At 43.0% G+C, this 121896-nt stretch overlaps 4 protein-coding genes across 9 annotated transcripts in view; 2 read left to right on the top strand and 2 right to left on the bottom strand.

Annotated features, from left to right (window-relative positions):
• The first annotated feature begins 250 nt into the window (after positions 1-250).
• Positions 251-38088, top strand: raf1a (Raf-1 proto-oncogene, serine/threonine kinase a). 5 transcript variants are annotated; one of them, XM_064923416.1, is made up of 19 exons: positions 251-516; positions 747-780; positions 10306-10532; positions 10924-11036; positions 11380-11482; positions 11578-11735; positions 13836-13928; positions 15140-15293; positions 15712-15831; positions 15976-16018; positions 16116-16225; positions 16380-16497; positions 16706-16790; positions 16945-17121; positions 17323-17369; positions 18085-18203; positions 18406-18537; positions 36072-36206; positions 36372-38088. In XM_064923416.1, the coding sequence occupies exons 3-19, from the start codon at positions 10332-10334 to the stop codon at positions 36510-36512; spliced, it is 2049 nt and encodes a 682-aa protein (XP_064779488.1). In that variant the 5' UTR covers positions 251-516; positions 747-780; positions 10306-10331; the 3' UTR covers positions 36513-38088. The 5 variants fall into 5 exon arrangements, with proteins under 5 accessions (XP_064779488.1, XP_064779490.1, XP_064779487.1 ...); XM_064923418.1 differs by lacking the exon at positions 747-780; XM_064923415.1 differs by lacking the exon at positions 251-516 and having other exon boundaries at positions 523-780.
• A 1094-nt stretch (positions 38089-39182) lies between these two features.
• LOC135504660 (peroxisome proliferator-activated receptor gamma-like) lies at positions 39183-49189 on the bottom strand. Its single transcript, XM_064923420.1, has 6 exons — positions 48988-49189; positions 45438-46085; positions 45039-45177; positions 43702-43898; positions 42682-43159; positions 39183-42403 (listed from the first exon to the last, which is right to left on the bottom strand). The coding sequence occupies exons 2-6, from the start codon at positions 45999-46001 to the stop codon at positions 42156-42158; spliced, it is 1626 nt and encodes a 541-aa protein (XP_064779492.1). The 5' UTR covers positions 46002-46085; positions 48988-49189; the 3' UTR covers positions 39183-42155.
• A 2132-nt stretch (positions 49190-51321) lies between these two features.
• On the bottom strand, positions 51322-94193 carry syn2a (synapsin IIa). The gene is made up of 13 exons (XM_064923414.1): positions 93508-94193; positions 63099-63156; positions 62858-62949; positions 58658-58814; positions 58459-58548; positions 58275-58337; positions 58009-58151; positions 57740-57814; positions 57319-57421; positions 56575-56724; positions 55907-55967; positions 52120-52519; positions 51322-51934 (listed from the first exon to the last, which is right to left on the bottom strand). Exons 1-13 carry the CDS (start codon positions 93858-93860, stop codon positions 51802-51804), a joined length of 1878 nt encoding a protein of 625 aa, XP_064779486.1. The 5' UTR covers positions 93861-94193; the 3' UTR covers positions 51322-51801.
• Positions 94194-121055: 26862 nt separating this feature from the next.
• The window catches only part of LOC135504657 (transcription cofactor vestigial-like protein 4), a 5568-nt gene continuing 4727 nt past the window's right edge, over positions 121056-121896 (top strand). For both annotated transcript variants that reach the window (XM_064923413.1, XM_064923412.1), the window contains exons 1-2: positions 121056-121275; positions 121554-121708. In XM_064923413.1, coding sequence (XP_064779485.1) covers positions 121627-121708 — 82 coding nt within the window. In that variant the 5' untranslated portion in view covers positions 121056-121275; positions 121554-121626. The remainder of the gene's footprint in view (positions 121276-121553; positions 121709-121896) is intronic.

Genomic DNA, 121896 nt, shown 5'->3' with positions numbered 1-121896 from the left:
TCCTAAATGCCTCCCCTTTAGATAGCTAGGCTAAATGTTGTCTCGTTTGTGTGCTGTATGTCAGGCCCCAACCTGCATCACGTTCATAGTGCAGTAATACCATGTGGTTGTTTTCTATTAGGCTACACCTCCACTGTTTGGACTTTGTTTTCTTTTCACCAGTTATTGACATAAAAAGTAAATATCAATGAGTGTCAGAGTGGGTGGGCTTAAATTTGTGTCCACATTATGGCGCAGTGAGTGTGTATGGCTGAAATTATTTTTATGACTGCAGGGTCCTGTTTCAATCACTGGCGTCAGGCAGGCGCACGACACGAACTCAAAAGTATTTCACCTTCTTGCATATCGCCGTAAATATTGCGAACAACATAACTAGGCTACAACAACTTTTTGAGTTTTAATTTGCCATCAACCTAATAGAAGCCTGCAGTTCTAGTATCCTTCACTTGTGACTTTGAGAAGGTGTCTCTGTTGGACCTGTAGGACCTAGGCTACAGTCATTTTTTTCCACTCAGCGTAAGTAATGGAAGAAAGACTAAATATATTTTTAGGGATTGGTTAAGTAACCCATCGGGTTTTCCTAGTCGGTGGACATTATTGCATACATGTGAATGTTTTGATAGCTTACATTGATACATTGTTACTTTTTTTTCCGGGCTCCACATTTTGGATTAATCATAATAACACGCTACTTTTTTCTCCCTGAATGCGTTGCGATGATGTCATCGACTCTACATTTCCTCCAGTTATGGCGGAGCTGAAGTTTTCTAACTTGTCGTGGTAAGTTTGCTCTGACAGTGCCATTAATTCTGCACAAAATTGGATTGCAGCTGTCGTCTTTCTCCCGTTCCATTTCACTGCGAGTCTTGTTGGAGTTAGTAATTATTGTGATAGGAGAATGGTGATGTGTGAAGTTTCGGTTGCTGTTGGAGTTAGGATCGTACGGGAAATGGGCCTAGATGGGCTGTTGTCATATTTTATACAGCGTGGCATTGTTTATGCTACTTCAATCTAACAGTCTTTAGAGGAAATGTTGAGTTAACCTTGCAAATTATAGGACTGAGAATTCAGTTATTTCTACCACTATTCTCCTCCACAAATGTATTGACTTATCTTGTCAAATGTATATACTACATTCTTTGCATTATATTCTCATTCTATAACACACTGAGATTTGTGTAGTATAGCCAGGTTACTTTATAGAACATGTTTAGTTATTGCATTGCATTGCATACATTTTCACACTGTAATGTAGTAAGTAGGCCTGTGAACTGATTGTGATAAATCTAAGGGAATTGTTTTGCTGTCGGTGTTTGTTCAAGAACGTCAGCTCTGCGCAGTGTTGCGCAAAGGAGGGAACGGGACAAAAATAATCTGTTACCGGATGACTACGCGAGCGTTGCAAAATAATGTAGAAATCTATGTTATTCAATTATTGCACGTCAACGAGCGTCTGCGTTGCCAAGGGCAAAAATAGAACTCATTTCTATTTCTGACACAGATCGTGCTGCAAGTCCTGTCCCTTCCTTCTCCTCATTGGTTTATAGAAGCAGGTAACCATGTGCCATCTCCTCGTTGGTTATACCCATGTGGGTGATTGATAGACAAACTGTGTTGCTGGTCGGTGTAGTAATACTATGAAATTTTAGATGCCAATCACCATATAAAAAGTTCAAAGATGAAAAGCCTGGAAGGAGGAGAGATGACGACTAGAAACAATTCGGATCACCGTTTTGTGTGTGGATTAATTGTCGGAGTAGAGGACCTTGTGCATTTCAGGTAAAATAACAACTCAATGTTTATATCCCAGGTCAAATTAGCTAGCAAGTTCAAGCTAACTTGCTAAATTGCCATAAATGTTTAATGCTTTTCGACCTGTCCCCAAATTAATATATTTGGTTCAGAGTTTGTTTTGATACTTGATACTGCGTGTCGTGATCGCGTTTGGTGTGGAGGGACAAAATATATTTATGCACGATGGCACACGCGCGCAGCCGGTTTGGGTTACGTGTTAGGCTTGTGTCCTTTCACTAAACATTCCACCAATGTGTATGTGTTCACTAGATGACTGACAGGGGGGCGCTGTTCTGAAGTCACTGTCTGCCATTTTGATTCTCCTGATAAGGAAAAGCTTCCATAAGAATTCATGGGAATTTACAGTATCAATGTAATGTTGTGAATACAAAAATACATGCATTTAATTATTATTTTTTTTTTTGTAGTGGGGACTGCAACATAAGAACTCTATTAAAAATGTCAATGTTTTTACATTTTACATTTTTATTGGCTTCTGTTCAGTTCATACAATTCTATGTATTGTTTTAAAAAAGTATGCATTAGTGTCTGTAATAAAAAAAAAATTATATCTTCCAAAACCTGGAGCTGTTGAAATTGAAGCAACACAATGTCGATTACTATAATGTAAAGCTAGAGAAGCTAATGCATCCTATAATAATGTTTTCAATATTGTTGACCAATTTAAAGATCAATCTGTTGTACAGTTACTTCCACTTGAAGCCAGTAATAAGAAATTGCAATAGTCAAGATCAATACATTTCTCTTAGTACAATAAACCTAGAAACTCTCTTACGACAATAGATTGCAGTCAGAGTGCAGTATAACTGCAGTACACTGTAGGGTAACTGCAGTTAGAGTGCAGTATGCTGCATATACTGAGTCCCAAATAACACTGTTTTTTTATTGCAGTAATTTTGCAATATTTCTGCAGTAGTAACCTCAGTCTGCAGATAGACATTATTGAGCTAAAAGCTTAACGCGCTGCTTGTCCCGCTCCCATTTACTCATAGTTTTTTTGCGAGCATACTAACCTACGTGGGTGATTGAGAGATGAACGAGGTCCACAAACTAGTCCAGTAGGTGGCGGTAATGCTAATGCACCTTTAGAATTGGTTTCCAACCACCATTTAAAATCCACAGAAGAAGAACAAGAAGATAGATGAATCAAAGAAAACGAACTAAAACCTAAAGTAGGTTTCCCCTTTTTATCTGTGGATTAATTGTCGGGGTAGAGAACACACAATTTTGTATGACTCAGAATTTGTTTAAATTCGAAGAAGATCCAGCTAAAAAAGGAACATACCCACTGGGCACATGCTGGTTGAATCAATGTTGTTTCTATATAACCTGAATGAAATTACATTGAACCAATGTGGAATAGACGTTGAATTGACGTCTGTGCCCAGTGGATATGCATTTCAGGTAAAATAACAACCCAATGTTTATCTCCCAGGACAAGTTAGCTAGCAACACCAAGCTAGGTAAATGTCCATGACCGTTTTCATGTGTGTTTCAACCTGTCCCCAAATTAGTATAGTTGGTTCACAGTTGGTTTTGGTATTTTAACCTCCATCGCACGCATGTTGATTTTGTCCATCCACACCAGGATGTGATCATGACACACAGGTTAAAATGCACAGATTAAAAGGGAAACCTAGTTTGTTTTTAGTTATCTTTAATTAATATCTCATCCTTTATTTTTCAAGCATCCATGTGGGTTCGTATCTTCCTGATATCCAATAACTTGCAGCGTGTGGAGCGTCTCAAATAGAACCAAATTCTATTTTAGCGCTTGGCTATACAGACGCTTATTCACATGTGCGATCTGCGTCAGTGAAATGATTGAATAACATGTATGTGTACAGTTATTTTGCAACGCTCACACACACAACGTGGCTGGTGAGGCTTGCATGTTAGGTTTACGTTGCGGGAATAGAAATTGTGGTGGTGCATTGTATAACTTGTTGCTTCTGAATTGTGCATTTCGCCTAGCCATGCATATTGAAAACAACACATTTTTTTTCACCTTTATTTAACCAGTTAAGCTAGTTCAGACCAATTTTTAATTTACAACTGCGACCTGGCCAAGATAAAGCAAAGCAGTGCGACAGAAACAACAACACAGAGTTACACATGGAATAAACAAGCATACAGTCAATAACACAATGGAGAAAAAAAGAAAGTCTATATACAGTGTGTGCAAATGGCATGAGGAGGTAAGGCAATAAATAGGCCATAGTAGCAAAGTAATTACAATTTAGCAGATTAACACTGGGGAATAGATGAGCAGATGATGATGAGCAGTTGATGGTGTGTAAGTAGTGATACTGGTGTGCAAAAGAGCAGTAAAGTAAATAAAAACTATGAGGGATGGCAGCAGAGAACTGGAAGGTCACTGGCAGTAGAGAACTGGAAGGAAAGGCAGGCAAAGGAGGTGTTGGCTTTGGGGATGACCAGTGAGATATACCTGCTGGAGCGCGTGCTACGGGTGGGTGTTGTTATCGTGACCAGTGAGCTGAGATAAGGCGGAGCTTTACCGAGCATAGACTTATAGATGACCTGGAGCCAATGGGTCTGGCGACGAATATGTAGCGAGGGCCAGCCGACTAGCGCATACAGGTCGCAGTGGTGGGTAGTATAACAGGCTTTGGTAACAAAACGGATGGTACTTCTTAGTGAGTCCAATAAATAAACACAATCTTTGTCACAATTTGTCTTTGTAGTGCTGGATGACGCTAGACTTGCTAACACCTAACCCTTAAAGTCTGATGTTGTTGGCACAGTGTGTTGATAATGAAGGAGGCTGTGGTTGACTCTCTTTTGTGTCTTTCTCACTCAAACACCAACAAGCACAGCCAAACACAGTCCCCGAGCAATCCCAACAATGAGGTCTCAACCCCCGAGGATTTTTGTTGTTGTTGTTCAAAGAACCAATCAAACCTGTTGCACAATTTCTGAGTGAATATTGCATTAACTAGTGGCCTCCTTTCCAGACCAGTGTGGTCACAGCTCTCCCTGCACTGTGGGTCATGTCAGCTAGGCTAGGATGACACTGCATTGTCTGCGTGAAGGCAGCTGGAGGAGTATCAATGTCCATTTCTCTAACAAGTGCAATTGCTCCTGCCCCAGTGACAAAGCCTGCTTATGGCAGGGACTGGAAAAATTATATTTCATTGGCATTCGTTGCTGGTCCACCCACTTCCTACCCTGTACATTTTAAACACAACTCCAACTGAGGTATGGTGGTCTCACCGGCTATGGTCGTGTACCTGTTGAGTAGGTAGGCCCTTGGTTTTGTGTTGTGACCTGTGAACCTTGTGGGGTTAAAGTTTACAACAGTAGTCAATCATCTCTGTCATGTCAACTGTTCTCTGTTTAAGATGTTTGTCTTGTGTCCACACAACCAGAGACAGTATTTACATTTCTTGTGTTTATGTGTGCTGTTGCATTTGTATTGAAAACAAGATCGAAGCAGGTGCATATTTGTAGTAAAATGGGCCAAAGGGCTTGTTGTTACAATTTGATGAGATCTATCAACTAGAAAGTGCTCTTGTTTTCAGATAATTATTGATTGCAATGAGGATTATTTACCACCACAGACAGATGCCGGCACTAAGACCGCACTCAGCCAGCTGTATAAGGAAATAAGCAAACAGGAAACCACTCACCCAGGTGCGGCGCTCCTAGTGGCCGGAGACTTTAAAGCAGGGAAACATATCAGTTCTTCCAAATCTCTATCCACATGTTAAATGTGCAACCAGAGGGAAAACATTTTTCGATCACCTGTACTCCACACACAGAGATACGTACAGAGCACGCCCTCCATTTGGTAAATCCGACCACAACTCTATCCTCTTGATTCCTGCTTACAAGCAAACATGAAAGCAGGAAGCACCAGTGACTTGGGTCTATAAAAAATGGTCAGATGAAGCAGATGCTAAACTACAGGACTGTTTTGCTATCACAGACTGGAACATGTTCCGGGATTCTTCCGATGACATTGAGGAATACATCACATCAGTCACTGGTTTATAAATAAGTGCATTGAGGACGTCATCCCCACAGTGCCCCAACCAGAAGCCATGGATTACAGGCAACATTCACACTGAGCTCAAGGGTAGAGCTGCCGCTTTCAAGGTGCGGGACTCTAATCTGGAAGCTTACAAGAAATCCCGCTATGCCCTGCGATAAACCATCAAACAGGCAAAGCGTCAATACAGGGCTAAGATTGAATCATTGTACACCGGCTCCGACGCTCATCGGCTGTGGCAGGGCTTGCAAACTATTACAGACTACAAAGGGAAGCACAGCCGCGAGCTGCCCAGTGACACGAGCCTACCAGACGAGCTAAATCATTTCTATGCTCGCTTCGAGGCAAGCAACACTGAGGCATGCATGAGAGCATCGGCTGTTCTGGACGACTGTGTGATCACATTTTCAACATGTCCCTGATTGAGTCTGTAATACCAACATGCCTCAAGCAGACCACCATAGTCCCTGTGCCCAAGAACACAAAGGTAACCTGCCTAAATGACTACAGACCCGTGGCACTCACGTCCTTAGCCATGAAGTGCTCTGAAAGGCTCATAATGGCTAACCTCAACACCATTATCCCAGAAACCCTAGACCCAATCCAATTTGCATACCGCCCCAACAGATTCACAGATGATGCAATCTCTATTGCACTCCACACTGCCCTTTCCCACCTGGAAAAAAGGAACACCTATGTGAGAAAGCTATTCATTGACTATAGCTCAGTGTTCAACACCATAGTACCCTCAAAGCTCATCACGAAGCTAAGGATCCTGGGACTAAACACCTCCCTCTGCAACTGGATCCTGGACTTCCTGACGGGCCGCTCCCAGGTGGGGAGGGTAGGTAGCAACACATCTGCCATGCTGATCCTCAACAATGGAGCTCCCCAGGGGTGCGTGCTCAGTCCCCTCCTGTACTCCCTGTTCACCCACGACTGCATGGCCAGGCACGACTCCAACACCATCATTAAGTTTGCTGACGACACAACATCACCGACAATGACGAGACAGCCTATAGGGAGGAGGTCAGAGACCTGTCTGGGTGGTGCCAGAATAACAACCTATCCCTCAACGTAACCAAGACCAAGGAGATGATTGTGGACTACAGGAAAAGGAGCACCGAGCACGCCCCCATTCTCATCGAAGGGCCTGTAGTGGAGCAGGTTGAGAGATTCAAATTCCTTGGTGTCCACATCAACAACAAACTAGAATGGTCCGAACACACCAAGACAATCGTGAAGAGGGCACGACAAAGCCTATTCCCCCTCAGGAAACTAAAAAGATTTGGCATGGGTCCTGAGATCCTCAAAAGGTTCTACAGCTGCAACATCGAGAGCATCCTGACCGGTTGCATCACTGCCTGGTACGGCAATTGCTCGGCTTCCAACCGCAAGGCACTTCAGAGGGTAGTGCGTATGGCCCAGTACATCACTGGGGCAAAGCTGCCTGCCATCCAGGACCTCTTCACCAGGCGGTGTCAGAGGAAGGCCCTGAAAATTGTCAAGGACCACAGTAAGCTATTTGAAGCGTTTCTTTCCAAAATGCAATATATCCGTTTTCAGATAGGTTGGTAAATTAGTTTTTAATGTTGTTGTTTTTTACTATCTAATCATGGCAACGGAATTGTTCAGAAATATATATATTTGTTCGAAATGTATTTTTATGAATCAATACAGTAATATGAGATCTGTATGTAAAACATTTACATTGGACATTTTAGTCATTTAGCACATGCTGCTATCCAGACCGACTTACAGTTAGTGCATTCATCTTAAGATAGCTAGATGAGACATCCACATATCACAGTCAAATATACAGTATACAAACATTCCATTCCAGCTAAACAATGAATATACAGCGTTTTGCCCCCAAATATTTTTGATACACTCCTAAAATCTGGCAATCAAAAATCTGAGAACAGTAATACAGTTGAAGTCGAAAATTAACATACACTTAGGTTGGAGTCATTAAAACTCGTTTTTCAACCACTCCACAAATTTCGTGTTAACAAACTATAGTTTTTGCAAGTTGGTTATGACATAAACTTTGTGCATGACACAAGTAATTTTTCCAACAATTGTTTACAGACAGATTATTTCACTTATAATTCACTGTATCACAATTCCAGTGGGTCAGAAGTTTACATACACTAAGTTGACTGTGCCTTTAAACAGTTTGGAAAATTCCAGAAAATGACTTCCAAAGTTGTGGCAAAATGGCTTAAGGACAACAAAGTCAAGGTATTGGAGTTGCCAAAAGAAAGCTCTGACCTCAATCCCATAGAACATCTTTGGGCAGACCTGAAAAAGTGTGTGTGAGCAAGGCGGTCTACAAACCTGACTCAGTTACACCAGCTCTGTCAGGAGGAATGGGCCAAAATTCACCCAACTTATTGTGTGTGGGAAGCTTGTGGAAGGCTACCTGAAGCATTTGACTCAAGTTAAACAATTTAAAGGCAATGCTACCAAATATGAATTAAGTGTATTGTGGCGTACAGCAGGTCAGCCACCAGCAGGAGACTCGTCGAGGACTGGTAACAGATGGAGAACACATCACGAGGCGATGGCTCCATCTGCTGGACGTGCCAGGTCTCGACGGGCTCTCCAAACCCCAAGAAATGCAAGCTGGGGTTCGAGGAGGTGGAGTACCTGGGGTATTTGATTGGACGGGGGAACGTCAAGCCCCAGGAGAGGAAGGTTCAAGCTGTGCGTGAATGGTCCGTTCCACGCACCAAGACACAGGTCAAGTCCTTCCTGGGACTGGCAGGATACTATAGCCGGTTTATCCCCAACTTTGCGGCTATAGCTCACCGATATAACCAGGGCCCGCCTCCCGAAAACAGTGAAATGTACGGACGAGACAGAAGCGCTGTGCTCCCATCCGATTCTGATAACGCCTGATTTCCAGGTGCCGATGGTGGTCCAGACGGAAGCATGTGAAACGGGACTAGGGGCCGTTCTGTCCCAGGTACACGAGGGGGAGGAGCACCCCATCATGTGCATCAGCCGAAAGCTGATGCCTAGGGAAAAGAAATAGCAGGGAAGTGGGCACTAGACACGCTCAAGTATTACCTGATAGGTACCCACTTCACCTTGGTCACAGACCATGCTCCCCTGGTCTGGCTGGCCCGGGGAAAGGACACGAACGATCGGGTCACCAGGTGGTTCTTGTCCTTTCAACACTTCTCTTTTTCAGTTGTGCACATGTCAGGGGCGAAGCATGGAAACGTGGATGCCCTATCGAGAAGGGAGACTTATGACAGTCCACTCCCCGACAGAGCTAAGGGGGGGTTGTGTGGTGTACAGCAGGTCAGCCACCAGGGGGAGACTCGTCGAGGCCTGGTGACAGATGGAGTATACATCACGAGGTAATGGCTCCATCTGCTGGACGTGCCAGGTCTCGATGGGCTCTCCAGCCAGGACTAATTGGGTCTGATTGGGAGCTGGTGAGTAAACAATAACACATCACTTTCAGTCCTTGATAACGGTTGCAGAGGTAATAAGAGGGAGTTCAGTTTTGTGCCCAGAAGACGGTATCCCGGAGAGGATCTCATACGGGAGACATCCTTTTCTTTTTGATATTTTATTCAAATAAACACCCTTGAAACTGAGCTAATCCTTCTCTGTCCGTGTCTGATCTGGTTAAACGTCTTGACCAAAACCCCTGGTCTGCCACAGTATGTCAACTTCTGACCCACTGGAAATGTGATGAATGAAAGAAAAGCTGAAATAAATAATTCTCTCTAGTATTCTGACATTTCACATTCTTAAAATAAATGTGTGATCCTAACTGACCTAAGACGAGGACTTTTCACTCTGATTAAATGTGAAAAACTGAGTTTAAATGTATTTGGCTCAGGTGTATGTGAACTTCCGACTTCAACTGTATGTTACACACACATGAAGCGCTCATTTCTGGTGGAAAAAAACACATGATCAATTATAACATTTTGGAAATAAACTTATTTTGTGCTTTGATTTTGAATCTTTGCAGGTGCTTTGTTTTGTGTGTTTATTTTATTTTTTACCTTTATTTAACTAGGCAAGTCAGTTAAGAACAAATTCTTATTTTCAATGACGGCCTAGGACCTTGTCAGCTCGAGGATTTGAACTTACAACCTTCCGGTTGGTAGTCCAACGCTCTAACCACCAGGCTGCCCTGCCACCCCAATATGTAGCAGATGTGCTGGTGAACCACGCTTGCATGATGAGTAACCTTGCCTTAAGGTTTGCATTTGCTACCTGAGCTAATTATAGGGAGGAGACTCAATTTCGAAGTATTCAAACCCATTCGGTTATAAATATATCGATTTTTGTCACAAAACACATTTTCTCACCCAACATGTAACCTCACACAACTATTACTTGCTCTAAACAGAGTCATCCAGTGTCATGTGTAGAAACCTTGCCTATAGTTCACAGTCTACTGACATGGCTGACCTCTAGTGTAGCCTGATATTTCTCTGTGTCCCCAGAGCCCTAAGAGCACGAGTGTTTGCTGATGGAGCACCTCCAGGGAGCGTGGAAGACCCTGAGCAACGGCTTTGGAATGAAGGACTCTGTGTTCGAGGGCCCCTGCCTCTCCCCCACCATGGTTCAGGGCTTTCCCTACCAGCGCCGCTCCTCAGATGACAGCAAGATCCCCGACTCTAAGACCAGCAGCACCATCCGAGTCTACCTCCCCAACCAGCAGCGCACCGTGGTGAGTCTAATAGAATAATAATATTAATGTTGTAACTAACGGTACATTTCATTTGAAGAGCCTTTCAAAACACCCAAAGACACTGGACACATGGACACACAATGAAAACAGTAGTTCAGAGGACAGGGAGTGAGTGGGATTACTGAAACAACAACACACTGTTGTACTGCTGTTGTTTTGAGTGAGTGCCTAATTAACTGAGTCACCTAAGTGTGGCAGTTTATTGGTGGAAAATTGCTGCCTAAATTGATTGTCACCATCATACAGAGACACAGACCATTATCCCAAATCATCCCATTATCCCAAAATATAATGTATTATGCACATGTTTGTGTTTTAACTAGTCACATTAAGTGTTGTTGTTGTTAAGTGTGTTTTGTGGTTCCCCCAGGTGAACGTGAGGCCAGGTATGACCCTGCACAGCTGCCTGATCAAAGCGCTGAAGGTGCGGGGTCTGCAGCCGGAGTGCTGTGCTGTCTTCAGACTGCACCCAGGACAGAGGAGGTATGCACTAGGCACTGGAGAGGGAGATCAGAGTGGTGTCACTGGCTCTCTCTACAGTGTCAGTGACAGTTATCCCTAACCACTGACACAGGGTCAGATATTATTTCACCTGCCTAATATTTAAAGCTAGGATTGAGAGTGGGACAATCTGATCCTAGATCTGTGGTTAGGGGAAACTTATACCATTTTTTTTTCAGCCACGTGGTTAAACTTTTCTGCAAAAAGCCTTCTACAGCTATTCCACCTTTCAGGTTAAGACGTATTGAATGACCTTTTCTTGTCTTGGTCTGTAGTCTCCAGTAGGTGTTACCTTACTAAATGTGTCATGTCCCTTTTCTAACAGTAAAAAGTCACGTATGGATTGGAATACCGACTCTACCTCACTAATTGGGGAAGAACTGCTGGTGGAAGTGTTAGATCATGTCCCCTTGACGACGCACAACTTTGTAAGTAGCCCATACATAATTTTACACCATCCACCCAAGCCGTTACTATTGACTGGAAAATAAATAAGTACTTAATTCTCCTCTTTAACTTTCAGGTTCGGAAAACATTTCTTAAGTTGGCCTTCTGCGATATATGCCAGAAGTTCCTTTTGAACGGTTTCCGTTGCCAAACATGCGGCTACAAATTCCATGAGCATTGCAGCACCAAAGTGCCCACGATGTGTGTGGATTGGAGCAACATCAGACAGCTCCTGTAAGTCTCCTCTCCTCTACTGTGCAGAGCAAAACAAAAAGTCTGCCAACACCCAACTGTTTGTATTGAATAGCCAGAACACTTACAAAACAATATGAATGTTAAGTACAACTATATATCAATCGGTGAATAAAGGATGCTATGAACATTCTAGCATAGGGGATAAATGAATGTACTGCTCTCACAGTCAGCATTGTTGATAGCTATTCAGAACAAATAGATACAAATGACATGTTCTACAAAGGAAACCTCCAATTGATGAGAACAGTGTTGTCAGGATAAAGTGTAACCTCTGTTGATATAGTTTATGTAGTAGAGTAGTTCATAGGGACCCAGTTTTGCATACAGGCACTGGAAATAGAGAATTGATTTGCATGCTGGTTTTAGAACTCTATATTTCAACAGTAAGCATGTATAGATGGCTATCACTGGCAATGAAGGGATACATGGCTCATTTTATCTGGCAACCTTCCATGGTGCTTTCTTTATCCTGAAGTATTTTCAACAGATCTACAGTTGAAGTCGGAAGTGTACATACACTTAGGTTGGAGTCATTAAAACTAGTTTTTCAACCACTCCACAAAATTTCTTGTAAACAAACTATAGTTTTGGCAAATCTACTTTGTGCATGACACAAGTAAATTTTCCAACAATTGTTTACAGACAGATTATTTCACTTATACTTCACTGTATCGCAATTCCAGTGGGTCAGAAGTTTACATACACTAAGTTGACTGTGCCTTTAAACAGCTTGGAAATTCCAGAAAATGATGTCATGGCTTTAGCAGCTTCTGATAGGCTAATTGACATCATTTGATGTACCTATGGATGTATTTCAAGGCCTACCTTCAAACTCAGTGTCTCTTTGCTTGACATCATGGGAAAATCAAAAGAAATCAGCCAAGACCACAGAAAATAAATTGTAGACCTCCACAAGTCTGGTTCATCCTTGGGAGCAATTTCCAAACGCCAGAAGGTACCACGTTTGTCTGTACAAACAATAGTATGCAAGTATAAACACCATGGGGCCACACAGCCGTCAAACCGCTCAGGAAGGAGACGCGTTCTGTCTCCTAGAGATGATCGTACTTTGGTGCGAAAAGTGCAAATCAATCACAGAACAACAGCAAAGGACCTTGTGAAGATGCTGGAGGAAACTGATTCAAAGGTATCAATATCCACAGTAAAACGAGTCCTGTATCGACATAACCTGAAAGGCCGCTCAGCAAGGAAGTGCACATGGGGACAAAGATTGTACTTTTTGGAGAAATGTCCTCTGGTCTGATGAAACAAATATAGAACTGTTTGGCCATAATGACCATTGTTATGTTTGGAGGAAAAAGGGGAAGGCTTGCAAGCCGAAGAACACCATTCCAACCGTGAAACACGGGGGAGACAGCATCATGTTGTGAGGGTGCTTTGCTGCAGGAGGACTGGTGCACTTCACAAAATAGATGGCATCATGAGGAGGAAAATTGTGTGGATATATTGAAGCAACATCTCAAGACATCAGTCAGAAACTTAAAGCTTGGTCTCAAATGGACAATGACCCCTAGCATACTTCCAAAGTTGTGGCAAAATGGCTTAAGGACAACAAAGTCAAGGTATTGGAGTGACCATCACAAAGCCCTGACCTTAATCCCATAGAAAATCTGTGGGCAGAACTGAAAAAGCGTGTGCGAGCAAGGAGGCCTACAATCCTGAGTCAGTTACAACAGCTCTGTCGGGAGGAATGGGCCAAAATTCAGCCAACTTATTGAGGGAAGCTTGTGGAAGGCTACCACCGACACGTTTGACCCAAGTTAAAAAATGTAAAGGCAATGCTACCAAATACTAATTTAGTGTATGTAAACTTCTGACCCACTGAGGATGTGATGAAAGAAATAAAAGCTGAAATAAATCATTCTCTCTACTATTATTCTGACATTAAACATTCTTAAGATAAGGTGGTGATCCTACCTGACCTAAGACAGGGAATTTTTACTCTGATTAAATGTCAGGAATTGTGAAAAACTGAGTTTAAATGTATTTGGCTCAGGTGTGTGTAAACTTCTGACTTCAACTGTTTCTCTCTCTCTGTCTCTTGTTCTCTCTCTCTAGGTTGTTCCCTACACCAGGTGAAAGTGGGGGTCCATCTCTTCCTCCTCTTACGTCTCGACGAATGAGAGAATCACTATCCCGATTCCCTAGCAGGTACGGCCACCCCTCCTGCTCCTGACCTATAACCTCTGATCCATGAGTGATATTGGCCCCATGGACCACTTTCACCATAACACTGTGAGCAAGGTTAACTCCGGGCAGCAATACAGCATCAGCAATTAGACAACTCCAGACGTTCAGTAAACGTCTTCCTATTGACTTACTATTTAACATCGACTAAGGGTTGCGTGTGGTAGTCATTTATTTAACTACAGTACAGTAAGTTGAGGTAAGTACTTTGGCTCTTGGAGTTAATGGTGGTCAAATGCTAAGGGTTCTTTGGTTGTCATGCTTGACTGACCCTCAGCTGATGCAGCTGTAAGTTGTAAAGCACCTTAACTTGTGCCTCAAACTGAATTAAAGCCTGTTTTTGATTACGTCTCCAGCTTTATGAAGCTTTCCCTGCCCAGGGGGCTGATGTAACCAGAGGCGTGAAAAGAGCCCGTGGTTTCAGAAGCATGTAAAACAGTTTAAAAGCACTCCGATCGCCAAAGTAGCTCATAAACAGTATCAAGTTGTTCTTTGCAGAACAGTCTAAATTGGTCTTTCGAAACAAATTTCTGTTTTGGCCAAAAAAGGGGATTATTTCTCAGAGTGCTTTACACGATAAGAAGTGTGGTGTAATACAGTAATAAGCGCTGTTGTGGTACATCACTCACATGGGGTGCCACTTTCACCAGCAACCGACAATACAGTACAAGAGACTCTCTGGCAGAAGTGTACCAGGGTGAGTCTGGCAAAAATGACGCAACATGGCAGAAATGAAACTGACAAGCTGCCATCCACCACAACCCTGTGAGACTAATTTGAAGAAGTTTCCGAATGTTCTTATGTTTGAAGTTTTCCCTAACAAGAACTGAGGGTGTATGTAGAATGTGTAAGCATCCGCAGAGCACCTCAATGGCATCTGTCTGAGAACTATCTAAGACTTACAAAAACAACAATAGTAATTATTCAATCATAATAATAATACTATTTTGATCTTTTGATAATCCCCAAAATTGTCATGGCAAGCGATAGACTTGTGTCCTGTCCAGGGGGCCCTGTGATATACTAGCTTCCCTGTCCAGGGGGTGTACTTAACTACATCAAGCTGCCTCACAATACTGAAACAGGAGATGCTCATAGGAGCCGTACCGGCTCGCACAAGCCATGGTGGTATCCCAACTCCTAAGCCTGATGTTCCCCCTGTGTTCACCCCCTAGCTCTCTGCACCGCTACTCAACCCCTCACGCCTTCAACTACACGGCCCCCTACCCACCCACAGGGATCACTCTGTCCCAGAGGCAGCGATCCACCTCCACGCCCAACGTCCACATGGTCAGCACCACCCTGCCTGTCGACAGCAGCATGATTGAGGTAACAACACACCACGGGGGCCCCCAGCGGACTCCTGGATGTCCAGGCAACAATTCTGAAAATAATCTCCCTGCCCGATCTGGCCCTTCTTTACACGCCAGGAATCCCTACCATCCTCCTCCCCCTTATGTTTTCTATTAAGTAATCCATCTTGCATGTTTACTTTCCATGATTTTCTTGATTGTGTTCGATATTACTTTCTATATTCTGCACTTACTGTATTCTTTTCTGATTTGTTTTTTATGTCTCCATACCCAGGTGTATTTGGAAAAATTATAACTTGAATGCTGTCTAATATGCCCACAAAATTGAACACCCAGGTAGCACTCTTTCTCTCCTCCCTTACCTTCTTTCACTCTGTCTCCCTTTCCTTCCCTGTCCTCACTGTCCCACTGTGTCGTGCCCTGATTGGGAGTAGCTAGATTGCCTGAATGCCTACCCTAGCTCCTGGTGCAGGCGCTTCTGGCTGAAGAGGAGAGTAGGTATTGTTCGCTTCTCCAACTCTTTTCTTGAGGCGACTTCAGAGAGCCCAGCCAAGGTTAGGAGGCAGTGTTGTGTGATGAACAACATGGTATGCTTTTACAGTGTCTGTGTCGAACTGAATTATCAAGCTGCTGAATGATTAGCGTTCATTTGATATTTGTAAAAATGTGACAGAATATTTTCTTGTTTGTTGTCGTAGGAGGCAATGCGTAATCACGAAGCAATGCGTAATCATGACTCCGGTAAGATTTTCGAAAGTTTCTGCTATGCTAAATGGAAACATGTCTAACATCCCATAACCTGGTGTGCTGAATACCGTTGGCCATTGTCCCTCTCTAGACGGGAGTTCCCCCAGCCAGAGTCCCACAAGCTGGTCACAGTCTAAAACCCCAGCGCCAGACAGACGAGAACGGGCTCCGTCGTTCAACACTCAAGAGAAACACAAAATTGTAAGCGAGACAGCGCTTGTAGTTTGTACAGTGCCTGTGAGTTAATAGCATCTTAACAGTACTTTGAATTCCTAGGAATAACTGCATCTGTGTATTGTATGTAATGTCTACTGAATATAGAGAATGTGGACTTATATTGGCTGTCCTCCTCCAGCGTCCGAGGGACAAGCGAGACTCTAGTTACTACTGGGAGATCGAGGCCAGTGAAGTGGTGCTGCACTCCCGTATCGGCTCAGGCTCCTTCGGAACGGTATACAAAGGGAAATGGCACGGTGAGCATGCTTCTGGGTAAACACACTTCTTGTAAAGACTTGGTCTGTTTGTAGGCTAACCACCCCCCACACGGAGTGTAACACTTGTGCTGAGTCTAGTCTACTTGGCGATTCGCTTCACCTCCTCTCTGTTGTGTAGTTGGTTGAGACAAGATGGCCACACAGCAGCTAAGGAAGTTCCTTTACCACATGGTTTGGTCTGTTGTAGGTGACGTAGCAGTGAAGATCCTAAAGGTGATTGACCCCACACCGGAACAGTTCCAGGCCTTTAGAAACGAGGTGGCTGTGCTGAGGTAAGAGAGGGTGAGAGTGGTGAAGAGGACTATAGTGATGCCCATATTGCATTCAGGTTATTCACTTTAGAGAGAGCAATAAGTTGACCCTATAATGTGTTTATTATTGGTAGATTATCTTCATGCAGCATTATCTCTCTCTCTTTCACCACAGGAAAACACGACACGTCAACATCCTATTGTTCATGGGCTACATGACGAAGGACAACCTGGCCATCGTGACCCAGTGGTGTGAAGGCAGCAGCCTCTATAAACACCTCCACGTCCAGGAGACCAACTTACAGATTTTCCAGCTCATAGACATCGCCAGGCAGACAGCTCAGGGCATGGAGTGAGTCCATACCTAAGCAGCTTAGGTGTAGAATGGTATTATTGCTAGCTGTATAGGGATGCTAGTTTTACAAGGATGCTAATTTAAGATTGACGCTATAGAAGGGTGATAGCTTTAGAAGGATATATTTTTTCCCCCTTTCATTTTTGTAACATGCAACTGAATGTCCTAAAATACAATTTCACTGTATTTCTCTTTCAGCTATTTGCACGCTAAAAACATCATCCACAGGGACATGAAATCAAACAGTATCCTTTCTCATACTTGAAAGTACTACTTAAGTAGTTTTTTGGGGTATCTGTACTTTGCCTTAATATTTATATTTTTGACTTCTTTTACTTATACTTCACTATAATTCCTAAAGAAAATTGAGTACTTTTTACTACATACATACATTTTCCCTGACAACCAAAAGTACTTGTTACATGTTGAATGCTTAGCAGGACAGAAAAATAATCAAATTTACACACTTATCAAGAGGACATCCCTGGTCATCCCTACTGCCTCTAATTTAGCAGGCTCACTAAACACATGCTTCGTTTGTAAATTATGTCTGTTGGACCAATTATGAGTGTTGGACCATGCCCCTGGCTATCCGTAAATAAATAAAAAATAACGCAGTCTGGTTTTCTTTATATAAGGAATTTGAAATTATTTATACTTTTGATACTTAAGTATATTTAAAACCAATTACTTCTAGACATTTACTCAAATAGTATTTTACTGGGTGACTTTCACTTTTACTAGAGTCATTTTCTATTAAGGTACTCTTCTATTAGATACTTTTTACACCACAGCCTCTTCTTCATACTCTTTCATGCTCAGTCACTCTTGTGACAAAATTGAATAAAAACAATTGTCGGCTTGACATTAGACAAATGATGTTTGAGCTCAGATATTTAGTTTCTTTTCCACAGACTCAGCTGTCTCTGCCACAGCTCTGCCTCCTTGACAGCAGTACAGATATCTTCCTACACGAGGGCCTGACGGTGAAGATTGGCGACTTTGGTCTGGCCACAGTCAAAGCCAGGTGGAGTGGTTCTCACCAGGTGGAGCAACCTTCAGGGTCCATACTGTGGATGGTCAGTATCAGGACATGGAAAAGTGAATTGTGTGTTTCTTGTGTGTTTGACTTGACTGTTGAAAATGAAACAGAAGTTACCACCCATCAGACCCCTATGAGAAGTTGATTCCTTATGGTTTTCAGATTGACTAATTATGGTTCCCGGAATTGTAAATTAAATCAATTTAGTCATGTTTGTTTGTTCCATCCTCTGTTCTCAGGCTCCAGAGGTTATACGGATGCAGGACAATATGCCCTATAGTTTCCAGTCTGACGTATACTCTTACGGTGTTGTCCTCTATGAGCTGATGACAGGAGAGCTGCCATACTCACAGATAGCCAACAGAGACCAGGTAAATGCAGCCTGCCACATAACCATCTCTAAAACCATGGTATTTTGACCTCCCCTGCTGTGTTTGAGTTTAACATATCAAATATAACTTGGATTGTAGGACACAGTTTAAGCCACGTGGTCTGTATTTCCCTGGCCTGGGTTCCAGTGTGTGGGTGTCAGAGGGGTAGATGGGCTCTGTGTCACTGGCGGGCTGACTGTCTGAGTGGGGGTTTGTTTGTTGTATGGAGAGAGAGATACAGCGAGAGAGTGCTCGCACGTGTACTGATTTGAACCTCTCTGGGGTAGGGGGCAGTATTTTAACATCTGGGAAGAAAAGCGTGCCCAAAGTAAACTGCCTGTTACTCAGGCCCAGAAGCTAGGATATGCATATAATTGGTAGATTTGGATTGAAAAACTCTAAAGTTTCTAAAACTGTTTTATTTAAATTATTTTCATGTGTTTGTATGTGGGGCGCTGTCCTCAGATAATCGCATGGTGTGCTTTCGCCGTAAAGCATTTTTCAAATCTGACACAGAGGCTGGATTAACAAGAAGCTAAGCTTTATTTTGATGTATAACACATATCTATTCAAGAAGGTAAAAAATTTGAATTTAGTATTTTAGAATTTCGCACTCTGCAATTTCACCGGATAATGACCAGGTGGGACGCTACCGTCCCACCTGCCCGTAGGAAGTCAAAGCAACGATATTCAAGTGATGGGCTGTTTTAGAACTCAGCAGCTGTGACGTGGTAAGGTTGGACCCAGGTGCAGAGAAGAGACCAGACAAGGAATCCGTGGTTAAGGATAACCTAATATTTTATTGAGAAACTGTAGCCGCAGGATCACAGTACACTTTAAAAAACAACAAACACTAAGTCTCTGAAATTTGCTCAGGAAACAAATGCACACAGTAAACAATTCAAGCTTCTGCAAAGGACCACAGAAAACAATTCCCTCTGGTGCCAGGGGGAACCATGACTGTATCCCCCCCCCCCCCCCCCCCTAGGAACGGCTCCAGCGGGGGAGCCATGAAGACCACCACATAGTTTTTTAAAGTCTCTAAAAAGACCCAGATCCAGGATGTCCCGGGCTAGCAGCCACGCTCACTCCTCGGGACTGTAGCCCTTCCAGTCCACCAGGTACTGCAGGGTCCCTCGGCCCTGACGAGCCTCCAGACGCCGGACCGTGTAGGCCCACGTGGCCATCCACAAGTCGAGGGGGCAGAGGAGCAGGTGTGGGGGGAGATAATGGACTGGTCCTTACCAGCTTGAAATGGGAGACATGAAAGGACGGACAGACCCTCATAGACCTGTGAGGCTGGAGATGATAGGTGACCGGGTTGATGCGACTCAGGATCTTGAATGGTCATATGGAGCGAGCTTCCGCGAGTCCACATTTTAAGGGAAGATCACGGGGGGATAGCCACACCCGTTGACCCGGTCCGAGGTGCCAGTTTGCCTGATGGTGGTGTCGGGCAGAGGAGCGGAACAAGGAGGATTGGCAGTGTGTTATGAGCATACTCCGTCCAGACGAGGAACTTGCTCCAGTTGCTGCCCTGAGTGGAGACGAAGCAGCGCAGGAACTTCTCCAGCTCCTGGGCCCGTTCAGTTTGCCCATTCGACTGAGGGTGGAACCACGAGGAGAGACTCACCGGTGCTCCCAACAGGGAGCAGAAGGCCTTCACTAGACAGTACACACTTCACACACTCACTAGACAGTACACACTTCTCCCAGTCCCAATCCCTAGACAGGCAGTACTACACACTCACTAGACAGTACACACTTCTCCCAGTCCCTAGACAGGCAGTACTACACACTCAACTGGAGCCCACAATCTGAGACAATGTCCTGGGGAAGTCTGTGTAGTCGATTGACATCAGCGAGATCAGCGGTCTCCTTCGCTGAAAGCAATTTGGGTAAGGCGATGAAAAGGGCTGCCTTGGAGAACCGATTGATGAACACCAGGATAGTGATAAGCCCTTGAGATGGAGGTAACCAAGTGAAAAGTCTACAGTCAGATGAGATGGGCAGAGGTTGGAGCAACCTGGCCGGTCGCTGACGCGAAGACTTGCTTTGGGCACAGATGAAACACATTCTCACGTCTTCCATCATGTTGGGCCACCAGAATTTCCACCTCAGGAACTCCAGTGTCCGATTAACACCTGGATTCCCAGTTAATTTAGGAGTGTCCCCATTGTAGTACTTGGGACCAGGCTTTTCAAGTCTGTTAGTGGGTCCCTCACCGGGGTCAGGTTCTCAAGTCTGGGCTTGTCAGACCGTGGTCTCAATACACCATATCAAAGGGACCACAATGCGTGAGCTGGGGATGGATGGCCTCAGGGTCCTTCTCCTCGTTAGAGACATCGTGTTGGCAGAACAAGGCGTCTGCCTTCTGATTCTTGGATCCCGGGCGATAGGCTAGTGTGAAATCGAACCTGTTAAAAAACAGCCCACCTCGCCTGGCGAGCGTTCAACCTTATTGAATGAAGACCAAGTTCTTATGGTCCGTCCAGATCACGAAAGGATGAGGTGCCCACTCCAACCAGTGTCTCCACCCCTCAAGAGCCCACTTAACTGCCAAGAGCTCCCGGTTGCCTACATGGGTGCAGTTCCATCTACTCCTCGTTCCTCAATGAAAGGACCGCCCACTGCTCCGGAGTCCGAGGCATCCACCTCCACCACAAAGGGACAAGTCAGAGTAGGATGAACGATGATGGGTCCTTTGAGCTCCATGAATACCCTGTCAGACTCAGGGGTCCAGCAAACACAGGTCTGCGACTTGCGGGTTAGGACTGTGAGAGGCGCTGCCACCCCACCAAATTTGCATATAAAACGCCTGTAAAAAATGGTCAAACCTGAGGAACCGCTGGACCTGCTTGAGTGAGGTGAGACGGGGCCAGTTGTTCAAAGAATGACTCTTGCTGGATAATATTTTTTTGCAATGGAGGAGGAAGTGCATCTCTGTCTCAACTTCCCTTTCATGCAGTGACCACATTCTCTCGCTCTCTCACTTTCTCTCGCTCTCATTCAATTCGCTTTATTGGCATGACGTAAGAATGTACATATTGCCAAAGCTTATTTTGGATATTTACAATATAAATAAAAATGAGAATCAAATTGTCAACGGGACAACAGTAACAATAAAAACCAAATGTCCAAATAACTATACATTTAACAATAAGTATACAGTAGAGGACATGTGCAGGTTGATTGGTCTGTCAGACACTGTCCCTCATTTTATGGCAGGCAGCAATGTAGTGCGCTGCCAACCCACAGCTCTCTGCATCCTCCCCCAACAGGACGGGTAGCCTATCCTCATCAGTGAGGTTTTTAAAACCTTGAATAAGGGTTTCAAATTTGGGAAAATGACACTCGCTAATTGTTTTATATTTTTGACATTTTGTCAGGAACTGCAGCTCAGGTTCTGCTGTTGTGCCATGGTTGCACAGCCTTTCCTCTACAGGGAGCCAGGTTTTCCTGTGTCTACCCTTCTCAATGACAAGGCTGTGCTCTCTGAGCCTGTACTCTGTCAAGGTTTTTCTAAGGTTTTGATCAGTAACCATGGTCAAATATTTAGCCACAGTGTACTGTCGATTTAGGGCCAGATAGCACTGCATTTTGCTTTGTGTTTGTGTTTCCCAATAAGCAATATAGTTTTGTTTTGACTGTGTTGTAATTTGGTTTATCCTGATTGATTGGATGTTCTGGTCCTGAGGCTTCAGTGCGTTAGCAGAACAGGTTTGTGAACTCTTTGCTCAGCTCTTGGCATTGCAGGGCTTGGTGATGATATGAGAGGGGGTCGCTGTATTTTAGATGTTTCCAAAACTTAATTGCTCTTTTTTGAGTTTTTATTATTAGTGGATATTGGCCTAATTCTGCCCTGCATGAATTGTTTGTTTGTAGTTTTCCTCTGGACATGTAGGAGAATCTTACAGAACTCTGCATGCAGGGTTTCAATGGGGTGTTTGTCCCATTTGATGAAATCTTGTTTTGCAAGTGGACCCCACACCTCGCTGCCATAAAGTGCAATTGGTTCAATGACATATTCAATTAGTTTTAATAGGTTTTTAAATTTGAATTTGCTTTTTAATGGCGTAGAATGCCCTGCGTGCTTTCTCTCTCAGCTCATTCACTGCCTCATTAAGGTGTCCAGTTGAGCTTATTTTTAAACCTAAGTAATTGTAGTGTGTGCAGTACTCTATATATTTTGTACCAATTGAGAACTTTGGTCTAATTCCCTGAGAACTGAATCTTCTCTGGAAAATCATTATTTTAGTCTTTTTGGGGTTTACTGCCAGGGCCCATGTCTGGCAGTACTGCTCTAGCGGGTCCAGGCTCTGCTGTAGGCCATGTGCTGTGGGTGACAGCAGGCAGAGGTCATCTGCGAAGAATAAGCATTTAACTTCTGAATTGTGGAGACTAACACCAGGGGCTAAGGATTTTTCTAGAATAGTGGCCAATTCGTTAATGTAAATATTGAAGAGTGCAGGACTCAGCTTGCAACCCTAGCGAAGGCGCCACACCTGGTTAAAGAATTCTGTTCTTTTCTTACCAATTTTAATGCTGCACGTATTGCCAGTATACATTGATTTAATTATGTCATATGTTTTACCCCCTACACCACTTTCAATAACTTTGTCGAACAGTCCTGTATGCCAAATAGAATCAAATGCTTTTTGGAAGTCGATAAAGCAAGCGTATATTTTGGTGGACATGTTTATCTATCAAGGTGTGTAGGGTGTAAATATGATCAGTTGTGCGACGTTTTGGTATAAATCCAATTTGGCTTTTACTCAAGACATTGTGCTTATTATGGAAGTTAAGAGCTCTTACATTTATAATACTACAGAAAACCTTCACCAGGTTACTGTTCACACAAATGCCTCTGTAATTCTTCGGGTCAAATTTGTCTCCGTTCTTAACCTCTTGAAACTCCCCATCCCGGATCCGGGATTGTGACTAAGCCTCAGGCTCATTAGCATAACGCAACGTTAACGATTTCTGAAAATCGCAAATAAAATTAAAATAATGCGTTTGCTCTCAAGCTTAGCCTTTTCTTAACAACACTGTCATCTCAGATTTTCAAAATATGCTTTTGAACCATAGAAATTGACTAATTTGTGTAAGAGTATGCAAAGCTAGCATAGCATTTTGTGTAGCATGTAGCACGCAACATTTTCACAAAAGCCAGATAACCAAATAAATAAAATCATTTACCTTTGAAGAGCTTCTGATGTTTTCAATGAGGAGACTCCCAGCCACATACCAGATGCGCAGTGTTTCCTGAAAGCGTCTGTGTGTAGGAGAAATCGTTCCATTTTCTACATTGCGCCTGGCTACCGAAACGAACCGAAAATGCAGTCACCTACAACGTGAAACTTTTTCCGGATTAACTACATAATATCGACCGAAACATGGCAAACGTTGTTTGGAATCAATCCTCAAGGTGTTTTTTCACATATCTCTTCATTGACATGCAGTTTGTGGAAGCTTGCTTCTCTCTCTGTGCCCCATGGAAAAATACTGGCAGGTGACTTTTGCGCACCAATTTCGGCGCAGGACACCGGGCGGACACGTGGTAAATGTGGTCTCTTATGGTCAATCTTCCAACGATCTGCCTACAAATACGTCACAATGCTGCAGACACCTTGGGGAAACGACAGAAAGGGCAGACTCATTCCTCTTGCGTTCACAGCCATATAAGGAGATCATGAAAGACAGAGCCTCAAAAATCCTTGTCATTTCCTGGATGCCAAGTCATCTTGGTTTTGCCTGAAGCTCACGTTAAAGGGCACGCACAGAGAAGATATTTGTATTTCTGGACACGTCAGAGTGTTTTCTTTCGAACAGTAGCAATTATATGCATAGTCGAGCATCTTTTTGTGACAAAATATCTTGTTTAAAACAGGAACGTTTTTCTTCCAAAAATGAAATAGCGCCACCATAAGTGTAAGAGGTTAAAGATTGGGGTTATGAGTCCTTGATTCCAGATGTCAGGGAAATAACCTACACTCAGGATCAAATGAAACAGTTTTAATATAGCCAATTGAAATTTTTCACTAGTGAGTTTGAGCATCTCATTTAGGATGCCATCAGGTCCGCATGACTTTTGAAATTTGAGAGCTTGAAGTTTCTTATAGAGCTCCTGGTCAGTAATTGGGGAGTCCAGTGGATTTTGATTGTCCTTCATAGCTTTTTCTAATCCATTCAACTTCTCATGAATTTGGCGTTGTTCTGCGTTTGTGTCAATTTGAACGGTGTTGTAGACTCTTTTAAAATGGGTTGTCCATATGTCACCATTTTGTATCGCTATTTCCTCTTGTTTAGATTTTTTAAAGTTTTTTTCCAATTTTGCCAGAAGTTGTGTGTGTTTATGGGACTCCTCAATTAGTGATAGCTGCTTACTGTGCTTTTTTGGTTCTGAGTGTACGTTTATAGAGTTTTAAAGTCTCAGTAATGAAGGCGTAATACACCATTATTTGGGTCTCTGTGCTTTTGGTTGGATAGTTTTCTAAGTTTATTCCTTATAATTTAGCGGACTTAGCCAGGTTGTCGGATTCTCATGCCTCGGCGGGTTCGAAAGATTCCCCTGCCTTAGCTGGCTCGACAGGTTTCCATACCTCAGCGGGATCGACTGGCTCCCAGACCTCAGCGGGATCGACTGGCTCCCAGGCCTCAGCGGGATCGACTGGCTCCCAGGCCTCAGCGGGATCGACTGGCTCCCAGGCCTCAGCGGGATCGACTGGCTCCCAGGCCTCAGCGGGATCGACTGGCTCCCAGGCCTCAGCGGGATCGACTGGCTCCCAGGCCTCAGCGGGATCGACTGGCTCCCAGGCCTCAGCGGGATCGACTGGCTCCCAGGCCTCGACCGAGGTAACCGGGGAGGTCTCAGCTGGCTCCTCAGGCTCTTACGCCTCAGCCGGACTGACAGGTTTCCCGCGCCTCAGCAGGGGTGTCCGCTCCTAATCCCCGGGATTGTCATTTTGGTCAGCGTCTTGCTGTTGGAGCCACGCGCTGTCACATATGCTCCTCTTCGGCCTCTAGGTCACCAGGCTGCTCGTCATGGTGCACACCTGTCACCATCGTTACGCGCATTAGCGTGTCATTACTCACCTGGACTCCATCTCTTCCCTGATTACCTTCCCTATATATGTCACTCCCTTTGGTTCCTTCCCCAGGCATTATTGTTTCTGCTTCAGTTTCATGTCTGTGCATTGTTCGTGTTTCTTGTTTTGAATTATGTTTTCATTTATTTATTAAATGATTCACTCCCTGAATTTGCTTCCCAACTCCCAGCGCACACTAGGTTGTATTTACAATGGTGTTTGTTCTTCAGTTGTTGCCCTTTTCTTGTGGCAACAGGTCACAAATATTGCTGCTGTGATGGCACACTGTGGTATTTCACCCAATAGATATGGGAGTTTATCAAAATTGGATTTGTTTTCGAATTCTTTGTGGGTCTGTGTAATCTGAGGGAAATATGTCACTAAGATGGTCATACATTTGGCAGGAGGTTAGGAAGTGCAGCTCAGTTTCCACCCCATTTTGTGGACAGTGTGCACATAGCATGTCTTCTCTTGAGAGCCAGGGCTGCCTTTCTCAATAGCAAGGCTAAGCTCACTGAGTCTGTACATAGTTAAAGATTTACTTAATCTTGGGTCAGTCAGTGGTCAGGTATACTGCCACTGTACTCTCTGTTTCGGGCCAAATAGTATTCTAGTTTTTTTGTAAATCCTTTCCAATGTGTCAACTAAAAAATAATTACTTTTCTCATGATTTGGTTGGGTCTAATTGTGTTGCTGTCCTGGTGCTCTGTGGGGTTTGTTTGTGTTTGTGAACAGAGCCCCAGGACCAGCTTGCTTAGGGGGCTCTTCTCCAGGTTCATTTCTCTGTAGGTGATGGCTTTGTTATGGAATGTTTGGGAATCGCTTCCTTTTAGGTGGTTGAAGAATTTAATGTCTCTTTTTTCTGTATTTTGATAATTAGCAGGTATCGGCCTAATTCTGCTCTGCATGAATTATTTGGTTTTTCACATTGTACACGGAGGATATCTTTGCAGAATTCTGCATGCAGTCTCAATTTGGTGTTTGTCCCATTTTGTGAATTCTTGGTTGGTGAGCGGACCCCAGACCTCACAACCATAAAGGACAAAGGGTTCTATAACTGAAAGTATTTTTTTACCAGATCCTAATTGGTATGTTGAATTTTATGTTCCTTTTGATGGCATAGAAGGTCCTTCTTGCCTTGTCTCTCAGATAGGTAACTTCCACAAAGATGTGAACTGTGGCGCTGATGTTTAGGCCGAGGTATGTATTGTTTTTTGTGTGCTCTAGGGCAATGGTGTCTAGATGCAATTTGTTTTTGTGGTCCTGGCAACTGAACCTTTTTTGCAACACCATTATATTTGTCTTACTGAGATTTACTGTCAGGGCCCAGGTCACGAGATGAGCTATAAGTGTACCTACAATAGGAGTCACCTCGAAGCCTACCATTGATTATGTACATACTAGAGGTCGACCGATTTTTATGATTTTTCAACGCCGATACCGATTAATCGGCCTATTTTTAAAAAAATTAAATTTATTTTCAGATTTTATTTGTTTAAATGTTTATTTATTCATTTGTAATAATGACAATTACAACAATACTGAATGAAAACTTATTTTAACTTAATATAATACATCAATAAAATCAATTTAGCCTCAAATAAATCATGAAACCTGTTCAATTTGGTTTAAATAATGCAAAAACAAAGTGTTGGAGAGGTACAAGTGCAATATGTGCCTTGTAAGAAAGCTAACGTTTAAGTTCCATGCTCAGAACATGAGAACATATGAAAGCTGGTGGTTCCTTTTAACATGAGTCTTCAATATTCCCAGGTAAGAAGTTTTAGGTTGTAGTTATTATAGGACTATTTCTCTCTATACCATTAGTATTTCATATACCTTTGACTATTGGATGTTCTTAAAGGCACTTTAGTATTGCCAGTGTAACAGTATTGCTTCCGTCCCTCTCCTCGCTCCTACCTGGGCTTCAAACAGGAACACAACGACAACAGCCACCCTCGATGCAGCGTTACCCATGCATATAGCAAGGGGAACAACCACTCCAAGTCTCAGAGCGAGTAACATTTGAAATGCTATTAGTGCGCAGCCCGCTAACTAGCTAGCCAGTTACACCAGCCTAATATTGGGAGTTGATAGGCTTGAAGTCATAAACAGCTGCTGGCAAACGGACGAAAGTGCTGTTTGAATGAATGCTTACGAGCCTGCTGCTGCCTACCATCGCTCAGTCAGACTGCTCTATTAAATCATAGACTTAATTATAATATGATAACACACAGAAATACGATCCTTAGGTCATTAATATGGCAGAATCCGGAAACTATCATCTCGAAAACAAGACGTTTATTCTTTCAGTGAAATACGGAACTGTTCTGTATTTTATCTAACGGGTGGCATCCATAAGTCTAAATATTCCTGTCACATTGCGCAACCTTCAATGTTATGTCATAATTATGTAAAATTCTGGCAAATTAGGCGGTCCAAACTGTTGCATATACACTGACTCTGCGTGCAATGAACGCAAGAGAAGTGACACAATTTCACCTGGTTAATATTGCCTGCTAACCTGGATTTCTTTTGGCTAAATATGCAGGTTTAACAAAATGTTCTCGCATTTAATTTCTCTTCCAAAGAACGACAGCAGCCGTGCTATTGAATTGAGCCCTCCTAAAGCTAGACGAACCATACTCATTGATGTTTATGGTTAGGTACACATTGGAGCAATGATACGCACCGCATCGATTATATGCAACGCAGGACATGCTAGATAAACTAGTAATAGTCATCAACCATGTGTAGTTAAGTAGTGATTATGATTGATTGATTGTTTTTTATAAGATAAGTTTAATGCTAGCTAGCAACTTACTTTGGCTTACTGCATACGTGTAACAGGCAGCAGTCTCCTCGTGGAATGCAATGTAATCAGGTGGTTAGAGCGTTGGACTAATTAACTGTAAGGTTGCAAGATTGAATCCCCCGAGCTGCCAAGGTAAAAATCTTTCGTTCTGCCCCTGAACGAGGCAGTTATTAACCCACCGTTCCTAGGCTGTCATTGAAAATAAGAATGTGTACTTAACTGACTTGTCTAGTTAAATAAAGGTGTAAAATATATATTTTTTAAATCGCCCAAATCGGTGTCCAAAAATAACCATTTCCGATTGTTATGAAAACTTGAAATCGGCCCTAATTAATCGGTCATTCCGATTAATCGGTCGACCTCTGGTACCCAGCGTCCGACAGAGCTGCAGGAGCTGTGACCCGTCTTTGTTTGTTATGTTGTTGTAGTTGTGTCATGGGAGGCATTTAGGGGAGAGAATGCTGTCATCTCCAGGTAGGTGTTTGTCCCCCCGTGTGTAAAGTGTGTTGGGTTCTTGTCCAGTTCTGGTATTTAGGTTGCGACATGTCCCTGAGCCTGAGAAATGTTCATCTCCCCCTATAGGATGGAGAAACTGTCATAGTTAAAAGTATGGGGATTCTATTGGGGGGTATAGGTAGCACACATGAGGACATTTTTCTCTGTTGAGAGAATTTCCTTATTCATTTCAAGTCAGATGTTAAATGTTCCTGTTTTGACTAATTTAATAGAGTGGGTTAAGTCTGCTCTATACCAAATTAGCATACCTCCTGAGTCACTTCCCTGTTTCACACCTGGTAGTTGGATGGGACTACCAGCTCTCTGTAACCTTTAGGGCAACCAGTGGGTCCCTCTTTTTTTATACCATGTTTCTTGTAGGATGACAATGTCTGTAATTCCAATTTCTTTGAAGTCTGGGTTTCTGCTCTATAGGCCAAAGGCAGATGACCTCAGACCTTGTATATTCCAGGATGATATAGTAAAAGATTTGTGTTCCATAGTGTGTTGTTTTTGTGTGGTTTAGGCCCGAACCATCACAGTAGGTGTCAGCAGAGCAGAGCATGTTGAGCATCTTACGTTTCAGAGTCGTGGCTGAACGACGACATGAGTAACATACAGCTGGCAGGTTTTAAGCTTTTTTGGCAGGATAGAACAACAGCATCTGTGTATATTTGTAAACAACAGCTGGTGCACGAAATCTAAGGTCTCAAGTTTTTTGCTTGCCTGAGGTAGAGTATGATAAACTGTAGATGACACTATTTACCAAGAGTTTTCATCTGTATTTTTCATTGTTGTCTATATACCACCACAAACCAATGCTGGCACTAAGACCACACTCAATGAGCTGTCCATGGCCATAAGCAAACAGGAAAACGCTCATCCAGAGGCGGTGCTCCTAGTGGCCGGGGACTTTAATGCAAGGAAACTCAAATCCGTTTTATCTCACTTCTACCAGCATGTCAACTTCTCTGGGATATGTGGGACGGTAGCGTCCCACCTCGCCAACAGCCAGTGAAATTGCAGGGCGCCAAATTCAAAACAACAGAAATCCCATAATTAAAATTCCTCAAACATACAAATATTTTACACAATTTTAAAGATAAACTTGTTGTAAATCCAGCCACAGTTTCCGATTTTCAAAAAGGCTTTACGACGAAAGCACACCAAACGATTATGTTAGGTCGGCACCTAGTCACAGAAAATCACAGCCATTTTTGCAGCCAAAGAGAGTCACAAAAAGCAGAAATGGAGAGAAAATGAAACACTAACCTTTGATGATCTTCATCAGATGACACTCATAGGACTTCATTTTACACAATACATGTATGTTTTGCTCTATGAAGTTCATATTTATATCCAAAAATCTTTGTACATTAGCGTGTTGTTTTCAGTAGTTCCAAAACATACGGTGATTTTGCAGAGAGCCACGTCAATTTACAGAAATACTCATAATAAACATTGCTAAAAGATGTGTTATGCATGGAAATTTAGATCCACATCTCCTTAATGCAACCACTGTGTCTGATTTCAATTTTGTTTTATTAAAAAAGCACACCATGCAATAATCTGAGTACAGCGCTTCGACACAAAAACAAGCCATACAGATATCTGCCATGTTGTGGAGTCAACAGAAGTCCGAAATAGCATTATAAATATTCACTTACCTTTGATCTTCATCAGAATGCACTCACAGGAATCCCAGTTCCACAATAAATTATGGACTTTATCGAACAAAACAAACATTTATGTCCAAATACCTCCTTTTTGTTCGCGCGTTTAGACCTGTAATCCAAATTCACGACACCCGATCACTAGGTCCAGACAAACTCAAAAAGTTCCATTACAGTCCGTAGATACATGTCAAACGATGTATAGAATGAATCTTTAGGCTGTTTTAACATAAATCTTCAATAATGTTCCAACCAGAGAATTCCTTTGTCTTCAGAAATGCGCGCGTGATCAGCTCATGCCACTCTGGCAGTCCTCTGGTTGAATCAGCTCTCATTCCCCCCCACTTCACAGTAGAAGCCTCAAACAAGGTTCTAAAGACTGTTGACATCTAGTGGAAGCCGTAGGAAGTGCAATATGACACCATAGACACTGTATATTCGATAGGCAATGACTTGGAAAAACTACAAACCTCAGATTTCCCACTTCCTGGTTGGATTTCTTAACATGTTTTTGCCTGCTATTTGAGTTCTGTTATACTCACAGACATCATTCAAACAGTTTTATAAACTTCAGAGTGTTTTCTGTCCAATATTCATATTCTAGCTTTTAGACCTGAGTAGCAGACAGTTTACTCTGGGCACATTTTTATCCAAGCTACTCAATACTGCCCCCCATTCCCAAAGAAGTTAAATGTACAACCAGAGGGAAAAAACTCTAAGCCACCTTTACCCAACACACAGAGACACATACAAAGCACTCCCTCACCCTCCATTTGGCAAATCTGACCATAATTCTATCCTCCTGATTTCTGGATTGATGGTTTTAATGTTAAGGTTAGTACCCTGTATAAGTCCTTGCGAAAAAAATTCAAGTTTATCTAAATTTATCCAACTCTTATTCGCTCTCGCTCGCTCTCTCGCTCCCTCTATCACTCTTGCTCTCTCCCTCTCTCTCTCTCCATCTCCATCGCTCTATCTTGCTCTCTCTCTCTCGCTATATCTATCTCTCGTGCTCTCTCTTGCGCGCTCTCTATCTCTCTCGCACTCTCTCCCTCTATCTATCTCGCTCTCTATCTCCCGCTATATCTATCTTTCTTGCTCTCTCTCTCTCGCTCTCTCTCACTATCTCTCTCTATCGCTCTCTCTCTAGCTCTATCGCTATCTCTCTAGCTCTATCGCTATCTCTCTAGCTCTATCTCTATCGCTCGCTCTCTCGCTCCCTCTCACTCTCTCTCTCGCCCTCTCCCTCGCTCTATCTCTCTTGCTCTCTCTATCGCTCTCTCTCTTGCGCTCTCTCTTGCGCTCTCTCTATCGCTCTCTCTCTTGCTCTCTCTATCTAGCTCTCTCTCTCTCCAGCTCTATCGCTATCTCTTCCACGCTCTCTCTTGCACGCGCTCTCTCTCGCTATCTCTCACTATCTCTCGCTCTCTCTCTCACGCTCGCTCTCTATCTATCTATCTCGCGCTCTCTCGCGCGCTCTTTCGCACTCTCTCGCTCGCTCTTTCGCGTTGTCTTTCTCTTGCTCTCTCTCTCTCTCGCACTCTCTCTTGCTGTCTCTCTTGCGCACTCTCTATTGCTCGCTCTCTCTATTGCTCTCTCGCGCGCTCTCTCGCTTTCTCCATTGCTTGCTCGCTCTCTCGCTATCTATCTCGCTCGCTCTCTCTCTCGCTCTCGCTCTCTCTCTCGCGCTCTCTCTCGCTCTCGCTCTCTCGTGCTCTCTCTCTCTCTCGCACTCGCTCTCTCTCGCTCTCTATCTCGCTCGCTAACAACTACAACTACATTAACAACTACATTAACTACATTAACAACTACATTAACTACATTAACAACTATATTAATGAGAACAACAATACATTAAAGCAATGGTAGTGTCAACATGACTGAGAAGACACATGACATGATATAAAAGACAAAACAAAACGGGAAATATTATCGACATTACTTTTCACTTTTCACTAGTTGTCCCTCAGGTTGTAGCAGGAGGACACACATTTGGCTGCCAAAACTGCACATTTTGGATTTTCACCCAATAAATATTTGCTTTTTTCTTCATCTTTTATAGTTTCAAATTCTTTGTATTGAATTATAATTTTGGGAAAGAAATATTCTCTTAGGTCTGAGTATTTGTCACAGTGTAATAGGAAATGCAGCTCTGTCTCTACCTCTCACCTGGAGCAGAGTGAGCACAGCCTGTCCTCTCTGGGCAACCAGGTTTGTCTGTGACGACTGGTCTCTATAGCCAGACTGTGCTCAGTCTGTACCTAGTCAATGTTTTCCAAAGTTTTCTATCAAAGTTTTCTTTTAAATTTTTTGTGGTGTCTTTCCAATAGGTGATATATTTTTATTTTTGTTTTGTGATGATTTGGTTGGGCCAGATTTTCTGAGTACTGTCCTGAGGCTCTATGGGGTTGGTTTGGGTTGGTGAACCTTCCCAAGTTCTCTCACGTCACCCCGCTCCTCCGCTCTCTCCACTGGCTTCCAGTTGAAGCTCGCATCCGCTACAAGACCATGGTGCTTGCCTACGGAGCTGTGAGGGGAACGGCACCGCAGTACCTCCAGGCTCTGATCAGGCCCTACACCCAAACAAGGGCACTGCGTTCATCCACCTCTGGCCTGCTCGCCTCCCTACCACTGAGGAAGTACAGTTCCCGCTCAGCCCAGTCAAAACTGTTCGCTGCTCTGGCCCCCCAATGGTGGAACAATCTCCCTCACGACGCCAGGACAGCGGAGTCAATCACCACCTTCCGGAGACACCTGAAACCCCACCTCTTCAAGGAATACCTAGGATAGGATAAGTAATCCTTCTCACCCCCCCTTAAATGATTTAGATGCACTATTGTAAAGTGGCTGTTCCACTGGATGTCAGAAGGTGAATTCACCAATTTGTAAGTCGCTCTGGATAAGAGCGTCTGCTAAATGACTTAAATGTAAATGTGAACTGAGCCTCAGAACCAGCTGGCTGAGGGGACTCTTGACATTGTAGAGCTGTGTGATGGAATGTTTTAGGGTCACTTGTTTCTAGATGGTTGTAAAATTTGAATGCTCTTTTTTTCTATTCAAATGAGGAGGGGGTATTGGCCCAATTCTGCTTTACATGCGTTATTTTGAGTTTTTCTTTGCACTTGCAGTACAGTCTTGCAAAACTCTGCATGCAGTATTTCGATTTGGATGTTTGTTCCATTTGGTATATTCATTATTAGAGATTGGAACCCTATACTTCACTTCCATATAGAGCAACTGGTTCTTAAACTGATTGAAACATTTTGAGCCAGATTGTAATTGTAATTTCGATTTTGATGTTCCTTTTAATGGCATAGAATGCTCTTCTTGCTTTGTCTCTCAGCTCATTCACAGCCATGTGAAAGCTACCTGTGTTGCTGATATTTAGTCCTAGATATGTGTAGTTTTTGGTGTTCTAATAGAACTGTGTCCAAATAGAATTTATATTTGTCATCCTTATTTCCGGACCTTTTTTGGAATATCATTATATTTGGGTTTTTTAGGTTAACGGTCAGAGCCCAGGTCTGACAGAACCCGTGAAGACGATCTAGGTGCTGCTGTGATCCCTCTTTAGAGACAGCAGCACCAGGTCATCTGCGTACAGCAGACACTTGATTTCATTGTTGTGTAGGGTGATACCAGGTGCTGCCGATTCTTCTAATGTTTTGGCCAATTCATTAATGTTAAATAGTGTTGGACTTATTGGGCAGCCCTGTTTCACTCCTCGTCCCTGAGAGAAGAAGTCTGTTTGCTTGTTGCCAATTTTAACCGCACATTTGATTTAATAAAATCATATGTTTTCCCTCCAATACCATTTTCTATTAGTTTACAAAAAAGACCTTCGTGCCAAATTGAATCAAATGCTTTCTTGAAATATACAAAACACGAGTAGATTTAGCCTTTGTTTTGGTTTACTTGTTTATCAATTAGAGTGTGGAGGGTGTAAATGTGGTCTGTTGTACGATAATCTTTTAGAAATAAATCTGGCTTCTGCTCAGGACGTTGTGTTCGTCAAGGAAATGATGTAGTCTGCTATTTATAATAGTGCAGAGAATTTTCCCAAGTTGCTGTTAATGCAAATTCCTCTGCAATTCCTCCATTTTTATAGATTGGTGTGATCAATCCCTGGTTCCAAATATCGGGGAAATACCTGTTGAAGAGTTTGAGTATAGCCAATTTGAATTTGTGGTCTGTATATTTGATAATTTAATTTAAAATACCATCAGCACCACAGGCCTTTTTGGGTTGGAGAGTGCATAGTTTTTCCAATAATTCTTCTGTAATTGGGGTATCCACATGATTCTGATAGTCTTTGACTGCTGATTCAAGGATTTGTAATTTTTCTTGTATATCTTTTTGTTCTGGGCTCTTTGTTATATTGCTTTAAAGGTTTGCAAAGTGATTTCTCCACATATGCCCATTTTGTATAGCCAATTCCTCATGATGAGGTTTGTTTAGTTTATTCCAATTCTCCCAGAAGTGGTTTGATTCAATGGATTCCTCAGTTCCATTCAGCTGATTTCTAATGTGCTGTTCCTTTTTTGTTCTTAGGGTGTGTTTGTATTGCTTCAGTGTTTCCCCATATTGAAGGCGTATATTTTTGTTGTCTGGTTCTCTGTGTTTTTGATTAGATCTATTTCTCAATGACGCTCTCTCTATTGCTCTCTATCTCTCTCACTCGCTATCTATTTATCTCTCTTGCTCTCTCGCTCTCTCTCTTTCTCTGGTTCTCTCTCTATCGCTCTCTCTATCGCTATCTATATCTCTCGATCTCTCTATTGCGCTCTCTCGCTATTTATCGATCTCTCTCGCTAGCTATCTATCTATCTCTCTTGCTCTCTCTCACTCATCTCGCTATCTCGCTCGCTCTCTTTTGCTAGCTATCTCTATCACTATTTCTATCGCTCTCTCTCGCTCTCTCTATTGCTCTCTCTATCTCTCTCGCTCTTTATCTGTCTTTCACTCGCTATCTATTTATCTCTCTCGCTCTCTCGCTCTCTCTCTTTCTCTGGTTCTCTCTCTCTTTCTATCTATATCTCTCGATCTCTCTATTGTGCACTCTCGCTCTTTATCTATCTCGCTAGCTATCTATCTTGCTCTCTCTTGCACTCGCTATCTAGCTATCTCGCTCGCTCTCTCTTGCTATCTATCTCTATCGCTATTTCTATCGCTCACTCTCTCTTTCACTCTCTCTATCGCTTGCTCTCTCTCTATTGGCCAGGTGTCAGGTTTGGCTCACATTATCTGAGGACTCGCCTTTCATTATCTGACGACTCACCTGTCCTCAGTGTAGTAATGTCACAACCAGTGGTTCAGACTGGCAGACAGACTTGTATGGAGCTGTTTCAATATCATCTGGTCACCACATTCTTCTCACAGCAGGTATTACAATATTAGGGACTCACTGTGACTTCCACAGAAAGCAATAACACTGTGACCCTTCATCTCTGTCTCCCCTGTCAGATCATCTTCATGGTGGGTCGGGGGTACCTGTCTCCAGACCTCAGTAAGCTTTATAAGAGCTGCCCCAAAGCCATGAAGAGGCTGGTGGCTGACTGCATCAAGAAAATCAAAGACGAGAGGCCTTTGTTTCCCCAGGTACACCTGAGTCTTGCTAATGGCTTTTCTTTTTACATTATCTCTCCATCTTTATTTAGGACATTTCTAAAATGGCTGAAGTGGGTTGATGGCACTGTACCAAATGCCTCCACGTTTTGCTAGGAGTGCTTCGAATCTTCCTCGCTTTCTCTCCCTCTCTTCCAGATCCTGTCATCCATTGAGCTGCTCCAGCACTCCCTGCCTAAGATCAACCGCAGTGCCTCGGAACCCTCCCTGCACAGAGCCTCCCACACCGAGGACATCAACGTCTTCACATCAACCTATAGCAGGCTGCCTGTGTTCTAGAATTACAGCACCCAACATGCCCCTCCTACATGCTCCTGTTCCAAAACATACACACGTGTGCATGAGCGCGCACACACGCACCCAGACACGCTCACACACACACACTCACCCAGACACGCTCACACACACACGCTCACACACACACGCTCTCACACACACGCTCACACACAGACAGAATATCACCGGCAAAGAGGAAGAGGACTGACTGGGAGGAAAGGTGACAGTTAATGGGATCAATATGGGATTTCAGTCACTGACTGAGTTGTGCCAGTGATGGTTTCGGTGTAAAGAGCAGAGAAAGACTACCCATTGGTTTGGAGAAGATGATTGGCAGTGAAGGAAATGAATGCCCATTTCTAGGTTTAGTCAGAGACCTACTTTTCCCCATGGCTAATATGGTTGCAACGGACAGAGTGGCAATGCAGTTAGTGTAATATGTGAAAGAAAGCACACCTACCTGGGGCCAGTGAGGCAGCACCCTCTGTGGGTCGGGAATGCATCCGGTTTTCAGGGGAAATGGAAAGAGCGCCTGTGACACGACTTCTGCTTCCACTTTGTTTTGCTGGGCAGGTGGTCAAAATGGTGAGAGCATTGCGCCAGTAAACACAAGTTTGCCAGATTGAATCCCAGAGTTGAAAAGGTGAAAAATCCCTGTGTGCCATTGATGATAAATGTAACGTAACGCTTTTGGACGTTAACAAGGCGACACTCCATCTTAACTCGCCCTCCACGTTTAGTGGATTGGTTCAACAGTGCAGAAGAGAACCTCCCTCCCTCCCAGTTAAAAAAAAAATAAAAAAATCTTGTCAGGACCAGAAAGAAAGAAATGTTGCTCAGGTGTTTCTTTTACTCCTGCTATGTTAGGTTAGTGAGGTAGAGACATCGAAGGAACCGCATGCGAGAGAACAGTAAAGAAGCTCTCTAATCTCTGTGCTGTGAAGCACACCTTTCTGTCTTGACTGACAGGGACTGACTTCCTTGGTTTATTATGAAGGATAGTTTCTCTAAGCTGACCTCCCCGAAGAGGAGATGAAGCCTAGACAAAGACCCTGCACAAACCTCACCTCGGATGATTCTTATAAAACAAAAAACAGTGTGACGCAATCCGTTGTTTTTTTTTTTTTTTTAGGATTATTTGATTGTACATTGTCTTAAATCAGATAGAGATACGAAATGATTATCAGTGTCTTCATCTTCATGCTTTTATTCTTGTTTTGTTTTGTTATTCTGGAAAATTATAGTCTGTCACCATGAGTGATTGAGGAAGACAGTTTTTTATTTTTTTTGTGCACATTTGAACTAAAGCGATGACTATTTCTCCGGTCCATGTGATTTGTTCATGGCTTTGCTGAGAGTTCTTATCAGTAGTTACCTACACATTTGAATCAGCCTTCTCTTTGGTTTAACCATCACCAGCTGGATATTAGGCAGTTCTCTTTAATATGTAGAAAAAATATTTGACATCTAATTAGCTTTTTTTGTCTGCCATGTCTCTTTCAGGAGGTTAAACATTTTATTGTAAACGTGGTGAGAATGTTTATTCCATGTTATTTTAATAAAATTAAGTTAAACTAAATTGCAGAAGTGTTCAAAATCTTCCGTTCTTTGTTGCTACTGACTGGCAAAAGTTGCTGACTAGTGGGGCCTCAGATGGTTAGCGGACACTGATTTTGTCTGCTCTCAAGTGCTTGCTTTAATCTTGACTGTTCCAGATGTTGAGACACTGGTCTCCACCATTGAACCCCCTGCTGCCTCTCTCTGTGCACTGCCTCTCAGTAGGATCCCATACATGTGCAATACTTTGTGGCTGGGTGCAATGTTTGCTGTTGCAGTAGCAGTGTGGTGCAATCACACCGTGGATCCAGTTGAGACACACCACTAGGTGATTCCACCATTGGGCAATGGCACTAGGTGCTCCACAGCTATTGGCAAGCCCACTGGAAAAACAGCCTACCTGAGAGAGAGAGAGGAGAAAGACACACTTGGTGGAGAGATGGGATTAAATGATAACACATCCAAACAAAGCTATTGGGTAACACTTTAGTTGAAGTGGCTGCTTATGTGCTACATTGCCCTATAAACATCCACACACCTATACAATCATAGACTCTTGTGTTCTATAATGATGTCTCTGATGTTTGTATCCAGCCTGGCCTCAGTCAGCCCAGCCAGCATCTCAGTTGGTTATCAGACCTAACTGGGGGATTTGATATGGAACCATTTCAGTGCCAGCAGAAATAGTATTTGAATTTGTATCTAGATATTGAATTTGAATAAAACATTTTTATTTGTAATTCACATACTGATGATTGAATTCATACATTTTACTTGTATTTCATGATTTGAAACTTTATTGAATGACTATTGCAATTTATTGAACATTCAAATTCAATATTTATACATTGTTTCAATATGGTAAACATTGCATTCATTGTCTGCATCAAGTTTACGAACTATAATTTCAAGTTGATCAATCTTTCGTATATTCAACTTCTCAGATGCATTCAGATTCGGTTGTCTATTTTTGTATACAGTGCATTCAGAAAGTATTCAGACCCCTTGACTTTTTCCACATTTTGTTACATTACAGCTTATTCTAAAATGGATTAAATTAAATAGTTTCCTCATAAATCTACACACAATAGTCCATAATGACAAAACGAAAACAGGTTTTAAGATTTTTTGCAAGTTTATTAAAAATAAAAACAGATACCTTATTTACATAAGTATTCAGACCATAGAAAGAGAGAAATTCAACATGCCACATTGGCTTCAGAACCCACCAGAAGCTTCTGTTTAACACGAGAGCATTTGATTCTATCTGTTCTCTATATTTCCTGGCTGGTAATGTACCAGGATGTTTGGAATCTGAATTTAGAGAAGCTGAATCTGAATGCATCTGAGAAGTTGAATATATACATTTTGATAAACTTGATAAACAGACAATGATTTCAATATTTACCATATTGAAACTCAACATATAAATATTGGATTTGTATGTTTATTCAATTCCGTTTAAAATCATGAAAAGTTCAATTTATGAATTGAATGGCTACATTTGTGCATCACACATTATTGTACATCAAAGTATTTAATTAAAATTCAATATCCAAATACACATTCGAAATTATGGAATTAAAATACAATTTATGTTGGCACTGAAATCGCTCCATAGGTTGTGACAGGGCATAAGCTTTAGGATCCATGTACGGTTTGTTCAATCAATATCTGATCTTAAACAACAAAGACGGATAATCAATTTTGATTACGTGAATTAATTTTTCTATGTCGCCCACAAGATTTGAATGAATGAGCACACACGGTGTGGGCATAGTAAGGGCTGCCATAGGAAACGTGTACTAGCAGTTTCAAAGTAAAAGCCGTGTGACTCCAACGTTACTTACCTGACCATCGCTTCGGCTAGCTAGCTTTTGCAATTAGTAATGTGATTTATTATATCTTACTGAACCATTTGTCTCAAAAAAGGGAAGGGAAAAATAGCCATGGCGTCATCGAAAGTTGTGAATCGCAAGGCCTTTATTGGCTGGCCTCTTTGGCTTCTATTTCTGTGGAGTTTTGCTATCTGTTTGTTTAACTGTTCTATTTCTGCTTTCTGACAGGCCACAGAGACTGCTGAAAATAAGACGAGCAATAGAATACAAATAGCAAACTCTAATCTGGCCCTATGGCGACAAGAGCTCCACAAGGCGGCATGCTGTGATCATGTTGCTGCCTACTTTGCTTGTACACATGCAGCAGATTCAACCTCCTCACACAGGGGGTGCTATAGAAGGTCCAGGGGGCTTTAAGTCGCCTACGTTATTCAATATCTACAAACACAAGTATACAGGTCATTCCTCCTTGCACATACAACAAAGCCCGTGTGCAACCCATGTGCAGATATCCCTTTAAAAACACACACACGTGCACACAGACACAGTACACAGAGCCATGCTGGAGGAGACACAGCATCTAATCTGCAGAGCACAGGTGTCCACCGAGACAGAATACAGCCGTGGGCATGGTGACAGTAACTCATGACAAGCCCAGTAGGGTGTATACCAAATACAGCTCAAGGATGAACCATATAAAGACCGGATTCACTCAAAACAAAAGCTGTCTATCAATGCATGACCAGTGTCTGAACACAGAAAGAGACAAGGCATTGGTTGGATATACAAGGCATTGGTTGGATATACAAAATCCTGTTTTTTTTGGGGGGGGGGCATCTACATTTACATTCAAAAGATAGACACTTATAGTAGATAAGTGTGTACTGCAGGTCTACTTCCTGTAATGCAGATTGTTAGTTCACGGAAGCATTGTAATATATGTCACTGAGCAGATGCTTTTATCCAAAGCAACTTGCATACCTATTCATTATGGGTGTTCCCTGGAATCAAACCCACGACCCTAGCATTACAAACGCCATGCTCGACCATCTGAGCTACAAAGGACCACTCTATTGTATCATTTCCCCAATGATGTTTTGACTAAACTGAAGTATTTTAAATAATGCCATATCTCAATGTAGATCAAATACACCATGTATAGCAATAATCATAAAGCCCTTCAAGTCACCCTAACATAAGAGCTGGAACATTTCACCATGTGTCAGCAACAGTGGAATATCATGACATTGCATAACGTCATAAAGCAACAGAATGTGCAATATATTCACCAGCAGATGGCAACATTGAGCAATACTTGCATGTACTTACTAGAGAGGATTTTCGTATTGCTTATTCAGGTCATTATAAACAACACGGGATATATGTCCGTGGTAGTACATGTCATATACTATGTTAGGCAAAAAGATGGATGCATTATACACTGACATGTTTGGAGAGGGTCGTGTTGAGGAAATGGAAACTCGAGATGTTTTCACATTTCTCTAACCCCTATAGAATGATTCAAAGACAAGGAGACTCGATATGCTGTACATAACAAATTATTTGAATGAGCTATATTTGTTTTCATTCTACTTCCTTCTGTCTGTTTCTTTTTTAGTACATTGATTGGATTATTTTATGATATAAAGCTACACAAATAAAGTTATTATTGTTATTATTACAAATGTGTATCATTAACAAAAAATGTATTAGGATAACATATTGTTTTCACATTATATTACACCCTCAGCCAAGCTTTATTCTATTTGTCAAATGCTCCAATGAATGCCCTGCAATTGAAAGTACTTCTCCCTTCAGCACAGCAGAAGACTGAATAGCTGCAACAACAACGAGACAGTGAGAAGCTCTGTAATGAATCATTCACAGTGTAGTACAGTTCAAAGACCCTTCCAAGAAACCAATCTTTCCCCTTACTGAATATCAAACAGAGGGTTCAGCGGAGCGGCAGAACGTGTCTTTGTTACGGAGGTCACTTCTGAAGTCAGACATTCGGTTTCCTTGAGAACCTGACGAAGAATAGCCTGGTCTCAGTGACTATTGTTGTTACGACGTACAAGCCACAGAGGAGTTGACGAAGCACAAACAGGTCTAGGACCAGGCTAGTTAAAGATCTATAAGGGTCTACACATTGTTACAGTAATCACAATTGGGATAATACTGTACTACTGTATATATCACAGTGAGCAGTCTTCTATTCCTTCATAGCTGTTAAACTGAGTCCCCCTCCACTTTAGTACAGGTCTCTCATGATCTCCTGCAGTAGGGGATGCAGACACACCTCCAGCTCCTGCTTCTTGAGCAGGTGGATGAGGCGGACGTGGTTGGGCACCAGCTGCCGCAGGTCGGTCATCTTCTGCAGTAGCTTGGCGAACAGCTGGGGGCAGCCTGGGTGGATGGTCTTCAACTGCAGCTCCAGGGCCTGCAGCACTGTCTCCTGGAGGTCCTCAATGGGCTTCACGTTCACCAGGCCTGGACGGTCTACAGTAGAATACAACGTGGTCAAGGTTAGTCACCAGAGGGTGGGAGAGGGAAATAGAGGAAGGTTGGACAAACAGTATACAGCAAATGATCTGAAGTTATAATGATCTACCCGATGAGCAAAGACCAAGTCCAATTGTAAGGACACAGCACAAAAGAGGACCCCATTACTTTATATCTGGTCTCAAGCCCAATCAAGTCGTCTCTGAACAATAAAAAAAAGGCAATCTTGCAGATCCTGCATATAAATGCATACATGAAAACTGAAAAACAATCACCTCCACTGAGGATGATGACGGCGAAGAAGAGCGCCATATCACTATCGTCCAGCTCCAGCACGTTGAACTTTACCGCAAACTCAAACTTGGGCTCCATCATCTCACAGAAGGGCTTCCTCAGGCTCTTGAGGAACTCTCGGGTCATGAAGATCTGTCCATAGGCAAACAGTGTGCCGTCCTTGTTCATGAGCGGCGCCAGCATGGTCGTCATGACCTCGATGACCCCGTACTTCAGCAGGATCACCTGGTCGTTCATGTCCAGCTCTGTGAACCCAGGGATGCTCTTGGCGAACTCTGTAACCTCTTGTACGGCCTCGGCGGAGCGGATCTGGATGCGGCGGAAGACAGAGAGCTCCAGCTCCCCAGCAGGCTCCTCAGGGGGCAGGACGGACCTCTGGCGCTCCAGTACTGGGAGCTGTCTACAGTTTATAAAGTACTGACCCGCCGTCAGAGACTTCATGTCATGGATGACAAACGGCTGGAAGAAAAGAGATGCACCCCATAGGTAATTAACTACGTAAAGAAGCATTTCCATCCATTGTCATTCATTCTCTTGGGACTTAGTAGTGATTCTAGTATTAGGCACCTTGCTTGGTGCACAAGGGTTAATCTAACTAGGAAATAAAAGGTCAATTAAAATCCTGACTTTTGTGTTTGTTTCCTTGAGATCCAAAATTCAATCTGTTTCTCTAAAATATAAATAACGGTCTATTAGTCATTTCCTCTTAGACAAACTAACATGACCCAATATTACTGCTTCCTATAGAACATTGATATTTTGCTACCAGTAAATCAGCACAGAGTGGATCGACCAAAAACTGTGATATTCAAATAAATAGAACCAAATGTCTGGTATGTGTGTTTGAGTGTATGTGTGAGAGAGAGCGAGAGTGTTCGGTGAAATGGCTTTCAATGGGTCTGTTCTGATTGATCTCACAAATTCCCCATGGACATCAATGCATCATTCCCGTAACACTGTGTGTGCATGTACAGTATCTCAAGTAACACCTGGGCCCTTACTGAGTTTCCGTGGGTCTTTCCAGAGAGGATGGCCTTGGCCTTGCTCTTGGTCAGGGGAAAGTGTCTGTGGTAGGACAAGCACAGCTGTCTGGACAGGGCTCTCAGGTCCGCTGACTCTGGGTTCCTGGGGTCCACATCCATAAACTCAGCCTGCAGCTTCTCTCTCTCCACCTGGGGCATCCGGCCGAAGCGGATGGCTGCATGGGGGCATCAGGGAGGTTTACAGTTAGCATTACATTCTGCCTGGCGCCAGTCAGACGCTTTCTGTATTAAACAATGCTTGCTCAAACAAGACAATGACAAATAGGTTAGCTAAAGAAAGACTATACTTCATCCCACTGTGTAGAAAACTTTCCAAAGTCTAAAGGCCCTTTTCAGACAGACAACTGCTGTTGAAACAGTTCATATTGAATATGTGTAACACCCTTGACATTAAATAAGTGTTATCAAATAGGACAACTAACCCTGTCACCCCTTTGTGAGTGGGCGTTACTCAGATTGTGATTGTACAATAAATATGGCTGCAGAAGGGCTTATGAACTTTTACAATAGTTCTCATGGTCTCCATTTGGAGCCCAGCCCATCTATCTAAGCATTTTATGTCGTGGCCACATTATCTGTCTTAATTCATCAATGATTACACTAAAAATATTTAACTGAACAAAAATGTGATGATTTCTCGACATTATATGGATGAGCTGAGACAAAGTTGCGTGCACATATTGTGTAACCGAGCAATGTCAACTGATGGTAAATCGAATCGAAGTTTACACAGATTTGCAGGTGTTATAGCAGGTGCAGTGAAACGCTTGCGTTAACAGCTCTAACAGTGCAGTAGAATGTCTAGCAAATACACAAATTAAAAATCATGTTAAGAACAAGAAACATCAGAACGACATGACAACATCTCCTGAGAGCTTTGCTGTGTCTGCCAGCAGTTGTCCCATCACAGGTAATAAAAGAGTACAAAGGTCACTGTTATACAAACTAACATATAAATCACCAATAGCAAGCTGTCGCTGAGATTGTGGACAGGCTGCATACCACTGACATACAAACAGGATGAAACTGCATTTTTATCTGATTTTGCCCAACATAAGGCTGTATTTAAAAGCACATCAAATGCAATGTTCAAACACATAATGTGACCAGCTAAGGCAGACGGACAGGAATGTGCTTATGGTTGCTATCTATCTCTTCCAAATTGAGGCAAAATGAATTGGAGCAGCCCAAAAACATTTACATGACGCTCAGCTTTGGCGTTATCATCTATGACAAATCATGACCCTTACAAACCTTTGTAGATTATTGTTTATTTTTTACATAACAGTGCTTACCGTCGTGTGACATGCCCACAAGCAGACATTTCTGAAAGCGACAGTACTGGCACTTATTCCGGCTCTTTTTGTGAATCCGACAGTGCAGCTCACAGTGGTCATACACCAGTTTTAACCGCACGGTTCTGCGGAAGAATCCCTGAGAGAAAGGCAGAGAACATGTTGATTGTAGAATCCTACAGCAGCGGTTGGCTGTAATTATTTCACAGGAAAAAAAAATAGAAAGAAATGTCAACAAAAACCATGAGCTTTACACTAATCCAAGGGCCAGGGTGCGTGTTTAAGTTTCAGGGTAAATCCTTACTAATATGGCCCCATGGAGGTCACAGAGCAAGACATTTCTATACCTTCAAGCATTCACAAGCCAACAGAACCAAAGGAGGTAGGTCTCAGTCCTACCTTGCAGCCCTCACAGGCATGGACCCCATAGTGGAAGCCTGAGGCCGTGTCCCCACACACTCTACAGTCAATATTGAGCGGAGAGCTGGCGTCTGTGTAAGTAGGGGGATTGGAGTGATTAAATGATTGGCTTCTGTCTGGGCTGTGGTTGATTGAGTGGTTTCTGTCTGGGCTGTGGTTAAATGATTGGCTTCTATCTGGGCTGTGGTTAAAAGAGTGGCTTCTGTCTGGGCTGTGGTTGAATGAGTGGCTTCTGTCTGGGCTGTGGTTACATGAGTGGCTTCTGTCTGGGCTGTGGTGATGGGAACTGTTGTGGCTGTGGTGATGGGAACTGTTGTGGCTGTGGTGATGGGAACTGTTGTGGCTGTGGTGATGGGAACTGTTGTGGCTGTGGTGATGGGAACTGTTGTGGCTGTGGTGATGGGAACTGTTGTGGCTGTGGTGATGGGAACTGTTGTGGCTGTGGTGATGGGAACTGTTGTGGTTGTACTCTAGAGAAGGGAGATAAGGGTAGTCCAGCATCGACAGGGTCTCCATGTCAAAACTATTCATCTTGTTGTCCATCTCTGCCAAGTCCAACGTGCCCAGCCCAAAACTCAGCAAGGACCACGCTGCTCTCCGTGTCCACCATCTCTGGATAAGAAGACACTAGACAGCAGTGTTAAAAGAAAAAGGTCATCCAACAGTATAACCATCTCCATTCACTGTACATAGAGCTAGACAAGGAGATAACAGAAAAGGAAAACCATTAATTACCTCCGCCGTTGTAACTGTACTGTAGCCTGTTAAGACTAAGAAACAGAACTGGACTAATTCTACATTCACGCTGATATGGATCTGGTTATGGACTGTACCGTACATTAGATTCGGGGCGAACACAGGAATGCAATTTAAGAATGGTTTCATTGAGCTTGCAGTAGTGCTTAACAGATAGTGACAACTTATTCGTCTGCCCCCCTGGTAGGAACTCTCAGCCCCACTGTCAGTGAACTCACACTTCTGTATGATTTCAGCGGGACAGTAAGAATATCTTAGACGCTAGTAAAATGTCTCCTCTTATAGAACACACAGACAGATCTTAAGATGCATTAGTAGAGACAGGTCAATATATAGCCATGCTCACTTCAACTCAAAGAAAGACAGGTCTAACTACTCTCTCTATCTCTCTCCCTGCAGAAATCGAGATATGATTCAATAAAACATCTCTGATTGTAGGATGATAAATTCCCTTTCTGTTGTAGCTATTCTCTTTCAAAAGTCACGAGAGAACTTTAATGGGTGGCATTGGCCATAAATCAAGAGGCAATGCATCATTTGATAATACATTTGTGGGAAGAGGGCCAGGCTTTCAGTGTGATGCATCAAATGCTCATTCTAGTAGGTTTGTTTTCTAATAGACATCCATTCCTAGTACAAGACCTAATTACAACCTCTAACAGGCTCAAATAGGTCTTGCACATGCTCAAACCTGTGCTGTGTGCAATATAAAATATGTGTGTTTTTGGTTTTACTATCCTTGTGGGGACCAACAGTGAGGACATTTCGTCACAAGGAAAAAGGATATTTTAGGCTTAGGGGTTAGGTTTAGGGTAACAATTAAGGTTAGGGTTAAAATTAGGGTTAGGGGTTAGGTTTAGGAGTAAGGGTTAGGGAAAATAGGATTTTGGGAATCAATGGGAATCAATTGTTTTGTCCCCACAAGGATAGTATAACAAACGTGTGTGTGTGTGTGTGTGTGTGTGTGTGTGTGTGTGTGTGTGTGTGTGTGTGTGTGTGTGTGTGTGTGTGTGTGTGTGTGTGTGTGTGTGTGTGTGTGTGTGTGTGCGTGTGTGCATCATAATGATGATAAATGGGAAACTCAATCATCAAGTTTGCGGACGACACAACAGTGGTAGGCTTGATTACCAACAACGACGAGACAGCCTACAGGGAGGAGGTGAGGGCCCTCGGAGTGTGGTGTCAGGAAAATAACCTCACACTCAATGTCAATAAAACTAAGGAGATGATTGTTGACTTCAGGAAACAGCAGAGGGAACACCCCCCTATCCACATTGATGGAACAGTAGTGGAGAGGGTAGTAAGTTTTAAGTTCCTCGGTGTACACATCACAGACAAACTGAATTGGTCCACCCACACAGACAGCATTGTGAAGAAGGTGCAGCAGCGCCTCTTCAACCTCAGGAGGCTGAAGAAATTTGGCTTGTCACCAAAAGCTCTCACAAACTTCTACAGATGCACAATCGAGAGCATCCTGTCGGGCTGTATCACCGCATGGTACGGCAACTGCTCCGCCCACAACCGTAAGGCTCTCCAGAAAGTCGTGAGGTCTGCACGACGCATCACCGGGGGCAAACTACCTGCCCTCCAGGACACCTACACCACCCGATGTCACAGGAAGGCCATAAAGATCATCAAGGACAACAACCACCCGAGCCACTGCCTGTTCACCCCGCTATCATCCAGAAGGCGAGGTCAGTACAGGTGCATCAAAGCTGGGACCGAGAAACTGAAAAACAGCTTCTATCTCAAGGCCATCAGACTGTTAAACAGCCACCACTAACATTGAGTGGCTGCTGCCAACACACTGACTCAACTCCAGCCACTTTAATAATGGGAATTGATGTAAAATATATCACTAGCTACTTTAAACAATGCTACTTAATATGATGTTTACATACCCTACATTATTTATCTCATATGTATATGTATATACTGTACTCTATATCATCTACTGCATCTTTATGTAATACATGTATCACTAGCCACTTTAAACTATGCCACTTTGTTTACATACTCATCTCATATGTATATACTGTACTCGATACCATCTACTGCATCTTGCCTATGCCGCTCTGTACCATCACTCATTCATATATCTTTATGTACATATTCTTTATCCCTTTACACTTGTGTGTATAAGGTAGTAGTTTTGGAATTGTTAGCTAGATTACTCGTTGGTTATTACTGCATTGTCGGAACTAGATGCACAAGCATTTCGCTACACTCACATTAACATCTGCTAACCATGTGTATGTGACAAATACATTTGATTTGAAATGACCTACACATACCTAAACAGAAGACTGACAAAGTCCCGTGGAATAGTCTTGTTACCAAAGTGGAATGATTTTAATAGTTAGTGTGTTAGAAGTTGGTAAACTAGGAAACACCTGAATTTTGGTGATCATATAGAGGTCTCGATTATACAATAATATAAAAATAGTAACATAAATTGAAATAAATGACATCTTTGTCAAACTGTCAAATGTTGACAGTAGCCTTTTTCCAGTTTGAATTACAGACAAAGTTAACATTTAAATTCACAACAGAAATCTTCATTATAATTCAACAATGTTTTTTATGCCAATGCAAATAGGTCTAAATAAATTGTCAAATGAAATAAATTAAAGCCTTTGATCGATCTAAGACCAGTATCAGTTTAAGCAAAGCATTGTCAGACATCAGTTTCACGTGTTCACCTTTAGCCTGAGCCAGGCAGTCTACATTCTCACGTATCAGAATAATTCAAGGCTGATATAGCATAGCCTACCTGTCCTGGTCTTCTACGCAAAAATAGCCTTATAACGCTTCACCACGCACTTGTAGAGCTAAATTCACATATTCCACCATCATCTTTCTTCCTTTTTCTTGATCCCGTTGTAGCTGAATTATAGGCCAGGGCACTGCAGGTTGCATGTGGGTCATATGGCCAGTATCTGAATGACAGAAGTTTCCCTCACCCAGTTACAGCCTGCATATACTTCCCTTCCCCCATCAATTTGCGGGATGGACTTTGGAATCATTACTTCACGGAAGACTGGAGACAAACCTGTTGCTCAAAGAGTGATTATCTGATTTGATAGGTAGGCTGGAAGAGTATAATGATGTAGGCTACTGTAGACTCCTTTCTGAGAGTGTTTGTGATTCTCGTAAGGTGTGAAGCACTGTATTCAGAGCAGCAGTACACAGAAATCCATAGGCCAACAGGGGTCCATTTTGACATAAAGGAGTAAAAATAAAAATAAAAGTCATCATTTCAAAACAAATATTTTATCCTTCTGAAATGTTTTAACTTTGTCAAGCAATTACCCTGAAAAAATATCTAAATGCAAGATGTAAAGTGTTTGTCCTATGTTTCATGAGCTGAAATAAAAGATAACCAACATTTTCAATATGCAAAGAAATGTGTATTTCTCAGAAATTTTGTGCACAAATTTGTTTACATCCCTGTTAGTGAGCATTTCTCCTTTGCCAAGGTAATCCATCCACCGGACAGGTGTGGCATATCAAGACGATGCACCTTGTGGTGCACCTTGTGCTGGGGACAATAAAAGGCCACTCTAAAATGTGCAGGTTTGTCACACATGCCACAGATGTCTGAAATTCTGATAGAGCGTGCAATTGGCATGATGACTGCAGGAATGTCCACCAGAGCCGTTGCCAGAGAATTCAATGTTAATTTCTCTACCATAAGCTGCCTCCAACGTCATTTTAGAGAATTTGGTAGTATGTCCAACCGGCGTCTCAACCACAGACCACGTGTATGGAGCCGCGTGGGTGAGCGGTTTGCTGTTGTCAATATTGAGATACCATGACGAGATCCTAAGGCCCATTGTCGTGCCATTCATCCACCACCATCACCTCATGTTTCAGCATGATAGTGCACTGCCCCATGTCTCAAGGCTCTGTACACAATTCATGGAGACTGAAAATGTCCTAGTTCTTCCATGACCTGCTTACACACCAGACATGTCACTCATTGAGCGTGTTTGGGATGCTCTGGATCAATGTGTACCATGTACCTGCCAACAGCAAGCAACTTCGCACAACCATTGCAGAGGACTGGGACAACATTTCACAGGCCACAATCAACAGCCTGATCAACTTTACGCTAAGGAGAAGGCAAACGCTGGTTACACCAGATGCTGACTAGTTTCTGATCCTGATCATTTCAATTAACTGATTTCCTTATATGAACTGTAACTCAGTAAAATCTTTGAAATTGTTGCATGTTGCATTTATATTTTTGTTCAGTATACCGTTACCTGTCCAAAATTGAAATGAGTAACGGTTAGCCAAACTCAGTAATGTAATCTTATTACTTTCTGTTACTTTTGGATTACTTTCCCCTGAAGTGGCATTAGGAGAAGACAAAAAGGATCCATCAAATGCATTTGGTGTGTCATCACAGTGGTCTCTGACTTGAGGTCAGACTTGCTCAGGTGGAACAACTTAAACTTGTGCCCTTTTTCAATGCTGAATTGAATGTCATTGATAAAATTGAAAGGTGTCATAATGTATTTTTCTCTCGCCGTAATCCTTTCTGGATTTTAAAGGTAATCCAAGAAGTAATCATCTAGTTTTTCAAACGTATCTGTCATCTGCTTACAATATTTTAGCTGGTAATGTAACAGATTACAGTTACAGTTTGTTTTGTAACCAGATTACATGTAATCAGTTACTACCCAACCCTGATCGCCCATATCGGATGGCATTTTAGGTCATACAGGTATGTCAGATTAGCTCAATCGCCAATTTCTGAGCCTCCGAGTACCACAGAAACACAACACTTTGAACGAATAACAGACAAGTTTTCATAACAAGTGGCCATGGATCCAATTGATAAAAAATACACGTTGAAACATATATTTTGAAACATCAGATTTGACTATAAATGTGACATTTTGCAAATATATGCTTATTTTAGGGATCTTAAACCATTTACTGGGGTTACAAAAGGCTTTGCAATCATTACTGCTTTGAAGCTAAAGGTATGTTGCCTCTTTTAGGGGTTAATATAACTACAAGTGTAACCTATTAATTCCATGGGTTACATCTGCATTTCTAATGCAGAGAATGAGTAGGCCCTCTAGAGTCACATTGCTTATTGATGCATGGTAACTTTATTAAGAGTTGTAGGACTGCAGAAAACATCAGTGGATATACTCATGTCAACAATAATGTCTACAAACAAAGCCAAATGCCTATCACAATACCACTAAAATATTATGCTTATGCTAATGGCAGACCGTACACATTCAAACTATTAAACACATTTACAATAAAGCTACAACATTCAAAAGTCATAAATGCACATTACAGATGGTTTGATGCTCTTCTGCCCAACAGTGACACCCACACTACTGCATGATCAACACAAACTTTACATCTCTCGACTTGCATCTCAACAAGTCATACCATCAATTGTAGTACTGTAATGATATAGCATGCACAGTATGTATGTATCTAGATAAACAGGAAGGAGGTTAACTGTAACACTTTGTGAAGTTGATGACACAGAGACTGGTTTTGGTACCTCATGTTTCATTCCCTCTGTTTCAGGGATATTCAACCCACACTGCGTCTAGTCAGAGAACAGACTTGCAAAAGACTTCCTCAAGTTGCGCATGGTCTCGGCTTTAGCCACATCTTCACTGGCTGTACGAAAGAAGGATGTTTCCTTCAGACCAAAGGCATTGGTCAGGGACTGAGATTTACTGGAAAACAAAATAAAATAGTTGATTACAATCTGTAGAACGTCAAAGGTTTTGTCAGAACAAATGACCTCACAACTTGACTGTAGAGCATTGTATTTATTAGATACAGGCTCTTCTTTTTGGCTAAACCTTTTAGTTATGTCGGAACTATGTTTTTTTTTATGTTGCTGCCAATGTGTTCTTACTTCAGCGATGGATGTGCCTGTGCTTTTTCCTCTGCTGTTGGCTGCTCTACCACTGGAGGCTGGCTCTGCTCAGGGCTCAGGTCCTTCTGTTGTGCCTGAGTCGTTGGCTCATTTTGGGGTTGGGCCAGTGGCTCAGGCTGGGGCAGGGCTGAGGCCTGTGGAGGTGCCTTGAACTCGGGTTGGAGCTGAGGCGCTGAGTTGCGCTGTCTTGGGGGTGCAGGCTTGGCAGGCTGTGCTGGAGGTGTTTGTTGAGCCCCCAGAACTCCTGGTCTGGGCTTTCCCTGACTCGCTGACTGGGGCTGCTGTGTGGTTGGGGTAGGCCTCTGGCTTGAGTCCTTAGCAGAAGCTTTAGGAGTTGACTTTGGATCAGGTCTGGGACTTTGGGGTTCCACCCGGCCCCCTAATTTTAGTACAAGAAACACTTTATGATATTATCACACTTTTGCTGTGGAGAGAGGATATTAAAAGTCTTTGAATTTGAGTCTGTATTTTTTCACAGTTGTATGTGAAATTTTGTCCCTCAAACCATCTGACAAAAACAGTAGACACAGTCTAAAATTGACACTGGTCAAAGGGAGGAAGTAAAAGCTGCGAAATGAAGACACACAAAGCAGGAGAGGATACAATATTACAATACTGCAGATACATTATCTTTCATGCATTAGAAGCAATGCAATGTGGGGCACACATGCTTTGAGGGTATAGATGGAGGGGTTTTGACCAAACAATCAGTTTGCTCAATGATTCTCCACCTCAATAATATGACATGATAGATAAAGAGTTTAACTATCATTAGTGGGTCTAAAAATAGAAGTAAATTGATATTGTTTTCTGACCTTGCTTCACCTGTGTTTGTTGTCGGTCTTCTTGCTCCAAATATATTTCTATAAACTGGCATTTTTAAGGAGTCTCTCTAGCTACTGTATGTACATAGTGCCACAATATAGGGTGATTTGCTCGTTAATATTGTCTTTTTATACAACCCTAACAAATATAGCGACACAGACTGAGCATATACCGCAAAGTAAGCTTTATTGCCAGTGACAGGGGCAAAATATCCAGTTAGGGAATTTTTTTCCACAATATATTGTTATCTGTACTGAATTCTTTCAAACAATTCAACACTAGTTCCAAGAGAACACACTTAACAGTTGGTGGCCACCCTGGTCCCAAATAGCTGTAACCCAGCCGGTATGAAAAACTAAGCCAGCAAAGGAGTTTCACCTGGGCAGGATGGCTGATTTTGAGTGTCCATTGACAATAGCGCCTTTGATCAATTAATTCCACAACAAATACCTCACCATGCAACTATTAAGGACCTTGGTGCCTCCACTCTATCCTCCCTTTTATAGGAACGTCATGGCAGTTTGCCCCACAAAACCACAACACAAAGCCACAGGTAAGGCTTTTTACAGGGTTACTCTCTGGGTTATCTGCACAGACACAATGGCATTTCATACACGTTGGAACATAAATTGCACATAGAGCTTGCTAACATAGTTCATTTGTACAATTCTGTTAGTAACAAACAAAAGTGTGTTTTAGAATGTGACACACATTTACAATGGTGTTGATATAGCTGTATTCTTAGTTGTGCAGTATGACCATTGTACCAAATAGGAGACATGCATGGATTCTACATTATTAACTGCTACTTAATGCAGGTGTTTTTAATGGGAAAATGTTTGTATCCCACTTGTGAATGTAGCTGTATGAATAAATTATGGAATAATATCTGGTAATAAAAATATAAAGAATATAAAGTTAAAAACATATATATTGCACTCCATTAACTCAGAGGAGCATAAGGCAAATATGTCAAAGAATCCTTAAATGGCAGTAACATAAGCATAACTCCACGCACATCATCACTGCAAAACAGAGCACCATCACTGTTGTCATGGCAACGCCGATATGGTTGTTGATATTCTGCACGGACGGTGCACTTATGGTAGAATCAGAAACCTCATACCTAATATTTCAGATATATTATGTAACACGTTGACCATTTAACTGAATCACAGTTTTGTTTTTTGACTTGGACAACATAATTTAAAGTGACAGAACTAATTTGACTACTTCCTGGAATATATATATATATATATATGAATAAAAACAGATTGACACATTAATCGTTGGCCAAAGATGCAACGGTTGTTACTGGAATCTTATTAGTTGACAGACAAACCTCTAGAGTCATTATGTTAATGTATCTTAATTATTTGGAATGAATGAGAGCGTTTGAATATATCATAGTTAGTTACTCTCGAACTCTATCACATAAAATCTCTCCTCTCACGATCGCAACTGCAGCTGCCACAAACCAATCCCATATACGTGCTTGCGTGATAATGAATGAGTCAAATATGTATTATTAGGCTAAAAAAACACTAAACACTAAAAAACACTAAAAAACATCCTGTTGTTTTACAGTAATTTACTGGCAGCCAGGTACCTGTAAGTTTCTGTAAAAAAAAAAGTACAGTATGTTACCATAAATTCTGAAGAAACTGGTTTAACAGTGCATTACAGTAAAACATACTAATGTACTGTTAAACCAAAGTTTATTTTGAATTTACAGTAACATACTGTACTTTTTATTTTACAGTAACTTACAGGTAACCGTCTGCCAGTAAGTTACCATAAAAACAACAGGACTTTTTATTTTTAACAGTAGTCTATTGTAATTGTGTAAGTTATCTAAAATGCTTGTCCTCATACACATGAAAACAGCTATGGCTGTGTTCTGTGCATAAGAGACAGGTTATAAAACTGTCAAAGAACTGTCTTTCTAAGCGTTGGTTGTTATAGCAACATTCACTGATGGAAGTATCTTGATGGGTAAGCTATCTGCTAATAATGGACAAAGACAAATCTATATATCATGTCCTTTCAAACAACGCATGGAATGAAGGTTTTTACATAGCAGTGATCTGGCTGTATGTATGCAGGTACTCATCAGCTTTCTTGGCTCTAACATTTGGTTGTTTATGCATACATCTATTTTGTTTAACTTATACAATATGCATTTGTTATTATGACACATTCACAATGCATAAATCACAAGGACCATAGTTTGGATCAAAAGAACAATAGTGGTGTCACTAAAGAAACATCCAGAATGAGAAGGAAAAAAAACATACTGTTACCTGCCTGAATATCATTCATGCAAAACAAAAATAAATATCTATTATATTAGTATATGTATGAAAATAATTACCACTACAGTCATACGCACCAACATGTACATATTGACATATACACAAACGTCAAACTGCACGACAAACCACAGTTTGAACAATATCTAAAAGTACACACCAAAATGGAGAAATAAATGGGGGGTGAGGGGGTAGAGGGAGGGCAAATAATGAATACTGACTGAATCAAACATTGGGCACACACAGCAGCACTGGACTCAGTGTAGGCACAATCTGCTTATTACACTGTCAACAACAGCCCCAAAGAACCACGGCTACAGATAAACAGAGGCGACCGTTACAAGCACACTAAATCAACAGGGAAACACGTTAACAGTACATCTTGACACTGCATAGAGGAAAAACACAGTCCAGGCCAGCACTACACTCTGGCCCAAACTAATACCAGCCACATCTCAGTTCGTCTACCGTCTCTCCCCCCAACACCCTCCCCGCTTGTGTCCAGCTAATGTACGTCATCATCATTTCGATATTACATAGACTTCCTCCCTGGCGGGCTACTCAGTTGGCCTGAACGGGTTTTGGCCCCACTGCAACGCCATTACAGTCGAGAATGTACTGCAGACAACCTTGAGGAGGGTGTGCAGTGCCAGTCTTGGGATCAACCACGAGGTCCTTCTGGCCACCACTCTGCAAACACACAAAACACAGTGATAATCCCAGGGACACTACAGTAATAGTGTCCACTACAAGTAACATTCTTTAATGCAGAAGTCATTATGTCCTTATGATACAATTCTGCACTTTTTAAATGCACTTTTTAAACAGGAATATATTTTATAAAAATATAGCTATACTCTAGTTACTGAGAGACAGTAATACACAACCTGCTGCCCTATGTACACAGACATGGAATCACTGGTTACTTTAATAATGTTTACATACTGTTTTACCCACATCATATGTATATACTGTATTTTAGTCAATGTCACTCCGACATTGCTTGTCCTAATATTTATAGATTTCTTAATTCCATTCTTTTAGATTTGCGTGCATTGTTAGATACTACTTCACTGTTGGAGCTAGGAACACAAGCCTTTCGCTACACCTGCAATAACATCTGCTAAATATGTGTATGTGACCAATAACATTTGATTTGATTTAATATGGCTGTAACACAATAAACTCTAATATAGGCGGAGGCTCTCAAACCGGATTTCCTACAAAGCCTTCCTGTAAGACTATGACTGATCACATCCCCCCCATACAGTGGTGTATGTAGCCTACTGCACCATACCTGTGATGGCTGCATGGTGGTAGGTCTGTTAGGGGACCCAGTGGGTGTCCGTCCTACTGCCTGGTTCATCTTGGCTACCACCATGTCAGTGATGAGCTGCCTGTCCTCTGCCTGATGCTCTCCTACCAGTGGCATGGAGGACCCCACCACCTGACACACACAGAAGATGGTATTATTACCAGAGGAAGAGAAGGTGGAAGGGGAGTAGGTTATGAAGGGTGGACACTTTTAGTTGAAATTAGGGAAAAACTGAATGGCTGGGAAAATAGGTAGCCCAACAGTTAAGGAGTTAGACCTGTAGCCAAAAGGTCACCTGTTCGAATCTTGAACAGGCGTCGGAAAAAAAAGGGACTGCTGGGTTCATATCCTAAAAAAAATCCCCTACCGTTGGGCCCTTGAGCAAGGCCCTTAACCCCAAAACATGCTCTCCATCCAGGGGCACTGCAGCTTGACCCTGTGCTCCTCTCAACTGTGTGTCTGTGTGAGCATGAACATATAGTTACAACCATATCACGTGTAGGCTGCTGTTCCCATAGCAACCAGATAGACTCAAAAGGACCTGACAAGGATGTGGAATACATCAATACATCGATTAGCAAAGATGTTGAATCTTTCATTATATTGCGTCGGTGTGTAGAGAGCAACTACATAATGAGGCAATACAGCATAAGAAATGGATGCAATACGTCAAGCACTGTACATTGAAATATTTTCACGCTTACTCCAACTGTATGAAGCTCATACCTCCGTTATGTAATCTTTCCCATCCTTCCCATGAATGGCTTTGACAGCACAGATATCCAACCCTCCGAAGATCACTGAGCAGGTGTCAACCCACAGCTTGTACCTGAACACAGGGGAAGAGGGATAAGACACTCACAAAAAGTGGTCTTACATAGTGTCACAGTCTATAGATTCATGCCAAAGACAAGTGTTATTGCTATTTAACAGAAATAAATTGCATGTAGCAATGCAATTACTCAAATGGCTGTTGTCAATTGTGTACCATTCAGAGAGAACACAATGCAGTGCTAACTCGGATCAATACAGACGTTTACATGGTCTCTTAATGAGCTACGTGACTCTCGTAATGAGACAGGGCATTGTCCTATAAGAATGGATGCATTATCAGTGGTGCTGTACTGCTGTTGTTCAGGACTCATACCTGTCAGTCATGGCCACTTGTTCCAGCATGGCTGAGCCTGTGTTGGTCTTCCAGTTGCCAGAGATTGAGGTCCTCCTATAATGGATGAGGCAGACATTACACATGTATACATATTAGTCCCTGGCAATTTCAAATAGTGTTGGATTAATTTGATTACACTGCTGGATTATTTCGAGAAACGGACGATCCTTAAGGTACACTGAGGAAAATGTGAAGCTTTTCAGAAGCATATATCATACACATAAAACAGGTGAATAATTAGTACGTACATGTAAGCTTTGTAGTCATTGCCAATCTTCTGGATCCTGATGTCGTACTTGGAGTCAATGAGAGGCTCAGTGGTGGTGTAGGTTTGGGTGAGAGCCACCACACTGGCGATGTCCTGGAATTTACTGTGGTTATCTACCCTCACCTGGACACAGCACACACACACACACACAGAGTACAGTTAGAAACCCATGTATTTTTTTTCTAGTATAATCTTTTTTGTGTAGCAATTGTTTTTGTAAATTACAAGAATGACTAACATTCTTACCTTTCCTACTCCTGAGTGAGCGTGCCCAATTTTCACAACGACAGGAAACGTTGGCATGGCAACCTGGGTAATAAACCGTGTAGACGTGATTGTTTTACGTATGCGTGGTTTCATCAGACAACAAAGCAAAAGAAGTCACACATTAAATGCTACATTTCAGAGCAGGAGATGATTAGGTTCTTACCATATCCTTGTAGTTGGGATAGAAGGTCTGTTCAATCAGAGGGAACTTCTCTGCACCAAGCTTCCTGTAGGTGCTTATTAGCTGTGCAAACTAGAGTCAAACATCAGACATCCATTAGTCAAATTATGCAAACTATGTACTGTAGGCACAAATACACAAGCATCATGGATGGCACCCAGCCAGTCCTCTGTCTACCTACCGCCCAGGGCTTATCACACAGGTTGTAGATGGACTCCAGGGAGTTGATACTGGGGATGCCTCCATACTGCAGACCAATGATCAGGTTACGGAAGTCCTCATTCTGGGTCATACTGAAGGCGTGCTGGCGGATAAGGACAAAGTCAGGCTTGAATGACCTGTAAAAAAAATGAATATACAGATGCTTTAGAGGGAAATGCGATCGCATGTTGATTTTGTACCCCCACACCAGACACGATCAGCACACGCAGGTTGAACTATCGAAACAAACTGAGCCAATTATATGATTTTGGGGACTGTCACGCTGTATAATGAAAGGAGACAGGCGCAGGAATATGTAATCGTTTTTTTTCATTTCTCCACCCAAAATAAAGTACGTCATGAAAGCAATGGGGACATATCCCAAAACAAACACGTACTTTTGTGTGTGTATATATATATGTATAACGATGTGAGCTGTGATTCGGGAAGCAAGTTCAGGGAGTGAGTGTTAATAACATAAATGGAACATAATACAAAACAAGAACCTCGAAGAATGCACAAACATGAAACAGAAACAATGACGACTGGGGAAGGAACCAAAGGGAGCGACATAAACTCAGCAAAAAAAAAGAAAAGGACAAATCTTCATTGTAAAGGGTTTAAGCACTGTTTCCCATGCGTGTTCAATTAAACCATGCACATGTAGAACGGTCGTGAACACACTAACAGCTTACAGACGGTAGGCAATTAAGGTCAAAGTTATGAAAACTTAGGACACCAAAGAGCCCTTTCTACTGACTCTGAAAAACACCAAAAGAAAGATGCAGGGTCCCTGCTCATCTGCATGAACGTGTCTTAGGCCTGCTGCAAGGTGGCGTGAGGACTGCAGATGTGGCCAGGGCAATCAATTTCAATGGCTGTACTGTGAGATGCCTAAGACAACGCTACAGGGAGACAGGACGGACAGCTGATCGTCCGCACAGTGGCAGACAACGTGTAACAATACCTGCACAGGATTGGTACATCCGAACATTACACCTGCAGGACAGGTACAGGATGGCAACAACAACTGCCTGAGTAACACCAGGAACGCACAATCCCTCCATCAGTGCTCAGACTGCCCACAATAGGCTGAGAGGGGCTGGACTGAGGGCTTGTAGGCCTGTTGTAAGGCAGATCCTCACCAGACATCACCGGCAACAACGTCGCCTACAGGCACAAACCCACCGTCGCTGGACCAGACAGGACTGGCAAAAAGGGCTCTACACTGACGAGTCCCGGTTTTGTCTCACCAGGGGTGATGGTCGGATTCGCATTTATCGTCGAAGGAATGAGCGTTACACCGAGGGCTGTACTCTGGAGCGGGATTGATTTGGAGGTGGAGGGTCCGTCATGGTCTGGGGCGGTGAGTCACAGCATCATCGGACTGAGCTTCTTGTCTTTGCAGGCAATATCAACGCTGTGCTCTACAGGGAAGACATCCTCTTCCCTCATGTGGTACCCTCCTGCAGGCTCATCCTGACATGACCATCCAGCATGACAATGCCACCAGCCATACTGATCATTCTGTGCGTGATTTCGTGCATGACAGGAAAGTCAGTATTCTGCCATTGTCAGCGAAGAGCCTGGATCTCAATCCCATTGAGCACATCTGGGACCTGTTGGATAGGAGGGTGAGGGCTAGGGCCATTCCCCCCAGAAATGTCCGGGAACTTGCAGGCGCCTTGTTGGAAGAGTGGGGAAACATCTCATGGCAAGAACGGGCAAATCTGGTGCAGTCCATGAGGAGGAGATGCACTGCAATACTTAATGCTGCTGGTGGCCACACCAGATACTGACTGTTACTTTTGATTTTGACCCCCCCCTCTTTGTTCAGGGATACATTATTCAATTTCACATATCTGTGGAACTTGTTCAGTTTATGTCTCAGTTGTTGAATCTTGTTATGTTCATACAAATATTTACACATGTTAAGTTTGCTGAAATAAACACAGTTGACAGTGAGAGGACGTCTATATAGGGCAGGTAATCAAGGAAGTGATGGAGTCCAGGTGAGTCTGACGAAACGCACGTGTGCGTAACGATGGTGACAGGTGTGCGCCATAACGAGCAGCCTGGTGACCTAGATGCCGGAGAGAGAGCACACGTGACAGTACCCTCTCCCCGACGCATGGCTCTAGCCGCAGGACGCTGACCAAAATGACAATCCAGGTGAACAGGAGCGGACCGGTCACCTCTGCAGAGGTGCAGGAAACCCGTCAATCCGGCTGAGACGCAGGAGTATGGTGACCTAGAGCGCCGGAGAGAGAGCTCATAGCTGATGGTACGCTTGGAACGTTTGGATCCAGCCCCAGGGACGATCCCGTGGATCAGGAGCGGACCGGTCACCCCCTGCTGATGCTTGGGAACCTGTCGCCGGCTGGGAGCCTGGCGGGGGAGCCTGGCGATCCGGTTGAGGCATGAGAGCCTGACTAGGCAGTAGAAGCAGGGGAGCCTGGCAATCCAGTGAAGGCATGAAAGCCCAACGAGCTGGCTGAGGCAGGGGAGCCTGTTGATCCGGCTGAGGCATGAGAGCCTGTAGTGGCTCCCGGACCCGACGTCATTAGCACCTAGCCCAAAATGCAAAAACCACTCCTTGATACTTCCCTTAGGTGCGGCGTCATTCTGTAACGATGTGAACTGAGATTCGGGAAGCAAGTTCAGGGAGTGAGTGTTTAATAAAATAAACAGAACATAATACTTAACAAGAACCTCGAACAACACACAGACAAGAAACAGAAACAATGAAGCCTGGGTAAGGAACCGAAGGAAGTTACATATATAGGGCAGGTAATCAAGGAAGTGATGGAGTCCAGTCTCACAATGTGCAGGTGCGCGTAACGATGGTGACAGGTGTTCGCCATAACGAGCAGCCTGGTAACCTAGAGGCCGGAGAAGGAGCACACGTGACAACAGGGATGTAACCCAAACTAAAGAGCGAGTTGTAAACCTCTAAATAATACACGGGACGAGACCCGTAATAACAAGTGCACAATAACACGTAGCAGGAAAGCCAATACAACAGAGCACAGGTACTCACAAGACCAAATGGCATGGGACAATAATCGACAAGGACAACGGGGAACAGAGGACACATATACATACTAATCTGGGGGGGAATGGGAACCAGGTGTGTGTAATGAGACAATCAATCCACAGATAAGAAAGGAATTCGGTTAACCGTTTTATCTGTCGGAGTAGAGGACCTTGTGCATTTCAGGTAAAATAACAACTCAACGTTTATATCCCAGGACAAATTAGCTAGAAACAGCAAGCTATATAAATTGCTATAAATGTTACATGCGTTTCGACCTGTCCCCAAATTAATATCGTTGGTTCAGAGTTTGTTTTGATATTTCAACCTGCGTGTCCTGATTGCTACTGGTGTGGGTGAACAAAATCAACGTGCTCGCAATGTTAGACATCAAATCTGGAAATTTGCCATGGTTCTCTTTACATGTGAAGGTCAACTAATGCTGACCACACCACTTGTGTCGCGTGCGCAAGCGTTGAAAATAACATACATATTATTCAATCATTGTACCCACACTGCTCGCGCACCTCAGCTAGCGTCTGCGTGTGCTAAAATAGATTCTATTTGCCTCTCCCATCTCCTCGTTGGTTTTTAGGAGCATATACCCACGTGCCATCTCCTCATTGGTGTAATGCACCGTAAAGTTGGTTGCCAACCACTATATAAAGTCCAAAGAAGTAAAAAAAGAAGCCTGAGGAAGGAGGAGAGATGATGAGAAAGGAATTTGGTTTTTACCATTTTCTCATCTCTCCTCCAACCTCAGGATTCTTTTTTTTTATTACTTTGAACTCTATATGGTTGGCAACCAACTTCATGGTGCATTACTACTGGAGTGTGGACATCAGTTCATCTTTGAGAGGCAGGACTTGCAGCGCGTTGAGCGTCACAAATAGCACCAACTTGTCGCAATGTCATCGCTGTCGCAACGGTTGAATAACATGTATGTGTACATTTATTTTGCCACGCTCTCACATGCCACAGGAGCGGTGTGGTCAGCATGTAAGGCTTGAGTGTGTTGCTCAGGAAAAATAGCCTCTCAGAGCAATGGTGAATTGTCAATGAGTTCAGATGCTACAGTTTGGCTTGTGTGTGTGTGTGTGTGTGTGTGTGTGTGTGGGCGGGCACGTGCGTCCATGCGTGTCTCACCTGGCCACCTTGGTACCATTTCTCAGAACCTGCATGTCCACATTACAGCTCCCATTGGCATGAGCTATGATGTTGATCTCACTGAACTCAGCCTGCAAGGCAGAAAAACAGACAGGTACATCTGAAGTACTGAACGTAGACACTACAACAATAGGTGTCATAGATACATATTCAGTTTCTAGGTAGAGAATTGAGACAGGTGCCAAAAGTTAATGGACGCAGTTTGCCTAATGAGGCTTACCTGTTCGACTTTGATGTCATAATCTCCATGCACTTTCTTCCCTCTGAAGAGTTTGGCCCTAGGCAATAGAGAAATTCATTGATTATCCTTTTGATGACATTATGAGATAACACTGTGACTCATTGTGATTGTGTTTCTCTGTGGATGCTTTCCATCAATTTACAATCAGGTACGGCTCCAGTCAATATTGAATAAGATACACTTCATTGAATTTAATATGCATCAATATACATTTTATGGCGCGAACACATGCATCTTAATGATTTAATTACACACCACACCGTTACCCAAACATTCAGTCTTTGTGGCACATATCCCCTCAGATAAACGTGACTTAGAGAACTGTTGCTAGTGATAAAGTCAAGGTGGTGATATATTCACTCCAGGGCCATACTAGCGAACATTTGAAAAACTACGTTTAGACTTTTTCTTAGTCTCAAAATGTGCATCAGCCAATTGAAATCATTGACGTAGTCGCACGTGATAAAGCGCTTCAAGTTAGCTGCTCCCATTCCATAACCTGGCACATTGTAACAGCTGTCTTGGGAAGGTGAGGACCAAAGCGCAGCGTGGTAAGTGTTTTCCTTTTTATTGTAAACTGAACAGCAAAACAACAAAGAAAACAACAAAAACAGTTCTGTCTGGTGCAGACACAAAGACAGAAAACAAACACCCCTGAAACACAGGTGGAAAAAGGCTACCTAAGTATGATTCTCAATCAGAGACAACTAACGACACATGCCTCTGATTGAGAACCATACCAGGCCAAACTCAAAAACCAACCAAGAAAAACAAACAGACTGCCCACCCAAACTCACGCCCTGAAAATACTAAAACAAAGACAAAAGAAAGGAACTAAGGTCAGAACGTGACAGTACCCCCCCAAAGGTGTGGACTCCGGATGCAAAACGGAGTCTGTCCGCGGTGGTGGCTCTGGCGCGTGACGTGGATCTCACTCCACCACAGTCCTTCTCCGACTCTCTAACCGCCTCCGTGGCCTCTAACGCGGCGCCCCTCGCCGCCGACCTCGGACTGGAGACCCAAGCCACGGGTCCCGAATGGACGGGAGATTCCGGCAGCACCGGACGGGCGGCGGAGAGGGGCGGACGGAAGACCCTGGCAGCGCTGGGCAGGAGGAAGACCCTGGCAGCGCTGGGCAGGAGGAAGACCCTGGCAGCGCTGGGCAGGAGGAAGACCCTAGCAGCGCTGGGCAGGAGGAAGACCCTGGCAGTGCTGGGCAGGAGGAAGACCCTGGCAGTGCTGGGCAGGAGGAAGACCCTGGCAGTGCTGGGCAGGAGGAAGACCCAAGCCCTGGCAGTGCTGGGTCCCGTGCTGGGCAGGAGGAAGACCCTGGTGCTGGGCAGGAGGAAGACCCTGGCAGTGCTGGGCAGGCCCTGGCAGTGCAGGAGGAAGACCCTGGCAGTGCTGGGCAGGAGGAAGACCCTGGCAGTGCTGGGCAGGAGGAAGACCCTGGCAGTGCTGGGCAGGAGGAAGACCCTGGCAGTGCTGGGCAGGAGGAAGACCCTGGCAGTGCTGGGCAGGAGGAAGACCCTGGCAGTGCTGGGCAGGAGGAAGACCCTGGCAGTGCTGGGCAGGAGGAAGACCCTGGCAGCGCTGGGCAGGAGGAAGACCCTGGCAGCGCTGGGCCCTGGCAGTGCTGGGCAGGAAGACCCTGGCAGCGCTGGGCAGGAGCACCTGAGGGAGGAGACGGAGGAAGACAGCTGGGCTGGTGCGGGCAGGAGGGGCTGCCAGCGCTGGGCAGGAGGAAGACCCTGGCAGCGCTGGAGGCCCTGGCACGCTGGATAGACCCTGGCAGACTGTGGGAGGAGACAGTGCACTGGGAGGCCTGGAGGCGGCAGGATACCAGACTGTGGCAGTGCACTGGAGGCCTCGAGCACCGAGCCTGCCCAGCCCTACCTGGCTGAATGCTCCCCATAGCCAGGCCAGTGCGGCGAGGTGGAATAGCCCGCACTGGGCTGTGCTGGCGAACCGGGGACACCATGCGTAGGGCTGGTGCCATGTACACCAGCCAGAGGAGACGCACTGGAGACCAGATGTGCCAAGCCGGCTTTATGGCACCTTGCTCGATGCCCACTCTAGCCCGGCCGATACGAGGCGCTGCAATGTACCGCACCGGGCTATGCACACGCACCGGGGACACCGTGCTCCTCACGGCATAACACGGTGCCTGCCCAGTCCATCTCTCTTGGCGCAGGTCTCCTACCTGACTTCGCCACACTCCCTGTGTGCCCCCACCCAAGACATTTTTGGGGCTGCCTCTCGGGCCTCCTTGATCACCGTGCCAACTCCATTCGCCGGTATCCCTCCTCACATTGTTCCAGAGAATCCCAGGTGGGCTCCGGCACTCTCCCTGGGTCAACCGACCACCTCTCTATTTCGTCCCATGTTGTAACATAGTCCAGATCTCGCTGCTGCTGCTGCTGCCCTTTACCACGCTGATTGGTCCTTTCTTGGTGGGTGGTTCTGTAATGGCTGTCTTGGGAAGAAGGTTAGGACCAAAGAGCAGCGTGGTAAGCGTTCATCTTTTTTAATGTAAACTGAACACTGACTATCAAAACAACAAAGAAAGGTCAGAACGTGACACACATTTAGTCCTATGCCTACCTGAGCTTGTGGTGGTGATTATTTGCTGTAACAAATTCTGAATCAGCCTATCAAAAACAAACACTTTATATCCACCAACCAATGTAATTTCTTAAAATACTGTAGGTCAATTTGACCACCGGAGGGATATTTTAAACCTCCTAATTCACGTTTTCATTTTGTTCCACATGGAACAAATAGTAGAGTGCCAATATTGCATGATGCATCCTTAACTAGGCTACTAGCTAGTAACGTCAGACAAAATTCCAAAAGACAAAATCGCACATTTTGGAAGATAAAGGCCTATACAACATTTAAGTTTATATTTTTTTCCGTTAAAGCACACGGATGGGTGTGAAACGGATTAGCAAACATGTTGGATTTTATATCAATTTATGTCATTGTTTGGTGGATAAAAAGCACAAGATCTCTGATAAACTGATGCAGAATTTGTTACAGGAAATAATCACCACCACCTGCTCAGTTTAGCATGGTGCTTAATGTACCAGATTATATAATGTGAACAGCTTTCACGTGCGAATACGTCACAGATTTTAATTGGCTGATGCACATATTTACAATGTTCTCAATTATGGCCCCACACTGATAATTTTCATTTTTTTGTTCCGGTTTATATCCCTGTTATATGACATTTTAGTAGGCTACCCTGTTGCAGCAATTGCTGCCATCTGTTGGATCTTTACTGCCCTCTTGAAACAAGATACATTTTACAATTGCTGAAATTATCTGGTTCAATAGCTATGGTTTTTGTCCAAGATAAAAGCCTTTGTGGGGACTAAAGTATTTGTTTGGTGTATCTTAGTCTACTGAGAGTCAGTTTAGCATCGAGCTACGTCAGTATAGACACTGCCATTCATTCCCTGTCAATAAACAGGCTGGCCACTATTTGAACTCACACACACTGCAGTTGTTGAATATACCCACGGACAAAGAGGGGAGAAAGAAAATCTTAAACCTTCCTCAGAAATGGTGCTGTACAGTTCAATGGCCAAAGTAATCAAAAGGTGCTGTGTACATGTATTTACAGTAGGGCCATACAAGGTTTCCATGGCCGACCTTAACTTTCTATTGAAATTACACATCAATAACAGTGATCACTGAAGTCTACTAGCAGAAGAAAAATACAATCGGAGCAATTATCATACACATAAAGATGTTTTATTGTCCCTTACACCAGATAGTTGCAGTGAAATGTGTTGTTTTACAGGGTCAGCCAATGTAGTACAGCACCCGTGGAGCAAATAAGGTTTAAGTACAGTACCTTGATCAAGGACGCATGTTTCACCTCGTTGGCCCAAATACTCGCACCAGCAACCTTTCGATTACTGGCCCAACGCTCCTACCTGCCACCCTCTGCTTGTTTATTTCACATTGGTATTGTATGTCAAACACACCCTAATGAGGAACAGCTGAATAATTCATGGCTGATCTAATTTGAGTCTGGGATTTATCTGTGGCTGTGGAGGAAAACAAGCATCTGAATATGAATCACGCCAGCACAGTCACAGTAGAATGAAAACCTGTAGATACTTTGTGTTATGATAAATGGCCTCTGTGAATGGATATATGCAGGGCTGCCAAAGACATGACTCAGAGACAGAATCACAGTGACAATGCATTAAATTGTAGGGGTTGGTTTAAGGCAGGGCTGCCAAACCCTCTTCCTAGAGGTCTACTGTCCTGTAGGTTTCCAGTCCAACCCTAATTTAGCATATCTGATTCAGCTAGTTAACGGCTTGTTGAGCCGCTAATTAGTAGAATCAGGTGTGCTAAATTAGGTTTGGACTGAAAACCCACAGGACGGTAGATCTCTAGGAAGAATGTTTGGCAGCCCTGGTTTAAGGGATGGTTCAGCATCACATCTCCCTGATTCAGTTCCTACTTCAACTTATATTTCTTGTGGAGGATGTACTGAATATATTTGTAGAACAGAGGTGGTTCAGAACCAAACTCACAAGTAATCTTCCCTGAGACCTGAATACTTGCATTTGCTCCCCGAGCTAATGCCTTGGCTTTGCTCAGCGAGTTAACAGTCTTGTGGCTCAGGTTGAAACTCCAGTTGGTTACATTACATAGCATGTAGGTCTATGCATTGAGGCAGAGATGATTAAACCTACAATCAACCGCTTGATCTTTGCTTTTTTGCTCTGTACCCTGACCATTGCACATGCTAATAAAGTCCACCTTCCTGCATTGAATGAAGTAGCCTACATGCCACTTGTCCAGGACCATATGGTGTCATCATCAATAATAACTGACCGTCTATAACAGAATTCAGGCGCCAGACGTTTCAAAGCGATCCATGTAGAATTGCTGGTAAATTACCCATGCACGGAACAACAGATGCCGTGTACTGTAGATGGAGCCCTTTTTATGTTATTTATAAATCAGTGCGGTTCTCAAAGTGATGATCCCAATTTGAGATCTAGATGGAGGTGGCTGGTATTGTGATGAAGGTTGAGGTTTGTCTTCTAAGAGCGTGCAGTCTAATGTAGCTACTGATGAGAAAGATGACTGCAGATCAAATGATGCATCATTACTGTGAGAGCTTTTATCTAGCTCAGGCTAGCCTTTTCAAACAGAAATTTGCTTCCTGTAGAACTAATTCCAAAAAGTTTAGGACACTGTAAAGTCCATGTCCAAGAACACCTCCTCCCAGCTGCCCACTGCACTGGGGATAGGAAACACTGTCACCACCGATAAATCTACGATAATCAACAATTTCAATAAGCATTTTTCCACTGCTGGCCATGCTTTCCACCTGCCTAACCCTACCCCGGCCAACATCTCAGCAGTCATGGGTGCACCTCAGCCACGCTGAAAGTCCTAAACGATATCATAACCGCCATCGATTAAAGACAGTACTGTGCAGCAGTCTTCATCGACCTGGCCAAGGCTTTCTGTCAATCACCACGTTCTCATCGGCAGACTCAATTGCCTTGGCTTCTCAAATGACTGCCTCGCCTGATTCACCAACTACTTCTCAGATAGAGTTCAGTGTGTCAAATCGGAGGGCCTGTTGTCCGGACCTCTGCCAGTCTCTATGGGGGTGCCACAGGGTACAATTCTCCGGCAGACTCTTTTGTATATATCAATGATATCAATGATGTTGCTCTTGCTGCTGGTGATTCTCTGATCCACCTCTATGCAGACGACACCATTCTGTATACATAGGGCCCTTCTTTGGACACTGTGCTAACAAACATCCAAACGAGCTTCAAGGTCATACAACACTCCTTCTGTACACTCCTTCCGTGGCCTCCAACTGCTTTTAAATGCTAGTAAACCTAAGTGCATGCTCTTCAACCGATTTCTGCCTGCACCCTCCAACTCAATTTAGCATCACTACTCTGGACGATTCTGACCTAGAATATGTGGACAACTACAAATACCTAGGTGTCTGGTTAGACTGTAAACTCTCCTTCCAGACTCACATTAAGCATCTCCAATCCAAAATTAAATCTAGAATCGGCTTCCTATTTCACAACAAAGCCCCCTTCACTCATGCCGCCAAACATACCATCGTAAAAAAGACTATCCTACCAATCCTTGACTTCGGCGATGTCATTTACAAAATAGCCTCCAACACTCTACTCAACAAACTGGATGTAGTCTATCACAGTGCCATCCGTTTTATCACCAAAGCCCCATAAACTACCCACCACTGCAACCTGTATGGTCTCGTTGGCTGGCCCTCACTACATATCCGTCGCCAAACCCACTGGCTCCAGGTCATCTGGAAGTCTTTGCTAAGTAAATTCCCGCCTTATCTCAGCTCACTGGTCACCATAGCAACACCCACCTGTAGCACATGCTCCAGCAGGTATATTGCATTGGTCATCCCCAAAGCCAACACTTCCTTTGGCCACCTTTCCTTCCAGTTCTCTGCTGCCAATGACTGGAACAAATTGCAAAAATCTCTGAAGCTGGAGTCTTATATCTCCTTCTCTAACTTTAAGCATCAGCTGTCTGAGCAGCTCACTGTACCTGTACACAGCCAATCTGTAAATAGCACACCCGACTACCTCATCCCCATATTATTACTTACCCTCCTGCTCTTTTGCACCCCAGCACTTCTACTTGCACATCATCATCTGCATATCTATCACTCCAGTATTAATGCTAAATTGTAATTATTTTCACCTCTATGGCCTATTTATTGCCTACCTCTCTACTCTTCTACATTTGCACTCACTGTACATAGATCTTTCTATTTTTCTTTTATTTTGTGTTATTGACTGTACTTTTGTTTATGTTTAACTCTGTGATGTTGTTTTTGTCGCACTGCTTTGCTTTATCTTGGCCAGATCGCAGTTGTAAATGAGAATTGGTTCTCAACTGGCCTACCTGGTTAAATAAAGGTGGATTTTTTTTTGATGCCATCCATTATAATCCTATGAAGGTATAATTACAGTCCACACTTTAAATATTAAGGGCCATATTATGTGAAGAAACATTTGTAAGAAAAGACCCAATGGTGGAAATATCAATGTCCTCTCGTATTCAAATGATCCATACCCAAGTCTAAGATAGAAATGGGAGCAAAAAGACAGAGATTGAGTGAGTGAACGAGTCAGTGTTTGGGTCAATCAAATTGTACACATGAAAATGTGTTCCAAATATGTTCCACATTTCAGACATGCTAAAATGGCCTCTAAAAATGGATGTTTGTGTGAGAGTAAGATGATTCAGAGATGATCTTGACCGGTTGCGGTATGATGGGAGCAAGTATTACATTTACATTTACATTTAAGTCATTTAGCAGACGCTCTTATCCAGAACGACTTACAAATTGGTGAATTCACCTTCTGACATCCAGTGGAACAGCCACTTTACAATAGTGCATCTAAATCATTAAGGGGGGGTGAGAAGGATTACTTATCCTATCCTAGGTATTCCTTGAAGAGGTGGGGTTTCAGGTGTCTCCGGAAGGTGGTGATTGACTCCGCTGTCCTGGCGTCGTGAGGGAGTTTGTTCCACCATTGGGGGCCAGAGCAGCGAACAGTTTTGACTGGGCTGAGCGGGAACTGTACTTCCTCAGTGGTAGGGAGGCGAGCAGGCCAGAGGTGGATGAACGCAGTGCCCTTGTTTGGGTGTAGGGCCTGATCAGAGCCTGGAGGTACTGCGGTGCCGTTCCCCTCACAGCTCCGTAGGCAAGCACCATGGTCTTGTAGCGGATGCGAGCTTCAACTGGAAGCCAGTGGAGAGAGCGGAGGAGCGGGGTGACGTGAGAGAACTTGGGAAGGTTGAACACCAGACGGGCTGCGGCGTTCTGGATGAGTTGTAGGGGTTTAATGGCACAGGCAGGGAGCCCAGCCAACAGCGAGTTGCAGTAATCCAGACGGGAGATGACAAGTGCCTGGATTAGGACCTGCGCCGCTTCCTGTGTGAGGCAGGGTCGTACTCTGCGGATGTTGTGGAGCATGAACCTACAGGAACGGGCCACCGCCATGATGTTGGTTGAGAACGACAGGGTGTTGTCCAGGATCACGCCAAGGTTCTTAGCGCTCTGGGAGGAGGACACAATGGAGTTGTCAACCGTGATGGCGAGATCATGGAACGGGCAGTCCTTCCCCGGGAGGAAGAGCAGCTCCGTCTTGCCGAGGTTCAGCTTGAGGTGGTGATCCGTCATCCACACTGATATGTCTGCCAGACATGCAGAGATGCGATTCGCCACCTGGTCATCAGAAGGGGGAAAGGAGAAGATTAATTGTGTGTCGTCTGCATAGCAATGATAGGAGAGACCATGTGAGGTTATGACAGAGCCAAGTGACTTGGTGTATAGCGAGAATAGGAGAGGGCCTAGAACAGAGCCCTGGGGGACACCAGTGGTGAGAGCGCGTGGCGAGGAGACAGATTCTCGCCACGCCACCTGGTAGGAGCGACCTGTCAGGTAGGACGCAATCCAAGCGTGGGCCGCGCCGGAGATGCCCAACTCGGAGAAGGTGGAGAGGAGGGTCTGATGGTTCACAGTATCGAAGGCAGCCGATAGGTCTAGAAGGATGAGAGCAGAGGAGAGAGAGTTAGCTTTAGCAGTGCGGAGCGCCTCCGTGATACAGAGAAGAGCAGTCTCAGTTGAATGACTAGTCTTGAAACCTGACTGATTTGGATCAAGAAGGTCATTCTGAGAGAGATAGCGGGAGAGCTGGCCAAGGACGGCACGTTCAAGAGTTTTGGAGAGAAAAGAAAGAAGGGATACTGGTCTGTAGTTGTTGACATCGGAGGGATCGAGTGTAGGTTTTTTCAGAAGGGGTGCAACTCTCGCTCTCTTGAAGACGGAAGGGACGTAGCCAGCGGTCAGGGATGAGTTGATGAGCGAGGTGAGGTAAGGGAGAAGGTCTCCGGAAATGGTCTGGAGAAGAGAGGAGGGGATAGGGTCAAGCGGGCAGGTTGTTGGGCGGCCGGCCGTCACAAGAAGCGAGATTTCATCTGGAGAGAGAGGGGAGAAAGAGGTCAGAGCACAGGGTAGGGCAGTGTGAGCAGAACCAGCGGTGTCGTTTGACTTAGCAAACGAGGATCGGATGTCGTCGACCTTCTTTTCAAAATGGTTGACGAAGTCATCTGCAGAGAGGGAGGGGGGGGGGGAGGATTCAGGAGGGAGGAGAAGGTGGCAAAGAGCTTCCTAGGGTTAGAGGCAGATGCTTGGAATTTAGAGTGGTAGAAAGTGGCTTTAGCAGTAGAGACAGAGGAGGAAAATGTAGAGAGGAGGGGGTGAAAGGAAGCAAGGTCCGCAGGGAGGCGAGTTTTCCTCCATTTCCGCTCGGCTGCCCGGAGCTCTGTTCTATTACCTGAATACTAATGTTTCATCAGTATTCGCTTCCATCCATTGTGAAAACAACGCCAAACAAACAAGTAGTCAAACACTTTTAGTTTGTTTGATCAGTGATTTACAATTAACCGTTGATTGGTTGATTTAGATGTCAGACAAAGAGAAACGAAATTATGATCATGTCTTCATCTTCCTTCACCAATATCCTAGTCACTTTAAGTCTCCACTGCGACACTGAAGTGATTGAGTGATGACTGTCTGCCTTGCTACACTCTTAGAAAAAGGGTTCAAAAACGGTTCTTCGGCTGTTCCCATAGGAGAACCCTTTTTGGTTTGTTAGGTTCTAATCGTCAGAGTAAAAACTCTACGGATTCAATGTAGCCAAGACAGTCGTGAAGATGGCACGACAAAACATATTCCCGTCAGGAGACTGAAAAGATTTGTCATTGGTCCTCAGATCCTCAAAGGTTTCTACAGCTGCACCATCGAGAGTGGTTGCATCACTGCCTGATATGGCAACTGCTCTCTGAAACAAACACATACAACTCAACGATGCACCAAAGAAAGAGCCTATTAGTTTCCTCAAAAGCAAACAAAGAAAAGCTCCATAATCATATAAATAAAATACTATACACACATCATCAGGCACTACAGAGGGTTGTGCGTACGGCCCAGTACATCACTCGGGCCAAGCTTCCTGCCATCCAGGACCTCTATATACCAGCTGGCGTCAGAGGAAGGCCCTAAAAATTGTCAAAGACTCCAGCCACCCTAGTCATAGACTGTTCTCTCTGCTACCACACGGCAAGCATTACCGGAGCGCCAAGTCTAGGTCCAAGAGGCTTCTAAACAGCTTCTACTCCCAAGCCACAAGACTCCTGAACATCTAATCAAAAGGCGACCCAGACTATTTGCTTTGCCCACCCCCCATTTTACACTGCTGCTACTCTCTGTTATTATCTATGCATAGTCACTTTAGTACCTCTACCTTCATGTACATATTACCTCAACTACCTCAACTAACTGGTGTCCCGGCAGGGATTGATAAGGGGGGAGAGCAATGGAGTAGTGATGAAGGGGGTCGAGGTCAGGTCACGTTAAGGGAGAAATACAAGTTTATGGCCCATGTCACTTCTTGTCCTGCCTAGCAGGAAAAATACAATGTTTGTACAGATGTGTAGTAAGGGTTAAATGTCAGTGATTGTGTGAAAAGGTTTTTGTCTAATGCAGCTGTATTGATCCTCTGGGAAGAATAAACTTGTAGCGCACAGCGTTGATATTGCCTGCAATGACAACAAGCTCAGTCCGATGATGCTGTGACACACCGCCCCAGACCATGACGGACCCTCCACCTCCAAATCAATCCCGCTCCAGAGTACAGGCCTCGGTGTAACACTCATTCCTTCGAAGATAAATGCGAATCCGACCATCACCCCTGGTGAGACAAACCGTGACTCGTCAGTAAAGAGAACTTTTTGGGTTTGTGCCCGTTGTTGCCGGTGATGTCTGGTGAGGACCTGCCTTACAACAGGCCTTCAAGCCCTCAGTCCAGCCCCTCTCAGCCTATTGTGGAAAGTCTGAGCACTGATGGAGGGATTGTGCATTCCTGGTGTAACTCGGGCAGTTGTTGTTGCCATCCTGTACCTGTCCCGCAGGTATGATGTTCGGATGTACTGATTTTGTGCAGGTGTTGTTACACGTTGTCTGTCACTGCTAGGACAATTAGCTGTCCGCCCTGTCTCCCTGTAGCGCTGTCTTAGGCATCTCACAGTACGGACATTGCAATTTATTGCCCTGGCCACATCTGCAGTCCTCATGCCTCCTTGCAGCAGGCCTAAGGCACGTTCACGCAGATGAGCAGGGACCCTGCATCTTTCTTTTTTAGAGTCCGTAGAAAGGCCTCTTCCGGGTCCTAAGTTTTCATAACTGTGACCTCAATTGCCTACCGTCTGTAAGCTGTTAGCTTAACAACCATTCTACAGGCGCATGTCATTAATTGTTATGGTTAATTGAACAATCATGGGAAACACTGTTTAAACCCAGTGTTTAAACCCTTTACAATGAAGATCTGTGAAGTGATTTGGATTTTTACGAATTATCTTTGAAATTATTTTACATATGGGTTTACATATGGGATGAGTAATGTATGGTATGTAATCATTATATAAAGTGGCATTGTTTAAAGTGACTAGTGATACATTTATTACATCCAATTATTAATTATTAATGTGGCTTGAGATTACAGTCAGTATGTTGGCAGCAGCCACTCAATGTTAGTGATGGCTGTTTAACAGTCTGATGACCTTGAGATAGAAGCTGCTTTTCAGTCTCCCAGTCCCGGCTTTGATGCACCTGAACTGACCTCATATTCTGGATGATAGCAGGGTGAACAATCAGTGGCTCGTGTTGTTGTTTTCCTTGATTATCTTTTTTGGCCTTCCTGTGACATCGGGTGATGTAGGTTTCCTGGAGGGCAGGTCGTTTGCCCCCGGTGATGCATTGTGCCTTCCTGTGACATCGGGTGCTGTAGGTTTTCCACCGGTGATGCGTTGTGCAGACCACACTACCCTCTGGAGAGCCTTATGGTTGTGGGTGGAGCAGTTGCCATACCAGGTGGGGATACAGCCCGTCAGAATGCTCTCAATTGTGCATCTATAAAAGTTTGTGAGTATTCGGTGACAAGCCAAATTTCTTCAGCCTCCTGAGGTTGAAGAGGCGCCTTTTTCACAATGCTGTCTGTGTTGGTGGACCATTTCAGTGTGTCCATGATGTGTACGCTGAGGAACTTAAAACTTTCCACCTTCTCCACTACTGTCCTGTCGATGTGGATAGGGGGGTGCTCCCTCTGTTGTTTCCTGAAGTCATGATCATCTTCTTTGTTTTGTTGACATTGTCTCATGTTTGAGTCATTGAATTGCGACTCTACTTTGTCTCTATACTGATGCTTAGCTTGTTTGACTGCCTTGCGAAGGGAATAGCTACACTCTTTGTATTCTGTCATGTTTCCAGTCGCCTTGCCATGATTTAAAGCAGAGGTTTGTGCTTTCAGTTTTGCGCGAATGCTGCCATCAATCCACGGTTTCTGGTTAGGGAAGGTTTTAATAGTCACTGTGCGTACAACATCACCGATGCACTTGCTAATAAACTCGCTCACAGAGTTAGCGTATGCATCAATGTTATGGTCTGAGGCTACACTAAAGTGTGGAACTCTGAGCTGTTGTCAATGAATAGCATTCTCACATAGGTGTTCCTTTTTTCCAGGTGGGAAAGGGCAGTGTGGAGTGCAATAGAGATTGCATTGTGTGGATCTGTTAGGGCGATATGCAAATTGGAGTGGGTCTAGGGTTTCTGGGATAATAGCGTTGATGTGAGCGCTACGATTTGGTAGTCATTTAGGCAGTTTACCTTAGTGTTCTTGGGCATAGGGACTATGGGGGTCTGCTTGAAACATGTTGGTATTACAGACTTAGACAGGGAGAGGTTGAAAATGTCAGTGAAAACAATTGCCAGTTGGTCAGCGCATGTTCGGAATACACGTCCTGGTAATCCGTCTTGCCGTGAATGTTACCTGTTTAAAGGTCTTACTTGCATCGGCTGCAGAGAGAGTGATCACACGGTCGTCCGGAACAGCTGTCGCTCTCATGCATGTTTCAGTGTTACTTGCCTTGAAGCGAGCATAGAAGTAATTTAGCTTGTCTGGTAGGCTTGTGTCACTGGGCAGCTCTCGGCTGTGCTTCCCTTTGTAATAGTTTGCAAGCCCTGCCACATTCGACAAGTGTCGGAGCCGGTGTTGTACGATTTGATCTTAGTCCTGTATTGATGCTTTGCCTGTTTGATTGTTCGTCCGAGGGCATAGCGGGATTTCATATAAACTTCCGGATTAGAGTCCCACTCCATGAAAGCGGCAGTTCTACCCTTTAGCCCAATAATCTATGGCTTCTGGTTGGGGTATGTACGTACAGTCACTGTGGGGACGACATCATCGATTGACTTATTGAAGCCAGTGACTCATGTGATGTACTCTTCAATATCATCGGAAGAATCCCGGAACATATTCCAGTCTGTACTAGCAAAACAGTCTTGTAGCTTAGCATCTGCTTCATCTGACCACTTTTTTATTGACTGAGTTACTGGTGCTTCCTGCTTAACTTTTTGCTTGTAAGCAGGAATCAGGAGGATAGAATTATGGTCATTTGCCAAGTGGAGGGCGAGGGGGAGCATTTTACGAGTCTTTGTGCGTGGTGTAAAGGTGATCTAGAGTTTTTTTCCCCTCTGGTTGCACAAATTTGGTAAAACTAATTTAAATTTCCCTGCATTAAAGTCCCCGGCCACTAGGTGAGCCACCTCTGGATTAAATGGTCCACCCACACAGATAGTGTGGTGAAGAAGGCACAACAGCTCTGAAGGCTGAAGAAATTTGGCTTGTCACCGAAAACCCTCACAAACTTTTACAGATGCACAATTGAGAGCATCCTGTTGGGCTGCATCACCACCTGTTACGGCAACTGCACCACCCATAACCACAGGGCTCTCCAGAGGGTGGTGAGGTCTGCACAACGCATCACCGGGGGAAAATGACTTGCTCTCCAGGACACCTACAGCACCCGATGTCACAGGAGGCCAAAAAGATCATCAGGGGCAACAACCACCAGAGCCAATAACATAGTGAGGCTGCTGCCTACATACAGACTTGAAATCATTGGCCACTTTAATAAATGGATGAGTAGCCACTTTAATAATGTTTACATACAGTAACTTGCATTACTCATCTCATATGTAAATACTGAATTTTATACCATCTATTGCATCTTGCCTGTGCCACTCAGTCATTCATCATCTATATATTTACATGTATATATTCTTATTCCATTCCTATACTTAGATTTGTATGTATTAGGTAGTTGTTGTGGAATTGGATATTGCTGTACTGTCGGAACTAGAAGCACACGCATTTTGCGACACTCGCAATAACATCTGCTAACCATGTGACCAATAACATTTGATTTGAACTACAGATCTAGGATTAGATGAATCTATCCCTAAAGGTTAACCATTACGGGCATACCACCCTGCATCCCATTGCCAGCTTGTTTCTGAAACCAAGCAGGGTTGGTCAGGGTTTTTATTTGTACCTTTATTTAACTAGGCAAGTCAGTTAAGAACAAAATCTTATTTTCAATGACGGTCTAGGGACAGTGGGTTAACTGCCTGTTCAGGGGCAGATCAATAGATTTGTACCTTGTCAGCTCAGGGGCTTGAACTTGCAACCTTCCGGTTACTAGTCCAACTCTCTAACCACTAGGCTACCCTGTCAGGGTTGATCCTGGTTGGTCCCTGGATGGGAAACCAGATGCTGCTGGAAGTGGTGTTGGAGGGCCAGTAGGAGGCACTCTTTCCTCTTGTCTAAAAAAATGTCCCAATGCCCCAGGGCAATGATAGGGGACATTGCCCTGTGTAGGGTGCGGTCTTTCAGATGGGACTAAAATATCCCATGGCAATTATTGTAAGAGTAGGGGTGTTAACCCTGGTGTCCTGGTTAAATTCCTAATCTGGCCCTCATACCATCATGGTCACCTAATCATCCCCAGCTTCCAATTGGCTCATTCATCCCCCCTCCTCTCCCCTGTAACTATTCCCCAGGTTGTTGCTGTAAATGAGAATGTGTTCTCAGTCAATTTACCGGGTTAAATAATCTTACCGGGTGAAATTATCTGATCCTGTGTCAGAGGTTGGGGGAAGCTTCTGGTCCTGATTGACATGCTAACCTCCAATATCTGGGTTTATTCATCATGTTAGTATCTCAAGAGGCCTCTGTAGCATGCCATATTTGTGACACTTCCAGAATAATGGTGATAGGTGATCTGGCCTATATGCTTCATTTCTGCAATGCACAAAGTCAATACAGAACCACTAAGTGAGTATGCAATTGAAAGCCTGTCAGTTGAGGGGAAATTGACATGCCACTCTGCCACTTCAAACAGGTAGCAAGCAAAGAACAGCTAGTGAATATAAGTGCTGCTTTGTTTCTAATATTTCCTTCTGAGGCAGGATGATATTGTACTGAGCAGGCATTCTGTGAGTGAGTGCTGTCCCAGTTCTGTTTAACAAAGGAAGACTGTTCCCACACTTTGTCTTGGTTCTTGGCTATAGTTTATCTATAGACAGTTCAACTCAAGTTCAACAACCTCTGACATCACAGTGTTGTCTTTATACACAGTTGTTCATGCACTCTTAGAGAAAAAGGTGCTATCTAGAACCTTAAAGGGTTCTTCGGCTGTCCCCATAGAATAACACTTTGAAGAACCCTTTTTTTGTTGCAGATAGAATCATTTTGGTTCCATATAGAACCCATTTTGGCTCCTAACCAATTGTGTTATTTTCTGTGTTGTTTCGCATTGTTTGTAACTTATTTTGTACATAATGTTGATGCTACCATCTCTTATGACCGAAAATAGTTTCTGGATATCAGAACAGCAATTACTCACCTCAAACTGGACAAAGATTTTTTCTTGAATGAATCTGACACGAAGGATATAATGTTGCTCCTGGACAAGGCCCAAACCCCCATCATTCACATGTAGAAAATAAGGAGATACAGGGGGCGCAGATCAAGGTGCCTTGTGAGAATTTGTCGGCGAGTGTGTAACCCGCCTCTACCATCCGTTCAATTGGCCAACGTGTAATCACTGGAGAATAATCTGGATAAACTCCGTCCGAGATTATCCTACCAACTGGACATTAAAAATTGTAATCGAGTCGTGGCTGAACGATGACATGGATAATATACAGTTGGCTGGGTTTTCCGTGCATCGGCAGGACAGAACAGCTACGTCCGGTAAGATGAGTGGTGGGGATGTGGGTCTATTTTACAATAACAGCTAGTGTGCAATGTATAATATTAAAGGTAGTCTTGAGGTATTGCTCACATGAGGTAGAGTACCTCATGATAAGCTGTAGATCACACTATAAATGGAGAGAGTTTTCATCTGTACTTTTGGAGCTGTCTATTTACCACCACAAACCGATGCTGGCTCTAAGACCACACTCAACGAGCCATAAACAAACAAGAAAATGCTCATCCAGAAGCGGCACTCCTAGTGGCCGGGGACTTTAATGCAGGGAAACTTAAATGAGTTTTACCTAATTTCCACAAGGATGTGAAATGTGCAACCAGATGAAAAAAAAACCTAGAGACCACCTTTACTCCACACACAGAGACGCATACAAAGCTCTCCCTCGCCCTCCATTTGGAAAATCTGACCATAATTCTATACTCCTGATTCCGGCTTACGTAGATGACGCAGATGCTACGCTACAGGACTGTTTTGCTAGCATAGACTGGAATATGTTCAGTGATTCATCCAATGGCATTGAGGAGTATACCACCTCAGTCACCGGCTTCATCAATAAGTGCATCAACAACGTCGTCCCCACAGTGACCATAAGTACATATCCCACCCAGATGACATAGATCACAGGCAACATCTTCACCGAGCTAAATGTTAGAGCTGCCACCTTCAAGGAGTGGGACACTAATCCGGACGCTTATAAGAAATCCCGCTATACCCTCAGACAAAGCTTCAATACTAAGATTGAATCCTACTACACCGGCTCTGGTGCTCGTCGGATGTGGCAGGGCTTACAAAATATGACGGACTACAATGGGAAACCCAGCCGTGAGCTGCCCAGCATAAAAGAGAGTGTACCAGACAGGCCAAATGCCTTTTATGCTCGCTTCGAGGCAAGCAACACTGAAGAATGCTTGAGAGCACCAGCTGTTCCGGAAGACTGTGTGATCACGCTCCCTGTAGCCGATGTGAGCAAAACCTTTAAACAGGTCAAAATTCACAAGTCCGTGGGGCCAGGCGGATTACCAGGACGTGTACTCAGAGCATGTGCTGATTAACTGGCAAGTGTCTTCACTGACATTTTCAACGTCTCCCTGACCGAGTCTGTTAGACCTACATGTTTCAAGCAGTCCCTGTGCCCAAGAAAGCGAAGGTATCTTGCCTAAATGGCTACCACCCTGTAGCACTCATGTCAGTAGCCATGAAGTGCTTTGAAAGGCTGGTCATGATTCACATCAACACCATCATCCCGGAAGATCCACTCCAACTTGCACACCACCTCAACACATCCACAGACGAGGCAATCTCAATCACACTCCTCACTGCTCTTTCCCACCTGGACAAAAGCAACATCCATGTGAGAATGCTGTTCTTTGACTACAGCCCAGTGTTCAACACCAAAATGCCCACAAAGCTCATCACTAAGCTAAGGACCCTGGGACCAAGACTAGATCCAAAAGGCTCCTTAACAGCTTTCACCCCCAAGCCATAAGACTGCTGAACAATTAAATAAATGGCCACCTGGCCTATTTGCATTGACACCCCCCCCCCTGTTTTTATGCTGCTGCTACTCACTGTTTATTATCTATCACTTTGAGGGTTGTGCTATTTTAAAAAAAAACTTTTGTTTGTTTATTAAATATTTTATGAACTCTATTTTCTTAAAATGGCATTGTTGGTTATGTGCTTGTAAGTAGGAATTTCACGATAAGGTCTACCTACACCTGTTGTATTCGGGCTGATGTTGAACCCTTTGATGTTGAACACTTTGTACAGAGGGTTTGACATGTAACCTGAAAGAGTCTACCTGGAACCATAAAGGGTTAACCTATGGGGACAGCTGAAGAACCCTTTTGGAACCCTTTTATCTAAGAGTGTGGAGTCATGCTGAATGTATAAGATGCAGATGCAGATCATGTATTTTGACAAGGGAAACAACACTTCCTAATGTTATTTGCATTGTATGCAGAAAGAGGAGTTTGATATCATAAAGATTTGTACTTTGCACAGTAAATGTATAGGCTAATGTATAGGCTAATGGCATTAGAGGGTGGCAGTGTCAAACAGTTGATTTGATATACAGTCCTGGGTCAGTCTTCAAGCCATGATCTCTGCTAAGAGGACAACGCAATCTACGGTACCAGTCAAAAGTTTGGAGTCACTTACTTTATTTTTTACTATTTTCTACATAGAATAATAGTGAAGACATCAAAACTATGAAATAACACATATGGATTCATGTAGTAACCAAAAAAGTGTTCATTATATTTAATATTTAAAATTTTCAAAGTAGTCACCCTTTGCCTTGGTGACAGCTTTGCACACTCTTGGCATTCTCTCAACCAGTTTCATGAGGTAGTCACCTGAAATGCATTTCAATTAACAGGTGTACCTTGTTAAAAGTTAATTTGTAGAATTTCTTTCTTTCTTAATGAATTTGAGCCAATCAGTTGTGTTGTGACAAGGTCGGAGTGGTATACAGAAGATAGCCCTATTTGGTAAAAGACCAAGTCCATATTATGTCAAGAACAGCTCAAAGGTCAGTCAATTCAGAACATTTCAAGAACTTTTACATTTTCTTCAAGTGCAGTCGCAAAAACCATCAAGCGCTATGGCTATGATGAAACTGGCTCATGGAAGGAAGACCCAGAGTTACCTCTGCTGCAGAGGATACGTTCATTAGAGTTACCAACCTCAGAAATTGCAGCCCAAATAAATGCTTCACAGAGTTCCAGTAACAGACACATCTCAACATCAACTATTCAGAGGAGACAGTGAATCAGGCCTTCATGGTCGAATTGCTGCAAAGAAAGGACGCCAATAAGAAGAAGAGATTTGCTTGGGCCAAGAAACACGAGCAATGGACATTAGACCGGTGGAAATCTGTCCTTTGGTTTAATGAGTCCAAATTTGAGATTTTTCGTTCCAACCGCCTTTGTGAGACGCAGAGTAGGTGAACGGATGATCTCCGCATGTGTGGTTCCCACCGTGAAGCATGGAAGAGGAGGTGTGATGGTGTGGGGGTGCTTGCTGGTGATACTTTCAGTGATTTATTTAGAATTCAATGCACACTTAACAGCATGGCTACCACAGCATTCTGCACCGATACACCATCCCATCTGGTTTGCGTTTAGTGGGGACTATCATTTGTTTTTCAACAGGAAAATGACTCAAAATACAGGTTCCAGGCTGTGTAAGGGCTATTTGACCAAGGAGATTGATTGAGTGCTGCATCAGATGACCTGGCATCCACAATCACCTGACCTCAACCCAATTGAGTTGGTTACTTTGAAGAATGTAAAATATATTTAGATTTGTTTAACACTTTTTTGGTTGCTACATGATTCCATATGTGCAATTTCATAGTTTTGATGTCTTCACTACTATTATACAATGTAGAAAATAGTAAAAAAATTAAGAAATATCCTTGAAGGAGTAGGTGTGTCCAAACTTTTGACTGGTACTGTATGTGGTGGACAATGGGAACAGCAGTGGGAGAGGGTCATGTCAGAACTGACACCATGTCCTCTCATACACCTAAAGAAGTCAGGACATATTCACAAAAAGCTAGCACATCACCATCACTACACCACTTAAAAACAAAGATCATTTTTACAATAAATTGACACAGTGAAATATTTGAGAGCAATTGCTTCTAATTGCGTTTTCATTACATTTGTTAAAAATATAATCACAATAACGGAGGGATGATTTGTCATAATCACTGTCACTGAGGCAAGCTTTGGTCATTATACTACTATGCTAGTTATTCTCCAGGTTAATCATGCTTTCAGAACATTCCTATAGCACTGTATTAATCTTTGTCTAGCGCTCCTTGGCAACCACTAATTCAAATAGTCGAGAAGGGGAGAAAACGTTTCTTAAATGCCTGTAGTGATTTGCCAAGTTACAGGGACTGTCAGCACTGACATTCACAACCATAATAATAAGGACATAATAGGTGTAATTTGTGAGAAAAACATTGTGCATTGCTATCATTCAAAATTCAGACTGGTTTCTGTTTACCAGTGCTCATTGCCTAGTCTTTTTTTCCATCAGTTGGTAGTGAGACTGGAGTATTCCTGTCTGGTTCCATTTTAGTGTCTGTGCTAAATGCAGGAGACACAGGATACACAAAAGATATAGCCTGATACTGTATGTTGTCTGTGGATATCTACCTAACCATTGTATGGGTTAAATACCGTTATTGTTGAAACATAATATCTGCTATTTTAGTATCCCAGACTCATAGACAAATAAGTGATTATGCATTCATCACATCCATGTCTGTAACTTGGCCTATGCTTTTCAAGGTGACAGCGGGAATGTTTCTGAACAATGAATCACCACCACAGGCATTCTAATAAGATTTCGTTATTGGGCACTGAAAGAAAAGCTAATTTCTACACTCATCTGAGTAAAGGCCTATAGTCAAACAACTAATCCTTATGAAATACGACTACAACCTAAAAGCCCAATGATTAACGATGGCCAATGATTCAATGATAAAATCAATTGCCTCGGTAAATAAAGGTTAAATAAAAATAATAAAATCAATAGGGCAATCAGACCGAGGCAAAACTCCCATAGCTCTCCTACTCCTCACACTCCCGTCTCCCCTTGACTGACTGTTGTTTGAAAAAGAAAACAACAGATGCCAAATTACAAAGGCTGAAAAATAAATTGGAGGAGCAGCACAGAAAAATCGACACACGAGTCAAAAGGCTAGTAAGAAGAGACAAACGGGTCTACCTGGAGGAGCTGGCAAGTGCAGCTGAAAAAGCAGCGGCAAGTAACCAGCAAGGAACAGTATACAAATTCACTAACCTAATCTGTGGCACATCCAGAAGATTGAGACATAAACAATGGGAAAGGTTCAGGTTCTGATAACCAATGGCTAACATCGGTCTTGGCTGCAAAACATCCTTCTTCCACTCTTCACTGATATCTGGATGAATGGAAAGATGCCTTCAGATTGGACAAAGGGAGTCACCTAAGAAGGTCACACTACCGGACTGCAACAACTGGAAGGGCATTGCACACTTCACAGTTCCCAGGAAGATATTTTGCAAGATCATCGTACAACGAATATCTTCAGCTGTAGACAAAGCGCTAAAGGAAACTAGCAAGTGGGGTGTTAGGGGATGAAGGAGCTGTACAGACCATATCTTCGGACTCAGGAGCATCATTGTGCAATGTAGTGAGTAGCAACAGCAGCTCTGCATCAACTTTATTCGCTTCTAGAAGGCTTTCAACAGCATCCACCACGAAAGCCTATGGAAGAACTTACAAATTCATGGAATCCCCACCCATGTTGTTAACATCATAATACAGTTCTACAGCAACTGTGGAAACAAAGAACACAAGCGGCAGGGTAGCGTAGTGGTTAGAGCGTTGGACTAGTAACCGGAAGGTGTGAAGTCTGGACTTGATCAAGTTTGTGCCTTACTCTTCAACCTGGGTTGAAATTAGGTCATGTGGCAAACAACAGAAAATCAGGCAAGAGAAATACTATGGACCTTGTATTCTACTCTAGAAGACTTCACTGATGGCCTGGTTCTTGCATCACACATTGGACTGGATATTTTCTGAGAAAGAGTTCAGAGACTCGATCCCAAGAATAGATGTTCATTGGAATACAGAGGTGGAGACAGAGCTCCAACAACATCAGCAGAGACGGGACATGGTGGAGAACATGGTCAGAGATAGACAGAAATGAAGAGCCTTTGTTGCTGCCCAAACCCGGAAGCAGGTGTGACGTGATTGAGTCAGTGTTGGCCACCAATCCCAAAGAGTGTAAAATGAGAGAGGGCCTCAGAACTGACTCATATTGTAGACACATTAAATATGTATGTGGTGCTTGGGCCTGAGGCAGGCTTTGAGACTGAGCGGCAGGTCTTTCTAGTGGCTAAGTGGTTGAAACATGAAACAGGGAGGCTTCAATACTGAGCTGCACAAATCTTTCAGCTGATGGCTATGGGTTTTTGGAAAAGGTTTAGGAGCCAGAAATTACTGAGTTTTTTCTAACAGAAAATATCTGTTTTGTATTGATGTGGCCTGCTGGTTTCAACACTGATACACACGGTTGTTTTTAATGTCGTTTTAAAGGTTATGTTATTTACTCAGATGTCTTCAATGTTTCCATAACTGTTGACCGTTTGATAAACTCCAGGCTTTTGATGTTTGACATTATATGGTATTATTTAATGATTGCCAATACATTGACAAATCCTGTAAGAAAACAATGATTTTATTTCCTCTTAGGCTGTTGACAGTCTGCTTTTATGTAGAGCCAAAAGACATGGCATCCTTTCAAATGAAATGAGTATGATCCTATTAGTTTTGATCTGGGCTTCTATTACCTAAATGGGCTAAATCACTCGTGATGCAACGTGACTTGAATTTAAATATCAAGCATTACTTAGACCTAGGCTACAGCATATCTGCAGTGCAAGCATAGTGGTCATTTTTGTTAAACGGAGCTTGCACGGATTTAACATACACACCAATATAATAAATGCATCTGCAGTATGCCAAATTCCAATAAATGTAATGTGTCCACTCTGCCCATGTTATTGTAGTAGCATCCATTTTGCATGGTGAGATGAATCATGCACATACACAGGACACAACCTTGAATAGCCACTATCCATCAAGCAGCATGTCATCCAGACACAGATATGTCCCTCAGGCTGCAGTTGCCATCTGCATAGCCTACTGTGTACACACTATATACAGTCCATTAGGATAGTATTTATACCCCTTGACTGTATCCACATTTTGTTACGTTACAGCCTTATTCAGAAATTGATTAAATTGTTTTTTCCCTAATCAATCTACAAAAAATACCCCGTAATGACGAAGCAAAAATAGGTTTTTATACATTTTTGCAAATGTACAGAATAAAATAAACTGAAATATCAAATTTACACAGGTATTCAGACCGTTTACTCAGTACATTGTTTAAGCACCTTTGGCAACAATTATAGCCTTGTGTCTTCTTTGATATGACTTACAAGCCTGGCACACCTATATTTGAGGAGTTTCTCCCGTTCTGCTCTGCAGATCCTCTCAAGCTCTGCCAGGTTTAATGGGGAGCGTCACTGCACACTATTTTCAGGTCTCTCCAGAGATGTTTGATTGGATTCCAGTCCCCCTCTGGCTTGGCCACTCAAGGACATTCAGAGACTTGTTCCAAAGCCACTCCTGCATTGTCTTGGCTGTGTGCTTAGGGTCGTTGTCCTGTTGGAAGGTGAACCTTCACCCCAGTCTGAGGTCCTGAGTTCTCTGAAGCAGGATTTTTCTGTACTTTGCTCCATTCATCTTTCCCTTGATCCTGACTAGTCTCCCAGTACATGCAGCTGAAAAACATCCCCAAAGCATGATGCTACCACCACCATGCTTCACCGTAGGGATGGTGCCAAGTTTCCGTTCAGGCCAAAGAGTTCAATCTTGGTAACGTCAGACCAGAGAATCTTGTTTCTCATGGTCAGAGTCCTTTAGGTGCCTCTTGGCAAACTCCAAGCGGGCTGTTATGCCTTTTACTGAGGAGTGGCTTCCGTCTGGCCACTCTACCATAAAGGCCTGATTGGTGGAGTGCTGCAGAGATGGTTTTCCTTCTGGAAGGTTTTCCTATCTCCACAGAGGAACTGTAGAGCTCTGTCAGAGTGACCATCGAGTTCTTGGTCACCTCCCTGACCAAGGCCCTTCTCCCCTGATTGCTCAGTTTGGCCGGGCACCCACCTCTAGGAAGTCGGTGTTTCCAAACTTCTTCCATGTAAGAATGATGGAGGCCACTGTGTTCTTTGGGACCTTCAATACTGCAGAAGGTTTTTGGTACCCTTCCCCAGATCTGTGCCTCAACACAATTCTGTCTCAGAGCTCTACGGACAATTCCTTTGACCTCATGGCTTGCTTTTCGCTCTGACATGCACTGTGGGATATGTGGGATCTTATATAGACAGGTGTGTGCCTTTCCAAATCATGTCAAAACTCTAATCAAGTTGTAGAAACATCTCAAGATTGATCAATGGAAACAGGATGCACCTGAGCCAAATTTCGAGTCTCATAGCAAAGGGTCTGAATACTTATCTAAATAAGGTATTTCAGTTTTTTATTTTTAATACATTTGCAAAAAAATCTGAGTAGATTGATGAGGATAAAAAAATATGTAACGTAACAAAATGTGGAAAAAGTCAAAGGGTCTGAATACTTTCCGAATGTGCTGTATACAAAGGTATGTGGACACCCTTTCAAATGAGCTCACAGCCATGCAATCTCCATAGACAAACATTGTCTGTAGAATGGCCTTACTGAAGAGCTCAGTGACTTTCAACATGGCACCGTCATAGGATCGCACCTTTAGCAGGGCAGTTCGTCAAATTTCTGCCCTGCTAGAGCTGCCCCAGTCATCTACAAGTGCTGTTATTGTGAAGTGGAAACATCTAGGAGCAACAACGGCTCAGCCGCAAAGTAGTAGGCTACACAAGCTCACAGAATGGGACCGCCGAGTGCGTAGCATGTAAAAAATACCCTGTCCTCGGTTGCAACACAAACTACCAAGTTCCAAACTGCCTCTGGAAGCAACATCAGCACAAGAACTGTTCGTCGGGAGCTTAATGAAATGGGTTTCTATGGCCGAGCAGCCGCACACAAGCCTATAATCACCAATGCTAAGTGTCAGCTGGAGTGGTGTAAAACTCGCCGCTATTGGATTCTGGAGCAGTGGAAACGCATTCTCTGGAGTGATAAATCACGCTTCACCATCTGGCAGTCTGACGGACGAATCTGGGTTTGGCGGATGCCAGGAGAAAGGCATCTGCCTCAATGCCTAGTGCCAACTGTAAAGTTTTGTGGAGGAGGAATAATGGTCTGGGGCTCTTATTTATGATTCGGGATAGGCCCCTTAGTTCGAGTGAAGGGAAATGTTAACACCACAGCATACAATGAATGACGTTCTAGACTATTCTGTGCTTCCAACTTTGTGGCAACAGTTTGGGGAAGGCCATTTCCTGTTTCAGCATGACAATGCTCCCATGCACAAAGCGAGATCCATGGTTTGTCAAGATTGGTTTGGAAGAACTTGACTGTTCTGCACAATGCCCTGACCTTAACCCCATCGAACACCTTTGGGATGAATTGGAACATCGACTGCGAGCCAAGCCTAATCGCCCAACGTCAGTGCCCGACCTCACTAATGCTCTTATGGCTGAATGGAAGCAAGTCCCCGCAGCAATGTTCCAACATCTAGTGGAAAGCCTTCACAGAAGAGTGCAGGCTGTCATATCAGCAAAGGGGGGACCAACTCCATACTAATGCCCATGATTTTGGAATGAGATGTCCACATACTTTTGACATGTAGTGTAGCAACATACAGTATGTCTGAGGAGAATCAGCAGAGGACCCAAGTAACAAGAGCAAAGTCAAGGTCTAGATGCTGGGGTGGCAGGGTAGCTTAGTGGTTAGAGTGTTGGACTAGTAACTGGACAGTTGAAAGTTCAAACCCCCCAAGCTGACAAGGTACAAATCTGTCATTCTGCCCCTGAACAGGCAGTTAACCCACTGTTCCTAGGCTGTCATTGAAAATAAAAATTTGTTCTTAACTGACTTGCCTCGGTAAATAATAATAATATTGCTCTTGCAGCAACCAGCAGAAAGGTGTTTCTTTGACTGTTATTTTGTATTTGTCCAGTTTTAGATCACTGTTTTAAATCACTGAATGCAATTATTTATATATATATCAATTAATTAGAAAGAGCCATGTTGAACTAGTCCTCTAATTTCTTTCAGGAATATTGAGTTAGCTGTCTTTTTTTTATTGTGGACACCTGGCACAAAGTCATCAATATCTTTCAACACAGATCCAGTACAGCAGGGAGTTTCTTCTCCAATGGAATAATCCCCCAAATGCCAATGCTCCCTCGGATTTAATTTACTCAAACCTTGACGCATTTGATCCTTTATTTAACGAGGCAAGTCAGTTAAGAACAAATTATTATTTACAATGACAGCCTAGGAACAGGGGGTTAACTGCCTTGTTCAGGGGTAGAACAACAGAGTTTTACCTTGTCAGCTCTGGGACTTGATGTAGCAACCCTTTGATTACTGGCCCAACACTCTAACCACTAGGCTACCTGCCACCCCCATAATACTGGTCAAAGGGATTCTACCAGCGAGCTACACCGCAAGGTGAGAACTGGGTAAGAGGGTTAGTCCGGGAAAGGGCGAAGTGTCAGTCTCTGCTGCGCATTCCTCTGGCCATTCTAGCAAATGGCAATTATTTTCCCTAACAAAACTGATGAACTGCAAGTCGATGTTCGTTTCAACATGTATTCAGAGATGACTGTATTCTGTCTCTCACTGAGACATACTGTAGCTTACGGATAAGGATTTGGACTCGGAGCTGGTGATTGACGGGCTTACATCCACTCAAAACTCTTTTTGATGAATGCAGTGTCTTTAGATGAAACAAACCCAGAACAAACCCCGGACCTGACAACATACTGTAGGTATCCACCTGCTCACCTCCTGTGCAGAGGAGTTAGGCCCTATCTTTAATTATATCTTTACTTATCACTCAGCCAACAGTCTACTGTGATTCCAGTCACCAAGAACAACCACAAAACCTTCTTAAGAAGACATTTCTTCTTAACTGCCATTTTTTCCTTAACTATAGATTTAAGATGAAAGTTAAGCAAAGTTGCTATTCCTTAAAAAGGTTATTGGAAATGTTTTTGCGCCATTTCTTATGCTTCTCCTTGAGCAAAAAGTTAAGAGGAAATTAGATTCTTGAAAATAAAGTTATTGGAAATGTTCTTCATTCCAAAATAGCTAAACCCTTGATTTAAACTGGAATTTGTATTCAAAACAAAGGTTGTAAAAGTATGCTAGACATTTATAGAATAAATCATATCTTGTTTGATGATTCTGTGACAAACGGTGAATTAGTTATTGATTTATACAGCTTTAAATTGCATTTTTAAGATATTATGTATTTCCATCAAATCAGAACTGTATATTTTTATTATAAAAAAACATTGTAAAAGTATGCTAGACATTTACAGAATAAATCATATCTATTTTTATGTTTCTGTGAATGAATTAGTTATTCAATTTTATAATTTTAAATGGCTTTTGGTGAATGTCTGTTAAATGTCTGATGAATGTTTGATGAATATCCAAATGTGTGAATATTATTATTTTTTTACTAGGCAAGTCAGTTAAGAACAAATTCTTATTTTCAATGATGGCCTAGGAACAGTGGGTTAAATGCCTGTTCAGGGGCAGAACGACAGATTTATACCTTGTCAGCTCGGGGATTTGAACTTGCAGACTTTCAGTTGCTAGTCCAACGCTCTAACCACTAGGCTACCCTGCCGCCCCAATATAAAACCAACTTTAGCTTGGTGTTAAAAGTTAGCTAGTGTTACTCATGCACTAATCACTATGTCTTGCTTTACAATGTAGCTGGCTAACAGTACAGCCCTTACCTTATGCATTGATTCAGTACGCTCCTCCTCTGTCAATGCAATTTTCTTCTTGTCATTAGTCCAAATTTGCGCTTAGTCGATTAACAAAAAGTGTCAAGTTACTTTTCAATGTATTCCCGAAAACCTGAAGTCGCCATCCAAGTACAAAGTAGCCAGGGGGGTGCACCCAGGTGAAACACCACCAACATCATTGCTTGCTTGCATGACCTTTGTGCAGTGAAAGGAAAATGCCATGCTTGCTAACTTGGTTAGCTATGTGACTGTCAGCTCTTTTTTATAACCAAGTAAGACAAAAAATAAACATTTAATCAGAACTGAGTGAATAAACAACAAAAACATCCTGTCATCACTATACTGTCCATTTAAATTGGGTCAAGAGAATGCATTCATGAGAGTGTTCATAGCGTAAGCGATACCACTAGTTACCACAGCCACACAGTAAAAATGGTCTATATCGTAAAAATGTGTCTTAATATAAGGTTAGGGTTGGGCACAAGGTTAGCAGTGTGGTTAGGTTTCAAATCAGATTTTAAGAAGAGAAATGTTAGAAATAGATTGGATTTATGACTTTATGACTGGCAGTGGTAACTCGTGACGACCAATACAAAGGTCCTGGGTTCGCTTCTCGGATGAGACATTTTAGCATTCCCTTTTGTGTGTAGTTTTGACACCTCCTCCCTGTCCCAACACACACACACCAGCCCGCATACGCACGCACGGTGTGTGCTTATTTTCAATTATTAGGTTGCTCTTAAAAGAGCATTGTTGAGTGGCAATGGGCAGGGACTGTGGGGTGTTTACTACTGTGCGAGTTTGCTAATAGTGTGTGATTGCGGACCGCAATTTGGGGCGTTCCTGCAACCCATTGGTTCCTGCATAACCCCCTCCTCAGGCTGTAACACAAGAAAATGTGGAACACTTCAAGGGATGTGGATACTTTCTGAAAGCACTGTATACATCATTTTAATAGCAGGACACGGTAAAGTCCATTATTCCATTGAAGAGTGTTAATTAGGCTGTTTGAGAAGGTTTGAATCCTAAGCAACCTGCACAGACGTTGTTTGAAATACAATATATTAACATAGCTACTGTAGTAAGTCAAAGTTGTGTGCTGGAAAACCTTGGTCGAGCATGGGTGGAGTAGGCATTGGTGCTCATGTAAATGTCCTTTCTTTTCCGGGACCAATACCCACTTCTCACTTAAAATGTAATGGTTTGTTTTTAATATATCATAAGGGTGATTCCCCAAGCAGAGGTCCAGCTCTGGAACTTTGATATACCCATAGAGTATATTATGTGCAACTATATAGAAGAATTTGCCAAACTGGTAAAGCTTCATATGACACCAATGTTTGGTTTGTAGCACATAGAGATGAAACAGGATGGAGTCTTAAAGGAGGCCTGGGTAAGGCCAAAATGTCACAAATATTCCAACTTCAATTAACTATTTCTCAATTATGCTTTAAGATACAAGTGTAAAATATTTCAACACTGCTTCCTCTAAAGAACCCTTCTATGGATTACATTTTGTAATAAAATAAAATGTAAGCATTTCTTTGGTTCTCGTTTCAAGAGGAATCAACCATAAGTCAACCTTTTCACTCACAACACTGCAGTTGCCTTAAATTATGCAGAACGTTAGAAAAAGAGGCTTGATTTAAAGTAGATCTCGATCTGCCTCCTCCCTTGCCTCCCCCTCCCCAACACACAGCATTAGAGAGAGGAGTCTGTCTGAACTAACATTGTCATTTTCCACTCAATGTTTCAAGTGCTACTCCTAGCCTATGTATCACTTATGTTTTCCATGAATGCATCCTATAACGATGCCATGTCTGTGGGAAAGGGAATCCTCATTGGTGACTGGACATCACTGCAGTCTTTACTTAATCAAGAAAACACAAACGCATTTCCCATGCACTCACTGGTTGTTGAAGATTCATGGCATTGGCTTTCTCCGCAATGATGCAAATCCATGTTGGAGTTCACTGAGTTGATCAGACGAATCAATTAAATTGGTTTATATCTTACGCACACTCACAGGTGGTTGCAGGAAACGGAGCTAATATGCAAAATAGTGGCAGAATGCACACTGGTTTCTTGGAATAGCAAGTCAAACCAATGATTGAGATTAAAAACAACAACTCCTCAAAATATATTGGATTTTCGTCCTGCTGCAAGGCCAATCTGTAATTTAGAAAAATGTCATGTCAAAGGGGGCATAAACCAACGAATTCAATTACTGCAGGAACCACAGTATATGGGTGAGGCAAGCCATAAAAAGACTTCCCGGTGCTGTAATATCATTAAGATGGTGAGTCAGTCAGTGGACCTTGTTTCCTCCTCTCCTCCTGAGCACTGCATCTGTTTTTTGTCATTAGATAGACATGCACTGGCATCAGACAACCCATGCAAGTACCCTGATCAAATCTGACCTGCAGAGCTTGATGGACACCAGACCTGTTGGCTGACAGGTTGCTTAAACCTTTACTTTACCACAAGCTAGGTCCAACTGAGAGCTCCTCTTTTCAAAAAGGATCCTCAGCAGAATATCTATTTTACAACAGTGACCTGGCCAAGAGGACAGCTTCGGGTTTACAAAACAACATATACATCAACACATTAATAATTCACGTCTTCGCATCACATCTTTCTACAGCAAGACACAGCTCGTTGCTCACCATTCCTGCTGTGGTTCATCGATGACCAGGAGGATCTTGAACTTCTTGGCTGTCGTGACCGCGGACTGCTCCACCAGCCCTGCTGAGGCAGCAGTCTGCTTGACTACATTGGTTATGGAGCTGAAGAAGCCTGCCCCGCTGGACTGGGACGGCTGGGGTTTCCTCTCCGGGGCCGGGGAGGGGGTAGGGGAGGTGACAGGCGGCGTCGACCCCACCGTGGGAGATTTGGGTGGGGCTGCTGTAGCTGGGGAAGGCGGCTGAGCGGGATCAGGCCTCTGGAGGTCCGTCATGTAGCCATTGGGTAGGTTGGAGATGAAGGTGCTGTCAGAGAGACGCCGGCGCAGGTAGTTCATAGCTGGAGAGCTGTTAGAGCAGACGGATCAACGACGGCTGGATATGAAGAGTCCTTAAGGTGATGTTTGAGTCCAGACGATATCACCTGAGGGTCGTATTAATTTGCAGAAGATGTCACTTCCCAGTGTGCAGCTGGTTGAAGGCTCAGCTCTTCTCCATGCAAACTCCCAGTGAATGTAATGTGTTTCCTCCCAGCTCAGCCGTGCATCCTCAGAGCTCCCCTCAGTGTGGCCGTGACGCTATTCTTCCCCTCAGCCAATCAAACTGCCTCTCTGCCAGCCTGAACGACTGCAAAAGATGCTCACACTCTCCACCCCTCCTCCACTCTCTCCTCCCTACTCCCACTCACTTGTATCGTATGCGTGCCTGCCTCCTCTACCCCTCCCCCATTCTTTACTGCCTCACAAGCGTTACATCTTTTCGTACTTCTGCAAAAAAAAGGGGGGGGGGAAGAGGGGTTTCCAATGGAAATGCCTGGGGTAGTAATATAGAGGAAACCTCCAATACAGACTGCACCCTTCTCTCTCCTTATGTTGCCTCCCTGTCCTTAGCTGTCTGTGCCTAATACAGCTTTGGGGATGTAGAGAGAAAATGGCTGTTTGGTCTGGTGTCGGTGTGGACAATCGTGCATGCTGTTAAAACCCCTTCCTTCACGTTGTCATGTGATGGATTTATCCTTCATCATCAAACAGCCGATTTAACTGAGGAAAGTCCCCATGCAGCCATTCGGATTCATCCAAGTGGACTTAGAGTTGTTTTAAATATTTACATTTTTTTTTAAATTGGTAAATATTGACATATCTTTACTATTGCACATGACCAGCATGATTTTTTTAATATAATGTGGGTGTGTGGAGGTCTGCATAATGTATGATTGGGGAGCGAGCTTTGCTCCTGCTGCAAATAGATTAATTCCCATAATGCCATGCTATCTAATACATATTTTCATATAGGCTCACACAGTCATTTCTATGGCTTTGATGGTGGAATAAAATATAAATTAGTAGGTCAAATAGTAGACAATAGACTACAGCAATTGTAATAGTGTTTAGGAAAAGCTACATAAAAATAAAAAAAGATAATGGTTTGCATACAAAAAGTAAAAAGACTCAAATGTCTGATAGGCCTACCATGCAGAGTATCAAAATCCTGAGACATTTGTAAAATCATTTTTTTAGGGGGTGCAATTGCAGATGTAACCTTATAGTTCTGAAATGTCAATCTGGGTTCAGTAATAAGGTTCTATCTGGCACAAAAATGCAATTTCCATGTGTAGGTTGAAATAAGGTTGGAATAATACTGTGAAATTGTGAACAGTATGTATGATAAGGCCCTTTTCGAGTAAGAGCTATTTGAAAAGGTCGCCTGAAATATCAGTCTGTTTTGATGGGATGGAGTTTTGGCCTGTCTGGTGACAGACATCACCATTCAGTAAATCAGTTAACAGACCAATAAGAAAGAGAGTTCCAAACCTCTCTGCCAATTTTCAGTTTTCCCCTCGCCACTCAGAGCTAGAGTTACAAAGCTACTGGTAATTTACTGAAGCTACTGGAATCTTCTGTAATTTTTGTAATTAACGGTTAATCTATGGCAATCTATGGTGACTTTGGTACTTCAATGACTTCAAAAAATGTATTCATATATAGTATGAATTGTTATATCTGTGTCTATATTGTCCATGAGTTTCTAGTGGTTCAAGAGAAAATAGCCTAATTAATGAAAAAAGCAACTAAGCAACAATTGCATTATTTTCAAGTAAATCTCAACTATAAAGAACAAAAATACAAATGCAACATGTAAAGTGTTGGTCCTATGTTTCATACGCTGGAATAAAAGATCCCAGAAATCTTCCATATGCACAAAAAGGTTATTTCTCTAAAATGTTGTGCACAAATTTGTTTACATCCCTGTTAGTGAGCATTTCTCCTTTGCCAAGATAATCCATCCACCAGACAGGTGTAGCATATCAAGAAATTGACTCATTACACAGGTGCACCTTGTACTGGGGACAAAGAAAAGACACTTTAAAATGTGCAGTTTTGTCACACAACACAATGCAACAGATGTCTCAAGATTTGAGGGAGAATGCAATTGACTGCGGCTATGTCCACCAGAGCTGTTGCCAGGAAATTGAAAGTTAATTTATCTACTATAAACCGCATCCAACATTGTTTTTAGAGAATTTGGCAGTATGTCCAACTGGCCTCACAACCACAGACCACGTGTAAACACAATCCAGCCCAGGACCTCTACATCTGGCTTCTTCACCTGCGAGATCGTCTGAGACCAGCCACCCGGACAGCTGATGAAACTGAAGATTATTTCTGTCTGTAATAAAGCCCTTTTGTACAGAAAAAAACTAACAAATTCTGATTGGCTGGTCCTGGCCCCCAAGTATGCCCAGTCACGTGAAAGCCATAGATTAAGGCCTAATGAATATATTTCAATTTACTGATTTCCTTATATGAACTGTAACTTGGTAAAATCGTTGAAATTGTTGCATGTTGCGTTTATATTTTTGTTCAGTATATTTACTGATTTCCCAACTGCCACCAGTTTGGCGTCAAAACATTTACAATAAAGGCATATTGACAGCGAATAAAACAAATGAAAGTGTAAAAAAATATAAATTATATTTAATACCAAAACCCTCATATTTAACACCAGTGATATTCACTAAATAGATGTTTTATATTTAGGATAACATTTAACAGTTTTGCCACTCAATTTTTTACATTTTAAAATCATCCTATTTTATTATTTTATGTATTGTGACAAGGCCCCAAAAAACCACACACAGCACCTTCAGAAAATATTCACAAACCTTGACTATTTCCACATTTTGTTGTGTTACAGCCCGAGTTAAAAATGTATTACATTTAGATTTTTTTTGTCACTGGCTTACACACAATACCCCATATTGCCAAAGTGTGTCGTGGAAATTTCCTGTATTTACCAAATCATGAGAGCAAACCACACACAAGTCAGAGTTATCATAAAGTCAATCTTTAATTATATGAGCTCCATCACAACCCTGTGACTCTCAGATCAATTCAGTGTCTATAAATGAATTCTCTGAGAGTCCTTACACATTGCAACTGAGATCCTTTATAGCAAAGACACACATAGTCAGACAGCATTGGGTATAAATGATCGTTCAGCTTTGTCTCCTAAACTATGTTCTCATCTTGCTCTCAGGACCATAAATCAAATCCTCATGAACAGGCATATATCAAATACACCCCTCCTGGACAAGATCACAGAGACACAGTGACTGGCACACAGACATTGTGGAGCCAAGAGATAATTGATTTAAAAGATATGTTTACATATGAAGACAAGCTTGACCCCTCTTCTCTCTGCGGCCCAAGTAATTTACCCCATGACAGAGAACAGATAACTGCAACCGGCCAACAGTATTATACAAAAATAGACATTCTGATGAGAAGTAACTCACAAGCATATAATGAAAATAAAACAACTTAGCTATGTTACCCAACTAATTCTGATTATTCCCCAACAAGTGGATTTATGTTTTTTAAATATTTTTTTGAAACAAATGAATTCAAAATGAAAAGTTGAAATGTCTTGAGTCAATATTCAACCCCTTTGTGATGGCGAGCCTAAAAATGTTCAGTAAAATATGTGCTTTAACAAGTCACGGAAAAAGTTACATGGACTCACTCTGTGTGCAATAATAGTGTTTAACATGATTTTTGAATGACTGCCTCATCTCTGTACCCCACACATAGGGATCTGTATGGTCCCTCAGTTGAGCAATGAATTTCAAACACAGATTCAACCACAAAGACCAGGGAGGTTTTGCAATGCCTCACAAAGGGCACCTAGTGGTAGATAGGTATAAATAAAAAATGCAGACATTGAATATCCCTTTGAGCATGGTGAAGTTATTAATTACACTTTGGATGGTGTATCAACACACCCAGTCACTACAGATATACAGTTGTCCTTCCTAACTCAGTTAATGGAGAGGAAGGAAACCACTCAGGGATTTCACCATGAGGCCAATGGTGACTTTAAAATAGTTTAATGGCTGTGATTGGAGAAAACTGAGGATGGATCAACAACATTGTAGTGTCTCCACAATACTAACCTAAATGACAGAGTGAAAAGAAGGATGGAAGCCTGTATGGAATACAAATATTCCAAAACATTAACCCTGTTTGCAAAAAGGCAAGAAAGTAAAACTGCACAAGAAGGCAAATCCTACACAACACACCATTGAGTACCACTTTTATTTTCAAGCGTGGTGGTGGCTGCATCCTGTTATGGGTATGATTGTCATCAGCTAGGACTATGGATTTTTTTAGGAGAAAAATAAACAGAATAGAGCTAAGCTCAAGAAACATCCCAGTGGAAAACCTGGTTCAGTATGCATTCCAAAAGACACTGGGAGACAAATTCACCTTTCAGAAGGATAATGACCTGAAACTCAAGGCCAAATATACAATGGAGTTGCTTACCAAAATGACATTGGCTTGAAAAATACTTAAAAATGGCTCACAATGAGTAACAACCAACTTGACAGAGCTTGAAGAATTTTAAATAGAACAATGTGCAAATATTGTACAATCCAGGTTTTCAAAGCTCTTAGAGACCTACCTAGAAAGACTCACAGCTGTAATCGCTGCCAAAGGTGCTTCTAGAAAGTATTGACTCAGGGGTGTGATTTATGTATTTCATTTTCAATAGATTTGCAAAAATGTGCTAAATCACGTTTCCACGTTGTCATGATGGGGTATTGTGTGTCGATGGGTGAGATTTTTCATTTTACTTAATCCATTTTGAATTCAGGCTATAACACAACAAAATGTGGAATAAGATAAGGGAATACTTTCTGAAAGCACTGAATGTGCAGATACAGTATGTGCACCACGTCATTGCTCTCTCTCTCGCTGTGCTTTGTGTGCATGATGTGCCTCTTGCAAACTGTCACTCAAATGGCAAGGGGCCGAAGCTCATTGGTTGAACTCTAATTGCTAGGGGGTTGGCCCACGTGGGGGAAAATGTAGGTAAAATGCTTCCAGAAAAACTGTTGCTTTTAAACTAGGGATTCCGTGGCTAATTGAGGTAAAACCATAATTCTGCTCATAGATTATGCATGTATGAATTACACATTGACACATCCAGCCCAATAAAGTGTGAGGTTCAAAAAAATATTTAGTAGTTTCCAAAGTTCTGGAGCATGTCTTTAATATTTAACCAGAAAGTATTTTATATAAAAAGTGATGAAAACATATGCATTGGACCGTTAAAATAATTGACTTTTCAATAGAAAAGTACAAACATTTAATTATTAAATAAAGATTATACCCTTCCTTTTATTCTAATCACATCATCAAATGTAGAAATTCATGTTCATCACACATTTGTTCAAGCGATAATTCACTAAAATGACAAATACACTATATTTTATGGATAACTTGCTTAGCTTTGGAAAAGTAAACTTAACTTACTTGCCATCATCCTTCGTGATGCAGCCTATTATGGCTGAATTGTGTGAAAACTTTTGTAGGTGACAGGTGGCTTGGGAGTGCCGGAGGTCTGCTGTGTAGAGAGTGAAGAGGAATGGTGACAAAACCATCCCTTGTGGTGCACCTACAGAGTGATTCTGTAGTCTGACGACCCACTGCAGCCTGTCAGTGAGGAAGTCCATTATCCTGGTGATGGTGGAAGGATGTAACTGCACGACCTGGAGTTTGCGAGTTAGATAATGGGGCTAGATGGTGTTGAAGGCACTAAAAAAGCCAAAGAACACGATGACCACCGAAGGAGCAACTCTACGTGAATAACTCATTTCACATTGTCATACGTTGACCTAAGAGGTGCTCTTTCCTTCAGGTAATGTTATTAAATGTCATGCTGCTCCGCCACAGCTCTAGGCTACATTCTGCACAGAGTGTAGAACACATTGTAACTAGTGGCAGAAAATGTATCTCCATGGAAACTGGGGTTAGAAATCTGCTATTATCTCAGGTAGGGTGATAAGTGTAGAGATGGTGGATCGTAAGTGTAGTCAGGCCTGATTTATCCAGAAAGGAAGGATCATCCCTAATCACAGCGCAATAAACGCATTGCCTACATTGGGGATGGGGGGGGGGTCCTAGTCCTGTGACTGTCAAGCCAAAACCTTAACAGGTATGCCAAGAGGTCCAAACCTCTTGACAAGGTTGCTAGGTGTTGGGTTAAAGTTGCTACATTGTAGTTATGTCTTCATTTAATACACGCTCATAAAAACATAATCCATCATGATGCAGTATCTCTATGAGTTAAACACATACTATCATATGGCCTAATGACCCTTAAACCAGAGCATAACGGACCTATTATTATTATTTTTATTTATTTACCCATATCCCCGGATTCCTACCGCAAACTCTGAACATTTCATCTGGATCTTCGCAACTAGCTAACCGCAATCCCGGGTGACTACTCCTGGCTAGCGTTTCCATCCCGGAGCAAGAACCAATTCGCCTGAAGCTAACCCGGCCAGGTCTCATGTGCTATCACTGAAGCCCACTCCTGGGCTACAATATCCGGACCCCTTCTACTGCCGGTATGGGCACGGGAGCCCACTGATCCTCTACGACTGGAATACTGACATAATCTGCCTGAGGATTCCAACAGGACCCTCAGGCGAGACATCCGCTGAAGGCCCATTCTGTCCCCCAAAGGCTAACTTGCTAGCACCAGTCTGTTAACTGCTAGAAGGCTTGCCCCAGTCTGCTGATAGCTTGCCTTCCCCGGTCTGTTAACTGGTAGCCCCGGTCTGCTAACTGCTAGCTTGCCAGCCCCAGTCTGCAACTGCTAGCTTGTTTAGCCCCGGTCTACTAACTGTTAGCTTGTTAGCATCAGCCTGCTAACTGTCTGAATCGCCATGTCCCCAGTCAGCCCAACCACTCACTGGACCCATATGTTCACTTGGCTACACATGCCTCTCTCTAATATCAATATGCCTCGTCCATTACTGTCCTGGTTAGTAATTACTGTCTTATTTCACTGTAGAGCCTCTAGCCCTGCTCAATATGTCTTAACCAACCATGTTGTTCCACCTTCTACAGATGCGATGACATCACCTTGTTTAAACGTCTCTAGAGACTATATCTCTCTCATCATTACTCAATGCCTAGGTTTACCTCCAATGTACTCACATCCTACCTTACCTTTGTCTGTACACTATGCCTTGAATCTATGCTATCGTGCCCAGAAACCTACTCCTTTTACTCTCTGTTCCGAAAGTGCTAGACGGCCAGTTCGTATAGTCTTTATCCGTACCCTTATCCTACTTCTCCTCTGTTCCTCTGGTGATGTAGAGGTTAATCCAGGTCCTGCAGTGCCTAGCTCCACTCCCACCCCCCAGGTGATCTCATTTGTTGACTTCTGTAAATGTAAAAGCCTTGGTTTCATGCATGTTAACATTAGAAGCCTATTCCTTAAGTTTGTTTTACTCACTGCTTTAGCACACTCTGCCAACCCAGATGTCTTAGCCGTGTCTGAATCCTGGCTTAGGAAAACCAAAAACCCTGAAATCTCCATTGCTAACTATAACGTTTTCCGCCAAGATAGAACTGCCAAAGGGGGCAGTGTTGCAATCTTCTGCAAAGATAGAAAGTAATACAGAACTCTACAGGCTAAGTCTGTACCCAAACAATTTGAGCTTCTACTAAAAATGCACCTTTTCAGAAACAAGTCTCTCACTGTTGCCGCTTGCTATAGACCTCCCTCTGCCCCCAGCTGTGCCCTCGATGCTATATGTGAACTGATTGCCCCCCATCTATCTTCTGAGCTCTTGCTACTAGATGACCTAAACTGGGACATGCTTAAAACCTGTTGTGACTCGGGGCAGTATTTTCATTTTTGGAAAAAAAACGTTCCCAAAACGTTCCATTTTGTCAGGACAAGATACTATAATATGCATATAATTGACAGCTCAGGATAGAAAACACTCTAACGTTTCGAAAACTGTTATTGTCTGTGAGTATAACTGAGAAAAATCCAATCCGGAAGTGCCCCAGGTTTTGAAAGCGCTGCGTTCCAATGAGTCCCTATTGCGTTATGAATGGGCTATCAACCAGATTACACGTTCTATGTATTCCCCAAAGTGTCTACAGCATTGTGACGTAGTTTTACGCATTGATGTTGAAGAATAGCCGTAGGCGGCTACATTGCGCAAGTGGTCACCTGATGCCCCCAGAGAGATTCTCGAGTAAAATACAGAGGTAGCTATTACTCCAAACGGTCCTACTGAAAAACGAATTGTCCCGAATGATATATTATCGAATAGATATTTGAAAAACACCTTGAGGATTGATTATAAACAACGTTTGCCATGTTTCTGTCGATATTATGGAGCTAATTTGGAATATTTTTTGCCGTTTTCGTGACTGCAATTTCCGGGTGATTTCTCAGCCAGACGTGAAGAACAAACGGAGCTATTTTGCCTACAAAAATAATATTTTTGGAAAAAAGGAACATTTGCTATCTAACTGGGAGTCTCGTGAGTGAAAACATCCGAAGCTCATCAAAGGTAAACTATTTAATTTGATTGCTTTTCTGATTTTCGTGACCAAGTTACCTGCTGCTAGCTGGACAAAATGCTATGCTAGGCTATCGATAAACTTACACAAATGCTTGTCGAGCTTTGGCTGTAAAGCATACAGTATATTAAAAATCTGAGATGACTGGGTGATTAACAAAAGGCTACCCTGTGTCTCAATATATTCATTTCTGATTTTCATGAATATTAATATTTTCTAGGGATATTTATGTCCGTTTGGTTATGCTAATTAGTGTCAGGCGATGATTACGCTCCCGCATGCGGGATGGGGAGTCAGTAGAGATTTTTAACACCCCGGCCATCCTACAAACTAAGCTTGATGCCCTCAATCTCACAGAAATGATCAATGAACCTACCAGGTACAACCCCAAATCAGTAAACATGGGCACCCTCATAGATGTCATCCTAACTAATTCGCCCTCCAAATACACCTCTGCTGTTTTCAATCAAGATCTCAGCGATCACTGCCTCACTGCCTGCAACTGTAATGGGTCTGCGACCAAACGACCACCCCTCATCACTGTCAAACGCTCCCTGAAACACTTCTGCGAGCAGGCCTTTCTAATCGACCTGGCCGGGGTATCCTGGAATTACATTGACCTCATCCCGTCAGTAGATGATGCCTGGCTATTCTTTAAAAGTGCCTTCCTCACCATCTTAAATAAGCATGCCCCTCTCAAAAATGTTTGAACTAGGAATAGATATAGTCCTTGGTTCACGCCAGACCTGTCTGCCCTTCACCAGCACAAAAACATCCTGTGGCGTTCTGCATTAGCATTGAATAGCCCCTGTGATATGCAACTTTTCAGTGAAGTTAGGAACAAATATACACAGGCAGTTAGAAAAGCTAAGGCAAGCTTTTTCAAACAGAAATTTGCATCCTGTAATACTAACTCAAAAAGGTTCTGGGACACTGTAAATTCCATGGAGAATAAGAGCACCTCCTCCCAGTTGCCCACTGCTCTGAGGCTAGGAAACATTGTCACCACCGATAAATCCACTATAATTGAGAATTTCAAAAAGCATTTCTCAACGGCTAGCCATGCTTTCCACATGGCTACCCCTACCCCGGTCAACTGCCTGGCACCCTCCACAGCAACCCGCCAAAGCCCCCGCCATTTCTCCTTTACCCAAATCCAGATAGCCGATGTTCTGAAAGAGCTGCAAAATCTGGACCCCTACAAATCAGCCGGGCTAGACAATCTGGACTCTCTCTTTCCACAATTATCTGCCGAAATTGTTGCAACCCCTATTACTAGCCTGTTCAACCTCTCTTTCGTATCGTCTGAGATTCACAAAGATTGGAAAGCTGCCGCGGTCATCCCCCTCTTCAAAGGGGGTGACACTCTAGACCCAAACTGCTACAGACCTATATCTATCCTACCCTGTCTTTTTAAGGTATTCGAAAGCCAAGTTAACAAACCGATTATTGACTATTTCGAATCCCACCACACCTTCTCCGCTATGCAATCTGGTTTCAGAGCGGGTCATGGGTGCATCTAAGCCACGCTCAAGGTTCTAAACGACATCATAACGGCCATCGATAAGAGACATTACTGTGCAGCCGTATTCATCGACCTGGCCAAGGCTTTCGACTCTGTCAATCACAACATTCTTATTGGCAGACTCGACAGCCTTGGTTTCTCAAATGATTTCCTCGCCTGGTTTACCAACTACTTCTCTGATAGAGTGCAGTGTGTCAAATCGGAGGGCCTGTTGTCTGGACCTCTGACAGTCTCTATGGGTGTGCCACAGGTTCCAATTCTCGGGCCCTCTTTTCTGTATACATCAATGATGTTGCTCTTGCTGCTGGTGAGTCTCTGATCCACCTCTACGCAGACGACACCATTCTGTATACTTCTGGCCCCTCCTTGGACACTGTGTTAACTAACCTCCAGACGAGCTTCAATGCCATACAACTCTCCTTCCGTGGTCTCCAACTGCTCTCAAACGCAAGTAAAACTAAATGCATGCTTTTCAATCGATCGCAGCTCGCACCTGCTTGCCCGTCCAGCATCACTATAATACTTATTACTATATTACTATAATACTTATCCACCATAATTTGCAAATAAATTCATTAAAAATCCTACAATGTGTCTGTCATAGTTGAAGTGTACCTATGATGAAAATTACGGGCCTCTCATCTTTTTAAGTGGGAGAACTTGCACAATTGGTGACTGACTAAATACTTTTTTGACCCACTGTATATGAACTTCCTACATCAGAGATCAACATTTTAAGAGTAAAATATGTGCTCAATATCCACTGTAAACACTCAAAATAAGAAATTTCACAATATTTTACGACAGCATTTCCAAAATGTGAGACATTTTGGCATTCTTGTTATTTTCAATTTGTTAGCTAGTTGCTTTTCAGACCCCCAGGAAGCTAGTGGTGTGGTATTCCATTCACAATCGCAAAATAGGGTTAGGGATAGTGTTCCCACACAGCCATATCTCCATGTTACAGCACTTGTTTATGGAAGACAGACGGACGACAGAGGCGACCACGTGTTCTAATTATTTATCTAGCGCACTCGAAAGAAGCGTAACTGGGGAGGAAGTGTAGCAGAAGTCCAATTTGTCTGCTAGAGGGACACAGCCATATGGATCTGTGAAGACCCGCTACACTAAGTGTATATTTGTTATTTAAAAGATTATTCCTCGCTGATATGAAAGATGAGTTCCATATGTTTCTAAAACTGTATCGCAAGCGATGATTATATCATGGTTCCACCTGTCACCAGAGGGCGGCAGAGACTGTCCTAGAGACATTAACAACACTCAGGTGTGTTCTATTTACTCATTATAATATCCCTGTTAAAATAGGTGTGATTTCTGCATGTCTCCTGAGTGAGGTTTCGAGACTTAGTGTTTATTGTTTTCACAGTGTTACTGTGACCCTTCCATTACTGTTTCTCAGTAAAATATTATGTTTATCCTTAACCACTGATTCCATGTCTGATCTCCTCTCTGCACCTGGGTCCAACCTCACCATGTCACAGCAAGCTTCAGCCCACAACATGGACCCAGCACAGATCACCCAGATCAGGAATGTTGTAACCCACCAAGGAGCACTGCTTGGGTGGCAGCAAGAACAACTCTTCCAGATATTAGAAATCCTCATGGCATTTACCAACTCCCTCCAACCGCAGTCCAACCCCAACCCAGGAGGAGCCAATGCCCAAGTCTCATCACCCAGTGCTACAAGCATTACCATAGTTCTCCCAGGGAACGTGCACCGGGAACCCAAGATCCCAGCCCCCAAGCGGTATGATGGCCACCCGGGAGAATGCAAGGGGTTCCTCAGCCACTGTTCTCTGGTGTTCGAGCTACAGTCCTCCTCGTTCCACACTGATCGGGCCATGATCGCATACATAATCTTTCTACTCTTGGGCAAGGCCCTGGCGTGGTCAACGGCGGTGTGGGAACAGCAGCAACCATCCTGCAGCTCCATATTAGCCTTCACTGCCGAGCTGCGACGAGTCTTCAACCACCCTGTTGGCGGACGAGAAGCGGCCAGCTGACTGATCAACATGCGCCAAGGGGCCAGATCAGTGTCTGACTTCTTCATTGTGATCAGCACCCTCAACGCCAAGAGTGGGTGGAATACAGAGGCACTGGTCACCGCTTTCCACCAGAGGTTGTCTAATTCCATCAAAGATGAAATTGCCTCTCGGGAACTGGGAGAGGACCTCGATTCCCGGATAACGCTGGCAATCAGAATTGACAACCGGCTCCGAGAACACATGAGATAGTATCCCGTTTTTCTGAGCACGTCAAGCCCCCTGAACCCAGCATTAAGGAGCCCATGCAGCTGGGACACACACATCTGAGCCCACAGGAGCGCAACAGGTACATGCGCGAATGCCATCTCTGTGCTACATGCCCAGAGCCATGTCCCCCTGCATCCATTGAAGACCAAGATTTCTCCACTCTCCCACCCAAATTCTTTGACCTCCGGGAGGCCACAGCAAGAGGCAAGCCGCCACCCTACCTCCTTATTGTCCATACGACTGTGCCATAGAACTTCTAACCCGGCACCACACCTCCCCGGGGCCGTCTTTGCTCCCTCTCAATCTCTGAAGCTGCAGTCATGGACAAATACATCCGGGAGTCACGGAGGCAGGCTTTATTCGCTCCTCAACATCCCCAGCTGGTGCAGGTTTCTTCTTTGTGGGAGATAAGGATGGAGGACTGCATCCCTGTATCGACTACCGAGGGCTGAACAGGATCGCAATTAAGAACTGTTACCTACGCCTGATGTTCGCCGCCTTCGAGCGGGCCCAGGGGACCCAATTCTTCACCAAACTGGACCTCCGCAACACTTACAATCTGGTGATAATCAGGGAGGGAAATGAATGGAAAACTGTCTTTAACACCCCCTAGTGGCCACTATGAGTATTTAGTCATGCAATTCGGATTATCGAACTTCCCGGAGTCTTCCAAGCATTGGTCAATGACACTCTTAGGGATATGTTAAATCGGTTCGTCTTTTTTACCTTGACGACGTCCTGATCTTCTCCAAGACCCTTACGGAGCACATCCTGCATGGCCACCACGTCCTGAGACGCCTCCTGCAGAGTCTACTATACGTCAAGATTGAGAAGTGTGAGTTCCATGTATCCCAAGTCAAACCTGTCCGTAGACTTTCTCACAGCGTTACCTTCATCTCAAGGGCTTACCACTACCCTGATGGTCATTGATCGGTTCTCCAAGGCAGCCCATTTCATTGCCTTACACAAGTTTCCCTCAGCGAAGGAGACAACTGATCTTATGATTACCCATGTCTTTCGACTACACTGACTTCCCCAGGACATTCTCTCAGATCGTTGGCCCCAGTTCGTCGCACGGTATTGGAAAGCCTTCTGCTCCCTGTTGGGGACGTTGGTGAGACTCTCCTCGGGGTTCCACCCACAGTCGATTGGGCAAACGGAGTGGGCCAACCAGGAATTGGAGTTCCTCCGCTGTCTCATCTCCACAGAGGCCAGCAACTGGAGCAAGTTTCTCGTCTGGGCGGAGTATGCTCACAACACACTGCCGATCTCGTCCACCGGACTGTCGCCATTCGAGTATCAGTTCGGGTTTGCCCCGTTTCCTGAACAAGAGGCCGAAGCAGGGGTGCCATTAGCCGAGGTGTTCATTCGACGATGTCGCCGCACCTGGATCAGAGTGCAATCCTCCTTGCTCTGCTCATCTGCCCTCATCTGATTTGATTTGATTTGAAGATCATGAGTTGCATAAACCCGGTCACCTATGTTCTGTTCATCCTTCCATGTCTCCCTTCTCTCCCCCACACCTGCTCCTCTGCCCCTTCGACTTGTTGATGGTCACCTGGCCTACACTCTCTGGTGTCTGTTGGATGCTCGTTGGGTCCGAGGCACCCTGCAGTACCTTGTGGACTGAGAGGGCTACGGCCCCGAGGAGCGGGCATGGGTGCCTGCCCGGGACATCCTGAATACGGGACACGTTTGGGACTTCAACCAACAATGTGGGGGTCTCCCTGGCTCCGCGGCTGGAGCTGCTTCTAGAAGGGGGGTACTGTCATGGTCCCACCTGTCACCAGAGGGTGGCAGAGACTGTCCTAGAGACATTAACAACATTCAGGTGCAGTACTACACCTGCACCTGTCGACGTTGTTCTGCTTCCACGAGCACATCCAATGCTAGCATCAGTAATTATGTGTCCATGCTAGCACTGACAGTTGTGAATCTGATGCAGCCGAAGAGCTACTGCCCCCTTACCCGGGAAAGCACCGAACAACAGATAGGGACGTTGGACAGTCGAAGAGGCGCAAGCAAATATGATGAGAACTACATTGATTTGGGGTTCACTTATATTGGGAGTAGTACCTTAACCAAAGTGTGTTATATGTGCAAAAGTAGTATCTCACAACTCAATGAAACCTTTACTCTTGCGCAGACAATTTGAAAAATTAGCCACAGTGGTTTTTGGAGCAAGAATTAAAGACAACTTTTGAGTAATAAGACATGTATAAAAGCAACAGATACCGTCAATAAGAAGGGGCTAGAAGCGTCTTATATGGTGAGCTACTGAGTGTCTAGGTCAGCAAAGCCCCATACTATTGTGGAGGACTTAAGTCTTCCTGCTGCAGCCGATATGACTGGGACAATGCTGGGGGAAAAGGCCCAAAAAACTATACAGACAATGCCTTTATCAAACAACACTGTTTCTCGATGCATCAACTAGATGATTGGAACACTGTGGACAATTGACATGGCAGGAGATGTTTTGAAACAATTACTGGTTTGCATACACTGTAGTGAATTCTATGCGTTACAGTTGGATGAGTCAACAGACGTAGCGGGCCAAGCACAGCTACTTTTATTTGTCCGTTGGACGGTCAATTAAGGAAGACATGTGGTAGCAGGATTACAAGATTGTTATATTTATGCACCAAATGGTTGTTTTATGAAATAGAGTAAGGTTCTTAGGATGCTCTCTCCCCCTTTCTGAGTTAACTGAGGAGTCTTTTGAAGCTTGGGCTGGAAACTGTTAAAGAGATGGTTTCTACTCTAGTTTCCTGCAGTTAGTCTGGGCGTATGGTCAAGGGAAATGGGTTTTGCTAGAGAAAGCTTGAGCTGGCAATGGCTTGATGATAAAAACCTAAAGTTGACATTTCATAGACAAGATGTGGTGTGTGTGACCCGAGATAGAGATAGCCTGGAAGAGTTTAGAACAATGCCTCATTGTCTCATCTTCCTGGCATCTGGGAAACTAAGTCGGGTTGATAACCAAGGTTGCTTATGGGAGTTGGAAGCAGTCTGACTAAGCATTTTTAGGTCCTATATAATGTCTGTTTCTTCATTATTAGTTAAGCACCCGGCAACACACTTCAGAGTGTGGGGTCGACGGTTTCATTATTGCAATAATGAATCAATTTTAAATAAAGATGATTGTTTGAAGAAATGACAAAGTCTCTCTCAGTACTGAATTTCCATGATAGACATCCTCTTCTGCAAACCACTGGAAACCAGGACAACAGGAAAGGATATTTTTAAAGTACTGGACAGTTTTGCGACATCAAATGGACTTTGGTGGTCAAGATGTGTTGGTATCTGTACTGATGATGCAAAGCCATGACAGGGAGACATACTGGAGTGGTAACCCGCGTGCAAGCAGTTTTTCCCGAAACGACTTGGTTACACTGCAGCATCCACCGAGAGACTCTTGCTGCCAAGGGAATGCCTGACAGTTTGAAAGATGTTTTGGGCACTACAGTGAAAATGATTAACTTTGTTAAAGCAAGGCCCCTGAACTCTCGTGAATTTTCTGCATTATGCAATGATATGGGTAGCGACCATGTAATACTTTTACAAAATACAGAGGTGCGCTAGTTATCAAGGGTATTGACATGTTTTTTTTTAAATTGAGAGACGAGCTTAAAGCTTTCTTCACTGACCATCATTTTCACTTGTCTGACTTCTTGCATGATGACGAGTTTCTCACAAGACTGGACTATCTAGGTGATGTTTTTTCTCGCCTGAAGGATCTAGGAATACAGGTACACTCCGCAACTATAGTCAATGTGTGGGACAAAATTGAGGCTATGATTAAGAAGTTGGAGCTCTTCTCTGTCTGGATTAACAAGAACAACACACAGGTCTTTCCAACATTGTATGATTTTTTTGTGTGCAAATGAACTCAAGCTTACGGACAAAGTCAAATGTGATATAGCGAAGCACCTGAGTGAGCTGGGTGCGCAAAGGGACGACACAAACAACTGGATTCGTTATCACTTTTGTGACACTCGTCATTGGAATGAGGTGAGGACAAAAGCGCAGCATAGTAAGTGTTCATATATTTATTAAACAGAGAACACTAAACAAAATAACAAACGAAACAGTTCTGAAAGGTGACATACACATAACAGAAAATAACAACTCAAAGGTGAAACCAGGCTACCTAAGTATGATTCTCAATCAGAGACAACTAACGACACCTGCCTCTGATTGAGAACCATACCAGGCCAAACACAGAAATACCAAATCATAGAAAACGCACATAGACTGCCCACCCCAACTCACGCCCTGACCATACTAAGACAAAGACAAAACGTGACATCTTTCATGCCCTGTCTCCAGTCCACTTACCAATATCTGAACTAGGGAGCCTCATCGAAATTGCAACAAGCGGTTCTGTGAAAATGTAATATAATCCAAAGTCACTGCCAGATTTCTGGATAGGGCTGCGCTCAGAGTATCCTGCCTTTTAAATCGCGCTGTTAAGACACTGATGACCTTTGCCACCACGTACCTATGTGAGAGTAGATTCTCGGCCCTTACTAGCATGAAAACTAAATGCAGGCACAGACTGTGTGTGGAAAATTATTTAAGACTGAGACTCTCTCCAATACAACCCAACAAGCACACCATTCACATTAACCTGTGGTGAGTTATTCACAATTTTTGATGAACAAATAAGGTTTTATATGTAAAATGGCTACATAAAGAGAAAAATGATTGATTATTATAATATTATTTGTGCCCTGGTTCTATAAGAGCTCTCTGTCACTTTCCACGAGCTGGGTTGTGACAAAAACTCTCACTCATTCTTATGTCTAATAAATGTATCATATAGTGTGTGTGTGGCAGGCTTACAATGGTGGCAAAAAAACAACTTTTGAGAATGCGCTGACCCTGGTGCTAGAGGGTGTACACAGCTGGAGGTTGAATTTTTGAAGGGATACGGGACTATCAAAAGTTTGGGAACCACTGATCTACACTATACGTGCGTGTTTTGTCACATAAACTGAAATTAGGCAAATTATTAGAATTTTAGCAACCATGAAATGATGGAGCAATTTCTGCATAGTGCAACTTTAACAACTCATTAACAACTGCATGTGTAATGCTAATGCTCAAAATAAGCTGCAATCATCTTCTCCTCAAATATGGCTGCACTGTGCCTATATATGCACAGTAGCACGTGTTAATGCTAATGCTAAATAAACATTATTATTATTTATTTTTTTAATCTCCCCATTATCCATAAATCAGATTGACTCCAGATTTGAAATATAGACTCAATGAATTAGCCTCTAATAATTTTGAGAATGTTTAGTTGCTGCATTCAAAGTCAGCCACACGACACCACAAGATGGAACCATATTACAGCAGGGCTACAAGAACTTAACCGATGGTCATGGGGCCTTACTTATTAATGAACAAAAATATAAAGGCCACGTGTGATTTGATTTTAGAGTGTTGGTCCCATGTTTCATGAGCTGAAATAAAAGATCCCCGAAATGTTCCATACACACAAGAAGGTTATTTCGCTCAAATTTTGTAAAGACATTTGTTTACTTCCCTGTTAGTGAGCATTTCTCCTTTGCCAAGACAATCCTTCCACCTGACAGGTGTGCAAGATCAAGAAGCTGATTAAACAGCATGACAATTACACAAGTGCACCTTGTGCTGGTGGGAGCCAAACATGCGGAGATCATCCATTCACCTACTCTGCATCTCACAAAGACACGGCAGTTGGAACCACAAATATTTGAACTCTGTGAAGCATTTTTTTAAGCTGCAATATCTGAGGCTGGTAACTCTAATGAACTTATCCTCTGCAGCAGAGGTAACTCTGGGTCTTCCTTTCCTGTGGTGGTCCTCATGAGAGCCAGCTTCATCATAGCGCTGGATGGTTTTTGGGTCTACACTTGAAGAAAAGTTCAAAGATATTGACATTTTCCTGTTTGATTAACCTTCATCTCTTAAAAAGTTATGATGGACTGTCGTTTCTCTTTGCTTATTTGAGCTGTTCTTGCCATAATATGGACTTGGTCTTTTACCAAATAGGGCTATCTTCTGTATACCATCCCTATCTTGTCACAACACAACTAATTGGCTCAAACAAATTAAGAAGGAAAGAAATTAAACAAATGACCTTTTAACAAGGTACACCTGTTAACTGAAGTGCATTCCAGGTAACTACCTCATGAAGCTGGTTGAGAGAATGCCAAGAGTGTGCAACGCTGTCATCAAGGGTGGCTACTTTGAAGATTCTCAAATATAAAATACATTTTGATTTGTTTAACACTTTCATAATTAATACATGATTCCAAATGTGTTTTTTCATAGCTGTGATGTCTTCACTATTATTGTACAATGTAGAAAATAGTATGAATAAAGTAAAATCCTTGAATGAGTAGGTGTGTCCAAATCTTTTGACTGGCACTGCATGTCCTTAGAAGCTGTGTGTCACACCCTGATCTGTTTCACCTGTCTTTGTGATTGTCTCCACCCCCCTCCAGGTGTCGCCCATCTTCCCCTGTGTATTTATACCTGAGTTCTCTGTTTGTCTGTTGCCAGTTTGTCAAGTCAACAACCGTTTTTGTTCTCAGCGCCTGCTTTTCCCAGTCTCTCTTTATCATGCCCTCCTGGTTTTGACCCTTGCCTGTCCTGACTCTGAGCCCGTCTGCCTGACCACCCTGCCTGCCCCTGAGCCTGCCTGCCGACCTGTACCTTTGCCCCACCTATGGTTTACTCACCTCTGCAATCTATTGCCTGCCCCTGTTGGATTATTAAACCATTGTTAATTCAACGTTGTCTACATCTGAGTTTCACCTTCATACCTGATACTGTTTGAATATAAAGTCACTGCAACCTTAGATGGCTGCACCAGACCAGTTGGTGGCACTATAGATATCATTAGCACCAATGTCACAATAAGATACTATAGCAATAACTATTGATCAAGTCGACTTTGTCTCATGCAAATTATTGTTAGATTTAAATTATGCAGACAAACAATGTGAAATATCGGGATTAGTATATCTGTGTCAACAAATATTGTTGCGCTATTATGTGGTCTGACTGAAGTGAATATTTTATTAAGGAAAATGAGAAACCAGAAGTCCTAGTGCTCGTGCAGTCAGCATATACAGTGCATTCGGAAAGTATTCAGACCCCTTGACTTTTTCCTAATTTTGTTACTTTACAGCCTTATTCTAAAATGGATTCAATTGTTTTCCCGCCTCATCAATCTACACACAGTAGCCCATAACGACAAAGTATGAACTCATTTTTAGAAAGTTTTGTACATTTCTTTAAAAAAAATGGAAATATAACATTTACCTACGTTTTCAGACCCTTTACTCAGTACTTTGTTGAAGCACCTTTTGCAGTGATTACAGCCTCAAGTCTTCTTGGGTATGACGCTACAAGCTTGGCACACCTGTATTTGAGGAATGGGGAGTGCCAGGTTGAATGGGGAGTGTCACTGCACAATATTTTCATGTCTCCGGAGATGTTTGATTGGATTCCAGTCCCCCTCTGGCTTGGACACTCAAGGACATTCAGAGACTTGTCCCAAGGCCACTCCTGCATTGTCTTGGCTGTGTGCTTAGGGTCGTTGTCCTGTTGGAAGGTGAACCTTCACCCCAGTCTGAGGTCCTGAGTGCTCTGGAGCAGGTGTTCATCAAGGATCTCTCTGTACATTGCTCTGTTCATCTTTCCCTGAATCCTGACTATTCTCCCAGTCCATGCCTCTGAAAAGCATTCCCACAGCATGTTGCTGCTACTATCATGCTTCACCGTAGGGATTTTGCTAGGTTTCATCCAGACGTAACGCTTGGCATTCAGGCCAAAGAGTTCAATCTTGGTTTCATCAGACCAGAGAATCTTGTTTCTCATGGTCAGACTCCTTTAAGCGGGCTGTAATGTGACTTTGGCTTCCGTCTGGCCACTCTACCATAAAGGCCTGATTGGTGGAGTGTTGCAGAGATGGTTGTCCTTCTGGAATGTTCTCTAATCTCGACAGATGAACTCTGGAGCTCTGTGAGAGTGACCATCGGGTTCTTGTTCACCTCCCTGACCAAGCACTTTCTCCCCCAATTGCTCAGTTTGGCTGACCTGCCAGCTTAAACCTGTTGATACTCCCCATCCCGTATCTGGGATCGTGAATAAAGCCTCAGGCTCATTAGCAAAACGCAACGTTAACGATTTCTGAAAATCGCAAATAAAATGAAAATAATGCGCCTGCTCTCAAGCTTAGCCTTTTCTTAACAACACTGTCATCTCAGATTTTCAAAATATGCTTTTGAACCATAGCAAATCAATCATTTGTGTAAGAGTATTGCAAGCTAGCTTAGCATTTTGAGTAGCATTTAGCACGCAACATTTTCACAAAAACCAGATAACCAAATAAATAAAATCATTTACCTTTGAAGAGCTTCGGATGTTTTCAATGAGGAGACTCTCAGTTACATAGCAAATGTTCAGTTTTTCCTGAAAGAATCTTTGTGTAGGAGAAATCGCTCCGTTTTGTACATCACATTTGGCTACCGAAACGAACCGAAAATTCAGTCACCAAAACGTCAAACTTTTTCCGAATTAACTCCATAATATCGACCGAAACATGGCAAACGTTGTTTAGAATCAATCCTCAAGGTGTTTTTTCACATATTCTTCATTGATATGCAGTTCGTGGAAGCCTGCTTTCCCCTCTTATGGTCAATCTTCCAATGATATGCCTACAAATACGTCACAATGATGCAGACACCTTGGGGAAACGACAGAAAGGGCAGGCTCATTCCTCTCACATTCACAGCCATATAAGGAGACAATGGAAAACGGAGCCTCAGAAATCCTGCTGATTTCCTGATTGCCGTTTCATCTTGGTTTTGCCTGTAGCTCCCGTTCTAGGGCACCCACAGACAATATCTTTGCAGTTCTGGAAAATTCAGAGTGTTTTCTTTCCAAAGCTATCAATTATGTGCATAGTCGAGCATCTTTTTGTGACAAAATATCTTGTTTAAAACGGGAACGTTTTTCATCCAAAAATGAAATTGCGCCCCCAGAGTTTCAAGAGGTTAAGAAAAGTATTGGTGGAGGCTTCTTAATATTGATAGAGGCTTCTGTGTTCTTGGGGACCTTCAATGCTGCAGAATTGTTTTGGTACCCTTCTCCAGATCTGTGCCTCGACACAATCCTGTCTTGGAGCTCTACGGACAATTCCTTCGACATCATGGCTTGCTTTTTGCTCTGAAATTCACTGTTAACCGTGGGACCTCATATAGATAGTTGTGTGCCTTTCCAAATCATGTCCAATCAATTGAATTGACAACAGGTGGACACCAATCAAGTTGTAGAAACATCTCAAGGATGATCAATGGAAACAGGATGCCCCTGAGCTCAATTTCGAGTCTCATAGCAAAGGGTCGGAATAGTTATGTAAATAAGGTATTTCAGTTTTTTTTTATACATTTGCAAACATTTCTAAAAACCTAGTTTCACTTTGTTTTATTTCATCAATTTTAGAAAAAGATTGGTTCGTAAAAAATTGGGATAAAGTCAAGAAGTCTGAATATGTCTTCAGAAAGTCTACACACCCCTGCACTTTTTTCCACATCTTGGTGTGTTACAAAGTGGAATTAAAAATGAGTTAATAGTAAAAAAAATAAAAAAATACAATCTACACACAATACGCTGTAACATTTGTAAAAAATATAAATAAAAAGAAACACTAATATACTTTAATTAAATAAGTATTCAACCCCTGAGTCAATACATGTTAGAATCACCTATGGCAGCGATTACAGCTGTGATTCTTTCTGGGTATCTAAGAGCTTTCCACACCATTTGCCCCTTATTTTCAAAATTCTTCAAGCTCTGTCAAATTTGTTGTTCATCATTGCTAGACAACCATTCTCAGTTCTTGCCATAAATTTTCAAGCAGATTTACGTAAAAACTGCAATTTGTCCACTCAGGAACATTCACTGTCTTCTTGTTAAGCAACTCCAGTGTAGATTTGACCTTGTGTTTTAGGTTATTGTCCTGCAGAAAGGGGAAATCATCTCCCAGTGTGAATAATTTTGCACGCCCAATTTTTCAGTTGTTGATTTGTTAAAAAAGTTAGAAATATCCAATAAATGTCGTTCCACTTCATGATTGTGTCCCACTTGTTGTTGATTCTTCACAAAAAAATACAGTTTTATATCTTTATGTTTGAAGCCTGAAATGTGGCAAAAGGTCGCAAAGTTCAAGGGGGCCGAATACTTTCGCAAGGCACTGTACATTGTGTTTCTTTTTTTTCCTGGAATAGCTCCACAGTCCTTAATGATTACAAGTATACCCATAACTTGATGCAGACACCACTATGCTTGAAAATATGGAGAGTGGTACTCAGTAATGTGTTGTATTGGATTTGCACCAAACCTAACACTTTGTATTCAGGACAAAAAGTGTATTGCTTTGCAACATTTTTTGCATTATTACTTTAGTGCCTTGTTGCAAACCGGATGCACATGTTGTTATATTTGTATTCTGTATAAGCTTTCTTCTTTTCAGTCTGTCAATTAGGTTGTGTAACTACAATGTTGTTGATCCATCCTCAGTTTTCTCACAAACAGCAGAGGTAACTCTGGTGAACTCATGGTGAACTCTGATTGGTTTCCTTCCTCTCTGATAACTGAGTAAGGAAGTACAACTTTATCTTTGTAGTGGCTGGGTGTATTGATACACCATCCAAAGTGTAATTAATAACTTCACCATGCTCAAAGGGATATTCAATGTCTGCTTTTTTATTTGTACCCATCTACCAAATGGCTCTCTTTTTTGGAAGGCATTGCAAAACCTCCCTGATCTTTGAGGTTAAATCTGTGTTTGAAATTCCCTACTCGACTGAGGGATCTTACAGACATTTGTCACGCCCTGATCTGTTTCACCTGTCCTTGTGATTGTCTTCACCCCCCTCCAGGTGTCACCGATATTCCCCATTATCCCCTGTTTATTTATACCTGTGTTCTCTGTTTGTCTGTTGCCAGTTCATTTTGTTCTTCAAATCTACCAGTGGTTTTCCACCTGCTCGTTGTCTTGCCTATTGTGCCTGTTTTCTGTTTTTCACAGTTTTGACCATTCCTGCCTGCCCTGACCCTAAGCCTGCCTGCCGTCCTATACTTTTGCCCCACTACTCTGGATTACCGACCTCTGCCTGCCCTGACCCTAAGCCTGCCTGCCGTCCTATACTTTTACCCCACTACTCTGGATTACCGACCTCTGCCTGCCCTGACCCTAAGCCTGCCTGCCGTCCTATACTTTTGCCCCACTACTCTGGATTACCGACCTCTGCCTGCCCTGACCCTAAGCCTGCCTGCCGTCCTATACTTTTGCCCCACTACTCTGGATTACCGACCTCTGCCTGCCCTGACCCTAAACCTGCCTGCCGTTCTATACTTTTGCCCCACTACTCTGGATTACCGACCTCTGCCTGCCCTGACCCTAAGCCTGCCTGCCGTCCTATACTTTTGCCCCACTACTCTGGATTACCGACCTCTGCCTGACCTGACCCTGAGCCTGCCTGCTGTCCTGTACCTTTGCCCCACTACTCTGGATTATCAACCCCTGTCTGACTTGACCTGTCGTTTGCCTGCCCCTGTTGCTGTTATTTCCACACAGTCTGCATTTGGGTCTTACCTTCAAACCTGATACATATATGTATATATTTTTTTCACCGTTATTTAACCAGGTAGGCCAGTTGAGAGGAAGTTCTCATTTACAACTGCAACCTGGCCAAGAAAAAGCAAAGCACTCCGACACAAACAACACAGAGTTACACATGGAATAAACAAATGTACAGTCAATGACACAATAGAAAAGTCTATGTACAGTGTGTGCAAATGAAGCAAGATTAGGGAGGTAAGGCAATAAATAGGCCGTAGTGGCGAAATAATCACAATTTAGCAATTAAACACTGGTGTGATAGATGTTCAGAAGATGAATGTGCAAGTAGAGATACTGGGGTGCAAAGGAGCAAAAAAATAAAAATATATGAGGGTAGTATATGGTGACCAAATGGATGGCAGTGTGATAGACTGCATCCAATTTGCTAAGTAGAGGGTTGGAGGCTATTTTGTAAATTACATTGCCGAAGACAAGGATCGGTAGGATAGTCAGTTTTACAAGGGTATGTTTGGCAGCATGAGTGAAGGATGCTTTGTTGCGAAATAGGAAGCTGATTCTAGATTAAATTTTGGAGTGGAGATGCTTAATGTGAGTCTGGAAGGAGAGTTTACAGTCTAACCAGACACCTAGGTATTTGTAGTTGTCCACATATTCTAAGTCAGAACCGTCCAGAGTAGTGATGCTAGACGGGCAGGTAGGTGTGGGCAGCGATCGGTTGAAGAGCATGCATTTAGTTTTACTTGCATTTAAGAGCAGTTGGAGGCAACGGAAGGAGAGTTGTATGGCATTTAAGCTCGTCTGGAGTACAGAGATGAGGTAGTCATTCAAAAATCATGTCAAACACTATTATTGTACACAGAGTGAGTCCATGCACATTATTATGTGACTTGTTAAGTACATTCTTACTCCTGAACTTATTTAGGCTTGCCATAGCAAAGGGGTTGAATGCTTATTGACTCATGACATTTCAGCTTTTCATTTTTTTAAATAAATGTTTTACATTTTTGAAAAACACAATTCCACTTTGACATTATGGGGTAGTGTATGTAGGCCAGTGAATAAAAAAAATAGTAATACAATTTCAATCAGGCTGTAACACAACAACATGGGGAAAAAGGCAAGGGGTGTGAATACTTTCTGAAGGCACTATATTTATAAATATTCATATTTATATATAAACTCAGCACAACTTCTTCAGGCTAGGGTCTATTTTTCTCCACTTCCTGTCTGACTGATGTGCCCAAAGTAAACTGACTGTTACTCAGGCCCAGAAGCCAGGATATGCATATAATTGGCACCATTGGATAGAAAACACTTTGAAGTTGGTAGAAATGTTTAAATAATGTCTGAGACTATAACACAATTGATATGGTAGCCAAAAAATCCAAAGAAGAGAGCCCACGCTCTTTCAGTGGAAAGCTATGGGTCCGATGCAATTCCAGCTCCCAGTTTACAATTCCTATGGCTTACAATAGATGTCAACAGTCTTTGTTCAAGGTTTCAGGCTTGTTTCTTCCCAAATGAGGAAGAATTTAGAGTTTTGGTTCAGGGAGTCAGAGTTGGAAATAAGTCTGGTGGCGCGCGACGAAGAGGACGCACACTTGCTAGTTTAGCTTTTCTATTGAACATACTTCTTTCAGTATGAAATATTATAGTTTGATTACATTTTAGGGTACCTGAGGATTATATAGAAATGTATTTTGACCTGTTTAATCAAAGTTTAGCGGTAGCTTTTTAGATTCCTTTCTATGCATGTTGAATGAGTGGATTACTCAAATCGATGGCGCCAACTAAACAGAATTTTTGGGATATAAAGAAGGATTTTATCTAACAAAACGACCATGCATGTTGTAGCTGGGACCCTTGGGATTGCAAATCAGAGGACGATTTTCAAAAAGTAAGTGAATATTTCATCGCTATTTGTGATTTCATGAAGCCTGTGCTGGTTGAAAAATATCTTGATGTGGGGCGCCGTCATCGAACAATAGCATGCTTTCACTGTAAAGCCTATTGTAAATTGGACAATGCAGTTAGATTAACAAGAATTTAAGCCTTTAACCGATACAAGACACTTGTATGTACCTAGATGTTTAATATTCATAATTTGTATGATTATTTATTTTAATTGCACGCCCTCCAACTACACCGGAAGTTGCCGACAGGTGTCCCGCTGACAGGACGCCTAGCCCTAATGACTTTAAGAATGATTACCAGCTGCATCCAACCTACAGAACTAAACTTCACTTGCGTCATCCTTGTGGTATTGAGAGCTATATTTATTTGATTTTTGCAAAAAAGTTGTGTGTAGATCCAGTAGTTAGTTACACCGCTACATGGCAAAAAAAGTTATTAACTATTGAAAACACTACCAACATTTTTATTCAGTTCAACTACAACCAAGCTACTGCAAAATGTAGTTATATTACTATTTGAACTACATGTAGTTTACTACTACCAACACTGCAGAAAGCTCTCTGAGGCCCCCCAAGGGTCAAAACTCAAAAATACTAGGCTTATTGAATAATCTGAATGCCAAAACCAAACCAATCTCTCAGAAAAAAGTTATTATATTCTATGTGCTTCAAGTGTTGTTAAAGATTTTACAAATTTCATGCATGTCAAAGTCCTCCATCTGTATTGGTACTTTCAAAACAACTGGGAATTCAGAAAAAAAATAGGTTAAATTATGTCAGTGATCTTTTGGTCAGAATGTCGGGGCTCTAGAAAGATGCCTGTTCCTGACTTGGAATTCCGAGTTGGATGACCGTTCAAAAAGATTTTTCCCAGTCGGAGATACTTCCCCCCCCCCCCCCACCGATCAAATCAAATGTTATTTGTCACATACACATGGTTCGCAGATGTTAATGCGAGTGTAGCGAAATGCTTGTGCTTCTAGTTCTGACAATGCAGTAATACCAACAAGTAATCTAGCTAACAATTCCAAAACGACTACCTTATAGACACAAGTGTAAGGGGATAAAGAATATGTACATAAAGATATAGAGTAGGGGAAGATGGGTCCAGGTGTGATGGGAATAACATGCTTCATTCAATAAGGTTGTTTTTTTCCGCATTCATACAACAGAAAAGTAGGATGATACTAGTACACTGATGCACAGCCAACACCGTAGGTGGCAGCATTCACCTATAACATTTGTTTGCGGTGCCCCATAATACAAAAGAAGAAGGAGAGCTGCTATGAATCATCGGACTTAGTTGGCTCGCTAGCTAGGTAGGTTAGCAAAGCAGCCACACTGTTTAGCTAAGCTGGAATGTGGCGCAACGTCCCTTGTCTGAACTGTGTTTGTGAAACATTTTGGATAGTGACGATGAACTGATTTTCGTCAAGTTGATCCAAAGCTCGTTTTGACTATCGGTCATCTGATCTGGACCTCTTTACTCGAACGAAGTGTAAGTTTAAATCTTCTTAGTTAGGTAGCTAACCAGCGTAGCTACAGTAGCTAATCAGCTTACAGTTTAGTTAGCTAGTTAACCAGCGTTGCTAGCGATGTAATTAGTTAGCCTTGCCAGCTAACGTGTCCAATGTTTACAGGCAAAGTGGGCCATTTGACAGGGACACGCTGATTAGCTAACGTTCGTTGTCAGAGGTTGCTAAACCATTAGCTAACTAGCTAGGTACCTATAATGTTATTTAACGTTAGCTAACTGTTATATTTCTTATATTCTAGGACGGACCCTAACTAGTTTTAACCAGCTGCTATTTTGCTAACTTTGATGTTAGCAAGTAGCCTGTACGCGTAAATGCTTTACACGAGAATGGACCTGTTGAACTATCAGTTCCTGGACAAAATGAATAACAATATCGGGAGACTACACTACGAAGGTAAGGGAGAATAATTTACTCTTTTTTTCCATACGTGTGTTATTGGCGTAACAAGCTAGTACTAGTTGTTCGCTAACTAGCTAGCCATCGTAGTTCACATAGCTGGCTAGCTATGTGCCATATTATTATTTTTTAATCATTGACAAACCAAAGGTGGGTAATGTTAGCTAACACAATTTTAATGTATT

The sequence above is a fragment of the Oncorhynchus masou genome, chromosome 18, assembly GCF_036934945.1.
Source record: "Oncorhynchus masou masou isolate Uvic2021 chromosome 18, UVic_Omas_1.1, whole genome shotgun sequence".
Lineage (NCBI taxonomy): Eukaryota > Metazoa > Chordata > Actinopteri > Salmoniformes > Salmonidae > Oncorhynchus > Oncorhynchus masou.
Note: the sequence above shows the minus strand (reverse complement) of the source record. Positions and strands in the feature narration are given on the sequence as shown.

What these genes read in the sequence shown, in the direction of transcription:
- syn2a (XM_064923414.1), bottom strand. Translation starts at nt 93,860, where the DNA reads ATGAACTACCTGCGCCGGCGTCTCTCTGACAGCACCTTCATCTCCAAC. An exon ending in CAAGTGGCCATGACTGACAG is followed by an intron (nt 57,422 to 57,739) that starts GTATGAGTCCTG and finishes CCCTGTGTTCAG; the next exon opens with GTACAAGCTGTGGGTTGACA. An exon ending in GGAAAGATTACATAACGGAG is followed by an intron (nt 56,725 to 57,318) that starts GTATGAGCTTCA and finishes TGTGTGTGTCAG; the next exon opens with GTGGTGGGGTCCTCCATGCC.
- raf1a (XM_064923418.1), top strand. Translation starts at nt 10,332, where the DNA reads ATGGAGCACCTCCAGGGAGCGTGGAAGACCCTGAGCAACGGCTTTGGA. An exon ending in CTTCAGAGAGCCCAGCCAAG is followed by an intron (nt 15,832 to 15,975) that starts GTTAGGAGGCAG and finishes TTGTTGTCGTAG; the next exon opens with GAGGCAATGCGTAATCACGA. An exon ending in CAGGGTCCATACTGTGGATG is followed by an intron (nt 18,204 to 18,405) that starts GTCAGTATCAGG and finishes CTCTGTTCTCAG; the next exon opens with GCTCCAGAGGTTATACGGAT.
- LOC135504660 (XM_064923420.1), bottom strand. Translation starts at nt 46,001, where the DNA reads ATGGACAACAAGATGAATAGTTTTGACATGGAGACCCTGTCGATGCTG. An exon ending in GAAAGACCCACGGAAACTCA is followed by an intron (nt 43,160 to 43,701) that starts GTAAGGGCCCAG and finishes CTTTTCTTCCAG; the next exon opens with CCGTTTGTCATCCATGACAT. An exon ending in CGTCATCATCCTCAGTGGAG is followed by an intron (nt 42,404 to 42,681) that starts GTGATTGTTTTT and finishes ATTCTACTGTAG; the next exon opens with ACCGTCCAGGCCTGGTGAAC.